The sequence below is a fragment of the Chroicocephalus ridibundus genome, chromosome 10 (genome assembly GCF_963924245.1).
Source record: "Chroicocephalus ridibundus chromosome 10, bChrRid1.1, whole genome shotgun sequence".
In the NCBI taxonomy this organism is placed as follows: Eukaryota; Metazoa; Chordata; class Aves; order Charadriiformes; family Laridae; genus Chroicocephalus; species Chroicocephalus ridibundus.
Genome location: NC_086293.1, coordinates 7,526,736 through 7,662,458, shown reverse-complemented (window position 1 = coordinate 7,662,458; position 135,723 = coordinate 7,526,736). Strand labels below are relative to the sequence as shown.

At 44.6% G+C, this 135,723-nt stretch overlaps 4 protein-coding genes and 1 long non-coding RNA gene across 9 annotated transcripts; 3 read left to right on the top strand and 2 right to left on the bottom strand.

Moving 5' to 3' along the window:
- Positions 1–746: 746 nt before the first annotated feature.
- Positions 747–33,433, top strand: NISCH (nischarin). 2 transcript variants are annotated; one of them, XM_063348563.1, is made up of 21 exons: positions 747–979; positions 6,713–6,796; positions 7,538–7,720; positions 11,399–11,447; positions 13,071–13,234; positions 14,804–14,899; positions 16,384–16,479; positions 17,051–17,203; positions 18,471–18,539; positions 18,971–19,156; positions 19,361–19,489; positions 19,927–20,040; positions 20,867–20,975; positions 24,510–24,631; positions 25,522–25,577; positions 26,083–27,396; positions 27,811–27,985; positions 29,125–29,278; positions 29,862–29,990; positions 30,670–30,831; positions 32,033–33,433. In XM_063348563.1, exons 1-21 carry the CDS (start codon positions 893–895, stop codon positions 32,659–32,661), a joined length of 4,260 nt encoding a protein of 1,419 aa, XP_063204633.1. In that variant the 5' UTR covers positions 747–892; the 3' UTR covers positions 32,662–33,433. The 2 variants fall into 2 exon arrangements, 1 of the variants encoding a protein (XP_063204633.1); XR_010072854.1 differs by lacking the exons at positions 26,083–27,396; positions 27,811–27,985; positions 29,125–29,278; ... (1 more) ...; positions 30,670–30,831; positions 32,033–33,433 and having other exon boundaries at positions 20,867–20,983; positions 25,522–25,540.
- A 6,804-nt stretch (positions 33,434–40,237) lies between these two features.
- Positions 40,238–102,399, top strand: STAB1 (stabilin 1). Of its 4 annotated transcripts, none has more exons than XM_063348560.1 (70): positions 40,238–40,316; positions 41,384–41,519; positions 46,847–46,983; positions 48,479–48,594; positions 49,777–49,862; positions 50,953–51,022; positions 51,931–52,026; positions 52,465–52,581; positions 52,882–53,078; positions 53,291–53,424; positions 54,943–55,070; positions 55,604–55,695; positions 57,278–57,400; positions 58,938–59,084; positions 60,817–60,879; positions 61,817–61,930; positions 62,302–62,355; positions 63,784–63,864; positions 64,166–64,324; positions 65,209–65,271; positions 70,143–70,244; positions 71,231–71,317; positions 71,675–71,786; positions 72,354–72,537; positions 72,791–72,884; positions 73,825–73,983; positions 74,864–74,959; positions 75,341–75,436; positions 76,046–76,093; positions 76,912–77,042; positions 77,422–77,533; positions 77,755–77,832; positions 78,208–78,309; positions 78,806–78,913; positions 79,428–79,559; positions 79,729–79,857; positions 80,725–80,781; positions 81,605–81,700; positions 82,774–82,969; positions 83,434–83,529; positions 84,580–84,625; positions 85,304–85,383; positions 86,299–86,424; positions 87,209–87,282; positions 87,638–87,712; positions 88,318–88,437; positions 89,433–89,480; positions 89,607–89,690; positions 90,583–90,729; positions 90,889–91,026; positions 91,664–91,723; positions 91,829–92,005; positions 92,549–92,635; positions 93,131–93,277; positions 93,414–93,479; positions 94,058–94,271; positions 94,914–95,063; positions 95,939–96,043; positions 96,500–96,607; positions 96,796–96,989; positions 97,648–97,792; positions 98,257–98,390; positions 98,715–98,880; positions 99,115–99,221; positions 99,445–99,564; positions 99,971–100,123; positions 100,245–100,364; positions 100,575–100,721; positions 100,960–101,109; positions 101,188–102,399. In XM_063348560.1, exons 2-70 carry the CDS (start codon positions 41,439–41,441, stop codon positions 101,230–101,232), a joined length of 7,806 nt encoding a protein of 2,601 aa, XP_063204630.1. In that variant the 5' UTR covers positions 40,238–40,316; positions 41,384–41,438; the 3' UTR covers positions 101,233–102,399. The 4 variants fall into 4 exon arrangements, with proteins under 4 accessions (XP_063204630.1, XP_063204631.1, XP_063204632.1 ...); XM_063348561.1 differs by having other exon boundaries at positions 40,277–40,316; positions 41,367–41,519; XM_063348559.1 differs by lacking the exon at positions 40,238–40,316 and having other exon boundaries at positions 41,213–41,519.
- On the bottom strand, positions 80,791–82,650 carry LOC134521732 (uncharacterized). Its single transcript, XR_010072855.1, has 3 exons — positions 82,543–82,650; positions 82,292–82,389; positions 80,791–81,481 (listed from the first exon to the last, which is right to left on the bottom strand). It is a non-coding gene; the product is annotated as an uncharacterized LOC134521732 (long non-coding RNA).
- A 1,537-nt stretch (positions 102,400–103,936) lies between the features above and the next one.
- NT5DC2 (5'-nucleotidase domain containing 2) lies at positions 103,937–132,606 on the bottom strand. Its single transcript, XM_063348564.1, has 14 exons — positions 132,235–132,606; positions 124,359–124,543; positions 123,457–123,531; positions 121,474–121,529; positions 119,641–119,734; positions 115,758–115,886; positions 112,635–112,695; positions 111,881–111,983; positions 111,286–111,387; positions 109,397–109,478; positions 105,708–105,794; positions 105,096–105,236; positions 104,796–104,860; positions 103,937–104,302 (listed from the first exon to the last, which is right to left on the bottom strand). The coding sequence occupies exons 1-14, from the start codon at positions 132,500–132,502 to the stop codon at positions 104,041–104,043; spliced, it is 1,710 nt and encodes a 569-aa protein (XP_063204634.1). The 5' UTR covers positions 132,503–132,606; the 3' UTR covers positions 103,937–104,040.
- A 168-nt stretch (positions 132,607–132,774) lies between these two features.
- On the top strand, positions 132,775–135,342 carry LOC134521731 (ubiquinol-cytochrome c reductase complex assembly factor 5). Its single transcript, XM_063348566.1, has 3 exons — positions 132,775–132,898; positions 133,233–133,403; positions 134,979–135,342. The coding sequence occupies exons 2-3, from the start codon at positions 133,253–133,255 to the stop codon at positions 135,044–135,046; spliced, it is 219 nt and encodes a 72-aa protein (XP_063204636.1). The 5' UTR covers positions 132,775–132,898; positions 133,233–133,252; the 3' UTR covers positions 135,047–135,342.
- Positions 135,343–135,723: the final 381 nt, after the last annotated feature.

Genomic DNA, 135,723 nt, shown 5'->3' with positions numbered 1-135,723 from the left:
CGACCCAAGCTGGCCAACAGGATTACTTCATACCATGAATATTGCATTCAATATCAATTAGAAAGTTTGCTGAGGAGTTCTCTATTCTATGATGGCGACAGTCCAGAGAACTCCTTGCCCCTGTGCCGGAGCCCTGAGCCCTTCCCTTCCTCCCGAAGCCACAGCGCTTGCGGTGTCCCACATTTGCTGTCCCTGCTGGGAGCACACAGCTTCCTGCTGATGGAATGATGAGTATGAGCCTCATATAGTTTGTATTGGTATTGGGATCAATATTGATTCTTTAGCAGTATTAATGTTAATTATTTAGTCTTACTCTATTAAACCTGTTTACGTTTCAACCCTCGGGTTTCCTTGGTTTTTCCCCTTCCCGGGTGGGGAGGGGTCATTGGGAGGGAGAATAATTGCCTAAACGACAATAAAAGCGTAACAACTGCACCGCACAGCACTGTGTTGCATTGCAGAGCACTGCAGAGCCCCGCACAGCCCCGCACGCCGCCGTCACCCCGCACACCGCTGTCACCCCGCACACCGCTGCGCCTCTCCCGGCGGGAGAGCCAGCGCGCATGCGCGCCCCCGCCCCAACCCCCGCCCCGACTGCCATTAGCCCCGCCCCTCCCTGTGTCAAGCCCCGCCCCTCCCAGCATAAACCCCGCCCACACCAGCAAGTCCCGCCCCTGCCGCCGCCGCCGGCTGCCAATAAAGAGGCGGCGGGCGGGGCGAGCCGCACCCTGACGGGGCGGGGGGGGGTAGAGCTAAGATGGCGGTGGTGGCAGCGCGGGCCGGGTCGGGGGCTGGTGCAGGCGGCGGTGGCGGCAGCAGCAGCAGCTACCAGCGGGGAGCGGTGACGGCGTGAGCGCGGCGGCGGCCGGTCCCCTGCACTTCCCGCGGCGTCATGGAAGCGGCGGCGGGGGGCGAAGACGGCGAGGAACCCCCGCGGGAGGCCCGCGTCGTGGGTTCCGAGCTGGTGGAGACCTACACGGTGCGGGGCCGGGGCTGAGGGAGCGCCGGGGCTGAGGAAGCGCCGGGGCCGGGGCTCCCGCGGGGGCGAGCGGCGAGGCCGTGAGGGACGTGCCGGTGTCAGTGAGGCGGGGGGGAGCGGGCGCGCCTTAGGCAGCCTGAGGGGGAGCGGGCTGAAGCCGGGAGGGCGCAGCGCTGCTTTCTCTGAGGGAGCCCGGCAGCGGTTCTGGGCCCGGTTTTGCACCCACGGTAAAGCTAAGGCGAGAATAATTTGGCAGAGGTTTCCCAGCGGTTTCTGCCGCCGTGGGGGAACGTGTGTTGTGGGAAATCGGCCCCGGAGGAGCGGGGCTGCGGGTCTCTGGCCGGGGGGGCCCGGCCCCGGGGCTCCTTGTAGGGAGAGCCGGGGTTTTAGTGGAGGCTATTTTCAAATGTCACGTTCTCGCCCATATATACCTATACATATGCGTGTATATGTACATATGGTTATGAAAAAGTGTTATCGAGTCAACATAGCTTTTAAATTTGGACTAAATATAGTAAGAAATATTTTCTTCAGGTGAACAATACTGTAAAAGTCCCTCTTGAAAAGCTAACCTTATTTTCAGAGTAAATCAGATGATTTAGGATAGACAGTTTTTTCTCTTACCCCACAAAAATAAAAAAAAGGAAAGATTGTCAGCAGTGTTTTTATTTGGAGAAGGAATTAAATTTTTGATGTATAACTTGTTTTTTAACTGGTTGTATTCTACCAAGAGTTAATTGGTCTGTTTTTCAGGAAGAAGCTCATCATAAAACAAACGTCAGCATAATTACAGACAGAAAGCATCTTGAGCACACCACCCTTTGGTTATATAACTAAAAAAATGTTTTCTGCTCTTACCTTCTTTTAGTGCGGTTTGAATGATCTTTTTTTTATATAGAATGTCTATAGTGACATCAGGTTTCTTCCTGTTGTAGGAACCTAAAAGAGAAAAGGGAGCAATGGTCTAGAAAGGCAGTATTTGTAAAGTTGTGTAATAGTTACAAGTAATACTTCAGGTTACTGCCTCTGAAAAGGTACATGAAGAAAACAGAGCAACAGGAGAGTGATTTCTGAGTTTTTAATAGGACAGAGCATTTACACAGCTGTAGTACATGAAGGGCCTAACTCCTTTCTGATTGACAACCCTTGAAACATCATTGTGTGGGAATGACTGTCAGGTGGTGAGTAGCCATATTTACAGGCAAAAATGTCATGAGTGTTCAGTGAGGGAATTGGTTTGAAGCTTAAAATAAATTCTTGAAAATTCTTTCAGCTCTTTCTGTCTTGTTAGTTACGTAATGTGCAGTCACAGAAGTGATACTGCTGCTGTTGAGATGTTACTGCCTTGTGAGTTAGGATGTGGTTCATCCCCCAAGCAAGGTTGCTTTCGCAGTCCCCGATGAGCCCAAGAGGCATGGCGAGGCTTGCGGTATGGTGACTGGAAACTTCCATTTGAGGTGTGAACCAAGACTTAGCAGAGCTCATGTTGTTGTTGAGGATTTCCATTAGTATTTTGCAATACCAGTGAATCAGAAATTCAAGTGAATTTAGTTGAGATGATGTCAAAATGTTATCTGCCCCCTTATTCCAGTGGAGGTTATGGGCACAGGAGGTGAAATGTTAGCTGCTTTGTGGCTTCAGCCTGCAAACTACTATTGTGGTACAGCCAACCTTTGATAATACCATTAACGTGCTAGATTGAGCTGTAGTTCAGGCATGTATCTTTGCAGGTAGCGTTCAGCAGATCAGCTGATAGTTAGGGATAACATTTTAAGCTGCTGCAGCTAAACCCAAGGAGGCTTATTTTTTCAGGGCCACATTTCTTTTTTAATTATTATGGCTCTGGAAATACAATGCCATTTTAATGCCATTTTTCTTGGGAGCTTTAAAAGTAGAGTGTTTTAAAGGCAAGATTTACTAGTACTTTGGTCCTACTTTGATTCTCTTGCTGCATTTTTGAAGGAGTTGTGGCATTAAGCTTACCTGTGTGTAAACCTCTTAAAACTGTTAGCAGGACTCCAAGCCTGCAGACAGTTTGTATGAGATAGACCCAAGCCTCTAGAAATACAGGAATTTATCTTTAAATGGAAACAGAAATTTTACAAGATTATTCACAAGGTTAAATGTTTCACAAAAATTATAATTTTTGTTTAGCGTTCAAAAACAGATAAGCAGCACTTAAGGACTTGATAAAGACCTGTACCAGAGCAGAAGAAAGTGAAGAAATTAGATGGTGTAGAAGTCAGTCAAATCTGGTAAAGGTGAGAAAGGAAATATACCAGTAGCAGGGTGCATCTTTATCTGTTAACATGTAGTAGTCAAGGTGGCAGTGGTCCTAATTACATCCTTTTTTTTGAAAGTTATTTTTCTTCTGGCATCTGTGCTTCCTATTGTACTCTGTATTTCAGAGCTCATAATCTCAATAGAAGGAGGCTTATTTTAATGACATCCATTTGGCAGTTGTGAGATTAAATCCTGTAAAATGTGTTGGGGAGGCTCATGTTTCTGTGTAAATTTGAAGGTGGTTTTAAAAATGTGATTCTTGTTGGAGTTGCTAGGGTGGAAGGCAAGGTATGGATAAATCCAGCAGGAAAAAATACTGCACTTGTTGATGTTTTTTTTCTGTTGGGTTAGAAAAGTATGAGCGCTCTTACTAGGTATTTCTCCTGCATGTGCTGGTCCAGCTAGACGCTGACTGAAGACTGGCTGATTGCTAGAATGCCTCAAGGCTGCCAGTGCTTCATTTGTTTCCTGCTATGTATTTGTTTGGCCCAAAATTGCCTTCCTGCTTTTCCTGTCTTTTGCAGCTGTTTTTAATATAAATACTAGCTTTGTTATTTAAGGAAAATACTGTGGCTTCCTTGAATGGGCGTTAAACTAACTACTTCAGGAGGCAGGGAGGAGATGTGGTTGCATCACTGCACTGGAATTTGGGACCTACTGGCTGAAGTCACACCTGTGTCCCAGGCTTTTGTGGGCAGCTCTGCCCTTTTGCTTGACAGTACTGAAGTATGAAGTTGGATGAGGGAAACTGTAGAAATGCAAGTTTTCCATATAAAGTGAGATGGGCAGTTTTTTCTAATGTGTACAGGAAGTAAACAAAAGGCAGGCTGGAATCACTGCTGTTCATTTAACAGCTGGTTTAAAAATTATACATCTTAAAAAAGTTTTAGTAAATATTTCACCTTTAAATATTTAGGGAGACAAAGGCATGCTGGTTGGTGGTGTGAATACTTAACTACGAAGAGTTTGAAGTCCCTGGTTAGAAAAAATATTGAAAATATACAGCACTACAGATATGCTAGACACTTTATGAAGAACTTGGCCAAAACAACGGATTTATAGAAAGGTGTACAAAATTTGTTATACATAAGAGTTCGTTAGAGATATGGGGTGGAGGAAAGTCTGTGAATGTTAACGCTTTTGCATTTTAGCTCAGTAGAAATGCATATGGCATAACTATGGGTGGAGATTTCACATGGTATATTTATGTCTGGGAGACAGTGCGGCATGATAGAATTTCATCATCTCTCCATGTATGCCTTCTAGCAGTTGGCTTGACGGGTAGGCAGTCCTTGAAGAATCTTAATTTAAACTGTCAGCCTTGTCATTAATTGAAGATCAATTTATGTATCTGACTTCTTCAGAAACTTAACTTTTTTTTTTTGCTTTAAAATGATTGATTTCTGTATTGAAACAAGTCTTTGAAGCACCAGAAGCATATTGCATTTGTATTTACTCTTCAAGATAACAGCAGCATGTGGACTGATGTGAAATCAGTTGCTGTCATTCTGCGTACTGATGCTGTTTGAAGGGTGAATGTGTACTGCCAGCTCTGGCTGCGCTTTATGTGGGGATTACTATGGCTTTTTAAAGACTTAATTTGAGGAATTGTATCAGTGCATGAAACGCTTGCTTAAACGGGTATTTTCCTGACCAGACTATCTGTTTGGCTTACTGCTGTGTTTCTAGAAGTGGTCAGTGCTTGCCATTTCAGCAAAAAGATATGAAACCTTTATTATGTATTTACTCTGACTGTATTGTATACAGAGATGAGGGACATTTGTTCCTTGTCTCACGAGCTCTCAGTTGGGAACTGTGACGTTTACTGAGTTTTCAGCATCTAATCTGAGCTTTTATGCATTGCGTACTCAATGTGCGTTGCATATAGCTATGCTGCTTGCTCTGCCATAATTTAGTGCAGTCAGCTTTTAAAAAGAACTAGTCTTTTTATTATGATTTCTAAATGTAGTACTTCTTTAGTTCTGACTTTAATCTTCTGGTTTCTTTTGAGTCTCTCCTTGCATTCCTCAGGCTTATGAGGTACTTCTGAATGCTCAGGTTATTCCTGTTCTAATTTGTCACTGGCACAGTGAATAATCCTGATCTGCCATTTCCCAACACAACATGATGGGAAAGCAGATGCAGGCCTTAATTGAGAGTGTAATTCTGTGTAGGCATTCATCTCTTTTCAGTGCTCATCCGAACACTGACGTGTCATTTGCTGTATGCACTAGTCAGACATCTTGATTCAGTTCTCTGTAGGACTTGGGTTTTGTTCAGCAAGCCAGTGTCAGATGCTTACAGAAATATAATTGGTATGAGATATAGTCCATCTTTTAAAATGCAAGTGGTATTCTATTTAGGGTTTGTTATTGTGCTGGTCTGTACTAACAGTAAGCGAAAACTGGCCTTTTCCGTAACAAATTGAAACTTGATGCTTTTTCTTTCAAGTAGCAACTAGATGTGCATCATTCTTATAGCAGCTATGAGTCAGGTCTGTGATCTTTGGTAGTAAGCAAGTTCTCAACTCTATTAAATGCTTCCAAGATTTGATTACGAAGTGTTTTTTTCCCCAAGGAATATGGTTGTATTGGATAACACAGTTTATTTAATTTGTTATTTTCAAGTAGCTGTAGAACTGGTTTTGATGAGTCTTGTTTGTTTTCTACTTTGTGTGTTATTTTGTACTTTTAAATTTTCTTTGGGATGGCTTGTTTCTGCCATATCCAAAGGTAGATTGTGAGTTTCCTGGAGAACCAGTACTGTTCAATCTAGAAAGTCGCCTACAATGAAAATCTTGAATTGTTTGGTACATGGATGGTTAAAAATACTTAGTTTTGTGTGGGGAAAAAAAAAAAAAAGTTGCTTTAGATAATTTCAGTGATTCTTTGGTCACAGTTGTAACACTTGGGAAGTTATCTTGTGTGCTTTACCCTAAAAGGAATAAAACAGCTAACATCCAGTCAAGCAAAGGATTTGTCTAGATTTCTGAAGGGTTAAGCTCCAGATTTCTGCTTAACTGAGAAGTGACAGCAGGATGGTTGCCAAGTTCCTTTGCCTGTTGTGGAATTTGGTAGACTGAAGAAGGGGTGCTGCTGTCTCAGGCTTGTTGTGGATAGCTGTGAATGCCAACTTAGCTAGCAGAAGTCTTCAGAAAAAGAAGTAGCTTTAGAGATCTTGGTTATTAACCTTTGGGTTGCAAAATTAAAAGCCATTGCTTTACGTTAAGAAGCATCTGCATGTTTTTGTGTGTAGAGCAGCCTTGTGAATGAGATTAGGCGTCCTACATCAGCAAAGCCACTTTAGAGTTTAGATTAGCTTTTAGTTAACTATGATTCTTTAAGAATGTAGAATCACCTTATAGTGCTACATTAACCAGCACATCTCACAGTCAGCTTCTCTTTGAGACGAATGCTTTGCAGTTCCCTTACTTTAATTTCTTTCTTTCAGGTATACGTTATTCAGGTCAGTGTTGGCAATTATCAGTGGACAGTCAAACATCGTTACAGTGATTTCCATGACTTGCATGAAAAGGTAAGGATGTTAAAACTGTGGCCTCTGTCTCTTGCAAAATATTGTACAGTTTGCGTAGTTCTGTTGTATGTGATGTGAATTCTACACTCAGTAAAGCGCAAGAATATCTGCCAGATGCCATCTGAGCTGCAGACTAAATCCTTTTTGTATGAACAATACTACTTGCCACTGTTACACTCCCCTCTTAAACTGAGGGATGTTGGCCTGGACAACTCTAGCCTTGGACAGAGTGGATTTCAGGCTGCAGTCATTAGACGTTTTGCCAAGAGATGTTTATGATCAGCTGATGTGGTAACCAAAAGCTGGATTGGAGCAAAGACTCTCTTTTGGGAGGGGTGGATGATAAAACTGTCCTTAGACATTAGCATGGGGTAGTTAATAACCAGTGCTGATTAAAAATGACAAGTGAAAATGATGGAAAATCCACTATATTCAAGTGTGCTGTTTTCTTCGTCAGAAACGCACCAGTTGTTCTGTGGTTTTATTACCTTAGTTACATTCTGCCATGTCATACTGTGAGCAGTTCTCTCAAAAAACACTATTATTGAACTTATCATCATCTTATGTTAAAATATTCTTTCTGAAAATACCTAAGACTTTGAAGTCAATAGCTAAATTTATGGAAGTAATTTTATTTTTGGACCTCACCAAGATCAGGCAATGTGCTTTTAATGTGTTCTGTTGCATCTTTTGTGGAAGTTCAGATGGTGAGTTGGATAGTAACTGGTTTTTGTCTTTCAGCTTGTTTCAGAAAAGAAAATAGATAAAAATCTGTTACCTCCCAAGAAGATTATTGGAAAAAATTCCAAAAGCCTGGTGGAGAAAAGACAGAAGGAATTAGAGGTCTACCTGCAAACCCTGCTAGTCAAGTTCCCCATTACAGCTCCAAAAGTTTTGTCACACTTCCTACACTTTCATTTATATGTAAGTTGTTTTTAGCATATAAAATGGAGGCCTAAGTGTCTTTCCCTAGTTGTCTGACTTGAAGAGAATTGTATGGAATCTTCACAGAATAGCTGAAACTGCTCTTTTTTCAGCGTTTTGCACAAAGTAATAAACAAAACATCTTTAAGATTTTTGACACCACTTTTTATTGTAGTAGATACTGTGCTGGCAAGGAGTGTGGGTAGGGAGGAGAGGAGAAAATAAATGCTGGCAGGATAGTTGGAAGCTGTGAATAAATCTGAAGCTGAATTGGTTGTTAGGCTGAAGTCAATAGTGCTGGCTCTCCGAAGGAACATTGCATAATTGATCCACACGCACCCCTACTTAGTGGTTAATGGGTAGAGCTGTGGTTCACACTGAAACAGTTTCCAGTAGCCCAAATGAAGAAAAATGGTGCTTCTCCAGGAGAAGCACACTGATGAAGTGGCCTCTGGAGAAATAGCTCCAGTCAGCAGACAAAACATTATGGTAAAGGATGCTTGAAGTAAGAAGCAATGACTTGCTTTCCTGTTCAGATTGCAATTTGTTCGTTCATCTCTTGTGTATAATTAGACTTTTTTTTTCAGTATGGCATCATGTAAGGGGGAGAATGAACTTCATAGAGAGGAAAATGCACTGGAGAACTCAATGGAAAGGAGGAGCAGTAATTGCTTTGGGGAGGGATGTGCTGAGATGGCCCTCCATGATTTCATATGAAGGCTTCAGAAATGAGTCACAAATGGTCCATTAGATGTGTTAATTAAGCTTTAGCAACACAGAAAAAACCTGTTCTAGTTATGTTACGTGAACATAATTATTCTGCTAAGACTTTAGAGTTTGACTTAGATAAACAGTAGGTTTACTTCATAGTGTTGCTGTTGCCCTGCAGATTTCAATGAGAAGCACCAGTCTGTTGTGATCAAGCCCTCTAAAATTAATTAGAGGTCTTAAATGTATTAAAAATGCGTGTGATGATGTAGGAACAGTTCTGTTCAGATGGAGCAAACTTCCTGATTACCAGGAAGTTGCAGAATTTTTCTGTTCTCTGCCTACTCAGTCTCTTAAATGATGTCTGTTTCATTAACGTTTCAATGCTGTAACTTCAACAAAGGTTTTATGCAGGCAGAAATTCTTCCTAGTCCTGCTCCTGTTTTTCAGTTAGACTGGGTTTTTTTCCTGTTGCTGTAATGTTCATCCTTTTTTACTTTTCCAAAGAACTGGCATTATTTAGATACAAATGCTTCCCTGTTTCTATACTGTGCTTGTGTATTAAGAGCAAAGTTGTTGCTTAATCTGCATTTCTTTGCTTTAGGATGAGTCTGGCTTGAGGTATAAACTCAAATGTTTTTGCTTGGAACTTTGGAGTACTTTTGAATATTTATGAAAAAAAGTTAGTTGTTCAGCAGAAAAGCTAAATATTTACCACAACGATTCTACTGGAAAATAACCTTCCTGCTGAACTTTGATCTTTTAGAATATCTTTGTTACCAGACAGCCCGTGTGCATGCTTGAGCCATTATAAGCCCCGATATTGCCTCATTAGTTTATATAGGAAGGCTGCAATTTTTTGGCTATTCTTATTTGTAGCATTTCCAGTAGGGATTATTTAATTTTATTTGCCAGGTTAATGAAACTAAATGGAGTAGAAATATCTACAGTAAATACATTACAACCACTTTGGAGCCTTTACATGTCACAGGGAAAAGCCAGGTACGGTTTAGCAAAAAGAAGCAGTTGCATGTGACAGCAGTGTAGAACATTATTGTTACTTATTTTGTTGCACTGTCTTATACTTTGCCATCTAAGAAGATTTGGTTTGTTAACTTACAGATAGAAGCTTTTGCAAGAAAAGAATTGAGTACCCACAAACTGCTGTTCAGAGACACCTGCAGACAATGGACTTTTGTGGGTTTGATGCATATAAGTAGTTAGAGCTAAGACAGAGGTCTCTTGTAGACAGAGGAATAGAGTTGCTTTTTTTTGCCTGCTAGTCACTGAACAGTTCAAGTCATAATCTTGTTTCAATTATAAATGTAGAAAAAAATTCCTGCTCTGTGTCCCAGATGATGAAAGGGATACAGAGTATAGTTTTCATTATGTCTGTGCATGCCAAATGAGTGTAATTGGCTTATTCATATGAGTTGGAATTGTTGAATTTTGTTTGTAATGCAGCTTCTAGCATGTTGTTCTCAAAACTGTGGTGTGGAGGCTTTGTTCATCCTCAGTGAGTGGGGTTTCAGTTATACTAGGAATGTGCTTTTCTGAAATGCTTGCCTCATCAAATGAGCTGAACTGTCTGCTGCAGATGTCCTGTGGATTTATTCCCTTGTTATGAATCACGAGGGATTTGTCAGTGAAGTAGACTCATCAAATACTCATTTTGTGATGATCTATAGTACCTGTTTATCCTTTGCAGCTACCTTAAAATGAGATGTGTGTGTCTAGGGAAAGCTTCACTATCACAAATAGTTTTATTGTTTCTTTTTGTGGGCCTTTGAGAGAGAACTGATGGAAATGCTTAGAACTACTTCAGGACTTCCACAGAGCATTTACTTTTTGTGGAAAGAAGTATGCCCAGATGGGAAATACTTGTACTGATCTTTGTGCCCCTTCAGATTTAGAAAGAACAAATCCCTGCATTGAGTTTTCAGCCTTTTCCGTTCCTCCTGGAGCTGTCAGTGCCTGGAATGGAGTTGAGCACCTGGATAGGCCCAGGAGGATAGAGAAGATGGAAGATGGAAAAAGGGGGCTTTTGAATTACTCTGCAGCAAGCAGAATAGAGTTGAAGTCCAGAAGAGTAATTACTTTTTATGTATCTCTCTTTCTGGACATGTTTAGTTTGGAGAAGAGGAGGCTGAGGGGAGACCTCATTGCCCTCTACAGCTACCTGAAAGGAGGTTGTAGAGAGGTGGGTGTTGGCCTCTTCTCCCAGGTGAATAATGACAGGACCAGAGGAAATGGTCTGAAGTTGCGGCAGGAGAGGTTTAGGTTAGATATTAGGAAGAATTACTTTACTGAAAGAGTAGTCAGGCACTGGAACAGCCTGCCCAGGGAGGTGGTTGAGTCACCATCCCTGGAGGTATTTAAGAAACGTCTAGATGTGGCACTTCAGGGCATGCTCTAGTGGCAGAGATTGTAGGGGGGTTTTTGTGTGTGTGTGGTTGGACTTGATTTCAAAGGTCCTTTCCAACCATGAAGATTCTATGATTCCCTGTAGACCTGTTAATCTAAAGTTTTCTGTGTATTAGTGATACTCTGAGGAAATGTTGAGTGCATGATGCATTAGGTTAGTCTTAATGTTAATATTTAAAGAACACTATCCTTGTAATAGTTTCTTCAGAACTGAGCTTTCTTTGAAGTTGGACTAATGATGGCTAGTCATAGTTGCTCTAGTTGCTGTTGCCCTTTTCTAATGTATGCAGGATGTGATTATTTAAATGTAGTTCAGTATCTGCTATCTTGGAAATGAAAACTGTATGAAATTAAATAATTTCAGGTCATTTTTATGAAGTATTTTTAAGTTACAAAGAAATCCATAAGACATGATCACAGTTGATTTCTGTTTAAAGAAGTCCTGTACCGTAGCAAAAAAGGGAGACTTCAGCAAAAGTACATGTTGAAAAATTGTAACTGTAAGTATGTAAATAACACTTGATTACAATGGCTTATTCTTTACAGGAGATCAATGGGATCACTGCTGCGTTGGCTGAAGAGCTCTTCCACAAAGGTAAAGAACTTACAAGATTTTAACTGGGAATGGTTTCCTCTATGTGCATGCATTAATGTACCTGTGATATTTAATCTTCAGGCAATGAGAAATCTGAATATTTCATATCAGACTGAGACTTTTTCTTCACGTTTTTCTTGCTGCTTGAACTTTCATTCAAGCTGCATTTTGGGAGGAGCTGTAACAGTAGTGCCACTACATTTAGAAACAAAACAGAGAAATTGATGCATTTAGGTTTTGAAGAGGACCTACAAGTCTGTGTTCTTAAAGGATAGGATGTGATAACTGGTGATCAGAAGCGTTTGTTAAGCTTTCTGTCTTGGTATGTTTTAGTGTAACCTGTAAGGAAGTTTGGTTTATATCAATGAGTCCTGATATAGTGTGTGTTAAATGTGAGAGGGCACTTTACATATCTAAATAAATATTGTTCTTCCAGAATTCAGGAAACATGAGACCTGGTCAGTTAATTAAAGGATGGCCTTTGCTGAGGCTGGAAGGTGACAGTGACATGCACTTACTGTAACTGCAACAGCTCTAACTGGTCCATTAACAGTAGGAGGCATGTGAAATGATTAACCCATGCTAATTTTGTTTTGAAGGACATGATAGATGCTACTGTGTAATTCCAGTTGGCTAAGGTGATAGGTGAAGCCTGTTTCAGCGTGCCATTTCAGATTGTTCTGGCACAAAATTAACTTTAGGTCAAGCCATTTCAGAGGGTCCATGCAGCAAATTTTGGAACACTTTAAGGAAGCTCCTGAAGAAATCTTTCCTGACTTTGTAGTACCTGCAGTCCCACTGATACCAAAATCATTGATGTCTGACTGCTGTATATAGTGTAGCCATCCAGTAACATGTAGCTGGACGCTTGGACTTGCTCCCACTGAAGCCAAAGGGAATTTTACTCCTCAGAGCGTGTCTGAGAACTCAGCTTATTGTGAAAGCTGATGCTCTCTTGTCCCTGAAGTCAAACTGATGTCCCTAAAAGGAGGAGAAGAAAGGTATTAGTTGCATGTGTGCACGTTCTGACTGCCGTAGTGCTTTCAGAGAGGCTTTTGGATGCTGTTTCCTACTGTTGCTAGAATGAAATAGGATTGTAAAAATATTATCAAATAATGCATTTCCTGTTCTGGGAGTTTGCATTGGTATTAGTGTGGTGAAAGTCCCTTATACTCTCCAAGAAAATATATTTCCTACAATTTTGCATTTAGACAGAGGAGCAAAAGATGTCTGGGTTTTTTGGGTGGCAGGCACTGCTTATTCTGAATAGAGTAAGTCCTATGCTATAGAACTCAAGGATTTATCTCGGAAAAAGTTTAGTATCTCTTACCTTATATAAATGAACTTTGATTCCAGTCCTGTTAAGATTGAGGGAAACTTGCTATTAGTTGCACTAGTAGCAATATTTGAATACCTAAATTGTTTTGGTGTTAAAAAAAAAAATCTTAATTCAGCCATTCTACTTTAAAGTGGCAAAAAAGGACATTGTTTTGGTACCTTAATCATGAGCTTAGAGTATAAATGACAAAGACTTAATATCTATCATTAGATCTCCCATGTACCATTTATTCTTTTGTAACCATTGCAGCATTGTGTTTGATAACATCATACTCTGTTTTTCAGGAGAGCAGTTATTAATGGCTGGGGAAGTCTTCACCATCAGACCCTTGCAGTTATATGCTGTCACTCAACAGTTGCTACAGGGGAAGCCTACATGTGCTAATGGAGATGCCAAAACAGATCTAGGTCATATTCTAGACTTCACTTGTAGACTCAAGTATTTAAAGGTGAGCTATGCTTGCACACATACTGGAGATGTTGTTTCTATGACATGATTCTTAGCATGCTCTTGGAGTCTAGTTTGAATACACAAGAACTTTATTCATAGTAAACACCTGCAAGCATTTAGAAGTCAATATTAAATATCTCTGTTTATTGTCAGCCTTCAATACACATTGTTGTCTAATGAAGATGTTGATTCTCCATTGTGGTCTCTTCAGTAGTGCTCTCTGTAGAGATGCAATCACAGAATCGTAGTGGGTGCTAGTAGGAGTGGCACTGACCTAAATATTATGAATATTTGATAAATAAATAATATTGTTCTCTTCAACCCTGCATTCTTTACAAACACTCTGGGTAAGCCAATGTATATGTATATATATATGCATACAAGCACATGTGTATATAAATACTGTCCCCTTTCTCACCTTTGACTGTATCTGAAAGCTTTAAAAAACAACCCAACAAAACCCTCAGTTTCATAGATGAGATGGCACTGAATTTCTAGCTAAAATACCATTTCAGAATAAATGTAAAATAGTCTCAGAACAGATAATTTGTTTTTTTCCTACCAAATAACCGAATTGGACTTTTTCCTGAGTAATTTTTTTAACACTGCTTGCTACAGCTCAAAAACTTTTTAGCCCTGTTATTACATGAAGAGCAGCTTCCTTTGTGTGGTATGGTGAAACAAAGGGGAGTGGATCAGGGGAAGTGTCACTGGAGGACTTAGGTAGTTGCAAAAGCAAAACCACAGCTGTACTGGTATTCCTGTGGATCTTCAGTTGCCTTTGCCATCCTGTGTGTGTATAGAATCCTCTGAACAGAGGATTCTCTGTCTGGAGAAGAGCATGTTGTTTAGAAAAATGCCCATCTTCAGAATTTCTGGCCCTTTTGAATGCTTGTGAGTGGGCACCTTCAGAGCTTGGAAGATACATTTAGAATCATAGAACAATTTGAGTTGAAGGGTAGGACCAGACAAAAACCTTAAAGATTTCTCCCAAAATTATATTCACAGCAAACATAAATGAAAAAAACTGTCTTTTATGCTGCTGACATGCTCTGACTCCAGAATCCAATGACCACATGGAAACATTAGATGCAGTTTTATTAGATGTATACCAATGTCTAATGTTTCCTTCAAACCTGTATTGTCAGTGCCTTGAACTTCATCCCCTGTTGTGGAATTGAAGACAGTTCTATCTTGGAGGATCCAGATGTTTCAAGGAAGTTGTTTTTAGTGAATGCAGCTCTGCTTGTTCAGCTGAGAATGAAGCTTTGGTCAGTCTTGCCTATGGTATCTGTTTTGCATGCCTCGTGTGCTACAAAACACAAGCACAAGGTGGCAGTTCAAGTTCAGTGCACTTAGCTGGACCAACTAACTTTTTTTGCTGAAGAGTTAATCTGCAAGTTTCATGAATCATTCCATACTTGAAAAATTGGTTGAAACTTTGGCTGTCTTTCCAAGACAGCCAAACGGCACTACTGTATTTGTGCTGTTGCCTGCATAAGACTATCAAAAATGCGGACAAGTTGGATTATGTGCACTAACTCTGTTCGTAAATGTTGATTGCTAGGTCACTGGAACAGGGGGACCTTTTGGAACCAGTAACATTCAGGAGCATCTCTTGCCTTTTGATCTGTCAATTTTCAAATCGCTTCATCAAATAGAGGTATGACTGAGTGCTCATAATTTTATAGAGGCTCTGCAAATGCCAGGTCTGCTCTCAGAATAGGTGATTGTATGCTTTGATTTGGTGCTCTGTGTGTCTTTACAATAAAGTGGTTTCCAGCCATATACAAGCATGCCGTGAAGATCTAATAAATGAGTTAAAATGGTATCTCCTATTACAAAGTACTTTTCATTTGTAAAGCACCAAATATTTGTGATAATGTCCTGACGCTAAATTTGCTTGCGAAAGTACACTTTTGGATATAGTGGTTGTTGCTTGATGTTTTGCAGAATTTTTTCGTTGATCTGCTTTCAGTATAAATGACAGGGTTTCTAGAAGACGTTGTTCAAGGAGTATTTTGCAAAATAGTTTTCAAACCACTTCAGATCTTTCCAGAGAGAGAATATCCAATTGCGTCTACTGTTGATGGGTGTAGTACCTTTTCTAGTACATGAATGCTGTTGTCTCATTGATATGAGAGACTGAGTTGGTTAAGAACTGAAGTGGATTCCTGAAGTCAGTGATTTATTGACATTTTATTGTCGGAAAGAAACTACAGCAGTCTGAATAGTAGAAGAGAGTCTAACATACTGCAGAGAGGATATTGCAGAACAGTATCAATTTTCCTCTTTCCTGTGAGCATGGATAGTTTCAGGTGTAGCTTTGCTTAATGTGGGGAGAAAATAAAAGGTTTTTGGTCTTGAAGACTTTAGTAATTGTTCATGAAAAGTTTTGGATTGACTGGCACCAGATTGACCTTTCCACCCAGTAGTGAACACTGTCCAAAAATTTACAGTGGTAATTTGGAAAGAATTTTTTCAAGGGTGGCAGGAGCTCGCTCTCTATTTAGTGTGGTTTCCCCAGTACGCCAGCAAATGATCCGGTTGTAGTGGTTGCACAATGTGTGCAACCCTCTACAGAGGAGGACCTGGTTGATGGACAGAGGCTGCAGCAGACCTTTGATGGCTTTGTTCCAAGTCGAGCTACAGAAAAAAGACTTTGTAATCTTAAACTTAATCTGTGTAATTAGCTCACTAGCATATTAAATGATTAGATTAGTATCTTCACTTCCTAGGCATGTATTTTTTCTTATTATTATTCACACGTGATACCTAAATAAACATGTCTGCAGGTAGTCATAGTTTGAGATACCTCTCTTTTTGGTAGCAGTAAAATACTGTGCCCTATTAAACTACTTGAAGAATACATGAGGCAGAAAGTCAATGGAGAAGAAGCTTTGTTCAAATAAATGTTTGAATTTTACTTTTCTATAGTAATGTCTCTAATGTCTCTAATTTCTTGCTTTGGCTTTACCAAATGTTGGTATTTCTGACCTGATAATCTCAGGAGATTTTAAGGGAATGGTGTAACTGCTTTCCACATTAGTAGAGAATCTGCTATTGAAGCTTTTAGCTGCTGCTTCTGTGTCTCATATTTGTCTGTTCTAGCATTTCTAACTTTGTAACATTATGTTTTTTAAATAGATCAGTCATTGTGGGGGAAAGCTTATCAAAGGGCTGACTTCATCAAAACATACTCTGGCCACAATGAGTATTCGATTTTCGGCAACATCAATGAAGGTAAGAGTGAGTTCCTACTTCTGGTGAGTGTTTAAAGCATGTGCAAAAATAACATGCACATTGTGGAAATATCCATTTGGAGTCCATGTCCTTTTCTGTACTGCCTGTTGCAGGTTCTGCTTTTAGAACCATGGAACTGAAAGGGTTTGCTAAGCTTTCAGAATCTTAGCTTTAAGTGGAGAAGTGTTTACATGTGTCCCTTCACAGGGACATTTCTGATGCTTTTATTGGAATGTATGCTTCTGGTATTCATCCAGAACTGGATGTGTATGTCTTATTCTTTTCTCTGGGCTTTGATTTGGCAAGGGATGTCTAGTAGGGTAATTTTCACAGTCTCTCTGTTGTTCTACCACATTCTCCAATTTGGATTGGCTGCAAGTGTTGGAACTCCCTCCCTATAGATCTAAAATAATTCTGACCCACTCAGCTCACATTAAGACATACAACTTAAATCTGGGTGATCATAAAGCTTAAAGATCTCCCTTACATAACGTTGTTTGGATTGTTTTCAAAACTATTAGCTTTTACTGAAGACATGAGCATGATATTTTAGTGTGCTTGTCTTAAATAGGAAATCCTAGTGCCTGAGGCCTCTGAGTTTGACCAGTGGGAGCCAGAGGGTGCAACTTCGAGTTGTCCAGTGACAGCAGTTATCCCAACATGGAGAACTTTAACAACTTTGGATATGAGTCACAATAGCATCTCTCAAATTGATGATTCAGTGGTAAGAAATATTTTTTCATTTGTGAAAAAAGTATGATTGATCTTCTGTAGCACATTACACAGCAGGAATTTTGTATATGCTTTATATATCTTTTTTTTCTGAAAGATTTTAGTCTGCACTTTTTTTATGTTGATTAGCTACCCAAGTTAATGTTTAGGAGAATTTTTTTTCCTTTTACTACTTTGGTATTTTCCTTGCTAAAGGAGAAAAGTTTGTCATTCTGTGCTCTGTAAGCAACACTTCCATGAGTACGGACTTTTTGAAATATGCTTTACTGTTTGCATAGTCCTTAGGCCACTTACAAAGGTTTTTTTAAAAAATAACAAAACATGTCTTGGGCTCAACTTTGGAGTGTTATCAAGGCTGAAACTTCCTGCATATTGAAAAACCTGTGGTTTGCTGGCAGCCTTCTTGACATCAAAACAGCATGAAGAGCATGGAAACAAAATTTGGAGTATTTTGCCAGTACCTTAGAATTAAATTTTGTAAATCAGTTATTAAAAAAAAAAATTAACATTCATCACAAGGACATGTGTCAAATACTAATGTAATTTTTTGCTTTAACTACTCTTGTGAAGCAGGAAATAGTTATGTCTGTAGAGATCATGGACTTGGATCACAGTTTTCTTGTTAAGGATTTTCTTGTCATGTAGATTTATGAGTTCTTCAGGTCTGAGTCCAGGCCTAAACTACAAGGCAAATCATTGGTGAGATTACAGTCAAAATATAGCAGATGCAAATACATTGGTGTCAAAATTCAGCATCAAATTCAAGGTTTGAGTCTTCCAAAAATAAAACGCTTTCTGTGTTAAAGTGCATTTTTGAGAGGTTTGTGTGACCTTGTAATGCTTGGCTAGTATAATCAAATACTATAATCAAAACACAGAAACAAATCATTGATCTTCTGGTTTTTGGTAGCATTGTCTTTATCCAGGTTTCTGTGTAACATAGATATGCTTGTTGGATAAGATGGAAACATCTATTAATGATCTTAATCTACAGTTAATGGGGCTAAACTGGGAGCAGTTTCAGTGAGAAACCAGGTTTCAAATCAAAACTTAACCCTACTCCTCAGAGTAAGAGCAAGATTCAACTCTCTTGTTGCACTAGGTGATATGGAATGCTTTAATACCAAAAGCTGAGAGGAGAGACTGTGCATTGGATGATACCTTTGCTTTGCTCGTTGATTAGCTGTTAGTGAAGGAAGTATGGACTGATTTAAAAGCTAAAATGCATTCAATGCACACATTTTTTTCTCCTCTTCTAGAAATTAATTCCGAAGATTGAATTCCTGGATTTGAGTCACAATGGGGTGTCTCTGGTAGAAAATTTACAGGTAAATGATGCTTTCGAAGGTGACTTTTTTTTTAGAACACAGATTTTATTGCGTCAGAAGTTTGTTGCTCATCTTCCTCATGGAAGCCCAAATAGCTTATCCTTCATAACAGCAAGTACTCTTTTAACAGTGCATTTCTTGCTCTGGATATTTTAATTTCTTTGCCAATATTGACATATAACAGCTAGTTCTTAACTAAATTAATTCACTGCCAGCTGTTATCTGTGTGTTTGTAAAAATGCAGTTGAGGAAGTTCCCTTTCTACAAGCTTGAACCCATGTAATGAATAATTTCATGTCATGTTTTTCACGCTAGGCAGTGTCCAGCATGAAAACACAGTTGCACAAAAAAATGAGCAAGCCATAATACAATGTCTTTGATATTGCTCAATTTTAATTGGTGTATGATGTGGATTTTCTCTGCTTTTGTAGCATCTCTACAACCTTGTTCACCTGGACTTATCCTACAACAAGCTTACATCACTAGAAGGTGTTCACACAAAACTGGGAAACATCAAAACTCTGAATTTAGCAGGAAATCAGCTGGAAAGGCTGTGTGGTCTTAACAAACTGTACTCATTAGTCAACTTGGATCTGAGCAACAACAAAATAGAACAGGTAACTTGATTTTCAGTGTCAAATTCAATTGTGCTTCAGATCACAGGCAACTTCTTTTAGTGGGTGAAACTGCAAATAAATAAAAGTGGATGTATATAATTGTATTGTCATTGTATGTATGTAATTTATGCAAGAAATGCTCAGTCTGTATGCTCATTTTCATTTAGCCAATCTGTATTCATCCTTTTATTCAAAAACTTTCAGATTGATGAAGTGAAAAATATAGGAAACCTCCCATGCTTAGAAAAGGTGGTTTTATCCAGCAATCCATTGAGCATCATCCCTGATTACCGGACCAAAGTACTTGCTCAGTTTGGGGACAGGGCCTCAGAGGTAAGCCACAGTGCACTTCTTCCTTTGAAACTCGCATTTGAAAAAATCTTTTTCAAAGCCTGGGTGAGGAAAATAGTGTGAATGTTCTAAAAACCTGATGAGTTTTTAGTTTGCGTTGGAGAAGGTCTGTAGAGAATGAAACCATGTTAACATTATTCAACTATGCTTCTGGATCTAAATTAAAGTTTACCGTGTCTTCAGGGGGTAACAGTATGTTAATACTGAAACACAGTTGTGCTGGAAGGGTGTTAAGCTTCCCAAGCATTTCTGAGTTTGCATTAAATTTGTATCATGTTAGAGCAAGGTCTAATGTGATAATGGTTACAAAGATGCACATGGTTTGCATTAAGCTAATTTTTTACTATTACATTAATAAAAATAAGTTGCAGAGCTGCCTGTTTTCAATATTTTTAGATGTTTTAACTTTCTTTTTTTAGGTCTGTTTGGATAATATTGGTACCACAGAAAAGGAACTAGACACTGTGGAAGTGCTAAAAGCTATTCAAAAAGCAAAGGAGGTGAAATACAAGCTGAGCAACTCTGATAAAAAGGTGAGTCTGGTGCTGTGAGAGGAGTAGAATGTGCTGTGTGCAAAAAAAAAAAGCTTACAAATACTTCCACAAGTATTCTAAGCGGAATTCATTAAACTTTCCTTGGCATTAAAGTTTTTACGCTTTCTTTGTGCTTTAATGTGGTGCGAACTTTTAACGTTGCTTCTTTTTCCTAATTAGTTTTCAGTGTAATTTCAGTAATTGTCAGACTCCCTTTTTATGTTGGCTTGGGAGAGAGGAAACGAGAGGAAAAGATAAAATGACTTAATGGTGTACACAATGAATATGCAGTTGACCTTAACAACCATATTTTACATCTTATACAAGTACTGCAGAGGTGTGACTTTACCGCTTGTGTTGTGGAGTACTGAAATGACTTTCACAAACTTTCTTCTTGTGGGTGTTTAGCAGTGGAAAAGAATCAGAAATCTGAATGCTCCTTGCCTTCTCTTACGTGTATCTGTGTGCCGTGTAGTTGGTTAGTCTTGCTTTGGTAATAAACTTACTATCAGAACCTGTTCTGTCCCTACAGTGTAGAAATCCTGTTTTCATTTTTTTGTGGCTGTGAAACTTGCTGCTAGTTTTGTGCATACAGTGATTAGTCAGTGATCAGAATGACTTCTGTAAATGAATACTTAGTGGAATTTCACTTAGAGTGAAAGTAGAAACTTTGGAGGATCCCCACCCACCCCTGCAAAAAAAAAGCTGGCACTATCTTTCCTTTTACTAAAACTGAGAAAGCTTGTGTAGACTTATTTTAGTTCAGGATCTAATGTGTCCTATGTATTTAGTTTTTTCTTTAATCACTGCATACTTTCTTTATTAGATCAGTGAGGACTCCAGGCTCACTGCCGCCAGCTCCAAATCAAACTGTTCTTCTCTTACTGTTCGTCCTTCCTCTCCCTCTCTGCCTCGTCCTGTCAGCTCCAGCCAAGGTAATCATGTATGTATCGTGCTGCTGGGCTGAGCCTCTTGGTTCTGCTTTTCTAAGCTGCATTGATATACATGAATATTATGTGCATGGATAATAGGGCATATCAAGACAAAGCAGTAAGATCTGGTGGTATTGGCTTAGAAAGTGGAAGTTGTATGTGAATCAGCAAAACTGACCTGTTGTTCACCGTAGCGTTAATTAATTGTAGTGGAACTTTGGGTACAGGACTACTTTTACTGCATCATCCTGCAGAAATCACCAGCAGAGGACTATGTATCTTTTCTTAGTTTAGACACATGCCTTATGGAAAACCACGGCATGTAGAGACATGTTTTGCAATTACTTTTCTGCCTGTTCTTGGTCTGCAAAATGTGAGGTCAAGCAGCATCTGTTCCATTTTTACTCTTTTGCAAGAGCTGCATTTCCATCAAACCAAAAGGAAGATAGAAAAAGGAGAGGAGTAAAAGGCAGTTGTGGGATTAGTGTTCTGTCTGAGTCTGTGATTTCTGCACACCTGTTGTGCTCTACAGCACCTGCTAACCTTACCTGAAAATTACTTTTACTGTGTGTCTGAAATAAGCATGCTTGTTGCGTTAGGAATATATAAGAATGGCTTATCTTTCATCTTTTGTGGGAGAGCCCGTAAGACTGACTTACAGGAATACTCATTTGTGACTGAGAAGAGATGAAGATGCTCTTTTTTTCTGCTTTGAAAACTTAAAGTGCAGTAGGTCATGAATAGTGGGAGAAGGCTTTATAACCAATTAAAAGAGCAGGAATTATATTCTCAATAATTTTGGGTGGAATACATTACTCTTAATAAATTGGTGGACGGAGCAGAATAACATGCCTGAAAAGCTTGATCTTTGTAAAAAGTCCGTTGCTGTGATTTCTGCAAAATCAATAGAGGTGTCTTAGTTCACTCTATAAAAATTGAAATTGTTCTGACAGTGTTTGATTAAAGGACAGGCAAGTTACAGACTTAGTTGCTGTTTATGTACTTCATTTGCCTTTGTAGCCCTTCTAGTTGGCTTTTCATCTGCAGATAAAATGCCAGTTTTTCCAAAATGAAGTCAATGCTTGCTTTAAAGTATTAAGCATTTAAGGTATGAGATTGAGACAGTTTGTCTATAGAACAACCTGCATCTTTATACAGGACTAGGTGTAAAAATGCATGCCAGCAATCACTGTGACTGTTTAAAAGTTATTTGTCACTAGTCTTTTTCTATTACAGTAAATGTTTTGAAGCAAATGAGTCTTGGGAGGAAAAATACATCTAGATCTTTCTTTCTGAAGTACTTGGGAGTTTTATAGAATAGTTTGTGTTGGAAGGGGACCTTTAAAGGTCATCTAATCCAACCCGCCTGCAATGAGCAGGGACATCTTCAACTAGACCAGGTTGCTCAGAGCCCCATCCAACCTGAATGTAAATGTTTCCAGGGATGGGACATCTACCACCTCTCTGGGCAACCTATACCAGTGTTTCACCACCCTCGTTGTAAAAAAAAAAAAAAAAATCCTTCCTTTATATCTACTCCAAATCTACCCTCTTTCACTTTAAAACCATTACCCCTTGTTCTGTTGCAACAGGCCCTCTTAAAAAGTTTGTCCCTATCTTTCTTATAAGTTCCTTTTAAGTACTGGAAGGCCGCAATGAGGTCTCCCTCAAGCCTTCTCTTCTCCAGGCTGAACAACCCCAGCTCTCTCAGCCTGTCCTCATAGGAGAGGTGCTCCAGCCCTCTCATCATTTTCTGTGGCCTCCTCTGGACCCACTCCAACAGGTCCATGTCTTTCCTGTGCTGAGAGCTCCAGAGCTGAACGCAGTACTCCAGGTGGGGTCTCACCAGAGCAGAGTAGAGGGGCAGAATCACCTCCCTCAGCTGCTGGCCATGCTTCTTTTGTTGCAGCCCAGGATATGGTTGGCTTTCTGGGCTGCGAGCGCATATTGTTGGCTCATGTCCAGCTTTTCATCCACCAGTACCCCCAAGTCCTTCTCAGGGCTGCTCTCAATGCCTTCATCCCCCAGCCTATATTGATATTGGGGGTTGCCCTGACCCAGGCGCAGGACCCTGCACTTGGCCTTGTTGAACCTCATGAGGCTCACATGGGCCCACTTCTCAAGCTTGTCCAGGTCCATCTGGATGGCATCTTGTCCCTTATAGAAAGACTGGTATAAGAGTAAAGGTTTATTTACTTCAGTCCTTTTTCACAAGTTCCTTTAGTAGAGTCTTGGGGAAGGCTTTTGTAAATAGTAGGAAAATTAGTACTAGGGCAGACTATTTTTCAGGTTTAACAATAGAAATTGATTATTTGCTACATATCTGTCTATCAGAGATTGATTTCAAAATACTGATTTTGAGAAATATATTTTTAAAAATGGAATTAGCTAGGTAGTTAGTTTCACTGTTAGACCTTAAATCATGAATAATGGAATTAATTTCCTGATATGCTATTTCTATGAATTGTTTTCTCTGCAGTTTTTCTGGACACCATCTGTTTCCGTAACATATTATTCATATTAAGTGTCACTGGCAAATGGCTTATGGAAAAAGATTAAATATTTATATAGGAAACAAAGATAAAAATAATGCTGTCATGGTCTGTTTTTCCTGTCAATTTGAGTTTCCTTCTTGCTAACACAGTATTTTGTTCAAGTAGTAAATACCTCTTGTGTTTCCTCTGACTATGAGATGGTTTGATGTAATCTACTAAACTTTATCATCAATCCAGAAAGATACATGCAGGAGTTTCTGTGCTCACGCCAGAAGCGTATCCACACTGTAATTCTGTTGTTCATTTGTGCATTTATATACTTGAGCTCCCTGGCTGGCTCAGTGGTAATGCTGAAAATTGATTTGCTCTGTTGCATCAGTGCGATGCTGTGAAATATCAAAGAGGCAAAAAGTCAAATGTCCCTGAGAATGTTGGTTTATATCCACTCGTGATAAGTTTTTACTGCTGATTCAGCTTTGAACCCTTCAAAAAGATTCTGAATAAGGTGAGATAATTGTCTTGAATGGTGTTTGAGGGACCAGACCTTCTGAGTCTGGTTAAAGGTTTTACACAGATATTATACTACTTCACTTGAAGACTACAGAAATTTGAGAGAATGCTACAAAGCTTACAAAGAGTGCTCTGCTGGATTTTTTCCAGACTGGCAATGTTTTGGTAAAAGTAAGGGTTAGTATTAACAAAACTGACTAGTTATGTTAAAATTAAACCATGTGATGTTAAAATTAAATCACGTGAAGAACTCTTACACCAGATGTTGAGATTTAAATTGTTAGCTTGAAAAATAAGCTTAAATGGCCTTTAGTGCAACTTTCAGTGCTGTTAAAGGTACTTCAGTAATCAGGCTAAAATTCTGCCTGCTTTTGTTTTGTCCTGGCTATTATGTGCAGATACCCTTTAGCTTTAATGATTTATGATCAGATCTTGGTTATACCATTTTAAATCCACTTGTTTGGCAGATACTATTAGACATTCATTTAGGTTTTGCTTCAGTGATTTTAAGAGATGTTTATATTTGTTCTAGAAATAATTTGTGAAGAAACAGTCCTAGCCAGCAGTTTTTTGCAGTCCAGTGGTTCGACTCCTACAGACCATACAGTTCCCCAGAGATGCTTTGAAATACCAGACTCCAGATGTAAAAATCAGGTAATTGCCATCCTTCTGTCTATTTTATGGTATTTTTAAGTGGTTTTGCAAGCTTATTTCTGATATTAGATGTCTGTTACGATAGTAATCCATAGCAAAGTTTTTTTTGATTCTCAGAGCTATTGTAAGGGAGAAGGAGGTAGCCCCAAGTTTGAGTGAAGCGGTTGGTCTGCCTTGTAAATTAAATGCAAAATTTAAGTTTACTAGAGTTACAGAGAATTGTTGTCACTATGTCATGACTTTGAGAAGTTTTCCCAGTATTAGTATCACATCATTTAATATCCACTTAGATACTGAGTGTAAGACTTCTGTCTTACCTTATTACAATATCAGTTTTTGAAAAGCGGTTCTCTTGCTAGTAGAGTGGAAGAACCTTCTCCCTGTCAATAAGTAACGGGCTTAATTTGTCTCCTTCAAACTCCTGCTGCTTGATAACTTCTGTACTGTGATTTCATTTGTTGTGTTGGAAACACTCTTCATATGTATGGCTTCAAGGAATGAGACGGCAAGACTTGGGGGAATCTCTTCCTTTGCTACCAGTGTAGTTGGTCTTTGTCAAGTTCCTCTACCTTTTTGGCTCACTTTACTTCAGTAAAAATTTGTAGTGTGCTGAAATGTCCATGGGTCACAGGTTGGATCTGTTCTCAAGTCAGCAGCAGTTTCTTCTTTTCCTGCATTCATAGACTGCTCAACCTAAAGTAAACAGATAGTGTTTCAGGATCCTTAAAGGATAGCTGTTCAGCTGCTCAGGAGTACAACAGTCAGGACTTCGCAGTCAGTTGACTAGTTTTAAAAAGCAGCTGCCAACATTAACTTTGCTTTTCATGTATGCTGAAGTCTGACAGCAGCTGTAAGTAGTTGACGGCTTCCTGATGTTTTCTTCTCCTTAGGCACCTGTGCCTCTACTGGATTCATGCAAAAAGTATGGAAGTGGTCATCATATGTGGTAAGCTAGATATACAAGTTCTGGTTTAAATCCTCATTAGCTTTTGGGTAGTAACAGTGGATGCTGCATTTTTAAACCTGGCCTTTAAGCAGTACAGTCTCTTTGTATGCTGCCTCTGTTCAGTTGTTTTTTTGAACCAAAATCAATTTCATGGTGTGAAGTGTTTTTAACCTTTGAACCCTGGAATGCAGTTGGTAGTTTCAAAACCAGCAGTAGCTGTATTGTAAAGTCCTTTAATGCACAGTGACGTGCTTATTGGGGTTGGGAAGTGGAAGATGAGTTAAACATTTTAGGTTTTACTTTCTATAGCATTACATGCTACCAGCCTTTAAAATCAATAGCTGTGTGTGCACTATGAAGATGTTTTACAAAATTACAATGACTTAAGTGTAGTAACAAGAGTAAACCTCAAACTTCTGAGAAGCAGCACCATGAATTGTAGGTAGCTACGTCTGATTTTTAAATTCAGTTTTGTACTTACTGTGGCTTGTTTTCTCTTTTGAAGTTTGAATCATTCAGAAGAACACTGTGTGGTGCCTGACCCCTGTAACACCATCATCTTGCCTTTTAATTGTATGTCATACACTGCCACAAACCAAGATTTTATCCAGCACCTTTCTGCCTTGATAGTGCAGACTGTGCAGAGATCGCCCCCCTCCTTTACAGAGAATAAAGGAAGCCCTCCTGGTGATTCCAGAACCACAGACAAAGAAGATGGATATTTTGAAATGGGACTTAATGAAGGAGATCAGACTTTTGAGTTCAGCACTCCTTCAGATACTCAGTCATCTGACAACATAGCAGTCGAGAGTGTTGACATAGTCAAAATTCTCTGGAGTTTTTCTATTCACATTCATAACGGACTCAGGCAGTTTGCTTCCTGTTTGGTTTTGACTGATGACATGCTAGCTGTGTTTGAGATTCCTCATCAGGAATTGAGAGGAAATTGCCAGCACATCTCTTCTGCCTTGAAATTAACGCTGTGTTTTCCGTATACTGATCTAACAGAATTTGGCTTTCTCCTGCCAGAAATCTGTTTAACCCTGAAGCTGAAAAACAGTGAAAACTACTTGTTTATTGTTTCAGACTCCCAGAATCTTCAAGACTTTTATTCTTGTTTACACGCGTGTTGCTATCAACACTACACATCAGTGTTACCAAGCTCCACGTTGTACTGTGGAAAAGCAAACCTCCAAGAGTTTCTCTGTCAGCTTATGGAATTGAATTGCATTTCAGCAGAAGATGTTGAAATAAAAGGTTGTTTCCCAACCTATCTTGTTTGTGGGAATAAAACCAGTGTTCAGAAAATCTTGCATCCACCAGAGTCAGCTGGCAATAACAAAGAACGGTCAAAAAATGTTTTGTGTTCTGCACTTTATTCTTCAGTGTATAAATCTTCTGACCAGGGTCCCTGTGTGGTTCATCCGTGTTGGATATTTCTGACACCCCAGTATTTGTACATAGTAAAGGTGGATTTCAGTTTACTGCCAGGTAAATGGGTAGGCACAGAAGACTTGGAAAGTGTATTTAAGCTGAATAGGATTCCGTTAGCATCACTTGTGTTGCATCCAACTCATGGTTCCACCCAGCAGAAGGGTTCATTTTCGGATGGGCACGTGTTGGAGTTGCTCGTTGGATACAGAATTGTTACAGCAGTGTTTGTTCTACCTCATGAGAAATTCCACTTCCTAAGAATCTACGGTCTTTTAAGGACACTCCTGCAGGATGTTAAGACTATTATTATTTTCAAAGCTGCAAACAAGCCAGATGCTGTAAGAAATCATGTTGTGGAGGCAAACAGACATGGTCAGTCAGCAAGGTAATAATTCCCATAAAGGTCTGTTGCATGGTGCTGAAGTGAATGTGGCCTAGCCCAGTGTGTTTACAGTTGTCATTGGTTTTGGCCTGTAGTATTGATGAACTACTTTTTCATTCTGGTAGGATGTGCGAATGGTTATCCTGGGCTGTACCTGTCTAACTTGTTTGGTTTGTTTTATGGTTGCAGCATAAAATGTATTGTGGAAGGAGACTTTCTATTTCATGTGATTACAGGCTGAGGTCGTGGCAGATTGACGGCTATGCTCAAGAGAAATCATGTGAAGTAAACTATTAAGAATAGAAGTTGTCCACCCATTCCTAATTTCTGAATGAACTATACAGTATTAATTTTTGTAGGGGAAGAGCTGTGTATTTCCTTAAATTTGATTTAATGGGTTTTCTGGATCTCTTCTAGCTTTTGCAAGCCTCATCTGACACTGTCATCTTTATATCCATCTGAATTTCTTATGCAGAAGATAACAGAAGATAACCAGATTCCTGTTCACCTTCGTGTTTCTGTGTCTCTGCAGTATGTGGCTGGGCTGAAAGGAAATGCCCTAGTTGAGTTTTTCCATGGCAACATTGCAGAGGTATTATGTCTAGCCCAGGTGTATAAAAAGATGCCATGTGGCCTTTCAGTACTATACAATATTTTTAAAAGAACTTTCCTGATCAAACTTAAGAGTTAGGCTCTGTGAAACCTGGAAGCGTTTTGGATAAAAGCCTGTTTGCATTACTCCATTTTGGCTTCCCCGCTACCATGATTGGTATCCTGCCAGGATATACTTTGGCTTCGGGAGCCTTGATGCAAAACAGCAGAGTACATTTGTGTATCGCTTGAAGATATGATTACTCCAAGAATGTGCTCTTTTTTCTTTAAAGTAGCAAAAAGAAAGAAAATTAGTGGAGTTGGAATTATATTGTGACCATATGAGCAGATAAACCTAATTTCTGAATAACATATTTATAGTGTGTGGGGAACGTGAAATTTAAAAGCACAAATCTTATCTTTAAATTCATGATGTGACTTTTTCAGTGATTAAATCATTGTGGTCTGAGTACAAATGTCAATTGAAAAGCTTATTGAGTAATAGAGACATTTTTTATTCCCTTACCTCACTTCAGATCTTTTAAGTAAGCACAAGTTATAAGTTGTGCTTTTCTTTTTACACCAGGAGAAGCTGATAAAGAAAGGTCACTAATTTGAGGATTCACAGTGAGCTCATCAAGCTAGAAGCTGGGAAGATGCCTAGTTGGAAGAGTGGTTGTAGCGGCAAGCTGTGCTTCTGTCCTCTCTCTTGAGGATCTTTGAATCCAGCCCCTCAGTAGCATCTGAAGGCTCAATAGACTTTTTGAGGCTTGGGAGGCACTGCTCATCTGTTGATTAAAATTTTGCCTGCAGTGTTTGTTCTAGAAAGTCTTTGTTGTGCACTAGATGTTTTTTTCTAGAAACTAGAAAGTTTTGGTCAGAAAACAAGGAATAATTAGACCATGACAGAATTTCTTACATTAAACACAAGACATTTTCAGTAGACTGCTGTTGTGTTTGCATCAAAGCTGCTGCGTTTAGCGGCTGTGAGGTGAACTTCTGCGCTTTGTCTATAGCATGTTCAGGTGCTTCAGATTTTGAAATTGTCTTTCTAGTAGTCTAAAGTTGCCACTAAGGCGATGAAACTGTCTGAAATATCAAAGTGTGCAAGTGATTTAGGAAATACAATTTGCATCTTAGGTGGAAAACGAAGAGTTGAGACATCTTATGTGGTCTTCAGTTCTGTTTTACAAGACTCCCAATGTGGAAGTGATGGCTTGTGTGCTTCTGTCAACAAAAGCTATTTACTTTCTGTTGGATGATTCTTTCATTCATGCTGATGAGCACCAGTCAGGTAAGATAGTTATTTTGATCCTTAATAAGGCTACCAAGTTAATGCATGTCTGTGTGTTTGTCTTCAGTTTAAGTACCAGTTTTCGTTGATACTCTTACTTGGACTTCCTAGTTGAGGGAGACAATGGGACTGTTTGCTTTATGCAAAGTACTTGTATGAGGCTTTTATGTTCAAAAAACAGGGTCTTGAGTCATGGCTGCTTCACAAACAGACCCTTCCGTGTGCCATTGTATCCATGCTTTTCTCAGGTGTCATTTCATATAGTCCCTAGCTGCTTCACCTGGGCAGCTGAAGGCCCTTTCATAACCAAAATGGTAAATAAAGGGTCATGAAAATCATAGTGTACATTCAATTCATGCAAGCAGTTTGTTAATGCATGTGCTGATTTAAATCTGTGATGTGACAGCTACTTCAAGAAATGCTGTTAACAAGGAGATTTGGTTGTATTTGTTGATCGAGAAATTATTAGCCAGTAGTCCCACCTTCTTACTAATTTCTTCCTTCAAGTGTGATATAGGTATAATGGAAAGAAGAATCTGTTCTTTTTCTTTTGACTTTTTTCTCATATATCCTTTTCCAACAGATTTTTGGAACAAAGAAAACTCAGATTGTGAAAATAGTTCTTTCCACCTCTCTTGCTGCTTTGTGCTAAAACTTAACGACCTGCAGTCAGTAAATGTTGGCCTGTTTGACCAATACTTCCGAATTACTGGTGAGTACATCTTGTGCTTTAAGTTTTTCCAGTTCTATTTTGTCTTTTTAGTCTTGTCTTAGATGGATTCCTGTCTTTATTTTATTAGTGAGATGGAAGAGTAAATTATTTTGTTACTACTTTTTCCTTAAAAGAAATTAAGTTACTGTAACCCTGGTGGTGCTGTACTAGTAGGCTGATAATATTGTCTTGCAGTATCTTGTAATTGAGGTAACTGGGAAGCTTATTATCGATGAATTAATTGGCCCCAAAAGTGCTCTTAAAAATTCTACTGTCTTAATGACACATAAAAAGGGAAATCTAAAGTCTTGCTGTTCTGAAGCTTTGGCTTGCAAAAAAAGAATAACAAGTTCACAAAGAAAACTGAGGGCAGTTTTTTCTGTGAGATAAATTGTGATGATAAGAAGATAATAAGGTTGAACTACAGCAATAGTAGAACAGTTAAATCTTAAGTATACATCACACTTTAAATCAAGAGAAATTATATTCTTTATTTTTGGTGGGATTTTTAAGGATTCTGTTTTCCAAGGATTTGGAAGCTTTCTGAATAATGATGCATGTTTTCAGGAGAAATAATCCTTGTGAGAAATCTTTTTTTGGTGACAGCTGCATGTTGGTTGGAGAAATAATAATGCCACATACAGATTTGTGAGTGGTTTACATTCTGTCTTTTCTTCAGGACACTCTGCAGATCATATAGTCACCTGCCTGACAAGAGACAGTTACAACACTCACACCTTCATACAGCAGCTTATGGCAGTTCTGTCACTGCTTGCACGCACACCTTCACCTGAACCAGTAGATAAAGACTTCTACTCTGAATTTGGGAGTAAGAACACGGGTGAGTGGTCTTCTCTACATGTTGTGAGTTATTTAGGCATCAAACTTAGAACACCATCTAAAGTGTACTGATTAAAAACTCTTTTGAGGGAAATTTATGCATCAGTTGTTTCCTATTTGATACCTTAACCAAACTCCATGACTTTATTTTATATGTGCCTTATCTGAACAAAATTGTTAAATATAAAGCCTCGCACATATGAAGTTAGTGATGGCTTCTTGAGTCCAGCAGAAACAGCACTTCCTATACAGTATTTTCAGGTGCGTACTAGTGTAGCTCCCACTGCAAGTTTCAGCCTAACCTGTAAAGACTTGTAGGTTAAAAAACAGTGTAGGGAACAGAGTCCTCACTTGCTCAAATAAAAGAATCCTGTCATTCTTGAGAATGTAGTGAAGTGAAAACTAGACTTTTTAAGGTTTGTTAGGTTCGATTCCAATATCAGGTGAAACTTTTTTGATTAGAATTCTGAAGCAAGTTGAAGGCACAAAATAAAATGGCATTTTCCTGAAGAATAGTGCTTATTGTTACTGTTACAAGGAGAAGCTGCTTAAACCCAGAAAATGCAAGGTTTTGAAAATGCAACCAATTGATTTATGTGAAAAAAGCAGGCATGCTTCCTTCAAGCTTTGGTATGTTGTATTTCAACACTTACAGGAAGTAGGGCACTGCAGTGTCACCTCCTGCCACTCCAGAACGTAGCATGGAGTACTCGTCCAGTTGGGATATAAAAGTAATTTGTGTAGAGTCATCTTTTTCTTTTTTTATTTTAATTCCTGCTTTTTCTTTCTGCTTAGAAGCAGGGATTTTGTTTGTGTTCAGAGGTCTGATAATTCTCTCAGTGAGTTCAGAACTGGGGAGTGGGAAGGAGGCAGAGGAGGTCAGCTGGTAGGGAAGTGGATAATCTCTGACATGAGAATCCAGCTGTATTTCCTTTAACCTCTTCTGCCATTGCCCTGAACTAGTTATGTGGTTAGAAATTTGCAGAAAACTATGTTGATAATGCAAGAGAGACTCCAGTAGAGATCTGCAATCTAAATAAAATTATTCTAATATTGTCTACAGGTAAAGCCGTATATGAATAGATACAAAACCTGAATTCTTCCAGCTGCAGTCAAATGTCAAAGGTTGTTGCTTATCCTAATGCATTAAGAAAGTATTGCGTAGTACTAAATGGAAGTATAATTATGTATGTTTCTTGCAGGAAAAATGGAGAATTATGAACTGATTCACTCTAGCAGAGTAAAATTTATTTATCCAAATGAAGAGGAAATTGGGGACCTTGCTTTTCTAGTGGCAGAGAAGATGGATGGTTTGACTAATCTTCAGTCCCTCAACATCCTTCTGTATGTGTTGGCATTTCAAGTAAATCATGTTGAAGGATCTGCCCAAAACACTAGTTCGCTTCAACCTAAAACACTTATATTAACCAGCTCTGATTTGTTCCTCTTTGATGAAGATTATATCAGTTACCCACTACCTGAATTTGCGAAGGAACCACCAAAGAGAGATAAGTATCAGCTTGTAGATGGAAGACGAATCCGGGATTTAGATAGAGTACTGATGGGTTATCAAACATATCCGCAGGCCCTTACATTTGTGTTTGATGATGTTCAGAATCAGGATCTGATGCAGAATTTAACACTGGATCACTTTGGAGAAACCGATAGTGCCCCAAAGGGAAATGCAAAACAAGAAGGCAGCAGGAGCAGAGAGATCCAGTGGTACATCTTTATCCCAAGTGCAGAAAGCAGGGAGAAATTAATTTCATTACTTGCAAGACAGTGGGAGATCTTGTGTGGTAGGGAACTGCCTTTGGAACTCACTGGGTAATTATTGCACAGCTAATTGATTTCAGTGTCTGTTATAAGGTAAAGCACAGTGTTTAAATAGGTAGCGTCTGTCAAGTTCTGGTTTTTTTTTTTCAATAAGGAGCTGACCTGGACTCCCTTGCTCCCTAGTGCACTGAACATTTAATAGTACACAGAAATATTCTGAAGTGTTAACTGGGGACTGAACTTCTTGTAAATTCTATTTTTTATGCAATAGTATATAGTAAAAAAAAAATCATGAGACATCCTGGGAAACTGTATGGAAAAATTAAGGAGTCAACACTAGATATGCTGTCGTCTAGGGCTGTTAAGGTTTCCGCTATTTTTCTGTATATATCAGTCTTGCTGTTCTATACAAATTCTAATGTGTAAATAAGGGTAAATGCTCGTGTATGTTGAAGTGCAATGTTCTTTGTATGAGAAGTATTTTGGGTATGCTGCTAATGCTTATTATTTAATGATCTTAGTTTTACATATGTTTTCATTTGGAGCCAAATGTAATTATTTGCTGCCAATCATGAATTTAGCAGTAAAATTTGAGCCGCAAGCAGGTGACGTTTTCATATGAAATTTGTTTCCTGGGCATTCTTTTTCCTTACCCTAGGATAAAGAATAATTGCCTGTTAAAGATCCACTCAGTGTCATCTTGAAAGTGGAAATACCAAACATGGGTATGTGAGCATTTTGTCAGCAAATAATGAATTTGTATCTCTGAACACAAAGTCTTTCTTTTGCCTATTTTGTCAATACAAATAAAGTGTAATTTGACAGTTTTCTTTTGGCCTTGTCTTTATTCATTTATCTTGTGTTTGCAGGATACAAAATCAGCAGCACATATGTTCCTAGAGTGTATTGTAAGGTATGAAATATGCAGCAAGATGAAAGAAGAAAATAGTTTATTCTACTATAGCGGGTTTGTACTGGTCCAGAAACAGAGCTGAGTCGTGGAAACTGAGGATCTGCAGCTTCTAAACACAATTTAAGGAGGATCTATTTCAAGTGCTTTTGCTTCATCAGATATTAAAGAATTGCTTTCCAAGTTGTCATCTTTAACTTGAATAGTTTTAGTCTATCCCATGACAGTAAAATCCCTACTTGCTATTATGAAGACAAATACTGAGACTTTGAAAAATACTATTCTATGTCCACTGAGATTAAGAAGGGAAGGACTGTTTTGATACATATGTGCCAGCTGCTGTGGCTTAAAACTGATGCTCTTTAAAAACAAATAGAAAATTTTAAGTTGGAGGAGACATCTGGATGTCTAACAGTCGAGCTCAGAACAGGACAAACTTTAAGCAGGAAGCTCAGGGCCTAGTCCAAACAAGTTCTGAGTTTTCTCCAAGAATGTCAAGTCCACAGTGGCACTGGGAATGTGGTGGTTCCGCGGAGTATTTTTCCATGATGATGAGGAGTTTGTCTGTGCTTTTTGGGCTCCACAAGCCAGGAATGTTGCAGTCAGTGCAAGGATGACAGACACAGGCAGCCAAAGTCAAATTGTCTTGCAGGATGCAGTGGAGTTCCCCAAGCGATGAAGGTGAGGAATATTACTTGAGCACTGCTCTGTTTTACAGTTTAACAGAGGAAACATAGCCCTTCTCAAGCTTAGACCAAACTGAATAATTAAGGTAGGTACCGTAGACTCTTGGTGAAAACTAAACTACTCCCTGAAATCTCAAGGATACTTATGTTGTCATTAGGTAGAAAAAAAACCCCTGTAACTTCTAAAATAAACATCCTAGGGATAAACTAATTAAAAGCTTAGGTCTTCACTAGTTCTTTCCAAAGTAACTCTGGTAGTCACTTATTTGTAATTCTTGTAGGTAACACTTTCAAGTTGCTACAGGCTCCTCTTACAGTCTGATCTGCGAGCATTTAAGAAATTGCCACATGAACAGATTATTTGATAATGGTTTAAGTGAATGCAAAGGGAATCTGTAATGAGTCCTATGGAACTGCCTAGCATTTGAGCCAACATGAATAGATGCCTCTGCTCTTATGCTAGGGATCATACTTGTTGTTTCTGGATCCTACTTCCATCTTATTTACAAGGCCTGTCCTGGGGGATGCTTTGTGCTTGAGATAGACCTGAGTTCTGTTTCTAAGCATCCTTTGCAAAGCCCAACTGTTCAAATATATTTTAATACACTAGTGCATATCATAGAACCATGTATTAGAATAAACAAGGATAATCCCCTGCTTGTTACATAGTCTGAGCAGTTAACATCTCTTTTCACATTTTTATTGCAGCAAGAACACAGCTGTGATTGAACTTGAAATTCTTTTAAGTCCACAGCTGGTTAAAACATTAAATCTATCCCTTTGGATCAGATTATTAATCCAGGAAACAGGTACAGTTGCCCCTTGAGACCTTGGTAAACCCTGATCGCATTTTAAGATCAACAAAATGTTCAATAATTCATTGGATGCATACTGCAGTACTTCTTAATTCCTCCATTAGGTATCTCATCTATGGTGCTATCAGAATTATTTATTTTCAGGGCATTTTTTCGATAAATAATCTTTTATACTCTGCCAGGTAAAGCATGGGCTATGCAAAGTAAAGTGTCTTCCCTGACACTTCACTCTTGTTCATTTTTACTTGGAAAAAACCAAAACCAACCCAACCAAACCAAAACCAAGAAATCCCTCTCTCTTCTGCCACCAGATACCAGATTCCCTGCTCTTTTGCCAGTGTTAAAACCTGCTGGAGTTACAGTGCATTGTAGGTGCAAATTTCTGTTCATTTAAGTACAACGTTAGGCTGAAAAATTTTATTTATTGTCTTTCCTCAGCACCTGCCTGTTGTCTCTATTGTCTATTTCTAATGTAATCTTTTGTTTCTAAACTTAGAGATTTATTTAAATGAGTTTTCTTTGAAAATGGACAATCCTTTGTCTTGAACTTTATGGATTGTCTCATTTTCATTTCAGAAAGATTTCTCAGAGCTTTCCACAGTTAGTTTCTGCAGAAAGTTCAGCAAAATGAAATAGCTTTTTAAGAGGTTGGGGTCACATAAAACAGTCTTGATTTCTTCCTCTGTTTTTGCAAGAGTGCTACGAAGCCCTGCATGTGTATTTCTGTTTCTTTATAGTAATCCTTTATACTGAAGTCTTTTACTGCTTCCAACCCTTGTTCAACATTAAAACAATGATTAAGGAGCTAAAGTGATCAGCAGATGCTTGTGTTGGCAGGTGGGGAGACGTTTTTCAGGAAAATATCTACTAAAGCATCCACGGTCTGGCTCTGCAGCTGTTGTAGATGTGTGCCACCCTAGGAACACCCATGCAATTATTTATGTTCAGTGTCATCAGCTGAGGATCTGGCCAAAGGTTTTAAAACTTTCCTTGTTTTACAACTGAAAAATTGTAAATGAATCTCATTAGGAAGGAAAGTAAATGAGGTGCTGACCTGAGCCAAACTGTGTTTTCTTTGCAAGAAGGAGTAACAGTGTGACCTGCATCCTGTCTGTCCTGTGTCTGTTCCTGTGCTGCTTTTACAGCACTCAGTGATCTGCCTGGCTATAACGTACCGAACAGTGATGTATTTACATCAGCCCCTTTGACTTGTCTTCCTGTCCTTGTCAGCTTTGATAAGGAGTTTATTTAAAAAAAAAAAAAAAAATAAAAAATCAAAGTACCACAAAATGCTGCTGCTTCTTGCTTGAATGTCTCTGATCATAAAGTTTACTTCTGCGGTATTAACCCTCAAACATACCAAATCTTAGGTGGAGAAGCAGCAACACGAGGAAAAGCGTGAAGTTGTGGTTCAGAGCAGACAGACTGCAAACTTCTGTTTCCTGTGCTCTACTGCATAACGAAAGGCATTTGGTGACTCGGAAATCTAAAAATTGGTGTGGAAAAAGGGGGACTATGAAACTTATTAGACCGAGAAAGTGCTGAAGAAAGACTGTGGCCAACACTGGAAAAAACCCACATAAATAGATGCATAAAGAGTAATAGCCGGAGGTGGTAGCTGGGCACTAAGTCCTTGTGCTTCAGACCTTAAGGTTTCTGAGAGGGAATGATGAGAACTCCCAATGTCTCTAAAGTTGTTGAAAATGCTGAGATAGCAGGATCCCGGCTGTCATCTCCGTCATGCTGTTCTCAGGCAGGTGCTTCAGTGCAATCCTTGGCAAACTGTTGGCTATAGCTTTAGTTAAGCACATTGTAGGCCCTCTCTATCCTTTATAGGTAGCAGTACATGAAGGACAAGCAGTACCACCATGGGAAAACACACTGCGTCTGGTCGTGCTCGTGTGAGCAGGTTATGAGTTTGAGTAGCTCAGCCTGTTTGTTGAGACATCTAATTCGTATTGAGTATGTATGGGGAATTTAGTGCCTGACTCTCCCAGTATAATCCCAGAGCATTGCTTAATAGATGGGAAAGGCACAAAAGTAAAACCAAGAGATGGGAATGTGTAGCTGGCTTTCACTGCAGGAGTATGTGTAAAGGAACTGGGAGTCAATAGCATTAAAGAGGCCAGGGCTTACAGCATTTACGTACTGATATTTGTAGTGCTGCTCTTCTAGGTTTTGAACTAACAGGATGTGAGCAGCCTCAATAATTTCTTCCTGAATCGCCCGACAACACTGTGCTCAGGCAGCTCTACCTGTCTGCTTGGAATTGGACTGTTGCGTGTGTGAGAGAGAGAGAGATAAACAGGTTCTTATTCGCTGTGCGACCCTTCTGGGTGTTTTATGTTTATCAGCAAACTTTAAAATTCCTGTTTCTTCCAACTTGCCAAGAGAAAGAAACCCAAAAAAAGTAGGATTGGGTCCTACCCTCTTCACCAAGAGCCTCAGGGGTGTGTTCAGTAAGTATGGTACAGCTGGCCCTCTTCCTACACACCAGCGCTTCTGGCTTGGTCTGTTTAATCCTTTCCTAGTGCCTCTTCAGACTTACAGTCTTTTTACACACTTGTAATTCAGAGCAAAGAGACTTTTATGTTCTTTCCCAGAAGAGTGGAACGAGAGTCTCTTTTCTCACTGTGGATGTAACTGAACAGTCAGCTCCCACAGAATCTGTGTAGCAAGGCAGACTGGATGGTAAATCATTTGGCTTGGCTCTGTAATTTCTGTAAAGATTGCTCAAACAAAAGATTTCAATAGCAGGAAATTGCCCAAGCTAGCCAGGGCTGCACGCACTTCACAGAGAAGGGCTAGTGACCCAGCATTTTAAAATGCAGCGTGTGACACAGGCAGGGAGGGTGGAAGGGTTTCTAGCTGTATCCTTTTGCCTTTACCCAGGCGACTTTTTTTTTCCCCGTGGAACAGGTTCAGTAGTTTTTGCCAGCGGTTTTTCAACTCTGAATGTTAATATGTTCACAGAAACAATTCCAGGTCTTAGATAAGTTACTTTAGAGGACACAACCATTCATCAATGTATAAAGCGAAAAGACTGAGCGAGGAAAAAATCCAGAGCACTGTTGCTTGCCAACAATCTGCTGATGACTTGGGAGACTTGAGACCACAAGGTAAATTATTAGTATTCTGTAGAAGTTTTCTGTGTTGGGGCCAGAAGTTGAAGGTGATTCTTCTGAGACCCATGTCTGGAACTTCAGCTGCTAAACCAGCTTTCTTCTGCTGCGTGGGCAGAAGACACTTGACTGATAAGTCAGCCTCCATGCTTTCTGAAACAAACAAAAGCCCACGTGCTAAACCTCCCAGATAAACACACTGGCAGACAATTGACCACTCCTACCCTTCATTTTAAAATTGTATTTGTACGTTTCTGTTTCAATCAAACATTGACTAGGATGTGAACAAAAAGCTTCTAGCCTGCCTGCACGGGGCCATTTGCATGCTTTGTCATGAGATCCTTACAAGTCTTGCCTATAAATTTTCCCTTTGACGAAGGGATTTTTTCTGCTAGTTTTCCTGTCTCACATATTCCTTTAATTGCTAGTGACATAGCAAGTCCTGTGGCTTCATTCTCATTGCACTACTGGGTATTTCCTCTGTAAATTCTGGACAGTTTAGAAGGAATAAGATGTTGAGCTCTCTGACAGATCTCAGGATCTTCTTTGTGGGACTTTGGGGGATTGAAATGCTTTGTGCAGATGCCTATGTATAAGAGCTGGTCTCATATAGAAATGAGCAAACAAACTGTTTTGTTTTGGTTTTTTTATTGACAGTTGTGAAGGGTGTTGGACAAAACAGTGGAATAAAAAAATTGATCCAATGCATTTTGCCTCTAAGGCATAAGCTTTTTATTGATGTGGTCCATGAGAAAATCCATCCATCTGCCTAGGATGAATCCACCTATCAGAAGAGAATAGGAGCAGTGTAAGCAGAGCAGTAATTTGTGTCTGTTTTGCCCAGTTTTACTCCCTGTCCTGATTCTATACCAGTATTGCCATCTTTGGATCTGTGTGATTCTGGGGATTAGAAAGAAGGTGAAGCACCAAGCGCCTCCGAATTAACAGGTGGCCAAGAGCTATTAATAATGCTCAGTGGAAAGATGCCAACATGCTCGCAGTAGCAGTATCACCAAAGTTGATGCAGGTTTTGGTGTTCCAGATCCAGCAGCAGTGATCAGCAAAGTAAGTTTCCATTCTCTCGGAGCAGTTTGTACACGGTGGTTGAAACATGCTGCCTGCGCCTCTGGATCAGGAAAGCAGCATCTGATGACAGATGATCTTTTGATTTTTCAGTTTATGCTCTGCTGCTGTACAATGGCACTTCTCAGTGTTTGCATTTTTAGCCTGTATGTTGCTGTTGTGTTGCTTGCCTTTAAATGAGGTATGGTCAGATAAGAAAGTTGTCTGTGAACCTTTTAATGTTGCTATGAATCTGATTTATTTAATTCAGACAGGAATTGTCACCAAGTCTTTCTCTCCCTTCCCTTCCTAATTTCCTTGCAGCAGGTCAGATACAGCGATGATAAGCAGCAGTGGAAAGCCTTGGAATCAGTCTTTGTGTGTCCTTTTTCCCCTGTACCATTTTCAGTGTTGGGCCATTTAGAAAATGGTCTGAAGATTCATTAAAAGATGCCCATGCCTCTTTAAGTGCCTCAGGGTAAGCTATTTTTACCTTAAAAGCTTATCAGCTTTCTGTGGATGCCCAGTACTGGTAACTTAATCCCTATGTCATATAGCCAGCTCTTGGAAGACCTATCAACAAGCACTCAACATCCTTCTAGGCTGCCTGTTGTAGCTGTGTATGCCTAACAGGTAGCATGGAGCAGAGGAGCGGTCTCATTTTTCTGTTTAGATGGCCAGTCTAGTACCATGACTGTAGGGAAAGAAAGCATTGTACAGCTTCCCTACTAATGTCCCCCTCTACAAGAATGTCCTGCTGTCCCTTTGTGACTTTGCCATCCCACCAGAACTGGTGAGCTCTGTTGCCTCTGCCTCCTTTGAGACATCTGCAGGGTACCAAATGGTTTGCAGAGCTGTGTGAACCCTCTGACCTTGACAGAGTGGACGTCTGTTGGACAATGATGGTCCCAGGGCTGCAGTTGGCCTGTAATGGGACAAGTGGGCTGAGTCGTCAGATTGAGTTGTGGGCTGGTACTTCTCACATGGGTCACAGTGGATGGTTGTGTGCCTTATCTGCTTCCTGTTAGTGCAGGATATATAATAGTGCTTGCTGTTCATCATGCTGTCTGGCACTGTGGGATGGAGGAAGAGGTAAAGCATAATTAACAGCTCTAGTAAGTACAGCAGTTGTTATGTACTTTATATATTAGCATGTGTATCTTTTGGGGGGGAGGAAATATTAATGCTCTCAATTATTTATGTAAACACAAGAGTAGCTACCTATACTGGTTTCATTTAGGCACCTTCACGTAGTATTAATGGCTCAAAAATTAAAAGATCCTTGCTCAGTAGGATTTGTTACTAACAGAAGCAGTCTTTAGACTGCCCACTACAGTGGGTTCTCTTGGCAGCGTAGGGAGGCAAAGTCCATGTAAAATCTGTCGATAATCAGTCTTGGTTGGTTGTAATTTTCAAAAGGAGAAATTCAGTTGCAGACCATACTGCAGGCTAGCATGTATTTTTTTAATCCCATTTTGGGACTTTCCTATTCTGAGTGCTATCGAAGTGCTCCTTGGATTCATCAAGCTGTCAGCAGAGTGTTTGGAAAATGATGTATTTTGCCACTGCTTCCATAGCACCTGCAAAATGTGATGCTTTTCTTGCTAAGAAACTCAAATACTTTAAATAAATATCAAAGCCTACCCAGAGTGCTTGATTGATTGATAGGATGTGCTTACATTAGTGCTCTGAAGTGCAGCATGTCACTCACATTGCTTTGTTCGAGCATACTTTGGGATAGGCAAACCTTCTGTTTGAGGTGTTGTGGACATAGTAACATCAGCGGTAAAAGGAAATTAACTTAACCTTCATGAATTCGTGGTATTTAAGTTTGACCATTGGATTTGCCTTCAGTTAAGCATACAGTTAACCTCTTTTCATTCCAATTAGTTGAAAACTAAGGATTTCCTTCCTTCTGTTTTGAACTGATATGTAAGAGGAAATCCGTAGATGTTCCTGTTTTGAGTAAACCTTTTACTAAGGAGTTCTGTTTGTGCATTTAAAAAAAGAATAGAAAGAAAGAAAAAGGTGCTATTGGTTCAGATGCAGTGCTAGAAGTAGCAGATCCACTTCTGAAGGCTTTGCAGCCAAAGAGCAGAGTGCGAAAATGCTCTCTCTCTGTTTACTTTTAACCTCTGGTTTGTCTTGGATCTGATTCTTAGTAGGCGGTCTTATCTTACAGAAATTGCAGCCTCTATCACCACCCCTTTTGTGGAAAGGGTCCTGCCTGTAAAAGCATGAAAATGCATCCTCCTGGGTTGCTGTTTTTCTTCTTAGCAGCGTGTTTCACTCCCACAGCTGACTGCCAGAGTCAGAAGGTAAGTCTGTGAGTCTTTATTTAAACGTTCATTGAATGGGTCTTCATATTTGGGCAGCTGCATGTTATGAAATAGTCCTCCCCAAAACTCCTTTTTTCATTTACATTCAGTTAGGTGCAGAATAACATCCATAATTAAACTTCAGTACGATAAGGTGTCTTCTCTGTCTATGTGTGGATAAGTGTGTAGTCCAAACTGAGGAACTAAAAATAAGGTTGACGGGAGCTGCTTGAGTTTTAGATCAGATTAAATTTGTATTTATGTTCAGCACTGGATACAAAAGTAGTAATATGAAAGGAATATAGTCGGCATCTTTGTCTTCCACTGTTTTCAGTACGTGTGAATGGGAGCTTAGCATCTGGCAGGACAGGTCCTTAAGTTTCCCAGAAAAACTTTATAAAAAATTTTTTAAAATCTCATCAAATTGTTGCTTTGCAACAGGGTAAATACTTCCAGCTACCTAGTGAGGAGCGTGGAATACTTTCCATTTTGTTTCAATTTTCTTGATTTTTTGTTGATTTCTTTATCTCCGTCCTTGGGTTTAGCAGCAGCATCTAGCAGGATGTATGATGCCTTTGTAGATCTGATCTAGGCTCCATGGTGAAGCATCCCATTTTCTGTCAGCTAGAATTCACACTATTTTGTATTATTTTGTCTTCCGAAATCGCCCTCCTTGTGTCCTGCTGTTGGGGGACTGAACTGGCCTACAAAGTCAGAAGCTTTGTGGGGCCTTTGGAAATCTTATTCTCTGGGGATCCGAGCTATGGAAGGGTTGTCTTGAATGACAAAGAGGGGCCTTGTGGGGAGTGGACAGACCTGTGCTAAGGAAGGTACGTGTGAGTCTAAAAGACTTAATTTAGAAAAAGCCAGAGCACTGGAAAGGTGCTTCAGTGTCAGAACTTTGGGTGGAAGCTTTTGTAGAGACCCTTTCATAAAAGGGCCATAAATGCCAAATAAGCATACAAATAAGGTAAGGACCTCATGAACCTTTGAGCTTGTAGGTTAGTTAAGGTGACTTGTGCACGAACATGATTTTAAGAAGTGTCTGTACTGGTGTTTGTTGTTTGTCTGGAGGCATAGGTTCCAGGCAGATGGGTTGCAGTACAGTAGTGCGTTCAGAAGCATGGGCTCACATCTTCAGCTGGTTTAAGTGAAAATTTTAGTTTCTTGACTTTGAGACACTGTGTTGATTTCTGTAATCACTGAGGTGTCTGTCTGTCTTGGTGTGAAACAGTTAAAATATTAGGTAATGAGTACACACTCGCAGAGAAGTGAAATATTTTGAATCACCTCTGGAGCAATTTGTTTAATCCAGGAAAAATAACACTCAAGAGTTTTTTCCCCCAAGAGTTTCACTCTTTTTGGAGAAAGAGAAGAAACATTTGAAAGGATATAATGGGAGGGAAGTCTTCTCCAATAGTTTAGGGTGGCCATTGGATTTGATAGCAATAGTAGTCCTGTGATTCCACAAGAGGCCTCCGTTGGCTGGCAGGAGCCTTGCGGGGGCTATGAAGAGAGAAAAGAGAGATTTTGTGCCTGCTGCTTCTCAGTGATGTTACCTCAGGGCTCTGATTTGATGGCTCAAACATGACAGCAAATCTGTTGGCCTGATTTGGTTTTTGTATAGCTCTTAGTATGGGCTGGGGAAGCTGCAGCAGATGTGAGAGCCATGAAAATTTTTCTGCTGGGAGGAGGCCGGTCCCGGGCTGTGCTGGAGGAGGAGCAGAGGCAGGTGGAAAGTGAGGGGAGTGCTCTCTACATCCCTGTGCCTCAAGTGCTCTGCAGCTGAGGTGGTGGGAAACACCCAGGGCAACAGTAGATCTTGTGTTATGTGATCTCTCAGCTTGATTGTTCATTCTATTGCTGAAAAGTGTCTTCCTTGGGCCAGTGCAAAGGGTTTGTGTGTCCAGGAGCCACTGGTCTGTTCAGCTAAAGTGTTATTGAGAACTTCTTGGGGAGGTGCATGGCTATAATGACTCAAGCATGTGTCTATAGCTCTGTTTTGTAAAGGCCAAATGCACTGGAAACCTGGTGATTCATTAGATAATGACTTTTTCCAGAACTGGCTCCCAGGATTGTTGGAGCCGAATGCTGACGTCCGAATGTGTTTTTCTTTCTTCCTTGAGGTTTTGCTGTGCAGAAGGATTTGTGTTACATTTTGAGAGGAAAAGGTAAAGGGTGAAAATGAGAGGAATGAAACTAGCCCTTAAAAAAAACTTCCCAGCTTGTTGTCTTGAGGTGGAATAACAGAAACATGAGCACTTGAGAAGTCAGGGACATCTGTGTCCAAGTGAGAGGAGGGAAGGAAACACTGCAGCATCCAGAAGCTCAGATATGTCTCAGCTAAGCACAGAGTGGCTGCTCGTGCACATGGCATGTGTTTGAGTGCAGGGTCCAGCCCTGGCAAGACAGAGCTCAGTGTGCAGAGGCACCCTGGGTCTTAATTTAGTTCGGTTACAGCTAAGTGTCTTCTCCTTTAAAAGCCTCCTTTAATTTTGGAGCTGTTTGAGAGCGCCAGTCCAGGTACCGTCCAGGCTCACATCATCTGATCCAAACGGTGACTGCTTTCACCCCTTTTCCCTGGCATAGCCACCATGCATCTCACTGACTCTCGGCCCACCAGGCAGCATTGCTGCGTCACAGGGACAGACATTGCCTCTCACTGCTTCCTCTCCACCATCTTCAAACTTAGAAACAGCAGTCACGCATGAGCCCAAGGGAGCAGTGCATCATTGTTTTCCAGGAGCCACCTCTGACTCAAACTCCTGCCCATCTTTCATCCTCTCCAAAATTTGGGTATCCAAACTGATGCATTTATGTGCCTTGATTCCCTTTTCTGCTTTCCTAAGAAGCAAAACACTCCAGAAAATGACTGCTTCATCAGTTCTGTCACTCAAATAAGAAGGGATTTTTTTTTTTATTATTTTCCACACAGCTGTTTTCTTCCTCTTTCCTCTGGCCTGTTGCTGACACAAGCATATTTCCTTATAAAAAGGGGAAGATCTTACTGGAAAGCTGCCTAAAACTTATGAATTGTCCCAGGAAGCTAGGGTAGGGGGGATTCCACAATAACTGTCTTGTCTTAGAAGCCCGCCAGTAATGCTAACGGGGAGGAGTGACAACCCTTCTCCTCTCCCAGCATCCATCTCCATTTAGAAATGGAGCCACATTGATGAAGGAAAGAGAAAGAAAATGGAATAATGTGTGAATAGTGGTGTCTTCCTCCACCACCATGACAGAGAACACATTTAATGGCCCAACTGTGTCAGACAGCCGTCTCCTGACGCCTGGAAGTAAAGATGAAATAGAAGATCTGAGAGTTTTAATTCAGTGTTTTGTGCTCTACTGTTTCTGTGGTCTTTTTTCATACAAATAGGGTGGTTTTGACACCTGCTAAAGGTTTGTGGGGCAATTCTGACACCCTTAATATCATAATTCATGGCAAGGTGTCCATCTCTCTGTTTCTTTCTTGGGTGTCTTCCCACTCCTTTTTCTGAGGTATTGTCTCAGTGAAGGTTAAAGCTGGGATTTGGTGGGACTAAAAAGGCAGGAGATGTACCGTTCTGTCAGAACCAAGTGCCTGGCTTCAACTGGCTCCTTTCAAAAGCCTGTCTTTAATCTGGAGTCCTAATTTGTACTTGAATCATCTGGTTTTGAGCTGTTTATAATGCAAGGAAGGAGTCCTTAACATGACAGGTTCCTTGGGGATTCTACTACCAAAGGAAGTGGAGGTTACTCTATGGTAAGGAAAGCCCCAGATGCGCAACTAGAAATCAATATCTATGTGACGGGCCACCACAGACAAAGGAATCACTTTCTTTGTTGGGCAGCATTCTTGCATGGATGGCTGCAGAAGATGGATCCATGAAGATGAGAAAAAGCTCAACAACTCCAGGCAGAGGCAATGTGGGTGTGAGTCAGGAAACTGTTGCAGGGAGATGTCCCTGCAGACCTGGGACTTGAGGGTTATCTCTCAGGAGGTTTTCCTGACAGGGTCTGCTGGCTATCATCTGGGAGGGCCTTCCTGAGCTGTTGCTAACTGATGGGAAGCCATGGGCTTCCTCCCTTGCCTTGAGGCAAATGTATGCATTTGGGCTTAGGTTCAGAGGAAGCAAAGCTGAGATTGCTGATGGGAATCAAAACCAGGGAGTTCTGGGCACAGGAGAGCTGCTGCATTAATAGCATTGCTCAGGATTGGCTTAAAAAACCGCAGATCAAGGCCTCCTCCCAAAATTTGATCTCATGTTTTTATTTTTAGAAAATACAGTGCCTGTAGAGGCACAGTTAAGGTGAGCTGTGTTTCTTTTTTCCAGTCAGTGACCTTTTGGGACGAACACACCTTGTGACTGCCAGCTTTTTTCTGCCATCGTCAGTGGCAAACGTTGTCTCTTTTTAAAATGAGCAATGATGTTTCCATGCAGTGGCTTGACTCCAGTAGTTTAGGAATACAAGGAAACCCTTTTGGGGTACAATCCTGAGCTTCAATGACAAACTGGCATATGATGATGATTATTTGCTCTGAGGCTGTACGTTTTTCAGCTGCTCTGTCCGTGTTTCATTTGGAGAAGCAGAGTTGGTGGGTACCGGGGTACAGAAAAGCCCTGTGAGGAAGCGTGAACCATTAAAGTTATTCCCGTTGGGTGGAAGAACTCATGCTGAATTTATCACCAGCCATGTGAATTAACCAATCCTTAAGCCTGATCTTCTTGCCAGTGTTTATGGGGTCCTTCTCACCTAGGGTCACCTTTCCTTTTAACCCACCCCCCTGCCCTTCTCAAAGACAATTGCTGTGAGAAATATTTGTGCGAGCAGCTCCTGGGCTCACACAAATAGACTGAACTAACACATTCGGTTCTTCAGACCCGTGAAACAGCAATGAAACCACCAATGAACTGGATCGTATCAATGGCACGGAAAACAGAAACGTGTTGCACTTTAATTCAGTGCCTTCTGGCAAGGGTTATTAATTTAGGGTTTGTCCTCACATACCACTACCGCATGTTTGCAAAAGATCAGCTTAAATTAACAGTGCTCACTTAAGATTATTTTAGAAATGGTTAGAATTTTTGCTGTGAGGCGTAGGGGAAAGATAAGATAGCTGTGATCTGCCCTATTGCCTTCCAGCTGAGATCCAAGCAGCGTAGCATGCAGCAGCAGGGCGTGATGGCTTAGCTCATATGAGTGTGTGGTATTACCTCCCAGCAGCTGCACTGGTCACTGCCCTCCCCAGTGGTATCTAAAGAATGGTGCAATGTTGATAAAGATATTAAAGGTTGCCAAGATGAGTGGCTAGGGTAATCATTTCCATTCTGTTTTTCCTTTTTAAGTTAAAATCCATGCGATGCAACATCAAGACGATGTTTACCTTGAACACAGCGTGTACTGCTTGTGCTATAGCGCATAAAACATTGTGTCCAAGAGGCTGGTTAAAGACCACCAAAGGATTAGGAGTAAGGGACTGCAGGTAAGGCCTATTTCCTAACCATGTTAACCTTTTGGTGCAGCCCTGCTATGCGGGGAGCAGCATCTATGCCTTCAGGAGAGCACATGTATGTTTTCTGAGCTCTAAAGATGCAAGGCGTTTTGTTTTCAGATGCATAAAAATGGATTTATCACCCCTATTATTGTTGCTTTTGTCTCCTCTCAAATCCAGTGGACTTTCTGCTGGGCATAAGGTTCTATATATACAGAACAAATTACATGATAATTACTTCTAACTTCCCTAAACAGCCTGAGTTTGCTAATGTTCCTGTAGCAACTTAACAGAGGTCTGTCTAGCGTAGAAACCTGTTTCACACACAGAATCCCATAGTGGATTATTAAAAAAATAGTATAATGATAATTCCCGTGGCGTATCCTTCCAGCTTCCAGCAATAATCCTCTGAACTTTTTACCTTCCTACTTTGCTTTATGACAATTGCTTGTTCATGTGTTCCTTGCTCTTATTCTGTTGAGCTTGGCTTTAATAGGAAAAGGGTGAAGGAAAACTGAATTTACCAGGAAGTTTTTAAAAAATGAAACACTATAGATTATTGTTTGCATATCTATTCAGTAGTGAATGTTAACAGTTAATATGTAGCTCCATTGTCTACTGTTTTCTGTGAATCGCTGTTCTGTTGAAATACTTTAAAAATAGCTGTAGCAGTTTTGCAGTTTATAGCAGTTTTTGCACAGACGCACATAGAAGTCAGATTGAAGCCAAAGCGGCAGTGCTATTGAGACAATTTCCAAGTTCCTTTTGGGAAGGATGTTGAGCCAAAAATAAAATGAAGTGCAAGAATAATGTGAGTGTATGCAGCTTTTCTGAGTGTTATCTGCTCTTATGGTGGTTATTGTACAGACCCAAGAACAGTTCTGTACTGCATACATGCAGAACAAGAGACGCTGCCATCAAGGGCTTACCCTGTGTGTAGAGGTGGTGGATGAAGGGTTGAAAAGAAGATGCTTCTTTTGAGGATTTAAGGAATTTGTCCACGATTGCACAGAGAATCTGTGAATAACACAGCTATTAAATCCAAATTTCCAGCATCCCAATCTGGAATCTTTAGTGCAAGACAGAAAGGGACAAGTCCTGCAAGGAGATTTTGTTCTTTTGAGGTTATTTTAGGTATGAAGTCGAATGTTGAGTCACCCTGGAGATCCTAACTTTGTTTCTATGCTCTCTAACCCTCCAACGTCCAACGTTTCTGTCCTGATGTCCTCAGACTGCCCAAGATCCTGTCTCATATCCAGTCCCTGGCAGATTGCTTGTAACTAATCTTTGAGGCTCAAATCAATGGGCATCCTTAGAGAACCCATAACCCTAGAGCAAACTCTTGTGTGCAAGTATGGCGAAGGAAATGAGTGCCCTTCCTTCCACTGAGAGCTCAGTGCACTGCAGTGGGATTGCTTAGAAACCCTCCAGCAGGCGTGTGGTATGATTGTGCTGTAATCATGAATCTTGGATTATTCTTTTTAAGATACACTGTCAAATTAGGAGAGAATACCATTTCCCAGCCAGGGTGCCATCACATATGTAAAAAAGAAATTGAGGAGAAAAAGTGCTGTCCAGGATTCTGGGGTACGGAGTGCTATGGTAAGTTTTTCATTTTTTTATGACACACTCTGTCTGTTGAATAAGTCAAATCAGTTTTAATAGGAGGCATTAAATATTCATTGAGGTGATTAATAATCATTATTCCTCAAACACTCACAAGGTCTCCGTTATCTCTCTGGGAGGTTCAGAATATAATGGGGAAGGAATCTCTGCTTCAAATGAGTTGAATCCTCTTACATTTAACGCATAACATAACCTCCTTTGGTGGAACTTCCTTTTGTCTCTTCTTTAAAAATAAGCTTTTGGAAAGGGTTGGTTTTGTTCCTCTTTAAGAAAGTTTCCAAAGGAAGAGGAAGATATTTCTTTCTGTTGTCCCTCTGGTCTGCAGTGCGTGTGCCACGTGTACTGCTGTTAGTCAGCCATTCAGCCACTGAAAATACTTAGCAATTCCAACCCATGGTGAAAATAACTGTCCCAAAACTCCCGCTCAGGTTTATGACAAGGAATGAGAATTTAGTTTGCCTCCTCTCAAAATTCCAAAAGCAAGACTTACTCAGCTAAACACTTCTCATCTGATTGACAGATTGATGGAATATGGAAAGACACACTCCAGTCCTGCAGAAAATAGGAGGTCATTTGAGAGCTTGAGCCTATTCTCACACAGAAGTGGTTTGAATAAGCAATTGGCTTCATCAGAAGAATCACTCATCTAAAACTTTCAGAAATAGTCCCTAGAATTTGGACATACCCCACTCCAAAGATGCGTGGACCATGTTTGTCTGAGCACATTCCCAGCTCTTCATGAAGTCGGGGAAAGCTGAAAATGCTGAGTATCTTTGCAAAACAGGCTCCCACCTGTCCTGAGTTTCAGAACTGCCCTCGGTTCTGCCACTGATGCTAGCAGCAGTGGCTCAACCTCAAAACATGTTTCAGTGCCTTTGCTGAAATTTAGTTAGTTATGTACAACTGGGACTTTTCCTTAGACTTTTAATAAAAGGCTTTTCTTAGCTAGCAGTCAAATTGCTCCTTGGTGCCACTCCTGGCCATGCTAACTATCTCTGGGCCAATGTTAGGTATATTGGATAAGCAGGCAGGGACCATGCTGGTGAAGAGGCCATTGCTTTTGCACAACTGGAATTCCTAGAGGAAGAGGAGATGGAAAGGGGAATACAGTGCTAGTTGTTCAATCTCATCTTGTCTGGCCTGTCTCTTGCCTGCTAGAGTGTCCGGGTGGCTCTCAAAATCCCTGCAATGGCCATGGGACATGCTTGGATGGTATGCAGCAAAACGGGACCTGCACCTGCAAGGTCAGTGCTTGATTTATTCTTAGGGTCATTGATTTTGTCAGAGGGGGTTGTATAGTGTCTGGGCAGACGCCTTGGATGAAGGCTGACCTTCTGTCTGGAAGGTCGTTAGCAGCTTCTTTCATTACAGCATCACTGTCTGTGGTTTTCTTGGAGTATTGGTGTGTTTGGAATAGCATTAAGGCACTGTTGGTGATGGTGTGGAGTTGTGAAGGATCTCTAGGGTGAAATGAAGAAAGAATTGCATGGATTTAACCCTCTGACCAGTTGAAACAATCAGTGTCAGTCTGTGGCTGCAAGAAGCCCTGCAATACTTGGCTTTTAATGAGCTGCACCTTTTCCAGACTTGAATGATATACTTCCCAAATTAATTGATTCGGCACCTTGGCAGGCAGATCCTGCCTCTTTCAGGAGAAGCAAGAGATAGGAAAAAGAGAATTTAGGGCAGATGTTTATTTTTTTCTTTACAGCTCCAGACTTAGTACAACAAAAGCATAAACAATTCCTGTGTATTTGAGTCATATAGAGCAGTGTTTCTAAAATTTTTAGCTTAATGGATCAGTGTCAGACTTGAAACTTTCTCTTGTGAACTGTATGTTTTTAGAGCATCTTTAATAGCATTGTGAAGGGATAAGTAAAATCCTACCTCTTGGGCCCTTCTTTGAGAAAGTAGCTTTTGGACTTAACTCAAAGACACTTTATATCAATTAAAATATACGCTAAAGTTCCCCAAGCCCTGTAAAATCAATGTCAAAGGTCCAATTGGCATCAGAATTCCAAATTCCTTTTTCAGAGAGATATCAGAAGCCAGCTGGCACATTCCTGTCTGTGATCAGGACAGTGTTTCCTCAACGCCCACCAGAGTTTTGCTGGTGTTTGGCATGCCCTCTGCATGTTGGCTTATGCTGTGATCTTCTCTGCCATGAGGGCTGGTTGATACTATTAAACCACTGAACAGATCAGTTTTCTTCACTGTATTGCTTCAGCTGTCACAGAAAATCGGAAATGGGGAGAGACTTTGAACTATAGCAATGTGTGAAACAATGCAATGACACAGAAAAATAACACCTGGAACACTCTGGGGCTCTTCTAGGAGCAATATGGTGGTTTTGCCTGCCAGGATTGTCAAGATGAAAATCGATTTGGCCCAGACTGTCAGTCAGGTAAGGATGAGTAATTCAGGTGAAACCTCCACAAAAATGCCTGAGAGCAAGGAAAGAGGAGGGGGAAGGCTGGGTGAAGAAGGGTGCTGGAGAGGAGGAAGGGATGCCAGCTGGCAGTGTTTAATAGCAGGTGTCTTGACATTTTGTCTTTGTGCCCTTCTCCACTGTCCCATTAGACAAATGATTCTCAGTCGTTCATGCAAATCAGTCCATTTTTCCTATTCTAAGTCTCTCTCCCCCTTTACCAGGGCTATCCCAGTTTCCTCTCTCTTTTTAGCCACGCTGTTACTACATCCCTGAAGTGACCCACACTCACTTCCCAGCTCTTTTCCAGACTCCTGTAACTGTCCCATTTGTCTCCCAGCTTCTTCCTTGTTGCCCTCCCTACAAAATTAATACACAAAGTTCTGCTTCTCATATATGGCATTTTTGGAAGCGATTTATGACCAGTGCAGTCTGGCTGTTAAAGGAGCCCTGTTCATCCAGCTCCTGGTTCCCTTGTATCCACACAGGTGGGATGGGTGTGATCTTGGTGATTGTGTTCATACAACGACACCATTGCTGGGATCACAAATGTGGTGGGCTCTCGTAATACTCCCTCCTTCCACATGGGTTGCAGGAGACTTAGCGGAGTGGGAAGTTAAAACACGTGCCTGAAAAGGTGGTCTAGACCTTGCATTCAAGGCTGCTCTTACAGGGCTCACTTTGTCTTCTTTAGCCCAGGCCAAGCAGTTTGCCCTCTGTAAGCTCTGACTGCATGGCCTTATTTTTAAAAGAAGCTACATTTGCTGTGGATTATTGGTGGGAAATCAGGGTGCTAAGTCCCGGAGCAGTTGGCCAAGGTATGCCTGGAGTCCTGTGCACTGCCTTGTAGCTAAAGGTCAATTTTGTCTGGACTTTCCTTGCAGTGTGTGACTGTGTGCATGGGGAATGCAACAGTGGCGTCACTGGGAATGGAAGCTGCACGTGCTATGGAGGCTACACTGGCCCCAGGTGTGACCAAGGTAAATACATTGGGAGCTGCAGAGGGGCTGTTGAAGCTAAACTATGATATGGGCTTGGATGCATGTGTCCCAGAAGGAGCTGGGGGGCAATAAATAGCTTGGGAATGTAGAGAGAAGGTGATCTGAGCACTGGAGATCTAGACAGAGGGAAAAGCTGGGGTCTGCTCCCCACTCCATGACAGTGGCTGAGATTTACCATCTCCTTGTGCCTATGTTCTTTCTCTGGAAACCAGATAGATCCTTTCTTCTCTCTGAGCCTTACGGAACCTGACTACCTAGGCTGATTTAGAGCTGTCCACACCCCCTGGCTTTTGTGCCAGCTTGGGGCCTCTGGAAACCGTATTTGCCTTAATTTCCAGATATTTTATAAGGTAAGTTGTATCTTCCAGCAGTGCCCTGCATGCTTAAAGGGAAACTCTCTTTGCTGTGTGATTCCAGAGCTTCCCCTTTGCAAAGGCATGACATGTGAGGCCAACAGCGAATGTGTGGTGAGGGATGGGACAGCAATGTGTGACTGCAAGCTGGGCTACAGAAAAAGTGGGAGCACTTGCCAAGGTGAGAAACTTCTCTGTGACCTAAATGGTTCAGAAGTAAATCCAAGCATCCTCTGTCACTCACACTTCTATTACTGAAGTAACATGAAGAATGTGTCATCCAAATTCCTCGGATTAAAAAACCCAAAATGTCTGCTGTCTCTGAAATGATTTTATTTTCCTGGGAAACTTTAGAAATTTAATAGTATAAATTCCTTATACACAATTCTTTCCAGGCCTTTTGCATTCTGCTCTGATGTAGTAAGTGCTGTTTTGAAAAGAGAAATTTGGTTACTCTCACCTCTCATCTCTTTAATTGCAGCTCAGGATCCTTGTGCTTCTTCTCCATGCTCACCCTTCGCTGTGTGCAAGGTTCTTGGACCACGAAAGTATCAATGTACCTGCAAAGAAGGATTTCAAGGAGATGGGAAGTTTTGCCAGCCCATAAACCCTTGTGTTGACAACAATGGAGGCTGCCCAGAAAACTCTACAGTTTGTGTTTACAGACGTCCAGGAACGGTAAGGGCAATAACAGCACATCGGCAACCTGTAAGGGTCTGAAAAATGGCCAGGTGAGAAGTTCTTCAAATGACCTCACCATTGTGTTGGTCAAATCTGCTCTCCTCACCTTAGATTTTGCAAAGGGAGACCAGACAGCTTTTTTGTAGGGTAACTTATTGGGTAAAAGATGATGAATGCAGCTTTATAACCACCCTGTTGCCTTCCCTTAGGTATCTTGTGTTTGCAAACCTGGGACAAGTAGGAGAACTCCTTCGTCCGAGTGTTCTGCATTTCCCAATGATTGCCGGCAGTATTTCTGCGACGTGACTTCCACGTGTGAAATTAATTCCCAGGGAAATCCTACGTAAGCCAGTTTAAAGATTGCTATTAAAGAAGCTTATTCTGCAGCTAGAATAGAAACTGAATTTGGATGAGCTGAATTTTGAAGAAACTGAGAGCTGGGGGGAATGGGCAAGAGTCATCTTTTGAGAAGAGCCTGTTTGTAGCAAGCCCATTGAAAGTAAGGAGTTTTACATGAGTCATTGTACATTTTGGCATGTTGGTCACAAGATGCTTTAAATCTGGGGCAGCATCTTCTGTGATGTGAACTGGAGATGTAGCTCCCCCAGGTTGGTGGTAGTAATAGGGTATTATCAGTTAATAATCAATCATTAAAAGGGAGATGTGTGACTTGTTTGCTCACATTTGCCCACATTTCGTTCTGAGGGCTAAGTCTTTGGCTCTCCTCCCACTCAAGCCTGTAAACAAGAAATGAATTAGAGTTGCAGATTGACAGGGAAGGGCGAAGCTGAGGGAAGAAACACCAGACCTCATTTAGTCCTCTGGAGCAAAACACCTAGAAGTTGATACCCCTTAGATGGGAAATATTGCCAGATCCAGGATCACTTTTGCATAATGACCTCCCAACACCAAAGAAATCTTCACTGAGTAAGAAAAGGTGGAGCTTCTCTGAGAGACTGAAAAGGGAAAGAGCAGTCCTGTCTCCTTGACCCTTCCTTCTCCAGTGCTGCTAAAACCGTTAGTATCCACCTGCTCGTTGTGTGCTCCAGGCCAGCACTGAAACAGGGTGGCTTCCCTTTCTGAAGATATGCTAGCAAAGTGCAGGACATGGTGTTCAGCACAGCCTCTGCCTTCGTATATCTGTTCACCAGCAGCTGGCACTCAGCCCTCTGAGGCTGGAGTAATGTCAGTTCCTCCCGTGTCGCATGTCTTTGCATCCCTGAAACAGAAAGAGCAGAGCCGATACTTGGACAAAACCCAAACGGGAAAAAACACGGTTATCGGCCAGTGATCTTAAGTAGCCTCTGAGTAATGACTATAAATCCGTGTGAATCAGGACGGAGATTTTCACATGTAGATAAGCTTTGCTGGGAAAGTCATTAGTCTGTCTGGGGCCCTCATTAAGTCTAAGACAAACCGTAACTAACTGATGTGCTTGAGCTGGCACTACTCACTGAAGCTGAGGGATCACACAGGAGGTGTTTGCTAGATTTTCACTTAGCCTGTGGTTTTTATGCATTACGTCAAATTTTCAGTTGCTGTAATGACCAGTACTGACTGAGTATCTAGTTAGAAAGGTGTCAATAAATATATTGTGACTATCTGAACTCTAGAGCAGTCAATCCTTAGGTTGATTGTATCTGAGAAAGCATCTTCACTGTCTTTGGGTAGGTCCAAATTTGCTTGCACTCCAGCAGTGTACATCATTTTTCTTGTCCCTTAGTTTAGGCAGAAGTTACCAAGCTCTTAGCTGGGGGTTGTCTTTCAGGTATAGATACTGACAAATTGTTCTACTCACATTTGTTGAATGTGTTGTGAACTGTTTTATAATGGTTTGTTTTGTTTCATTCTTGTCTCTTAGCTGTGTCTGTAAAGAAGGGGAGATTGGAGATGGGAGAAGTTGCTATAAAGATCTCTTGAGTGAGATAAATCAGTATAATTCACGAGGAAGGTTTGCTAGGAAATTAAACGTCGCCAGGAAAATGTTTGGTAAATGTCTTTGGTTTTTGTTTGGGGAACGGAGCAAATGTGGGGACAAGAGTGTGTCAGAAAGGGCTAAAAGCTTTTCAGCATAATAGGTCTATTTCGCAGTTTATGACCATGGGCTGCAAAATCAAACACATCGCATCTCTGAACTCATATTACCAGTTCTGGATTGTGACTTGAGGAGATGGTTGCAGAGAGCACTGCAGATGAATATTAGGTATTTGACAGTCCTGGAGAAGGACGTACCATATCTGCAGAAGAAGGAAAACATGCCTTGGAGGTGTGATTCAAACCCGTTTGTATCAAACCACCAGCGTGCCTCCACGTGCAGTATCTATGTTGAAGGCTGAGCATCTTTCAGCTGTTGCTGAGTTTTCTAGCGGTGATGCTCGAGGCTGGTGTGCCATGGGTCCTCTACTTAGCCAAACATCTATGTAGATGCGTAGATTGAATTGTGCTGTTAACAAGAGGAATAATTGTTGCTGGAGTTAAGCCATATGCCAAGTGACTACTTCACGTTGCCACTCTTTTTACAGCTTCTGGTTGCTCAATGTTGCTGACTAAATACGGGCCTTTGACAGTCTTTGTACCATCCCTTCTTCTGGTTCATGATAGAATGGAATTTAATGTAAGTTTTCTTGGTTTTAGCAAATTTTTGCTGTCTTAGGATTCTTGCCTGCCTGAGTTCTGCAGCCTGTAAAAACGGATTGACACATGAGAGAGGAACTTTGGAAGGCAGTATTTATAGAAGCAATCTCTTGGGAAGACTGTTCTTTGTCTGGTTATGTTGCAATCTCATAGAGGATGTTACATCCCTCGTATTATTTTTAAAACCTCTCTCTCTCCAATATTGACAGAGTTTGTTTGTTTTTAATGTCGGGAAGTGTAAGTTTTTCTGGCCATTCTTCATTTAAAGCTCAAACCTCCTGTGTGTGACTATTCTCAAAACTTTAGGTAGCTTTTCACTACTTTGAGGGTGGAGTTTTCAAAAGGGGCTGAGATTTGTGGCAAAGTGTTGGATTTTGGGCCTATGGCTCTAGATATGGGTATGGTGTTAACTTCTTGAGAAGAGCTCATTTTCTTAATGGGGACAGCAAGGATGGCAGGGCTGAAAAAAACTGCTGTGGGAGCCAGAAAAAGAGTTTGAGAATTCTAGGCTTCAGCAAGTAGGTCCTACAGGTCATATTATTATTTTATTTATATTTTAATTAAATCGTGTTTGTTTGCAGTAGTTTTTGCACAGTTAAGTCCACAACCAGGCCATCCATCATTAGGATGAGAAGGTATACAAGCCATTTTCCCAGTACAGAGCTAAAAATCATTACACACGATCTACAAATGCAGCTCATGCAGTAGGGATTTTAATTGCATGCTAGGCAAGGTGCCTGTTGTGTTTCAGGTGGCAGCTAGCTTGCAGCTAGCACTCAGATATGAGAAGGTAAATGTCTTAAAAATAATTCAGACCAACCCCATTTAAACACTACATTTTCAACTGATTTAGAAATATCATTCCTTTGCTTCATAGCAAAGCTATCTACGCAGCAGCAATAACTCACATAAAGTCTAGGGAGCAACTCCTAACCTACAAATGCAAGGGACATTAGCTGTCTCCTACTGCCTTTTTGAGCAGAGGTTTCGCTGACAAAAGTCAGGCCCTCTGCCGAGGTCATCATGGTAACTTCTGGATTCATAGAAAATACATCAGCAAAGGCCCCTGAGTTATCTAGTCTACCTGTTCCCACAAGGATCGGTTCCACCTAAATCAGTATAGACAGAGGATTGTCTTAAAAAACCACCAGTGATGGAAAGCCCAGAAAAGAAAGGAAGAAACTAAATGTAAAATCAGCAGCTGAGACCACTTTACATGGTCCAACATAAACAAAGATTGTGTATGGGGAGCTTCAGCCAGTTTAATAATCTGGAGCATGCAAGGATAGTTTTAAAATTGTCCAAGTCCAATAGGTTTCTGTCTAGGTGACTCCTCTAAAGTCACTTGCATGTGTTTGAACATGTACGTAAACAGAAGCAAAAGATTTGCCACAGTGCTAGTCCAGTGAAACCAAAATGAAGAGGGAAGCTCGATCTTGTATGCTAAGAATTTCTCTGTGTGTGTTAGCTGGGAGAAAGGTAATATCATGGCTCCTTCAGTAAATGAGGTTTTTGAAAGGAGATGTCGTTTATCTTCTTTATGTGGTCTTTATTCCCCAAAGGATACCACTGCTGAGGATTTGTGCAGAATGCACATTGTTCCTGGTCTGCATTTAATGGAAGACATGGTAAAAGCCAAGACTATGTGGACGTTGTCAGGACATCAGCTAACGTTCAGTAGCCAGGTAAGTGTTCTCCTGAACGAAGTCCTGGACCGCTGCTTTCGTGTAGGACAGACTGGAGTTTGAGCATAGTTTGCTTGGTGCACTTTCTTAACCAGAAACCTTTTTTCTCTAGTCAGCCTGCCTGCTATAAGAACAACAGGGTCCTTTGTGGAGTCCAAAGCAAGGTGATTTAAGACCAGACACCCCAAGCAACCGCTTCTCCTGTCTTGCGGCAACCAATTAGCCAGAATCTGACTCCTAAGCTTATGAATGGTCTTTCCTTTGTCAGTATATGTATTCTGGAGAATTCCCTTTAGCAGCTACAATATCCACGCGGCTGACATGGCAGAGGCAGCAAAGTCTCTCTTCAGACTGAATGCTTCTCCTTGGAGATCGTGTGCTTGGACACAGACATATGTTGAATATTTTCTCTTCCAGTTTCCCTTTTCCCCTCTTTCTATTTTGTTTTTCTTAGTCATCCTATCAAAGAGTTTTTCATCATTATGTTCTGATATGGAAGGATTTTTTTCTCTTTTCCCTTTTTCAGTTGACTCATATTTTCCAGCGTCCACTGTTCTCTCTCCATCCTGCACTTTTCCTGCATGCATGCTCACAGCGGGCCAAGGGAGAGCCGTATGTTTCCTCTCTGAGGATCCAGCCTTGGCCTTTAGGTCTAGGTCGCAATACATGCACCCTGCATGCATCAAAAGGACAAAGCACTATTTGGAGCTGGGGAATCCGAACTGAGCTTGTCAATGCTCCTTTTAAATTTCTTTCCTGATTGTTTACTCAGGAGTCTTTTGATCTGGGAAGTCTGCCCCTCCCCTTCCTTTGTTTCAGCCAGAATCCTCAGGGATGTGAACTGAAGTTCAGGGCAGGGAGAAGCAGTTCAAGAAATGCACGTGGTGAAATGAAAAGCACAGGGAAATTGTGCTTGCCTGAACTTGGATTATGGCTGCAGCACCGATACCTTGATGCTTAGTTGTAGGTTACCCTTGGAACAGCTCCATACGCCAAGCTTCAGTGCGTGGTTGCGTGCAGTATGGAAGGACCAGATTATAATTCAGTGAGCCTGACTGGTTTGGCTTTGTTATGAAGACTCCTTGTTGGCATTATAAGCCAATAAAAATTGCAGTCAAAGCTGTTCCAGGATTGCCTCCAAATTCTCTGTGCCGTGCCTCTCTCCTTGTACTTGGCAGACTGAGGCAGCAGCTACTTGATGGTCAGTGCACCCTTTTCTGATCCAGAGGTGGGATCAAGCATTGTTCACACTCAGACAAACTTAATTCTAGAGCAGACTGTCCCAGATTAGGTCTCCTTTTTGTAGTAAGACTTAAAAGTACTCCCCAGGATCAAAATATTACCCAAACTCAAGTAGAGGTGGGCTGTTTGTTTTACACCCAGGCCGCTCCTTAAATTTACTTTTTTCAGAATAACTCTGGTTGTGCCTTCACTTTGCTGACACATAGGCGGAGAGCACTGAAGGGAACAACGATTTATAGATCTATTGTGATAACACACATATACCACATGAAAATAACCTTTTGTTATTATCCAGACGTACATCAAATCATTTCGATATCAAGACCTGCCGGGGGAACTGTACAATGTTTTGCAGTCGAACCTACCAGCATCCAATGGCATCATGCATATTGTTAACACCCTAAGGAAAAAAACCAGCACTGACAATCTCAGAAACCCACAGGTATGCAGATATTCATATTTCTTCTGTTTTATGGGACAGCAGGATAAAAACTTAAAAAAAATCTGTTTACATCATTAAACTTCCGAACCAGTGATGCTTTTTTTAAAGGTAAAAGGCTATTTATTTTCTTTTCAGCTCCTGTTAGGCACTATTATGTCAGCATGCCCTTACAAGTAGCTGATAGCACTGCATAAGCCAGATACAGACCTCGCAGTGATACTTTTACAGCGCTTGAATGAGTAGAGAGTTCAGCTTTCATGAGTAAGATCTGTCCCTTAATAGCAAATGAGCCCTTTTTTCAGTTGTATCTCACAGAATATGTATCTTACAGGATAAATATTGAAAAAGCATTTTTCACATAAAAATCAAATGAAGATTTTCCTTAATCAGTCTGCACTGCATTTTGAAATTGTAATGAAAAAGTTGTCTTTGCATTAGCAATATATAAAATGAGGACAAACAATCATTAGAGTTTTGCATTTTGAAGTCTTGAATTTAAGACACTGGGCAGGGGTTTCAGGTTCAAGTTCTGCTAAGCACTTTTGCCTGTTAGCTGGGAGACGTTTTTGCTATAGCTACTACATTGCTATGCCTGAGCATTTTTATATTTTATGTTTATATTTTATATATGCAGGAAGCAGGCCCTGTTACCTCCTACCTCCTTGCAAAAAAATTGCTCATAGAATAACACAAGCTCTTGGATTTGGTAGGATTTTGGTAGTAGTTTGTATTTACTTTACATCATTGTAATTGATGTATAAAACCAGTCGTACTGGGTAATATTATGGTTGTATTTTATGTGTTTAAAAAGCAGCCGTAATGTTGTGTTGAGTGTTAGTACCTCCTCAGCTGAAGTGCCCTGAGGTTGGTGTATCAATTGTACAAGTTCTGTGTGTTCATACGGATTTGATTGTGCCCATCGCTGATGTTTAAGTCTGCTGTCACTTAAGGTGTTCTCAGTCTTATTCCCTGCACGGTGATGTTTTCCAAAAAGGAGTCTCTGTGGGCCAGAGGGGAAGCTGGACCTCTGTGTTTGCGTGCTCAGGTACCTGCAGGGAAGGATTTGCAGCTACTCTGGGGTGGCAGAACAGTGAGAGCGCTGCCTGCAGAGCTTGTCTTTCTCTGGGCTCCTTCAGGCATTTCCTTCCCTTGTGATGTTGGCTTTGCAATAAAGGCTAGTGATCGCATGAGCCATTTTTGGCATCAAATCCCTTTGTACCCATGTCCCTTGGAAATCACATTCTGTGCCTCTGTGTGTTCTGCGGAAAGAACTTTCTGCAAAAACCTATGCAGTTTCCTGCAAATAAAGGTCAGACAAGTCCCTTCACAAGTTTTGATACTTGAAGGGACGTTCCTCCTTTTACCTTTGTCTTCATGGGCAATGTGGCAAAAAGGAAGACATCTATTTCCTCTGTGTTTTCAGGAATATGCATACGTATTGTATTTTGTCAGCATCGGCGCTCATTTGCAGGTGGCAGAGTGAACTCTCGTCCTCAAAGCACAGGGAGGCTTAAGATGACAGAGCAGCTCTGCTGCCTATCAGCCCAGAACTGGTTGGTATATTGCTGGAAGTGGTGTGTCTCTGGTTTTAATGATAACGAGCAATTGCATCTTCATTTAATTTAATCTGCAGATGGGAGTAGGAAAATAAGTGCGTGATACCTTGGAAAATCTGGTTTGTTGTGCATGGGAAGGAGTTTGTGCCTAAGTTCCTTTTTGTATTTTCTTGCAGAAAACCATTGGCGAGATCCTTGCATCAATGGAGATCTTCAGTAGATTTGAAACTATACTGGAGGTAAGCATGTTTGTGTCTGCCCCAGGAAGGTGTGGCATTGCTGCTGTTGGTAAGCCTGCTGCTGCTTTTGTGGGAAATTTTGAATAACATTTAAATACATCTCAGTGGTTTGGCTTTCTTTCTGGATGCTTTTTTTCTGTGTCATTTCTTCTTTTGTGTATTTTATGTAAGCAAACGGAATGGAAACGATCGGAGTTGTCACATCTATAGGGGATCTGGCACAAGCAGCAAGCATACATGCCTCTTTCCCATCGGCTTCCCTGCCTCTCCTTCCTCTCTCCCTTGGAGAGTTTGTTCTCCAAAGCATGTTTAGTTCTTGATCACTGTCAGGACAAAGAGTGAAGGTTTCATGACTGCCCATGCCAGGCTAGATTGTAGCTACCTGGTTTTGGGGTATAGATCTCTAAAGAAAAGCAGTCCTCAGCTTATAAACCCTTGAGGCTGCTGATTTAGTTAGTATTTTCACTAGGGACAGGATGATTTTCCTTTTACCTCCATCAGAGTCATCTGGATCTGCTGTAGCATTGCTCACAACAATCATGGCCTGCCTGTTTTCAGCTCTGTGGCTGTTAGTTGTTTACAAAATTCACTAAACACGATTGTGATTATAGACTTGATTCTCTTTTTCTGCTCTTCAGGCAAAAAGATACAGTTTTAGTCTCTGCATGTGTACTTGTGTGTTTAAAGCGCGCAGGGAGCATGAGCTCAGTACTCCCTTGTTCACACCAGCGGCTTCATTGTCCAAGCTATGTTTTTGTGGCATTTATGCCTCTGTTATATTACATACCTATCTTGGTGTCCAGATGCCCCTTGTATGCGTTTGCTTTTCAATAGCTCTGCCTCTAGTGGGTTGCTTAGAGTTTCCTCTCCCTTCCTGGTAGACCGCCCTCACTAACTCATGCTAGATCCACCATGAAATCTTTTATTGTTTTTGCAGAACTGCGGCCTGCCTGCAATACTGGACGGACCAGGCCCCTATACTGTATTTGTACCCAGCAACGATGGCGTGGACAAGCTGAGAGATGGAAGGCTCATTTATCTTTTCACAGAGGTGAGACCTCATAGTACTTAAAGACATCCTGAGCTGCGTTGCACTAGGCTTGGGCAAAGTATCTGATCATTTTTCTTCCTGGAGATGGCTAAATCATGTCTCTATTTCTGTAAGACTTTGGGAGAGAAGTGAATGCTAATGGAATCTGCAATGAGAAATATGGTTAGGCAGATTGCTTAAATCTGATGTTTGGCTTGCTTTCCTCACCCTTGCTTTGGGTAGCGAAAAATGAAGGAACTTATTCATCAAGTGAATTCACTGCTCCAGTACATTGGCATTGTCAGTCTTTGGTTAAAAGAATATGTAGTTGCCTCCTCTGACTCCTGAGCATTGAAAGGGTATCCAATTTTTGTGTTGTCTTCTTTCCTTAGGGCATAAATAAGCTTCAGGAACTTGTGAAACATCATATCTACGCTTCAGCAGCGGTAAGGCAGGCAGCTCTAATTGCAGATAATTAGGGTCCTTTGGGCCGGTATGTGTTGTTTGGCATAGAGATCGGAGTGTCGATTACTTCAGCTGCTACTTCTTGGACTTTCCCTGGAGGAGCAGAGATGTGATTCAGGATCTGATGACGCAAAATGTTTACCATGGAAGCGGCTGGCAAAAGGACAGCTTGTGCTCTTCCATCACAGAACTCTGAGTTTCCTGGGGGTGATGGTGCTCCTTAGTTGTGTCGCCTTTACAATGAAAATATTGTCCATCAGAGTTTGCTGCAGGCAAATGATCTCTTGTTATCACTTTAATTTGTTAAACTTTTAACTAGGAATGTACCTTAATTATGAACTGTCCAGCCTACAGTTTCCCTAAAACACTAACAGCAGCAACACAAAAGTTACAGCCAAGGGAAGAATTGGTCCAAACTCCTTGCTCCTTTTCCTCTCCCCTTGGGCTCCACCAGTGGCTAAAGTCAGAGATGGGGAACTGGTGCAAGCGAGCCTGTGGTCTGAGCTGGTACTGCCAATTGTTGCACCAACATCACTGTGTACCATAATGGCAGGATAAATAAAATCAATACAGTGCATCAACAAGACATTTTACCTTATACAATAAACAAGAGAAATGTTTAAAATTAGACAGAAAACCTGCGGAGGAAGTGAATACTCAAGCATTATGGTACAATGTCACGTCCTTCATTAGGAAATATCAATATTATTCCCATTCTTTACTGAGAAGCGAATGTCAGTCCTTGTGATTTTCCTAATTCCAATGGAGAAAACAAGCAGCAATTTGACAAAACAGCAAAACGTAGTTTTGCTTGCAGGTGATGAATGACAACGTGGTAACAAACTGAACTACTTTTTAATAACCTGTTAGACACAAAAGTAACAATTATCTTGCTTCTCAGAACTTCTCACTTCTCAAATCATTAAGTAATCATTAAGTAATCGTTACAGTAGCTGCAGTTTACATTTTCTTCTGCCTTTAGAAATAAGCTTATTTATAAAGTCAAAATATGTTCTCTACTATGCTGCTGGCTGAGCTTGCGTTGTTTATTGAATATGTCCTGGAAAACCCCCTTATTAGGCTGACCCTACTTCCAGCTGCATTAGTAAGAGATGCTATTGGGGAGACTTGATGTCAGCTGTGTTGGACTGTTATTTGCACAGGGAATGAAACCCAAGGTTGCTGCCACCAGCACTGCTGTGCCTGCAGTACTGCAAACAATTCACACAAAGTCCTGGATTTCCCTCTGACCCATTGTTTGTGTTTAAGGCATTTCATGAAATGTAAATGTTAAAGTCAAGTCCCCTGTAGAAGGTTTTCTAAGTGGCAGGAATCATGGAAGGATTCTGAAGCTGTACTGAAATGACCCTGCTTTTTCATGGTACTGTCCCCTTGTGTTTTTATTTCAGGTGACTGTAGAGAAACTGATAACGATGCCCCACATTGTTACTATGGCTAACCAGATACTTACCATCAACATCAGTGCTGATGTAAGTATGAATCAAAACCCTTTTGGGCAAACACTCCTGTGCTAGGAGAAATTCTGGATGTGGTTCTGAACAAAGTGGTTTCAGCCCATCTCTGCTTCCTCCTCTGCTTAAAAAACTAGACTTAGATGAGGACATTGAATTATTTTGCTTATTATCCAACCTGTGACTCCACTAAGAGGCTTGACTATTTGTGTGTTTGCACTTGATGTTTTGTACCATCTGTTTCCTGCGTTGGAAGTTATGTAGTTGATACAGTCTAATGGGCTAAAATGCAGATAAACTATTTGTGTTTCTGCATCAGGGGAGAATTCTGATGGATGAATCAGGGATCCCCTTAAACATACGGGACATTGTGGCATCAAATGGTATTATCCATACCTTGGATGGCATCTTCATCCCTCCTTCAATAATTCCCATTTTGCCTCACAGATGCAATGAAGAGCAACATAAAATTGTGACGGTAAGTCAGCTTCTCCCCTTCTCACACTGGTGGTTGCTGTAGACCCCACACCTGGAGGGACAAAAGCAGGATGTGTAAATAGCAATTGGGAAATGCGTTCTCTCAGAGAGGTCCCCTGATGTGAACTTAGGCAATATCAGCACTGTCCATGTTTCTTCTGCTAGCGCTTGGCACTGCTTTGCTGGCAATCAGCAAATGTTCCTTGTAGTCTGTTGCTCTTTCCTTGCACCCATCCTACCTTTGATTCAGAAGTACATTTGCCTTTTCATAAGGCCTTACATGATCTTCTTCACATCATAGCTGCTAACTCAGGTGGCAATGCTTTGTTCCCATCACTATCAGCATTGGTGTCCTGTAGCCTGGACAGGAAGCAGTTATTCAGTAGCAGGAGCTACACGTGTTGTGTGATGTTCTCACGTGAACAGTTTTGTATACCTTATTTTAGGCGCTTGCTCCCCAATTTGATCATTGGTAGGTTACTGAAGAAAGAAGATGAGGCTCTGAGTAGGCAAGAGGCACCTGATTTGAAGAGACACAGTTAATCCCAAGTGGCAAGTGGGTCCACATAACTTGCTGTTTTACTGGGGCCTGCTGCATGCATGCCCAAAGTGTTTTCCAGCATAGCTGTGTGTCTAGTGGCTGATATACTCACAGAGTGGAGACAGACTCCATCTTGCACTCAGGTGCAAGCATCTCCTCAGACAAAGGAGTCATTTTATTTAAGTGATAAACTTACCCCATTTCAGAGTGTGGAAGCTCCCTCCTAGGAACGTTTCTGATACGTGTTGTGATGTATACTGGGAGCAGTAGCTCTGTAGTGTTCTTGGCATGGCTAATGGCCTCCTTTGAGAACATAAGGTTTTCCTCTCTTGTTTTCTTAACAGGGCTCTTGTGTGGATTGTGAGGCCCTCAACAACAGCGTTTGCCCACCTGGCAGCAGAGAAATGGTAAATATTTGTGGTTATTTCCAGTAGTTTCTTCTTTGCATGATGACATGCCAACACACTGATAGACAGTTTCTAACCCAAGCCACTTTTAAATAAATAGAGAGCAGGAAAGGCAACCAGAAGAGAGGATTGAAAGAGGATACAAACTCCCCGCATATCTATGGTCTGTGATCCCAGACTGTCACCCATTAACTGCTCTGTGCTATTTCTTATTCTGAAGTCAGTTTGCTGAATCAGTGGAGGGAGCTGTGAGACAGTCTGGGCTAAATGAAATTGTAGACTTCTAGCACTTCTGCTTTGCCTCAGGCAGAGCTTTCCTCTTGCATGCCGACTCTGCCAGCTCCTCCACACTGCCAGAACCAAGCCTGATCCCACTAGTACCATCCAGTGCTACCACTGCCTATATCATGGACAGAGAATCACAACAAGCTTTCTGCATTGCAGAGGGTGAGAAACAATTTGTTCTTGGCCTACGCTCCAGGTTGATTCAGAGATGAGCAGAACTAGCTGAAGGTGGAGTAAGGAGGAGGAGGCTGGGTGCTGGTGTTTGAGTTATCCCACGCTGAGTTTAGCAGAACAGCAAGTTCCAGGAAATCCCCATGTGAAGGCCAGGCTCAAGATGTTGTTTGTGAAAGCCGGAGAGGTGATCACCACTGTTAACTGTTGGGTGTCTTCTGAGAGATCTGACATCCAGCAGAACTTGCTGATGCTGTCACAGCATGAATGTCTGAAGTATAGCTCTGCAAAATCACTAGTCGCAGTGAAATTTCCTCTCTGATTGAGGCAGGTGAAGCCAGAATCATCCAGAAGCCAGAAGAAATGCAATTTGTCTTAAGTAGTACAAGAGTTGGAAAACACTACATACAACTACATGCAACACCCTTTATAAAGTATTTTTAAAACAATTTTTCTGTATAAGCATGTGACAAAGTATGATAGATCAGAATCCAAATGTTTGCTGGCATGTTTTTAGATTGGGCAGCCTAATGCGATTATCCTGGTTTTTTTAAGAGCATCACCTCTGCCACCAGCCCACACATTCAGCAGCATTTGATGTCAATAAGATTTTAAAATCAAAATTGTTGAATTAGAGTGAAGAACTCCAAGGACTTGCTTTGTATTCCTCATTATTGATATATGTTGCATTGTTGCCGGTAATGCATATGATGCCCTATGTATTTCTTTCCTTAAAGGTGTCAACATAGGATCACTGTGAGCTTCTGCAAAAGAAGACAATGAGACATTAAAAGGAAAAGGAAAAATTGGCAAGAGTTTCCTTTTGCCTTACTTGCCTGAGCCGTTAAATTTTCCTTGAAAATTGGCTCTGTTATTTTTTTTTTCAATTATCAGACATTTGATAATATTTTAATATGTAACTTCACACATCAAACCCTTGCTGTTTGTAGTATATAATTAACGAATTCGTCATGCTTCCATTTTCCTTCTACGTGCTGATTTCTTTTTTGCTTTTTGATTAGGATGCTCTGATGTATACACAACGTTACTAGAAAATCAGTAGTTCCATTGTCAGTTTTGTATTTTACCATTGTATTAAACAGTTGCTACTGAAATTTTTGTAGTCATTTGCACATTAGTTGCACATAGGTAATTTTACTTGTTGCTTCTTAATGTTGCAACAGATTTAGAAACTCAGTACTGATAGATAGTTGGCACGTCCTTGGAACAAATACAACTGTTCGTGTGTTTCAAGCACTGAATGTACTAGATCTTTGGATGTATATTGTCACTCTCATCCTTGCATTTCAGGTTCATTTATTGGACTTTGAAAATTACCTTTTAACAAAGTTTTCAGAACATTGCCTTGCTCAGCTAAAATTAGTTCTGCTGATTTTGCCAATGATTAAACTTAAAGCAGTAATAACTTTTAATGCTAATTTCTCTCCTATGATCAAAAGTCAGTAGAGCATTCACTTTGCATTAACTGACACGTCTCTACTGCAAGTTTGGGTTTTGGTTAAGCAAACACCTGCAACTGAGGGTTCAATTGAGAGGTTCAATTGTGGGGATACAATGGCCTATTTTTGGTTTTGTCACTAAGTTTGTTTTCAAAGGCAACTGAGCTTGCTTTCTCTTTCAATCTGTTTGTCTTCTTGCAGAAAAATAGAAGCGAGGAGTAAGTGTGTGTGTACGATAATGATCCTTTTTTCTGTGAGATATCCATTAAATGACTCTTGTTATGAGTGAGCAGTTACAAATCTTATTTAGTATTCCTCACGTAACAGAGCAATTTGATGTGCAAGTGATCCAGGCATGGATAAATTTTATAGTAATGAAACAAAAAACTTCTGTTATACCTGTGTTGCTCATTTTTTTCTGAAGCTTTAAGTTTTGATTTGTAAAGAGGGGAGATATTTTTATTAAGAAGACAAAAAAAGGTAACTTTGAATGTAGTGGGTTTCACAGACAGTGGAGACAGTGCATTTGCGTACTTTTGAAGTAACAGCTGTCGTGAAGCTAAGCATCAAGGCTGTGACGTGAATTGCTCTGCTTTTTTGCACTTGGCCAATTGTTTGGATGATTAAAGACTGTCCAGTTAGAGAGAAAATGTATTAAAATATTAAATATAGGTGTAAAAGGATAGCTGCACCAAATTTTAAACCCTTCGGTTTTTAAAGGCTGTAAATTAAATAGTATTTTAGCCAGTGAAATGTTTTTGTGCCAGTGATTTTAGCCAGTGAAATGAATTTGACTTTGAATAAATCCACGAGAGCTGCGCTCAGCTATGCCTTCTCTGAATGGGCCATCTTAGCCCGAATAGCTTTTGATGTAGTGTATTGTTTATAGTGTGAAAATGTGATCGTATCATGGAGTAGGGTGTTCCTGGAGAAGCCTCAGATCTGAGAACTTCGTCTTACAGTACGGTGGAGTTTGAGCCTGCTGTAAACTGTGTGGCTTTTAATGTGTACGTGCTTACATTAAATATGTGAATAATTCACTGAATGCTGGGATGCCGCTAGGATACTTAAACTTAAGCACAGAGGGTGAGTAATTTTGCCCTGTGAGGGTCAAGGCGCTTCTGCAGATTAGTTGTGTCAAGGAGGTAGCATGCGGAGTTTCCGGTGGAGTAATTTACTACCCAGAGCTCTTCCAATAGCAAATAGTGGTTGGTATCGTTGGGATGCAAGTAACGCTTTTTTGTTTTCTATTGTAATAAACCTATTAGAATTTACAGTAATACCTAGAATAAATGCATTGCTGAGGTAGAGAAATCAAGCTCTTAATCTGAAAGTGAATGTATCAACAAAATTAGGTAAACCTTGTTTAGGGTTGTGCAATTTTGCTGCTTTGTTAATCTGTAATGTATTAACTTTGCTCATATAAGAGAAAATGCATGAAGTATACGAGATTTTGTTAATATAGACATATTTATAATTAAGACTTTCCTGAGTTTTGTGGGAATGATTTAGAAAACTGCTCCTTCTGTTAAGAGACAGTATTTACATACTGCAGGGAAATCTGTGGTGGTAAATCTGTTTTGGAAATCCCACTTTCTAAGTATCTAGTAATGGATCTAGGACTACACGTCTAGGATACCAGTTTGCTATGATATTATTACAGGATAAAGAATAGTCTTACTCTCACTAAATATTAGAGGCTGTGTAAGGAGTGCAAGAAGCCGGAAAGGTGTTTGTTCTAATATAGAAACAGTCTGTTTTATGGGGAAATCTAAAGCTAGGTGGAAGTGTGAAGATGAAGATTGAGCTGCATCGAAAGAAGCGTGGCCAGCAGGTTGAGGGAGGTGATTCTCCCCTCTACTATGCTCTCATGAGACACCACCTGGAGTACTGCACCCAGCTGTGGGGCCCCCAACATAAGAAGGACATGGACCTGCTGGAGTGAGTCCAGAGGAGAGCCATGAAGATGACCAGAGGGCTGGAGCACCTCTCCTATGAAGACAGGCTGAGAGAGTTGGGTTTGTTCAGCCTAGAGAAGAGAAGGCTCCAGGGAAACCTTACAGTGGCCTTACAGTGCTTAAAGGGGGCCTACAGGAAAGCTGGGGAGGGACTCTTTATCAAGGAGTGTAGTGATAGGATGACAGGTAGCAGTTTTAAACTGAAAGAGAGGAGATTTAGATGAGATACTAGGAAGACATTTTTCACTATGAGGGTGGTGAGGCGGTGGAACAGGTTGCCCAGAGAAGTTGTGCATGCCCCATCCCTGGAAGTGTTCAAGGCCAGGCTGGATGGGGCTTTGAGCAGCCTGGTCTAGTGGGAGGTGTCCCTGGCCATGGCAGTGGGGTTGGATCTGGATGATCTTTAAGGTCCCTTCCAACCCAAACCATTCTGTGATCTATGGTGCTCAATTCTGCCCCTGTCTTACTCCATGATAGGTCACTGAGCATTGTTCCGTAATTATTTGCAGTCCTTTCCCCTCTCTCTCGCTCTCTCTGTCTCACCTCCCTCCCTCTTTTTCCTTTCCTCCCTCACACTCTGATTCTCTCTTACTACCGCTCTGCCCCACTCTCCCTCCCTCCTGCCTTTCCCCCCATCTCCTTCCTCTTTCCTCCCCTCTTTCTTACCTTCTATTTCTCCCCCCTGCCTTTTCTCCCCCTTGTCTCTTCCCCTCCTCCCCAACTCTCCCTATCCTCTCCCCCTGCTCTCACTCTCTCCCTTATCATAGACACTATTACCAGAACAAAAGGGCAGCACCTTGGCTCAGACTTCGGGACTGCTGGAAGTGAGAGGAAGCCACCGTGTGCCTTCTTTCATGATAGGCATGCCATAACGCTATCTTGCTCACCTTGGCTCCTCTGTGAACTTCCTCAGCTCAGAGATAGGCATAGTTGCTCTCTGCAGCAAAAAGAGCGGAGGGGAAGGTTACAGTGCTGATGACTTGTTTTGTTTGTACAGGAACCAATGCTCTTCCCAAAAGAATGTGTCTACACCCATGATCCACAAGGCCTGAATGTCCGGAAGAAGGGGTGCGCCAGGTACTGCAATCAAACCATCACGGTGAGTGTGATGGCAGACCGCACTCCCTTTGAAAGGAGCTCAGTGTTGCTCTTCCTCGTTCATCAAGAGCTCTGACTCCTTGAGCTGAGAGAGGGCTGGATGGGAGCAAAAGAAAAGCTGTCCCGTGCAAAGGGCTGTCCCCAGGACTGTCACATGAACTGGCTACCCACTTTCTCTTTGGCAAACACAGAGAGAACACAGGGTACCAATCTGCTGCAAATTTTAGAAAACAGCTCAGTTAAGCCTGAACACAATAAATAAATAAAATAAAGCACACTACTTGCCACCAGCCAAGCTGGAGGAATTCATGAAACAAATAGTGCAGTGGTAGCTGTGGCACGTTTTCTCTGAGAGTTGCCCTGGTTTTAGCATTTCTCCCAACGGAAGCTGAGCACAGGGAAAGTGCTGTAAGCTGTGAAGTGATTGCATCCTGTTTATGAGACATTGTCAGATGGTTCGGGCAAGTCGCCCTTAGCGAGTTTGTGGACCTCATGTTTGTCTGCAGCTCCTGAGCTCTCACAGTGACAACTATATGGAATGATTTGTGGCTGTCTCATTAAATACTGCTGATTGTTTGTCTTATTGTTGTTCTTCCATTGGTCAGTCGTCATAAGGCCTGCGATCCAGGACTGCTACGTCCCTCCAAAGGAACGCAGTCCTCGCAAGGATAAAGTAGGAGTGAGTGGGTCAGCATTATTAAAGAAATAAAAGCTCATAGAAAACATAGACCCTATTTGTTGAAGTCAGAGAGAGAGCAGAAAATAGTAATTTATTTTGAGAAGAATAGGCTGTGACCAGAAAGAGGGGTATTGTTGAAAAATAATTTTAAGTGCATGAGCTTCTAGAAGCGCAGATGCCAAATGAGGCAGTCTGTTTCAGTCCATGGCAGAGAGGAGGACCAGGATCTCAGCATTATGGGGGCAGGATGACTCCAGGCAATTCTTGTTAAGCCACGTCATACCTTACCAATTTTGCTTTTGTTTCAGAAACCTGGATGCTGCAAAGGATTCTTTGGTCCAGACTGCATGCCATGCCCAGGGGGATTTTCCAGTCCATGCTATGGCCGGGGAAATGTAAGTATTAAAGATCTTGCTGTGTTGCGATGAGACAGTGTGGTTAGAGAGTGTAGTTGTAGGTGAGTGCAATTCAGAATTTGTGCTCCAGGCTAGGCTCACAGCGGCGGCAGCAGAAGATCCAGGGAGAATGACATGTATTCAGTGGGTTTTCTGTCTTGAGCTCTAACATGAATCATGTCATGGCAGCTGGGGACAGCTCTGGCTATGGGGGATTTTGTATTACTACCGCCACTCTTCAAAGTCCTATTTTTTTACTGCAAGTATCAAAGTGCCTTTGATAGATATCAACACCTTGGCATTGCCTTGGTTCCCTGAGCTTCAGTCACTTTGGTTTTCTTTTTGTTTTCCTTCCAGTGCAGCGATGGCATACAAGGGAATGGCAACTGTCACTGCTTTGAAGGTTTCAAAGGAATAGCCTGCCACATCTGTTCAAACCCAAACAAGCACGGCGAGAACTGTGATGAAGGTTGGTAATTCTCATAGAGAGACTAGAGGAAAATGTAGGGCAAGGATATAGTACAGGTTCCATCACAGAGGAAGTGGTGGAATTGTCATCATGGGTGTCCTTTCAAACAACAGTGGAGAAAAGTGCAGGGGGCTGGACTAGGTGACCTTTAAAGGTCCCTTCCAACCCAACACATTCTATGATTCTATGAAAACATGGCTGATATGACAGTGGTGATGGGGGTCTTGGAAACATCAGACAAATTTAGGTGTGGGGCTTTGATTTAGATCTCTCCTGCAAGGAAAGGAAAGACAGTTGACAAGGACCTTGAGCTTGATAGCTTAAATTTGAGCCTGTCCTTACAGCCTATAAAAAACACGGACCCATGCAGTCACAGGATCTGTTCCCTTGACAGGTTTTGGTTTATGGTGGATGTCTCTCAGCAGACATCCCTCTGTCAAGAACAAATGGGATGATCCTTTGGTGTCACAAGAGGTTGTGAAGGAAAGTTGGGAATCTACAAAATGCTGTCACTGTGGTGGATTCTGGACTTTTTGTAGTTACTGATCTTACACACGTACTTGACAGATTGTGGCTGTGTCCATGGTGTCTGTGACAACAGGCCTGGCAGCGGTGGTGTGTGTCAGTCCTGGTCCTGTAAGGAAGGCTATAGCGGGAAATTCTGTGACAAGACATCCAAGAACTGTGGCCCGGGCGGGCTGTCCCAGTACTGCCACCAGCACGCTGTCTGCAGCCTCAATGACACGGCAAGGTCAGTCTTTCTCGCATACACATTCAGGTGGGCACAGTGTCATTGTACAGGCACGCAGCGCTGTGAGGCTGCCAGCCCTGTAATTGCGTGTATATGTCTGCCTACTTGCTGCACAGGATTGTTTGAGTAATGCATCCAACCTGCTAGAAATCTCAGTCAGGTTCTCGCATGAGAGGCTCAAACTGCCTTTTTGCTCTCTGATGGCTTTCAGGAGCTGCTCTATCTGTGTCCCTTTTGTGCTTATAATTTTAAGGTGCATCTGCATGGATGGATATGAGGGTGACGGCTTTTCCTGCCAGCCCATCGACCTGTGCAGTCAGCCAGGACGAGGAGGCTGTTCACAGAATGTAAGTGGGGTCAGACTGTCGAAGCATGGAGAAGCAACTCCTGTCAATCAGAGCAGGGATCCAGGACTCCTGGGACTGTGACACATTTTGTGTGCTGACTTTCCCTGTCCGTAAAATGGGGTGGAATAACAGGTACCTTGACTAGTCATCATAAGGATGTCTGTCATTTGGGTTGGTGCCAAAATGCAACACCCCAGGGAGAGTTTGGCTGGTTTGCATGAGGTATTTTGGCAGCTACAGAGATTAGCTGTACAGATAATTTTTGGTTTGTATTGATTTTCCCCTCAAGCTCTTCTAATGTGTGTTAGTTTCTCTGTTGCTGTGTTGAGGCTGTAGCTTATCTGTGAGCTCCAACTCCTAGTTCTAGTAACCATCAGCACTACATTATTATCCCTTCAAAGCTACATTATTATCCTTAGTAAAGAACCGTGGTGCTTTATGATGGAAATTACTGCCAAATGGTCAGACCTTATCATAATTTAGACCCCTGAGTGAGAGGAACCCATTGGGCTGCGTAGAAGAAAATAGGATGGCACTGGGTACAAAGTAGGTCTTTCCTGAGAGACATCTGCCTCTGCCTTCCATCACTGATTCCATCCCGCATGTCCAGCCAGGAGGCTGTGCTCCTACTCTTCAGGGAATATTTCTGTAATGGAAAAGCTTTACAGAAGCGTGGAGAATGCCCTGGGAGTTCTGAGCCGCCCTAGACACAAGTGTCTGCCTCTCTGAAAACAGTAAATGTTTCCAGAATCGCTTTATTATGAAGTTGTCTAGGACTTTTCTGGAAGAGATGCCTCCACCCCCTACCCCCAGCGCTGGAATCAGTTGGTCATTCACAAACTCTCCACGGTCTGATGAAGGAGATTTGTTGTTGTATTTGCACCACACTCCCTCCCTTCTTCTGCCGAGTGTAATTCTTTTTCTCTCCCTTCTTCTGCAGGCCCTGTGCACCAGTACAGGCCCCGGCACCGCCACCTGCCAGTGCAACACAGGCTGGACCGGGGACGGGAAGGTCTGCGTGGCTGTAGACAACTGCATGCTGGAGAGCAGAGGGAACTGTCACATCAATGCTGACTGCGTTTATATCGGCCCTGGCCAGGTATCATCAATGCTAAACAGTCTAATGGTGGACTTAACATTTCCTAAGCTGCTCTGAGGTGGCCTGGGATTGCCAGAGGTAGAAACTGGGCTGAGCAGCAGCAAAGCCTGCTGGTCTGCTCCCAGAAACACCGGCTGCAGCTAAAACTGCAGTGTGCTTGCATGAGGTGAGATGCACTGATGGGTTTGAGGCTGCTGCTCTACTCTGCAACTTTTATGAAGCAAAGGGAAGAGACTACGCTCCATAATACAGCTCAGTATAAGGCATCAATTGCTGTGTCCCCCTCGTTCCCAGATCACAGTATTTTCTCTAAGCAATGATAAAATATATAGAAAAGCATGTGCAGCTCTTCAGATAGTCCATGGAGGGAGCTGGGCGGGCAGTTGGGCATCTTGAGAGAGGAGGAAGGCACGCAGGAGAGGTGGCTTCTCAGGGTGCTGCGTCTCATGGTGCTTCTCCCCACTGAGCCAGGGGAGCACTGGACAATGTGCTGAGAAAAGGTGACAAATCTTTAGGAAATTTTAGTGAGGAGAGATGTGCAAGTGCTCTCTCAGCTATCTTGAAAGCAGGAAGCTTTGAAATTAAGCCCTCTTTCTCCCATCCACTAAGTCTGTGACATTCCCTCAAAAGCTGGAAATAAAGATGGAAACCATCATCTTCAAGTGACTCTCCCACAGCCAAGCAGTGCAAGGGATCAATGTGCTTAAGTAAGCAGGCAGTTCCTGCTAAGGAAATAGCTCCACGTTTCCAGCTCTTGAGGGACCAGGAAGAAAACTTGTGAAAATAAATTAAGAATAGTTTTGCTGCTTTAGGCCTTTTTCAGGTAGCAAATGAGGATACTCTGAAAGGTCTATAAAATTGAAATGTCTCTTTCTTCCAGAGCAAGTGTGTCTGCAAGAGGGGTTATGCTGGCGATGGCCACAACTGTGATGCAATCAACCCATGCCTCATGGACAACGGTGGCTGCCATGACCTGGTGAGTAGCTAAAGTGCTGTCCCAAGGCTGACATGGCAGTGGAGGTTCCTCTGCTCCTTGGCAGAGGTTTTGCAGCCACAGCATCGAGATAATTGCAAGGATTTACATTACATCGTCTTATTGGCATGCCACTGAGGTGTTGTAAAGCTTTGGTCTCTGATTTACCCAGGCAGATCCTCTGATTTTTGTGAGTTCACCCAACCAGAGCCATCACCTAGGCTTTGCTGCATGAGGTATAAATTCAGTGCCACCGTAAAGGCAACAGGAGGAAGGTGCTTGTGTGTGCTCCTTTAGCCCAGACTGTAGGAGGCCAAAATTCAGTTCCTAGATAGGTGTAGCACTGTGTTTGCTCTCTAATTTCTCCTTTCCTTGTATTTGCAGGCTAAGTGTGTACCCCTTGGAGGAGGAGAGAGATCCTGTGCTTGCCCTCAAGGCTTCATGGGGGATGGCATGACATGCTATGGGGACATTCTAAAAGTGAGTAAAAAGTAAACGTCTGAGGTCGTCTTGAGACCGGAGAGAAGTGGCTCTGCTCTTACTTTCCTTTTCTCTGTTACCTGAGTTGACTCCTTCTCCCAGCACCAACCTGACAGCAGAGCACATGTGTCTGTCAGCCCAGGGCCACATAGACAGAACTGGTGCCAGGGCCGATGTGTTCATGAAACCATTGGCAGTAATTTCTAAGCTGCTTCACCCCATCTGTCCTCTGCAATAAGTCATCTTTTTGTTGTTTGGAAAATTTTTCAGATCAGAGCTGCTAGGCCCATTTTTTGTCACTAGAAATATCAAATGCCATTGTGGATTCGGTCCCTGTCCCTTGTAAACACGAGCAACTGCAGATGAGCTGAAAAGAGTTTGTTTATTTGGGAGTATATTTTTTTAAATGGATGGAATGTAGTTTTAGGAGTGGCCATCCCTCCCCATGACACACAGTGCCTGTAGTGGTTGTGAGGTGAGAGAGGAATGTCTAAGGCGTTATTGCCAGATTTGATACTGCAGAGGGCTCCTTTCCTGCCCCCTGGGTCTCCCAGCCCTGCGACCCCAGTGCTCAGCAGGGGTAACCCTCCTGTTGTTTCTCTTTGGAAGGAGCTGGACCAGAATTCCCACTTCGCAGGCTTCTACGAGTGGCTTCAGGTAAGAACAGCCATGGGATGCCCACGTGCTTAAGTTTGGTAGAAGTGAAATCTCTGTGAACACTGCTGTTAGAGAAAGAGCAGCTCTGTTTATCTTCCGTTAGAGGAAAACAAAACAACAGCAAAGGAGAAGTCGTCACAGAGAAGGCATGTAGAAAAGCTCTGGAGTCTGTGATAGAGTGAGGCTTGTGAGTGTGTTTTGGGGGCCTTATTTTTAACAGCGGAGGAAGCTGGGGCTGTGTTACACTAAATTTTCGTGGTTGTATCATCTGTAACTGCTGGCCATCATAAAATAACACAGAAAGGAAAGAAAAAGGGGTAGCATTATAATAGCTGTTTTTCAGAAGAGCATGCTTTGAGAAGTTAGACTGTATATTTGTTCTTGTTACTTCTTCCCTGTCTCCGGTGTGGCAATAGCAGAGAGGCAGACTGCAGTAAGTCTGTGGAAGCATCTAATTGAGCTTTAGCTTATCTGTCCTGCTTCATGTATTGCTTTTGCCAGGAATAATCTTGTTGCCTCCCCCAAAACTGGTGTTGAGGGTTCAGAAAGGATTTAGGGATATAATTGAATGGGTTTGAAGATTAATTGAAGTACAAAAGTAGGGCTTAAAGCAGCAGGTTTTCCCCTGGCAAACAGGTGTCACTTTTTTTGGCTAAACCATCTGTGGCATTCATTGACTGTCAACAGCACTTACCTGTCATGCGAGGAGACCCTGCTGTGCTGCTGGAGTGTATGTGGGATGACTGTTGATTATATTTTGTAGTGTAGATGTGGCACTGGCATGTCTTATTTGTTCATTTTTGTGCTTTGGAAAACAGAAATCTCTCTTCAGCATCCCAGCAGGAACCAATGTCACCGTCCTGGTGCCATCGGAGGCCGCGATCAAAAACTTGAGCGAGACTGAGAAAGATTTCTGGTTGACCCCCTACATGCTGCCATTTTTAGTCAGGTACAAGGAGACTCCTGCCTTTGCTTTATATTGCCAAACAGAAACAAATTCATGAGCTGGATTTCTGCTTGTACAAGACCAATAAAGAGTTATCTTGAGATAAATACATAAACAATACCTAGCAGGCAAAGAATTTAGTAGGCATTTAAAACATAACAGACCACAGGCTATGGGAAGTGGGTTTATTTTTCATGTATTTGCAGAGATTTTCCTTGTCATGTTGATGCAGATGGCATCAGGACAAGTAATTCCCTCCACCTTTCTCGCCACGTTTACCTACTTCATGTGACAGCCGTCAGTGTTGGGTGGTATGGTCTCATCTCCCTGTTATTACAAACAGTGCCCTAATATTTTCTTTACCTGCCTTTCTTCCCTTCAGGGCCCACTTTCTGGAAGGCGTCTTCACTGAGGAAAAGCTCAAAACATACGACAGGCCAGAATTACCCACCCTCAACCCACCGACCAGATGGCAGATAAGCACCAGGAGTGGCGTAAGGGTTTCTTACATAATGCATGTCTACCAGGGCCAAATTCAGCTGCTCAAGAGCTGCTCTATCCCATGGGGAGCCTGGATGGGATGTCCTCAAACTCAGACATCTTTCAAAAATTGTACCCAGATCTATCATGTGCAACCTTGAACGAACAATATCTTTATTTTGAACTTCTTTGGCAATTTCTAATCCTTTTGCTTCTCCCTCTCATACTTTTTCAGGTATTAACCATCCAGAACGCGAGTATTGTTGTCAGTGACATCCCTGCCAGCAATGGCATTATTCATGTCCTCAGTAAGGTACGTCGGTACGTGCGATACTGGGAAATGCTGCAGATGTAGCAGCGGGTTTGTGTTGCAGCACCTGTGATGGGCCCAAGGAGGAATACGTGTCTGGACAGTTAGGAAGACATACAATAGCAAAAATACATTTGGTTATCACAAGGTCCTGACAGATGTTTCCTGTGGAGCAGTGTTTAATGTTTAAAATATTTGTCTCCAGGACAAGCCAGAGGGCAGTTCCTCTTCTCTTGGCTGACAGAAGAGTTAAGGCTATTGCAGAATTGTGTAAAACGAGGCCATTTCTAATTGCCTTTCTTGCAAGCAGGGCAGTCTAGTGTGATTTCCCGCACAGGCCCTTGCCCAGCCTTGCTAATGAACTCACTTTTTGCACAGGTTTTGTTTCCACCTTCAGGAGATATCCCATTGAGTCCTCCAGGTCTGCAAAAGCAACTCGAGACAGTTGCCTCATTCAGCACATTCAAGGAGTTGCTAGAGGTAAGCAGTTGAGGTTAGCACTACTGTTGTTGTCAACTGTCTTTTGAGCAAATGCCCACCTTATCCTGTACGGGTCGACTGAAATTTGGACGGCCTGGTGAGAAAAGGGAGACCACCTGTTCCCTGCCGTTCATGAGGGATCTTCTAGGAAAACTCTTTTGAGCAGCCAAAGAGTTATACACTTACAGTTAGATCTCTATATCATTGGTATATTATTACAGTGGAAGATGACTTGTCTAGCATAGGTGCTGTTATGCTTGTAGAGGGCAGAGAAACCTAGAGGAGAAGGAAGGTTTGAGGATAACCGAGAAGCTGCATTTATGTCAGCCCAGGAGAAGGAACAAGCAATTAGATATGTGTGACTGAGTAGAAGTTGCATATCCCATTTTCAAGCATTTCTTCTAGCACTCTTGCCTTTGTAATTGTTTTCATGTGTGGTTTGTTCTTTAATGAGTACAAGTGTAATTGCTAATGTTACTGTATTGACACTTTTTAGCAATACCAGCTCATTGGAAAAATCGAGTCCTCTGAAAAATATACGATTTTTGTTCCTGGAAATAATTCCATTGAGGAGTACTGCGTTGCTGCCAATGTGACACAGTTGGTAAGCTCACTGCTTGCTTGCAGTTTGGATACGTATTGCAGTAAGTGCAGGGTCGTGTACACTGTCAGATGATAAACTTGAGTTCAGTGGTTTTGAGCATGGAGAGGAGAAGCATATCTGATGCTAAAAGCTTGGAGAAACGTGCCAGAGAGAAATGAGAGGGTTTCCTGGGATGCTGCAGTCGGATCTGAAAAGAATATTTGGACTTCAGATGTAAATTTCTGAGTAGATTTGAATGTGGATAGACAGCACAACATGTTCCCCTTTCTGACTGGCTGTGGCATATCTGTGGCAATTTTGTATCTTTTGAAAGGTTCCAAAAAACATTTGTGGCTTCGTCCAGTAACAGAGTCATCAGGTGTGATCAGTCATCTGTGATAGGGAGTTACTAGGCTCTATGGGTTTAGTTAGCTGTTACAGATTGCTTAGGAACTCTTCTCATGCCATACCTCTGACTGAATTGTAGTCTAGGAAGTCAAAAGCGTCCTAACATTTGGGCTTTTTGTGGATTTAGGACAAGGAGACAGTGCAGTACCATGTTGTACTGGGAGAGAAGCTCTTGCCCATGGACTTGAGAAGTGGAATCCATAAGAACAGCATGTTAGGACTCTCCTACTGGCTAATGTTTTATCAAAACAGCACCCAGGTAAGGAAGACTGTCCTGCCATTTGAGGACCTGGCTAGACCTATCACTTTCTAAGGCTGGTGTCTGGATACAGCCTTAAGGTTTGCCTACAGTTTGTCAACAGCTGTCAAGCAATCCATGCAAAAGAAGTTGAAGGTTATTGTCTCAGCCATTTCTTTCTCCTTTGCAGAAGTTTGTCAATAATATTCCTTTGGATGGAAGATTTCTTGAGACAAAGAATGGCATGTTGATCGGCGTTTCACAGGTCCTCCAGATACAGAAGAACCGTTGCACTGCCAATACCACCACGATACAAAAGGTAATGATGATTACCAAGGAGCTGACCACCATTTCACAGGGTTTCTCCATCTGCTGAACCAAACTGATGAATATCAGACAACCTACCTTGTCTCTTCCATGTGGATGAGACAATAGCTTGTGGTCTGACCCCACATGAGCCTCTTGTGAATTGGGGCATGATGGAGACTTGGCACCTCCTAGCCTCAGACTCTGTACTTCTAATGCAGCAGATCGGCAACTCTTGTGCAGATCACATTCAGTTCACTTGCTGGGGTTCTCTCACAGTGCCAGCTGTGGGGCAGGCTGATGCAGGGACTCCCAGATGCTCAGATGTGGACGGAGAATCCAGCCCAATTCTTGCATGGCATGACCACAAGCTCCTCTAGGAAATGCTATGGTCTGTCTGGGAGTCATGGCCAATGTCCAGCCCGCATGTATCATGTGGCTCTTGGCCATCTGAAGATTGCAGGGTCAGACTGAGGTATGCCTGCCTTGTTACAGATAAGAAAAAAGGTATTTGCAGCCTTGCGTGAAGGAACTCCAGGCCTACAGAAAGCCCTGCCCCAGCTCAGAGACTCAGGAAAGGTGTAACAGGATCTCTTCTGGTTTGTTTTGTGGTACGGTCTCTGGAGTGCAGAAGTAAGACCTTGTGTACACCACTGGAGTGCAGGAATAAGACCTCGTGTGAAGACTTTGGTAGCAGCCAGTACCTGAGGGTCATGCATCATGATTTTTCTTCTTTTGGTGTTTTGAGCCACGGAGCACACATCTTTGTCGTTGTCCCAGCCAGCAGCCTGTACAGCACCATTTGTAATTCAAGATTAGTGTCTTGGTGTGACGTGGGTGGAGGGCACACATGTGACTTGTCCTGTTCTCTGTGCCCTAGTCAAGATGCGGCAAGTGTGAGAAGGGGATCAAGTGTCCACCTGGATCAGTTCTTGTGGTGAGTCTTTGATTCACGTGACATCTCACAGACTGTTTGCAGATAGTGCTTTGATGTCCTTTTATTGCTCTGTAGATGTCATCTCGATACCTCAAAAAATGTGCCCTTGAGTCCTCTGTGGCTCATTCATTAGCAGGGTTTGTAAGAGAAAGTGGAAGCCAAGGGAGTCTTACGCAGGAAAAACACAAACGTGAACCATGAGGCTCCTTACAGAGCTGGCACAGGCTTTGCCTGAATTTCAGGAGCCCTTGAGAGCATGCAGCGTGGGGAGTTTCCCCCCTTAGCAGGGAAGAAGAGATGTCTTTTTTTCATCTTTTACTATTCTGACATCATCGTCAAGGAGAGCCAGTTTAGGAGTGCATTAGTCATTTCCCAGTCTGGACCATTGATTCGTTCACACAGATGGGCTGGTTGTGCCTGCAGCTTGTTTATGCGTGAGTGACAAACGTTTCCAGAGAGGAAAACAATTAAACATTTCATCTCCATGCTGGCTATGAATTGCCTAGCAGCCACATCTGGCTTCTTAGGCTTCATTACTTTACTCTATGCCAAAAATTTTCCCATTACTTTTTCTCAGTATTCACACTGTCATGTATATAATGGATTTGGCAGGTAACAAAATAAACTGTGTGGTGGCCTCACATCTAGAGATGCCTCATTGGTCTTCAGCTCTGGATAGTCCAAATTTTTAGGGCTGTTCCTGTAGGGTAAAAAGCATTATTCCTCTGTTAGGCAAGAACACTGCCATATGTACCAAAATGTACAATGTTTGTCTAAATATTGTAATATCTTCTATCTGTATCTATGTTAATTATATCTGCAGGAAGTGCCAGGAAGCAAGAATCTCGCTCGCTGTGAATTACGCTCTGGGGATACAGAAATACTTGGCTGCCATTTCACCTGTGCAAAAGTTTCTCTGGTAAGAAAAACATTTGCCTCAGATTCATTTTGACAAGAGCAAGACAAGTATTAGAAATACAGCCATGGAAATACAGCCTGTGCTGAAGTCCTGGCTGCATTTTTGCCATTGCGTCGCTGAAACTGGGCTTGTCTGGGAGTCGGTCTCCATCCTGGAGATAGAGGGCACTGGAGAAAAAACAAACCTGCGGAAATGTCTGCACAGTGATGGATTGTGGCCTGCCGCTTTGGTATTGTTGCTTTGGGTTTTGTCCTGCAGAGGAAGAGGAGGAGTTGAATGTTTGTAGTCTGGTTTCCTAAGGAAATGAGACATGAATGATGGCATTTCACTTGTGCGTGTGCCTTCCCGAATAACTGATGACTAATTGGAGACAAAGCAAAGTGAGGAGCAGAAGGTCTTGCAGCTATTATGGACCCTACCACGTTCACAAAACGTGAAAATGTGTGGCTGGGAGAAAACACTTGAAGAGGAAATGGTAAAAGAAAGTGTGTATTTGAGCTCTTACAGGTATTGAAGCACCTCCATGGTAAGTTTAGTGGGAATGGGAGATTGAGGAGAAGGGAGAGAGGGAGTTGGACATACAGTACTCACATGCAGAGCTTCAGTCAGCACTTGTCTCTCACTGAACACTTCTGCATCCCTTCGTTAGACAAGGTTTCTCTTCATTTGGTCCCATCATGGTTTCCTCTCTCGGTGGGTAGATGCAGAAAGAAGAGTGCGGTTAAATGAGGCTTCTGAACCAAATCACCTTTGGCAGAGCCTCTCTTGCTGGTGGGACATGGTAAGGACACAGGCAGGAGATAGACTTGATGGGCACAGGACTGAACATTTGCGTTACTCACCAAGTGGCCAGTGTTGCTCAATGGCATTGCAGACCTTTACATGAAGCTCTGGGCAACAGAACACCCCATTTTAGAGGGTTCACCCCATCCAACCTGTGCACATCTGGCCTTTTCCTGCGTCGTCAGAAATTATGGATATCACATAGAATAGAGCAGCTTTCACAATAAAGCTGTACCTTGTCTGTGCTTCACAAGACGGCTCACCCCAACTTGTTCTTGTTCGTTCTCCAGAGATCCGTCTGCTGCCCCGGCTACTACGGACACATGTGCGAGATGTGCCCAGGGAAGCCAGGCCAGTGGTGCTCCGGGAACGGGGAATGCCAGGATGGTATTGAGGGCAGTGGAGAGTGCCGATGCCTGGAGGGTTTCCATGGTACTGCCTGTGAAATGTGTGAAGTGGGCCGATATGGAGCTGACTGCAAATCAGGTGACACTGATGGCTATTGCAGCTTGTCTCTACCATCCTGCTTGCAAAGGGAGAAAAGTGGCCACCTCTCAGCTCTCGGAAGGGGTGGTGGGAGGGAGGAAGTGTCCCAAGACCTCTGAGACAGGCGAACAGCTGATGGGCCACTGAGAGAGGGAAGCTTGTGAGCGCTTGTGGTCAGCTAGAGGAGTAGCCCCATTTTTTCATCCTCAAACCAAGGCACGACTGACTGTGTTATGCTGCTCATACTGCTGCCACCCAAACTACAGAAAGTAGAGGCGAGTGGTCTGTTCCTGGGCTTTTTGGCCTAATAGCGAGGGAACAAGAGCTGATACTCCTGTGGCATTTTCTTTATGTCAGTTCGATGCATTGGATTAGGAACAGAGCAGCCAGCGAAATGGCAGCAAGACTCTGCTTATGAGACCTGGTTGGTTTGACAGTGATGAGCGTTTATATTTCCCCTGCAGAATGTGCCTGTGACAATGGCATATGTAACGATGGACTGCAAGGGGATGGGAGCTGCGAGTGTTTCCCAGGATGGAAGGGCCCTACCTGCCAAGAAAGTACGTGAGTGTGAAGGGGTTCATGGTGTAATTTGGAAGAGAAACCTGTGTTAGCTGAGCAAGGTGACCGCAGTTGCACGTGCTTTGCATCCCCCCCGAAAGCTTATCAGCCTCTGCTAGCTCATTCTTGCCCACAAGCTGAATTTGTGGTGTGACTTCCCAGCAGTACATGACTCCCGGAGTTATTTTGGTGAAATTCATGTAGGGAAAAGCATATCACCTGCTTCTGTCCCCACTGAGATTTGAGGCACCTCAAGAAGAGCCCGTCACCCTGGGAGAGAGGTAAAAGCTCCCAGCCAGACTGGGATGACCATGACTCCTGTTACTTGCCTAAGAAGGCGGCAGGACTTGGTTTGAAACCTCCAGAGGGTCCCGGTGTGTCTGCTGAGTTGCTTTTTCTGCACACAGATTGATTTAGGTGAGCTCAGGCCATGGTCTGCAGTTCTCAATGATTCTGTCATTGTGTGTCGAAGTAATTTATTGAAGGTGGTTGTTCCTGGGATTTGGGATTATGATTACCATTGGGGTGGGGGTTAACCTGAGCTCCTAAATACTTTGGGATTTTAAAGGTTTGCACACCAAGACTGATTTTGTAGTGAGGTCAAATGTTTTGGGGGCATTTAGAAATGGAGATTGAGTGGAGCAGTCTTATATAGTATCAATGTAAAGCATGAAACAAGTTCATCTTTTTGCTTCAAATGGGGAAAAGCCAAATGCCCCTCTATGTCTGGATTAATGAGTTTTCAGTCCTTGTTTCATTCCTAGCAGTCTGGAGGCCATACAGGTAGGATCAAATTGAACCGTTAGCTCAGACAGAGAACATCAAATTCACTCCAGTGCAAAGTGCCAAAACATATATCCCACGAGGTTTTCCTGCTGCCACACAGGACGTGAGAGTTAGCATAACTGCTGATGTGTCCCATCATCGGTCAGGGCACCACAAGTGTGGCAGTGAGCCTGTTTGCAGGGTCCTTTACTCTAGATGGCAGAAATGGCCCCAGCAAGGGCTAAATTGAAAATGCCAAGTCACGTTTGTGTTTTCTTTTGCAGTAATCGAGATCGACTTATGCAATAACACTTGCCATCAAATGGCCAAGTAAGTACAGACGAGGGACTGGGTCATTCTCAGAAAGCCATGTGTGTTTGTATGAGTTTTACATAGAGGTGATTCTGTGTTTAGGGCTTCACAGAGGGCTGGGAGGAGCTGCCTGCTCATTAAAGGTGCATAAATGTGAGTTCCATCCTGGGAACTCTCTTTGGTGCTAAGCTGCCATGTGCTTTTCCCAAGGACTTTGTCTGAGCATAAATTCTTTCCAAGTTCCTTCTGCATGTGTGGATGGGAGAAAGCAGAGACTCCAAGGTACTCCAAGGCCGCCTCATTCATGGAGCAAATCAAGCAGCCATTCACAAGCCCTTTCTGCCTTGCCTGCCCCCCCATGGAATTAAATAGGCTGATGGGCTGTGATGGCTTCTCCATCCATTATCTGGTCTATTTTGGGGTACTGGGACCCAGCCATCTCTTTTGTACCATGCAGAAGCATATGGGCATGGTGAAGGTGCACTGTGCGAGGTGTGAAGCTGGATGCCAGCTTCCCAGCCAGAGTGACTTGAGTATTTGGGACTGTAAAGAAATACGCAGCAACTTCAGGCATGTTCCTCCTGAAGATGCAATTGTGGTTTCTAACTTGCACACGCCAGGCTTGTATGGTGTTTCCCACTGGTGAAGCAAATCAGGAGATGTCGTCAGGGATCGTTTATCCCTTTCTTGTTTCAGCTGCCTCAATAGTTCTGCAGATTCCCCACCTACATGCTCCTGCTCTGCTGGATACACAGGGAATGGAACCCATTGCACAGGTATGTCCAGCAAGTGGGGGCAAGATTCAAGGCTTGGGAACAGCTGTTGAGGCTACACAGAAGCAAGGGGTTTGTTTGTGAAACAAACAGCATGATGTTGCCAGGAAAAAGATCATTCAAATCCTTCTCCTCTCAGCCATCCACCGTGAACTCTGCCATGCTTTAGTAGAGAGGTTTTCCAGTCCAGAGCTTTACATGGGCTGCTCTTGTTGTTGCTAGAGCCTGCGAGAGAGGGATAAAAAGGGAGGCAAGTGTAGCAGGGCAGAGCTTATTGCTTGTGGAATAAAAATATATATAATATATAAAAACTTTGGCCATGAATCCCTGGAGTATGGATGCTTCGATTCTCTAGAATTTTGTACTTCTATTTTTGGCCATGATGAAATTGGGTAGAAGCAGAGCAGCAGCTGTGCCAAAATGAGGTAAGATTTCAGGATACTGCTCTAGAGCTACATACAAACCTCGTCTATGTCAAAACCAGATAGTCAAGAAAAAAAACACTCAGGATGATAAAACTGTAACGGTCAAATCAAGACATTGATAGACAGCACAGTTTCTTTTCAGTATTGCCCTTGTTTGAAAATGTGTGAGGGGAAAAAAGGAAAAAAGCCCTTTTACATTGTGCAGGAAAATATTTTTTTCTGGTCTAACCATTAGTCCTCAGTGAGCGAACGCTGTGACATAAAAACTTCTTAGTCAAATTTGGGGGTTACTTCAGCTCAGCATGACTTTTGGACTGGCCTCTCACAGATCTGGATGAGGCCCCATGCCTTTAAAGGACCCACGCTTTCATTGAAAAACAAAGGTATTTTAATAAGATGTTGTGATTTTTGTTGAGATGAATGATCATTCCAGCACAGTTCCTCTTAACTATATGCTCTGAGCTGATTCTGCTTCTCGTGTTTGTGGTGACAGAAATAGATCCATGCACTATCAATCACGGTGGCTGCTCCGTACACGCTGTGTGTACTAAAGTGTCCCCAGGAGAGAGAACCTGTGTTTGTAAGGAAGGCTACGCTGGAGACGGGACGCTCTGCATGGGTGAGTGTTTAGTGCACGTTTTGGTGATAGCATCAGTGCATCATCTGTGAAAAGGGGAATTTCAGGCTAAAAGCATTAAAATTTCAGGCTAAAGTGTTGAATAACTCAGTTCTCCTTTTGCCCTGCTCATGCAGTGATTATTTCAAAGCCAATAATTGCTGGCTGATCTTGATTCAACTGTGTTTTATTTAGCTTTTTGTCAAGGTGTATGCGCAGGTAGGTGCATGTGTGTACATGCATACCTGTAGGTATGTGCTCAGCATTCTCCCAAGTCACAATTAGCAAAGTGGTCATCACTGTCCCAGCACAGGGCCACCCAAAAGTGGGCAGAGAGCCCACACTGCCCTTGGCACCTGTCTCGCTGCATGGCCTCAGACCAGTGTTTTGGTCTCAAAGCAAAAGAGCCCTGAGAGGTTTCTTGCCCTGATGATGCACGTCATGGGGAGATCCAGAGATGGAGGATGACTGCAGTCTCCCACAGTGGTGGTCTGAGATGAAGATGGAGCTGTGGGAGAGTCCAGTCCTCTCATATCCTTTAAAGCACACCCGGGCAGGCATGGGATCTTCTGTGGGTGGATTTATCACAGCTCAGAGACCCACTGTGCCAGGAACAGAACTTGCAGTTGTACCCTATTCCTTTGCTATCACAAGTCACTTTTCTACTAAAACGTTTCCCAAGCTGGGAAGATCCCCCTGTTGCTTTCCCAAAACCTCTTTGGGTCACCAATTCCCAGCTGTCTTGAGCAGCCCTCAGCAATAATGTGGCCTTATTGTTTTGCTGCAGAAATTGATCTCTGTCTCGAAAGCAATGGGGGCTGCCACGCCAACGCAGAGTGCATTAAAACAGGCCCAAGGAAGGTGAGTACATAAGATGGATGTCAGGGCAACATTATTATGGAGGTTGTCACAGCTGTGTAATTCTCTTAGAGAGAGTCCTTTCCATGGCAGTGTGCTGCCTTCTGCTTATTACCTTCCACACAGAAAAGCTGCCTGGGAAGGGCATGAAAAGGTTGCTGTTTCCTTGAAAGCAGATGCCTGCCTTCTGTTGGCCAGAGGCTGGAGGCAGTCTCGGGTTATATTTATTGTTGACACAAGCATGGTTATTCATGAATGTAGCAATGGCTGCTATACCACATGCTTTCCATCCAGCTCTGCCGTTGCGTGTTTTATTTTTGGGTCAAAGTTTCAGATTGAGCGTTTGTTCTCCCTCCAGGTTGCCTGCAACTGTCTTCCTGGTTACAGCGGGGATGGCGTGAGCCAATGCAACCCCATCAATTTGTGTGAACAGGTATGTTTGCCTTTTGCTGTTGCCAGAGGCGAAGGCCACATCCTTGAAGTGTTCCTTTCTCCCAACAGTTAACATAAAGAACAGGATTAGCCTGCTTGTTTAGAGCTGGCTGTCTCCCCTTTTCACATGCTGAAGGGATTTCCTGGTGTTTTCCTGGTTTGTTTTCCGTTGCCTGTCACAATAACCTGCAAGTACGTCGGCCACCTGGCACTCCCTCTTGTGGGAGAAGCAGTGTGGAAACAGTGACGCAGGGTTGGAGGCATGTTGGCTTGTTTCTCTGCATCCAATTTGTGTGGGACCTGCTCCAAAGCTTAAGAGTAACCTGTGCTCACCACATCGCTGCCATGTCAAAATGTCTCTCTGAATCATGGGTTTTGTCATCACTCTGGGTTCCAAAGTAAGGCACGGAAATCTTGTTTCGTGGGAGGATTTAGTGCTGAAAAGCCTGTGAGGATTTGGGTGAGGTTTATTCTAAGGCACTAGACGGACAGGAGGAATGATTTCCTTTCCACTGGGCTGGATGTAGTTAGCAGCTCCTGCATGAAAGTGGCCGTTCAAATTGTTGATGATGCTCCTCCATGGAAGCCTTTCACTTTTCTTGCTAGAACAACGGAGGCTGTAGTCCATTTGGGCTTTGCAAGTACACGGGCCCTGGCACTCGAAACTGCTCCTGCTCTTGGCACAGTGTCGGAGATGGCTTCACCTGCCATGGCAAAGTATATCAGGTGAGAAGCATGTGCAGCATCTTTTGTGTTGGGCACCCTGCCCTGCAGCAAACCACTCCCTCCCCTCCGAGTGTAAGCTGCAAATGAGCAGATCTGTAGCGTCGTATCGACACGTGTGTGGTGTAGGAGTGGAGACCAGCAAGCTGTCCGTAAATTGTAGGTGTATTTGATGTGAGAATCACAGTAAAGGGACTTTGCTCCAAAGGGAGTCATGATGTGAACACTTGGCTGCTCTGTCAGCAACATTGTCCATACCTCCAGGATGCTGTTTTCTTAATGTTATAAGCAAATAGGAGTAATGATTTTTTTTTCCCAAGGGGACTCACATCTCCCTGTCTGTGGGATCAGGGCGGGTGTCCCCTGTGGCAATGCCAGGACTTGAGAACCAGTCTGGAGGGCAGCAGTCTGTCTCCAGCTCTGTTGCAAATACAGCTGTCCTTGGGCAAACTGGTGACTTTTTCTGGTAGTGGCAAATAGAAGCCGTCATCCCCACAGCAGAGCCGGGAGAAAAGACATGTACTCAGTTCTGTGCTTCTGCTCGTACTGGAAGTTAGTGTGGTAAGACGAGGGGGTTTGCCCTGCCAAGCCTTGTCTGCCACTCTGGACAGCATCCCCGAACTGGTAGTGGCAGCACAGTGAGGTTAAAGCAAAGGTTTTGTGAAGCCCTCAAGGTGTCCCATGAGCACAGGGGCAGTTAAACCTCTGAGACAGCTGCTGCAGAAGCAGCCAGCTTTCATCTCTCTCTGCTCCATCCTGCAGCATCTGCAATATGAATGGTCCAGGCAGAGGTCACTGCCTGCTTTGTAACCCCCACATCATCCGTGCCTGCGGCACTGGCAAGAGAGAGAGGGAAAGATCACTATGGTGCGTCAGGAGAACTGGTGTCTCATTGGGGTGGGAGAGTGACCAGGGTGGAAGGAGCAGGTCGCCATGCTGGCTGGCCAGGAGCGAGTGGAAGGGACTCTGCTAACACCAGCTCTTTCTCTTTGTTTAAGGAGCTCGGAAGAATCGAAGATGCATCCGTGTTCTTTAAGATGATACTGGTTGGTGACAAACAGCTTTGTCCTTGTCTCTGTGTAGTAAATCCCACTTAGGGTTTTCTGCAAAGGGTCTTGCTAACTGGAACTATATTTTCTGTTTCCCTTCCCACAAATGCTCTTCTACCACAGGCGGAAAACATCAAGGAGCTCAGTGGGGCAGGGCCTTTCACTGTCTTTGTCCCAAGGACAGATTTCATAGGAAACACCACGACAGTAAGTGTCCTTCTATCCCAAGCACTGTCAGGTGTTTGGCAAGCTCCGGTCACGGCAGTGTCCTCTCTGGGGTTGTCTGCCCAGTGAATAGAAGCACAGGGGCTGCGCTGCAGAGGGTTAAAGGCACCTCCCATTCTCCGTCAGTGTATGAGCAGAGGTTTGGGTGCTGGCTCACTGCAGGGACAGTCTGGGCAGGGGTGGGCATGGCTTCTGTTGTAAGGACACCCTTACTGGAGCCTCTGCCTCATGGTACTGAGACACTGTGCCAAATCGGTGATGCCCATGGCTATTAGGGGTTAGTAACAGCAAGGCTTCAAGGTATCTGTGACGAACACCTCTTATTCTTTCTCTGTGCCCCAGGCCCTGCCATTCCACTTCCATTGGTCCCTTCCTTTTAGTCACAGCAAGTGGGATGTTTGGCGCAAGTGGAGACCTGAGGGAGGAAAGATTCTTATTTGTGACTCTGTGACCCAGATTCTTAACCAACAGCTTTTTGGTGTTGGTGTAATGGAATATCCCATTACCATCACTGACAAGTCACGTTGGGCAGCATCACACCGCTAGTCCCAACCTTTTTCTCACAGGCCTCCCATACACCCAATGAAGGAACAATTCCCAGTGACCACATATCCCAGACATCACTTCCTCTAGGCCAATATGGTCATTTGTCCTCCATCAAGGGACCTGAATGCTGGTTTCGTTAAGCTGGTTGAAATTTCCCAAAGCTCTCAAATGGTTTTGTGCATTCACTGTGTTTTGGGAGGGACTGGCTTTCCTGTAGGGGTGGGTCAGAGGGGGCTTGGGCAACCCAGGTATCCCTCATCAGGTCTGGGGGTTCCCCTGCAAGGCAAAGTGGCCCCAGTGTGACCTCATTCTTGTTTTCTGTCTGTAGTTTGAGGAGTGGAGGAGCAGAGGTCTCCTCCGGGACCTGCTTCGCTACCACATGGTGGGTTGCCAGAAATTGCTGTCCAGTGACCTGGAAGCCCAGGAGTCCCTTACATCTTTATCTGGCCACAAAATAAAGATCACAGAGAAAGAGGTAGTTCTCTCCCGCAATTCCCTTCCCTGTCCCATGTGTCAGGATGTCACTTTTGCTGTCATTTGAAGGCCACTGTGGTTGTGGCAAGTTACTTGCTGCAGACAGCTCATAGAGTGGTGCCGTGGGTGCGACTATCTCATCACATCCCTTCTCTCTCAGAATAGTATCTATCTCAATGAGGAAGCCAAAGTGGTTGTGAGTGACATCGTTGGCGTGAACGGGGTCATTCATTTCATCAACAAGATCCTCATTCCAAGTGACCTGGTGGACCGAAACGTTTCCTCAAAGATCTCACGGGTAAGGCTGAAGCAGTGACTGTGCCCTGATAACTGCTGTGGTGAGGACAGGCCTAGGATCTTTCTCCCAACAGCTGTGATAGTGCTGTCCCTGATAAGCCCTCAGCCCAAGACGACGTGGGGTGCTCTTCCTCCCTGTTCCTAGCTGTGTAGGGGTTGTCTGAGGGCACAGCTTCGGCTGGTGCAGGTGACTGCATTTGTGGCATAGCAATATCTGGGACAGGAGCTGTGATTCATCACCAGGGAAGAACAGTACTGGATCTAGACAGATGTTTTCCAGCGCAGAGCAGACTGTAGTGTGAGATTGCCAGTGTCTCTCTGGTACTCCTTAAACAAGCTCTAGGAGCTTACAGATCCTGCATTTTATAAAAGATAACATGTTTTCTGTACAGCACAGCAGAGTGCTGAAATTCATACCAGCTCCTGCCATAGCAGCATCTAGCCAGGGTGAATCAGAAAGGTGGCAGCTGCTGAATGCCAGCACTCGCCAGGCCAAATCCAGCAGCATGATGATGACAGAGTTAAAGTTGTGTTTAGCTACTGTAGTTGGTAACCATCTGGTTTCTCCCCTGCATTACTGCTCCAGGTCCTGGAGGGGGACCTCTTAACGACAGTTGTTTGCTTTCTTCCCTCTGCAGCTAAACATCACGGAAGTGGCAGAGGCCTTTGGATACACCATTTATAGCAAGCTGCTGCAGGTGAGTGACCTGACTCCTGCCGCTCTGTGGGGAGGTGGTGTGTACACGGGCACGTTCAGTTTTGGCTTGTGGCTTTTTCTTTGTATCCCCTCTTATCTCGGACAGGACGCTGAGCTGCTGCCACTGGTTAGTGACCCTCTGCACAGACCCTTCACCATGCTGTGGCCCACAGATGCTGCGTTTAACGCCCTTTCGGAGAAAAGACAGAAGTGGCTGTACCGCAGAGAGCATCGGGATGTGCTGGCCTCCTACCTCAAAGCACACATGATCAGGGACATAAAGGTAAATGTGACGACAAACTGGCTCATACCTCCCGAGGCCACATGTGGTGCCACCACCTGCCTATGGTTACACCAGAGCGACCTTGCCAAATATTTTGCTGCTGTAGAATGTGCAGCATTTTAGTTGTCTTGAGTAGACCCAAAGCTATTTGAGCATTTTAGGCAACTACTGCTTCATTGTGAACCTCTAGTGCAGGGAGGCTGAGCTGAAACCTTCTGTCATCAGCTTCTTGGGGAGGGCACATCGCTGCCAGAGCATCACCACAAGGCTCACAAACAGGGTCTATAGGGGTAATGAACAAGGGAAATCCAGCTGAGCAAAACCAGGGTCTGCTTACACTCACTGGCCTCTCACTGTTCGGGAATCTGGGACTAACCCAGCATAGTTACGCTGTTCCACCCACACCAGCTTCATGTGCTGACATGTCACACCCCCTTTGAGTGTGGCTGCTGAGCCCTGTCCTCACCAGGCAGCATCCTGTTAGAAGTATGAACTGACAGTTTTGCCTGTCTCTCCCTTCACTTTCTTCTTTTTCCCTCTTAGATTGTGGCTGGTAACGTGCCCCAAGTCAAATCCATCCGGACCATGCATGGCTCCACCATCTCATTCAGCTGCAGCAAAACCCATGTGGTGAGTGATGGTGATGCTAGGCTCGGCTTTCCACAGAGCGAGTGTCCTTGGGCATTGCCAAAGGGCAGCCGATGCTCCATGTTGGTCACTAGCAGGAAGTGAGCACAGTGTTGGGGTGCTTGCGGGCTGAGACACCCCATTGCCCTGGCTTCAGCTGAGCCTGTAGAGAGGCTTGAGACTCTGTGGCCAGCTGGCAGGAAAGTGTGGAGGCATGTGGTACCTGCACATGCACTTCCCGATGACCAGGTGGCAAAGCAAACCACATGGTGCCATGACCTTTACAGAGCATGTGTTGCATGGACAGAGGCCATTTCTTAGTTTCCATGGCCATGAAAAGTGGCAATTGGGAAGTGTGGTCAAGGACATGAGCACAGAGATTTTGGAGAGTTCTTGGGGTGATTGAGAAGTCATGGCAGCCAAAAAGGGCAACTTTTGGGTGGTGCAGCCAGTATGTAGGATGTGCCAGGATCACAATTTGTTTTTTTCCTCTGGTAGGGTGAGCTCCTGGTGGGGAACGGCGACGCCACCATCATCCAGAGGCACATGGAATTCAATGGGGGCATTGCTTATGGCATTGATAGGCTGTTGGAGCCACCGGATCTGGGATCTCGTTGTGATGAGTTCCGCTTTGTTGAGCTGCAGGTGAGCACTTGCAATGAGGCCAGTGAGGATCTGTTGGGAGGGCTTGCTACTCTTCCTCGGCAGAGCTCTGAGCAGCCGAGAGGGGCAGAAGCACATATTGAGTTGTTGTTGTGGGGTTTCTTTCTCCCTTCCACAGGGATCTACAGAGAGCTGCGGACTCTGTGGCTTTGAGCCACCCTGCCCTGCTGGCTCCATTCAACAGGTAAAGCTCACAGCTTTGTCACCAAGGAGGCCTGTTAGGGGCTGATGACAATACCCATACACCCCTCATGTTTTAGCAGCAAAATGAAGGCACACTTGCATGTGGCAAGTCCCTTGGCTCGGTCGCATTGTCCATACCTTGCCCCAAGTCACGCGGTCCCATAGGGCAGGAGCTGGGCTGAGCAACATGGGGTCGGGGGCTCCAAGGGTCTTTGCTTAGTCAATCCCTACATGGGTGACAGCAGCTGCAGGGGCCCCTGTAGCAGCACTGGGGGCTTCTCTGGGTGCTTTGTAACAAAAGAGCTTGGTCTGGCCACTTGAGATGGACCAGGGATCAGATGGTGAGCAGCCTTGAGGGGCAGTGGTTGTGCCCCATTCTCACTGCATCGCCCATTGTCTCTCTCTGCCAGGCTTCTGGCACGTCCCTGAGGTACATTGGTGGCTCCTCTGTCACCAGTCCCATCACATGTTAGGAAGTCTCTGTTACTTGTCATAAAACTGAATGAGTGGCACAAAAAAAGTCAAGGTGAGACGTCAGTGACCAACGTGGCAAACTCTGTTTTGCCTGTTTCCTCGCAGGGGGGGACCAGGCGCTGCTACTATTACGGAAACCAGCTGTTGAGAAACACTTTTCTGTTTCACCGCAACTCCCTGTTGCGGCCGCCCTCCCCGTGGGACTTCAGAAGACACTTCTCTTCCAGGGGGCCTCTGAAACGAGGCTGCAAGAGGAACTGCGTTTCCACCCAGTGGGTCCCGCAGTGCTGTGCGAACCACTACGGCCGGGACTGTTGGGGTAAGGAGCCGTGCGACCCTTTCTCGCCCCAGCCCTTTCTCTTGTGGGAAGGTGGCATTTCTGGTTCAGCACAGATGGCTGGTGTCCACGGACATGCATCCTCAAGGAAAGGTGGGCAAAACCCCAGGCAGGGAGCCCCAGTCTATAGAGGGTGCAGGGAATGATCCCCTGGGAGTGTGTGCGGATGGTATAACGGGGAATTCCTTTTCCTTGGAGAAACCTGTGTCCCCATGGAGAGCCCCGGGCACAGGGCTGTGGGGGGTGGCTGTCAGACATGTCACTCACCCCTAGATATTGATGATGCTCAACCATCCTCTGGCATCTGCCCTCTGCACTTTGTGTGTGGGCAGTTTTCAGGTCCTTGGGTGAGCCTGCTGCCAGGTTAGCGTGGGGTGGGCCAGCACAAACTCAGCACGTTGCAGCAGAGGGTCATCCCAGGCTGGAAGCTATGCTAAATTTGTCTCTCTTGCCCCCATTCCTAAGGTTTATTGTCATGGGGTGTCCCCAGCACTCACTCCCAGGACTGCCGAGCAGGCTCTGTGGTCCAAGCACCCCATAAACGGCAGCTCACGTGGCACCAGGCTCCCCTCCAGCACAGGGTCACTTTGTCACCACAGCCTCACTAAGGTGCCTCATTTGCAGCGTGCCCAGGAGGGCTGGAGGCGCCGTGCAGTAACCGTGGTACCTGCGATGACAAAATCGGTGGCTCAGGGAGATGCAACTGCAGCCAGGCTTTCATCGGGACCAGCTGTGAGCTGTGTGCGCCGGGCAGATATGGGCCAGACTGCCGAGGTAAGAGTCGTTCCACCCGCGGGGCAGCAGCAATGCAGAGGGTTTGTGCCGAGGTGGCTGCGGCACATGGTGCTACTCGAAGAGGGGGTGGGTGCCGGGCTGACCCCTTTGCAGCTTACAGCATGGAGTCAGTGCTGCCACGTGTGCGTCAGTCCCAGTAATGCTCGGGTCAAATCTCTGGGGCTGGGGACATCCCTCTGTGGGCTCTCGGCAGGACAGCCATTTGGGCAAACATAGTGTGCTGTCTGAAACGCCTCCAGCTGTAGTTTGAGAAGGTTGGGTGGCACATGCCGGGAGCCACGCTACCGATGGCCTCGCTGCTGTGCTGAGGCCGTGGGGTCAAAAAACTCCTTCTCATTTGTCACGCGCAGCTGAGAGCCCCAGTCTGGCAGAAAGTGTTAGGACATATTTTGGGCTGGGGACAAATCTGTAAGTCGTGATGAACTCTGTACAGAAAGAGCATCCCCTGGGACATGCTCAGCAGGGACCTGTGCTCCTGTGAGGCAAAGGCAAAGGGAAGCAAAAGGGAGTTCCTGTTCCGCTGTCGCAAGCTGGGCTTTGTGGGATCTCCAGGAACGTTTTTGATGGCTGTATGGTAGCAGAGACTCAGTGAAAAACACAGCTCTAGAAATGCCTAGGGGAGGGGAGCCATGGGGGTTTGAGGCTTGCCCTCCTCTGTGAAGGGTGCGTGTTGCAGAGGGGGGGTGGCAGGGCTGGCAGCGACAGGAAGGGATGCATCCATACTGCCAGTCCTGCCTTCGTGCACTGCCCACACGAGCCACCTTTCTGCCATGTGGTTGTCCCATGGCCTGAGCGTGGCCTTTCACTGCCACCGAGGCAGATGCCGTGACAGTGTTTTTATCCATTCCTCACAGAGTGTAACTGTACCGAGAATGGCGTGTGCAACGGAGGACTGCATGGCGATGGCTTCTGCTTCTGTGCTGAGGGCTGGACTGGAGACCGCTGTGAAATCAGACTAGGTGAGGAATGCCAAGCCCCACCACCCGCTATTCCCTGGAACCCGGTGCCATATGGCTGCTTTCCCAGTAGCTGGATTGTTCAAGCAGCCGGTCAGAAATATGTCCAAAAAGGAGCTCTCAGTTGCGGGGCTCATCCTGAGATCTGGCCCGTGCTGTTGAATTTCACAAGGGCTGGGGTGGTGAGGAGGAGGAGGAAGGCTCCACTTAATCATGAACAAGTCCCTGAGCTCAGAGGTGCTCCAAGAAGAGCTCGAGGGTGAGGTGAAGGCCTGAGGTATATCTGATGGAGGAATGGTCCCCTGGGTTTGGGGCAAGGCATCTGCAAAAAAACACAGAGGGAGAGAGGGGGGAGCGTGGGGGGGGGGAGCGTGCCCCCTTGGGCAGAGGCTGGCGACAGCAGCCATGTCTGTGGTGCAGCTCTTAGATCATTCTGACCTCTGTGTGTTCTGGTTTCAGTCATGACGCCCACCTGCTCTCCACCGTGCCACCCCCACGCCGTCTGCCGCTCAGGCAACCTCTGCGAATGCAACCTACACTACGAAGGAGATGGGAGAACGTGCTCAGGTAGGGGGGAGCCACCAGGGGGTGGGATGGCGAGGTGGTGAGTGAAGGGGAAAGCAGGCAACATGGCAAGACAACAAGTGACCATCTCCTGATGGCTATATTGGTGTGACAACGGGCAGGACAGCCAGGCCGACCACCAGGACACCTCGCAGGGTGTTTTAGTTAACCTAACACTTTTATCCCTGCAGTGATCGACATGTGCAGCCAGGACAACGGGGGGTGCGCCAAGCACGCAGAGTGCACGCAGGTTGGCGTGAATGTCTCCTGTGCCTGTGCTCCTGGGTATGGAGGTGACGGCTACGTCTGCGACCCCATCGACAGATGTGCGGACGGTAGGAACGGGGACTGCAGCGAGCACGCCAACTGCATCAGCACCGGGCCGGTGAGTACATCCCCTAGGTCTGGGGAGACCCGCGTGCCTGGCAGCACAGCGCAGGTGGCTGCCGTTGGATGCTTCAGGCCGCTGGAGGACAGCAGTGTGACAGTGTCCCCCTGTCCCCCAGTCCCCTCAGCTATTGCGCTCATCCTGCAGGCTGTTACTGCCAGGCAGGGGCCATGCCCTCGGTCTGCTGCCTGGCTGTGGTGACAGCACTGCTGATGCTATGCTGAGGTCATTTTTCCCCATTCCTCTGTCTAAGGGACATAAGCTGTGTCAGTCGTGGCATTTATGGACTGTTTTGGGGGCTCCAGGGTGGTCAATGCTGGACATTTTTGGAGAAGAACCAGGGTTGCTCATTGCAGGCCAGAAGATGGGACTTGGGAGCATGAGGTAGTGCAAGAACCATGAACCATGTACCCCAAAGCTCAGCTGTCTTTCAAACAGCACATGACGAGGATTCAATGTGACATTTTTTGGTTCATGTTCAGTTGGGTGTGGGGGCAGGACAGACGCTGTGTGGCTTTTTGTAGCTCTGTCACAGTCCCAGTGTGCTGTGGAGGCGTTCTGAAGGCTCATCCCTGTCTTCGTGGGGTACAAGGTTTCCCAGCTGTCATCTGCGTGTTTGCACTTACACAAATGCCATCCTTCCTTTGTGCTGCAGAACGAGCGGCACTGTGAGTGCAAGCAGGGCTACGTCGGTGACGGGATCCAGTGCCTGGAAGAGGCCGTGCCCCCCACGGACCGGTGCCTGGAAGACAACGGGCAGTGCCATCGGCAGGCCATTTGCACCGACCTGCACTTTCATGGTGAGCGTGCTCAACCCCGCAGTGCCAGGGCTGCTGTTCCATGGGGAGGTCACACTCCCTCATCCTTCACCTTCGGCCTTGGGAGAGCTGGAGGGTGGGATCGCCAAGGGACCAGGGACTCGTCTCTGTAGCTTGGTCTGGTTTTCACATTCCCCTTTTGCCCTACACGTCACACGGGGAGGACAAGCCATCCTCGTCTGCTCCTGTGTGACGCATGAGATGGCCTCTGGTGGGATTACGCTGCCAGTAAGCACTGACTCCCTCCTGGGAGGCGAGAAGCTCAGAGCAAGCCTGCTGCATCCCACCTCGCCCTCACTTGAGCATCGTCCACACCCCACCGTCCCGTGCAGCACAGAGCACCCTCCGTTGGCTGCCTGTGCTCACACAAGGGACCCACGCGACTACCCCAGGGAGGCTGCTCACTCTCTACTGTACTGATGCTCCCTGGCCTTGGTATTTTGCAGATAAGACTGTGGGCGTATTTCATCTGCAGTCACCCCGAAAAAAGTACGACTTCACTTACGAGCAGGCTCAGAAGGCCTGTGCCGCAGAAGGCGCTTCCCTGGCCACTTTCCAGCAGCTCTCAGCAGCACAGCAGGTCAGGGCAGGGATGCAGAGGTCGGGCAGGGGCTGGCTTCATCACCTTGGGGTGGGTGGGGGCATGAAGTGCTTCTCCCCACGCCCAGTCCAGCGGTAGCGAGCCCGTGATGTGTTGGTGGGCGACCTGCCAGGCCCTGTTTGCTTCATCTACATCCGTGAAACCAGGAGGGCTGGTGGGTCTTGCCAGTCACACTGGGATGGGATCTCTGGCAGTGCCCAATACTTTAGGTGTTGGGGGACAGTAGCAAAAGGCTGCGCAATGGGAACGTGCATCGAGGCAGAGATATTATTTTTAATCTAATCATTCATTTTCCTCTTCTAGATGGGATTCCATCTGTGCTTGGTGGGTTGGCTGGACAATGGCACAGCCGGATACCCCACGGCCTACCCCAGCCCCAGCTGTGGGGCTAACCGAGTGGGCATCATGGACTATGGCTCCCGAAGCAACCTGAGCGAGACCTGGGATGCGTTCTGCTACCGGGAGAAGGGTGAGTGGTGCGAGCACGTTTCCTGGGGATGGTCCTGTTGGGCACAAGAGGCGTGTTGGGGCAGCAGGCAGAGAGCTGCGCCCAGAGCATAAGGCCCAGGCAGGTGGGTACATCCCCCTCTCCCCTTGCCCATGTTGGGTGGGAACATGCCGAGGGCTATCCAGAAGTCAAGGGAGAGGTGGTCGGTGTAGCCACCATTGGTGAGTCAAATCACATCTTGGCTTTCCTTTGCAGATGTGACTTGCACCTGCCGTGATGGGTTCGTGGGAGATGGGTATTGGTGCAGCGGCAAACTCCCCGATGTCCTCGCAGACCACGATCGCTTCTCCACCTTCTATTCCGTAAGCGATGCCCTCCTGTTCTTTGGTACACCAGCAGCTGGCAACAAGGCGGAGGGAGGGCCATAACAGGGAGAAGCAGTGGTTTGGGCTGTGTGTGGGGTGCAGAGTACAAACACAGAAACATTTTGTTTCTGGAACTGGAGGATGTTTTCTAGGCTCAGGAAGGTAACAGCCTTGAGTTGCCTGCAGCATGCTGATGGGGAAGATCTCCCATCTTTTCCAGATGTTGCTCGATTTTGCCAATGAAACAGAAGGAGGACTGGACTTGTTCCTCTATTTGTCTGATGACTCCGCTCCCAAAACTCTGTTTGTCCCTCTGAATTCTGGCTTCGCAGACAATGAAGTAAGTAAGCAGGGATGAGCGGCCGCTCGAGGGCGCATGGAACCGAGTCCCAGAGGAGAGCGGGAGTCTGCCAAAGCTGGCGTGATGGCGATGAGAGATAGTCTGGGGAAGGGGGAGGAATTTAGATCAGAAGGGACTGCTAGAGGGCTCTAGACCGCCCCCTTGGAAGAGCTGTTTAGATCAAGTTGCTCAGAGCCTTCTCCAGATGAGCTTTGACTGTTTCTAAGGCTGGCAATCCTCCCTTCTTGGTGTAGTAGTTTTGTGCCACGTTGCCCATGAATTGAGCTGTCTTGTGGCCATGGCGAGCGTCTGGGCTTAGGCCGGGTGGGGGTTGCACACAGCAGGAGGGAAGGGGTGAGAACCAGCTCAGCCGTTTCTCATCCCTGCTCCCTGTTGTTTTTTTCAGACACTGACGGGAGAAGAGCTGAAGCTCCATGTGTCATCCAGCAACATCGTCCTCTTCAGCTTCAACCTCACAACGGGCACCATCATCCCATCCCAGTCAGGATACGACCTCCATGTATCAGACCTCCCAGCGGGCAACAGCACAGAGCACTCGGTAGGTTTAACCTCAGCAGGGGTCAAAAAAAACCCCCAAGTTTTCGCCACATCTCTTTTGAGACAGGGAAGAAGGGGGAGGCTTTCTGGTCGTGTGACATCATCTCTGTCTTGCGCTGTAGGATGCCAAGGGGATCAATGACACGATGATCGTGGAGTGGGACATAGTAGCTTTCAACGGCATCATTCACGCGATTGCAGAGCCGCTGAGGATCCCCCCGCCCATCGCTAATCTTGGTCAGGTGCGTGTCCGAGGGGAAGGAAGGTGCTGAAACACCTGGGACCAGGCCTGGGAAAGGGGACAAGGTGACCAAATCGTCCTAAGGACTGGCCACCTCCTCTCTGCCCTCCTGGCGCGGCTCCTTTTGGGAGGGCTGCCCACGGCCACGCTGGGGCCTTCCTATTGCTCTGCCAGGGCAGTGGTGTAACCGGGCCCTTCTTCGTGGACGCAGGTGAACGGCGTGGCCCGGGCGCCGGGCTCCGTGGCCACGGGGACGCTGTCAGCGCTGTGCTTTGCGCTGGTGCTGGCAGCCGCTGCCGGCGCCGCCTATTACTGCGTGAAGAGGCGGCGGCGGGAGGAGCAGTTCGGGTATTTCCAGGTGTGTGCAGCCTGCGGGGGCGGCGGCCTCTCCGGGGCGAAGGTTGGGGCGGGGTGTCTGGGGGAGCCCCGGGGGGCACTGGCGGCTGGGGCGGGGGCGGTAGCCGGTAGCCACGCGTGGGTGCCGCGGCTCGTCCGGGGGAAGCTCCGGGGGCGGGGGAATGATGGACCCGGGGGAACCCCGGGGGGAGGCCCCGCCCACCCCGGGAGCTCCGCCAATCCTGCGCCTCCTTTTCCAGGCGGACCTGCGCGAGGAGGAAGAGGAGGAGGAGGCGCCGCAGCAGGAGCGCGGGGCGCCGCGCGCCGCCCGGCTCCGCCCCCAGCGGCCGCTCGTCGCCATCCCCAACCCGCTCTACGGCGGACACGCCCCCGACTACGAGCCGCTGCAGGTGAGACCCGCCCCTCCGCCCCGCCCCGCCCCGCCCTCGCCCCGCCCCGCGCCCGCCCTCACCCCGTCTCTCCCGCAGGACGCGCTGCTGGCGGACGCCGACCACCGCCGCTCGCCGCCGTGAGGAGCCGCTCCCGCCGGCCCGGCCCGGGGGGCGCAGACAAATAAAGAGCTCAGCGCCACCGGCTCTGCCCGCGCCTGCCCTCCGCCGCCGCCGGGCTGTCAGCGCGGCTCCGTCCCCGTCCTCGCCGACCAGCGCCGGTCCCTGCCGCCGGTCAGCCCCCAGCCCAGCCCCGCTCCCGGCTGGTCCCTCCACACGAGGCCCTGTGCCAGGTGCCGCCCGCCAGAGCCCTGCCTTAGGCCGGCTGAATGCGCCCCGCAGCCTGAGCGTGGGCAGCCCCTGGGAACGGCCCTCCCTCACGCTCCCCCCCGTGGTCACGTCTAGGTCACATCAGTTAGTCCCCCGCCCCAAACACCCCTTTTCCTCCATCCTGCTGGCCCCTGCCTGCACTATGGCCACAAGGCGCATACAGTGGGCCGTGCTGGGCTCCTCGGCCCCGACTCTGACATCCACCCCCGAGGCAGGCAAAGAACAGAGCAACACCCCAACACCACCCCACCCCCCCGCAGTGAGCTGGTGTCATGGTTTCAGCACAGATGGAGTTAACCCAGGGCAGTTGGTTAGTCAGTTAGTGACACATGCTGCAGAGTTTTATTGAGCCTTCACACTATACACAGCACAAAGACATCAAATGCTGCATGCACATACTACAGCTGGCTGATTAGAGCAGCTATGTTAACAGCATTCGTTCAGGCCACTGAGTTGAGAGCAAGGCGGTTTGAAAGTCTGCGACAGGCTGGCACGTAGCACACGGAGGAGGCAGGAGAAGCGACAGACTGAGGGGCCAGCCTGGCACAGCGCCAGGTGGGAAGGTGGGGGAGAAGAGACGGGTGGGGGGTGGGTGTGTGTGTGTGTGTGTGTGTGGGTGCGTGTGTGTCTCACTGAGGGCTGCAGACACACACTGTACTTCACACCTGTCTCTGAGGAGTTTTCTGGCAGAGGGTCCTCCACACCTGGTTCCTCACCCTCAGCAGGCCTATTGACACTGCTCAGCCCACACAGCAGTTGCCGCAGCCCAGCGTGCACAAGCAGCCCCTGCCTGCCCCCTGCTAATCCCCCAGCGCCTCCCCATAAACCACCCCCTGTACCCTCCCCACAGACACATTGTGCTGCTCAAAAGACCTGGCTCACACACGTGCTGCAGCTGCTCACCCCTTGCCTTGCCTGCTCCCTGCCAGGCCCAGCGCACGAAGTGCACCCGTTCTCTGTTCCCTCTCTCTCCTACCTGTCACCTCAACAGCAGCTGCCCCAACAGGCAAGCTGGTACCGTCACCCTTGGTGCAGCCGTGAGGGGAGGAGGCGGTGGATCAAGGCAACCACCATCATCTCCAGAGCCTGCACCAAGAGCTCTGCCTTCAAACTGCCTCTGCATGTCCCCCTGTCCAGTGAGAGCAGCCGCATTACTCATCTCCTGTGAGTTTTGGGGCCCTCACAGACCACGCGCCCCTAGGGACACACACCTCTTACACCTTCATCCCACCACCATCAGCCAACCACACACCCAGCTTTCCTATGACATGGCATTCTGTTTCCCAGGGCCAGCCAGCAGCAGCATCCCCCAAATTCTCAACAACACCTACCCACCTCACTGCCCCATCACCGCTCCCCAGTGCCCTGCCTGTCCCTTGGGGCAGTCTGAAGCCTTGCCAAAACCAGCATGGCCCTGAGCTGGGTGAAGAACCTACTTTCTGCACCTCGCATCCTAAAGTAGCTCTGACCTGCTTCAGTCTCCACCCTTGTCCCCTGTCCTCTATGCTCTGGTATCACTAGTACCACCTTTCCTCTTCCTCCTCCTCAGGAGGCACTACAATGCTTTGCATGGCCACACTCCTCTTTCACGCTCCTTTTCACTCCGCTTTCACTCCTCCATGCTCACCAACTGCTCCCCCACCCCAGGACATCCTCACCAGCCCCTCCATATACCTTAGGCCACATCTCAGCCACCAGCTGAGCACAGGTGGCCACCTCTGCTGACAACCCTGTACCTTCCCTGAAAGGCTGAACATATCCCTCTGCAAGTCACAACTGACCATACTGCATCAATTGCCAAAATACTGATGTCAGGTGGTACCAAACCCCCACAACACTGAGAGCGCACGGCCCTAAACTCACTCAAAAACCAGGCAGGTCACCAAACACTTATTTTTAGACCTTCTGACCTACTCCCACCCAGCTCTCACACAGGACTTGCACATCCTGCACATTTAACTGTCGCCTACCAGAGTCACCAGCTGGACAGACCAGTCTGGCAGGGAGCAGGACTGGGGCTGAGGGCTGCTGGTACCAGTTCTGGGTAGGTACCACTGCTGAGCCTTTGTCATCCGTGATGCATTCACTGCTGTGCTTCACCCATTGCCCCGTTGGCAACCCTGTCCCCTCACTGTCCCCCTGCAGAATCACTCACGCCATAGTTCGCAAGGATCTTGGGGCAGCTACAGACCTGACACACCTTGTCACACCTCACATGGGTTGCGCTCACCAAGCACCAGAGACTCAGGACTCCATTTCCGAGCCACATCTCTGGGCACAGGGAGCAGTAGCTTCTCACCACCAGCCCTGGCTCTCCCTCTCGCCTACTCCTACAGAGGAGCTCACATATGACCCAGAACAAGCACCCGTCCTGTGTCCAGCCTGCAAAGCACCTCAGGGAAAGGGATGGAGCCAGTGAAAGGAAAAAAAAAATAAACACACCATCTACACACATACGTAAGTGTCAAACGCCCTTTAGTGGTAGACAGAGGTGCTGCTGGCCGAGCAGCCTGGCCCTACGTACAGACTGGCACGGTGCTGTTGCCCAGAGTACCTGGCCCTTCACCGGATGTGCACCATCTCCTCCAGGAAGGGGGTTTTCATGCAGCCTGTGCAGAGCTGATCCATCCAGAGCGGAGCCTCGTGCTGCAGGGGGGTGCGCCGGGGGTAGAAGGTGAAATTCACGTCATAGTTCAGCAGGCAGCTGATGGAAGCCATGTAGATATCAGAGAACCGCACCAGCCGTCGAGAGAAATACGTAGGGTTGTGGAAGGTGCGGAAGATGCTTCCAAACTGGGGGTTGAACAGGTTCTTTGTCAGCGACCTGAGAGGAAAGAGATGGCGTTCTAAGTAAGAGGCCAGGGTCCCAGGTTCCTCCTCCAAACCCTTAGCCCTGGGGCAGCCCGTTCCCAAAGGACATTTTGGGATACCCCAAGTACCCTCCCACCCAGGCTGTGATGCAGACCAGCACCCATGCAGTGACACTGTGACGAATATTCACTGCACTCTTACTGGTCCTTGCTACCTGTTATGGGCAAGGACCCACCCGCAGTGGCAGGAGCTGCAGTAGCAAACAGCCCATCAACACCCCCCAGCGCAGGCTGACACCACCTCCCCTTCCCCACCTTGCCCTCAAACCCATCCAACCTCCCAAGCTGCAGGGCTGCACTGCTGCATTGCCGCCAAGACAGGGACACCAGGGAGGACCACAGGCCATCAGCTGCAGTGCCACTGTCCCCAAAGCAGGTTACAAAACAGACCCAGTGCAGGTCTGGGAGCCCCCAAGAGACCTCCTGAGCAAGGGGGACAAAGCGCACCTGATCTCCTGCCGCTCCTTCATCCATTCCAGCAACACTTGCTTTGACTCTGCATCCTGATACATCTGCAAAGACAACAGCAGAAAGCACCATGTTGCATCAGTCCTGCAGACCAGACCTCAGCTCCCCCCCAGTTACCACCGTAACTCACAAACCCATGAGTCCACTGCACCAGGAGAGGGAGGAGCTATTTTTGAGAACACAGGCAAGATGGTACATCCCCCCATTCCCATGCTAAGCCCAAAACGCAGGGTCAGAAGGCAGCATATTACCCACCCTGCTCAGAGAGGAGCTGTTTACCTGCATTCTCTCTAAAAGCCCCGTCAGAGCCTGCTGCCAGGTCAGGGAGTGCATGTACTGCTCTGTGTTTATGATCCGAATCTCCGTCTCCAGTTCAGGAACGATGGCTCCAGTCCTCCAGCCGTGACGCAGCATGAGGTCCTAGAGGTCGGGGTGAAAAAACAACCAAGAATTCAACATAAAGAGTGAAAGCCAAACACAACCCTGTTTCCTAGAAGAGCTCTGTTCCCATTATAGATTCTCAGGGGACAGGCGTCCATGGCCCATGCCAGGTCATGCTGGTAACACCCATCTCCTGGCCACCAGCTGCGGAGGAACATTGAATTCACACAAACTGCTCTCAAATTCACAGACCAGCAGATGTTCTTTACCCACACAAAGTACTTCAGGAGCCCTTTCTCCACTGCTTGAGTCTGCATGACAGCCGAGTGGGGATGCTTATGTGTCCTCTGTGTGCCCTGAAAGCCGCAGCTGGCGGAGCCCCCAGCACAGCATACTGGAGACCTGAGCACTCAGAGCAGGGCCCTGCCTTGCACTCCCACACAGCTGCAGCCACACCACCTATGCAGGCTTGCTCCCACCTCACCAGAGAGCAGAGACCTTTTCACTTACCGCAAGGTCGCTGTACAGATGGTCACCAAAGTAGAGCACTTTGGACCCACGCCAGCCCGTCAGCCTCAGAAAATCAAAGAGGTTTCCCTGTAAGTAAAAGGAGCACAGAGAGAATTGTGGTTACAGGCCAGATGTCGCCATCCTCACCCCATGGTACTGGGCAGCCACCTCAGTAGCACCGTCAATGCAACTGGATGTGCCACCTTACCACATACAGATGTGAGCACTCTCGTGAGATGTCAACCTGCTTGCTCCCCTGCCATCCAAACCCAGAGGTTTCTGTCCTTCCCTGCCTTGTCTCACTTTCTTCCCGTGTGACAACCCCCTAGACACCCCTCAGCTTTTCTCAGAAAAAGGCAGAAACTCTTCCCAACCCAACAGGCAATTCAGGGGAAATTCTGTGCTCTATGGCACAAGTCAAGAGGACTATATAGACTAAAAAGGCAACAAAAGGTGGTCAAAAGAGAAAGACACCTAAATTACAAAAGCCTGAGGGATGGACAGAAAGAACCCCAGGTGTTCTGGGTTTAGAAGTTGCTGGGCTCAGGTGATAATGGTTTCATCTCACAGGGTGCCTCAGAGGTAAGGTGAGCGCCATCATGCAAGGCTTTTGGAGTCAGAAGCACTTGAGGCTGTTCTCACATCACTGACCACCAGCCCAACCCAACAGCTTAAGAACACCCACACGTTCACAGGAACTGTCAAACCAAGCCAAAAAGCCAGGCAGCTCAGGCAGATTCACAGTTAAGTAAACCAAACCAAACCCCAAAGCACCAGCTAAAGCACAGCACACAGCAACTTTTAAGGGTTTCCAAACATCCGTCCAAACACAGAGGAGACTTCAGGGACCCCCCCTTCCCTCTCCACACAAGTTTTCCACATGAGTCACAACAGAAACAAAACCCACTAGGAAAGGAAAAGGCCTCATCGATGCCAGGAGACTAGACTGTACTAGCACAAGCCATCAATGCAAACCTGCGAGCCACTCGGCAGCAATCTCTCCAGCCAGTCGCCAGTGCCACGAAGGGAGCTAGCATGCCTGCCCAACAGCACGTCCCAGGCAGAAAACCCCCAAACACAAGCCAGCTCCCACAAAAGCCTGCAGCCCTGCATGCAGTCACTGGCAAAGTGCTGTACGCACTGCAACGGGTGCCCAGAACCAGAGCCATGGGCCTCCCCTTGCTGCAGCAGCACCAGAGCTGTGCAGACTTCCCTTAATAGCACAGAAACACAGGGCCAGGTAGGCCTCTGCACTTCTGGAACATGACATTGCTGCTGCTGCTGCTGCTTGCTTGAGGGTTGCTCAGGAAGCTACTGGCAGAGCAGGGAAATAGACCCTTGGAAGGAGGACAGTTCCTTTGCTGTGTTCTGGTCACCTCAAACAGCAGTGGACCTGACAACCAGTTGCGTTTGGACCCCCACTGAGCCACAGACCTACTACGTGATCGCCAGGAGCTGGCTGTCCTTCTCCCCTCCTGAGATCGCAGACTAGGGCAGGGGTGGGAGAACATACATGCCACAAACAGAAAACACCACATCTATGAGAAAGGAGGGAGCAGAGTGTGATAACTTGAATTTCACAGTCCCTAGTGCAAAACACTGACCCCTGAGGTCCCATTCATATGAGATGATACCCACAGCACAACTGCCGTACAGCCATGTTTCAGGGGACAGGAACAAATCAGCCCAGAGGCCCCTAGCAAAACCACCAGCACAGCAAGGTCCATGGCCACTCACACTTGCCAGAAAGAAGCACATTGTGGGCACTTCAAGAAACCAAAAATGCTGGGGACAGGGTGGCCTAAAACCAGGATATGCACTGTCCCATCCCAAGAAACATAGTTAGGCAACAACCTTGATGTGGTTGGATGAACATCCTGGTGGGGAAGAACTGGAGAGGACTCAAAAATCCCACCCTTCCCTCCTTCCTCCTTCCTCTTTTCCCTTCCCCAATGCACCATTCATTTGGGTGAGCAACCTGCATCTACAGGATGTGGGTGGTCAAGAGCAGGATTTAATTCAGCAACAAACCCCAGGGCTGAGGTGCACCTTTCCATCTGAGGGAGCTGCTAACCTACTGGGAGAGAGACTTTGTATGAGCTCTACTTGCATGTTCCCAGCTCCTAGCTCTTGGCAGAGGACACGACGCTAGCAGAGTGCTTTGACAGACCCACCGGACAGGCCAGAGGCTTCCCAACAGCATTACTCAAGGACATGACCTACTTTTCTACCGCAGGTCAGGTCCCAGCTACTTCACCATGCCGTCACTAACGGTTTCTTCCCGTGGGATTGGACAGCTCACATAACCAAGAACAAACCGTCCTAAAGCCACTTTAAAGGCTATTTGTTCTCAGGGGACAGACCAGCTGCAAGGAGAACACCCCAAGGCAGCAAGTTCACCAGAGTAACAGCCCATCCTTCAGACACACTCATCCTTCAGGAAAGGGAGAGAGACGGGAGCCAGGCTTTGTACCCTATTTGATCATCCTCATTTCTCTGCTCCCTCCTCCACAAGTACACCTTTTCCAACCTTATGGAGGACGATTTGGAGTGAGGTGTGGAAGATCTTTGCATGCATATCAGATTGCAGAGAGCTCTGCCTTCTTACCCTGAAGGAGCAGGCTTTTGGGAGACGCTCCAGGACAAGAATTTCAGGAGCCAAGGGACAATGTCAGAAGGGAGCTCCTAGGCTCAAGGCTTCACTGTATGCTGGGGCAGGGGGCATTCACTGACCCCTGCTACACACGCAGAGGATGTTTCCCTATTACCCCTTCTCACACAAACAGGGCAACCACATGGAAAAACTCAGCCTGGAAGAGAGAACTCAGCACAGGTCCTCCGGGGCAGAAAGGCAAGCACTCAACACCCTAAGTTAACTGATCCTTCTCTGCCTTTTCCCTCCTTGTTCCCTGTCCCTCCATCTCTAATGACAAGGCCAGTTGAGCTTGGTGGGATACATCACTCCTGTTGCACACCTTTCTGCAGCATGACCCACACACGGAGCTGGGTAGGAAACTTTCAGAGCTGCAGGCAAAAAGTTTTCCTGCCAGGCAGCTCTGGTATACTTTATTTCAGCTCTGCCTCCTGCAACTGTAAAAAACTGTGTTGGGAACGCAGCCTTTTCCACACCTGGCATGAAGCATCTCTCACCATTCTCAGAGGTCAATTTATCGCATGCTGACAGGCAACACAGCCCTTGGCAGGGTTTTCTGATATACAAAAAGGCCCTTTATTCTAATGCTTACATCCCAGCAGAAGCTGAAAGACTTTTCAGAGGCATGCAAATTGCAAGGCTATTGCTCTACAGCATGCCAAGAGACATGCTGAAAGCATTCAGGGGGACAGTGTCCTACCGGGCCAGCAAGAGCTCTCTGCGTGTGGACAGAAGGCATGTCTCGCTGCCACCAGCCAGCACAGCACACAGATCCTAGAGCGTGTCTTCTTACAAGTGCCCTCTAACGCTACCATAGGCGCTTTTTTCAAGGATTTCCCTTTTTCACTTTTCGAACACCCGTGTCAAACATCCACAAGTGACCTATAGAAGAACCTATCATTTTCCCCCACTCTGACTAAGCAGATTTTCGTTTACCAGTGACTTCCAGGTTTTTCCAGGGATTTCCAAAACTGGGGACTTATCAGTCCCCACCACTTCAGACTCTTGCTTCATATGCCTTATGCATCCACTTTACCTCTTTGTAGATCTTTCCTTTCTCCAGCTGGTTTATTTTGTCCCACTGCAGTGAGCCTTTATCATCCAGTTTTCTGAAAGGTCTGGAAAAAAAGCGGGAAGACGTCAACTTCTTTTGATTTTTGGTGATTGTTACCCAGCAACCACAGCATTTGAATCAGAAAACTTGTTTACCTGTGTAACAACTCATAATAAAACCTCTACATGAGAGGTGACCTTCTGGGCCTTCTGCACTATTTTCTCAGGGGAAGAGAAAGTGCAAGAGGGAAATATCTTTTCAAAATGCTTCCATTGATTGTAACCATTTCATGCTAGTATCCCTAACAACTCTTCTTGCTTTTCAGATACAGAAAGAGGAAGATAATAATAATAATAAAGACTACCTCTGAAATGCTAAGGCCAAGAGGCTTTGCCATGAAACATTTTTTGTCCCGTTCTACTGTGGCTATACGCCAGCCCAACAGAGACTGTGGAATGTCTTAATAGCATAAGGCAGTCTCTGTGCTGATCTCAGCAGCTAACCCCAGCTGTCTCCTGCTGTTCCTGAGGGCTTGCCTGGTTACCTTCCACTTGGACAGAAGCAGCAAAACAAGGCTTAAGTTACTTGAACCCCCACGAACATTCGTGTTCAATGGGAACATTGCTCCGTCCTGGGATACGAGTTCCAAACTGTGAGCTCTGGGATCAAAAGCCTTGGTATGAAGCTGCTCCTGCTGCAAGCAGAGCACAATCTCATCCAGAAGTACTGTATGATCCTGAGCTGCCACAGGGCAGAAGGAATCCAGCCTTCCACCATGAACTCTACAGCCTACCTGGGCAAGGGGCTCCTCAACCACGAGTGGTCTCCAGCGCACACCTGCATTTTCCCTCAGAGAAAACACTCCACAGTTCACTACAGCTCACCATCAGGAGGTTCCCCTAACCTTGCATGTATGTGCCGTGTCATTCCACTGGCTCACTACCTGAGTGGACCTTAGGCACCACATAGCTGTAAGGTTTCATCTCCTAGAGGGCCAGATCATCATAGCTCCAGGCTACATTTGTAAGACACTTCACCTACATCCCACGAAGAAAGCCTTTACCAAGTCAGCACAGCTTATAAAGCCATTTTGTAGGTTTATTCCTATTTATGCTAATGGCCTGGGAAATAGGGGAAGAAAATACATAAAGAGGAAAGAATAGACCTCTCCCTCAAGGGCAGTAATTCCTGGTCAGTCATAAGTTGAGGCAACAAAGCAGACGCAAGTTCCCAAAGCAAATAATCCAAAGAGCAAAGCAAGGACAGCAGCTTGTCTATCAGTTAGTCCCTTGGCAGCTCCTACATGACCACAAAACCCAGCTGCCACGTACAACAGCTTACAGAGCTGCCAATTACCAAACAGCATGTATCCAGTAACTGAAAAAAACCCAAAACAAACAAACAAACAAACATACCGAAAAAAACCAAAACACACAGATATTGCTGTGGGGAACAGGAAAAGGAAAGATTTTGGCAAGCACTCAAGACCTAGAGCCAAGAAATGGCTATCTCTCACCCACACTATTCCAGAGGTCTTTTCTTTCTAAAGATTTAAGTACATTATTACCCCTAAAAATCTAAGTTAAGCCCAGACCATGACGAAACAGATGAGGCTTAGAAGACAGCCAATTTTAGAAACATGCTTTCTGCTTGGCACTACCCGTTCTATACTCTTATTCCCAGAGTGGTCAGTTTTCATCTTCTCAGAGAGCATCCGAGAGGGCAGCAGCAGACTGCTGCCTACTAGACCTAGATTACGCTTAGAAAACCACTACTCTTTTGGAAGGTAAAAGGAGCCATTTACTCCAGGGAAGGGGGCCCAAAAACTCAGGCCCACATACAGCAGTGCAGTATTGCCCCAGGACACGTACTTCCGCCGATCAGTGAAGAAGTTGGGCTTGTCAGCTTGCACAATGACCATGTCAAATAAGTCCCGCCAGTTCTTGCCAACCATGTGTTTCATTCCTTTGTCCCTAAGGGCAAAGAAACAGAGAAGTTGACAGATCCAGTACTCTTTTTCACCCAACAATGCATCTTTACAACAGTCTGTCCTAAATTTACTCTCATTTCAGTAACAGAGAAGAAAACATAGAGATTTATGAATCCCCCAAGGCTGTCTCATTGCATTGAGGATTGCTGTAGCGCTTTGACCGTTTCAAGCTGTCCCACCCTTTCTCCTGTCCAGAAAAGTCTGTGATGCAGCAAAAGCTGCTAGAGGTAATCTAAGGTGACAGAGCTCTGTAACGTTGTGGCCAGCCACAGCCTCGTGTCTTCTTCTAAAAGTGAGAGTCAACAGTGTAGAGAGAACCATGGGGTGCAACGTTCACCACAAACGGTTCCCAGAGAGCACTCTCATCGCTATTGCCACAAAAACCTCTAGCATACAACTTTCAAATGCTCACAGGAGAGACCGCACTGTGCAGCTCTTGCTGTGGTGACCCATCGATGTGCAATAACAGTACTCACACAAAGCTAAAGGGACTGTTTGTAATGAGGAAGAGTTTCTTCTTGTGGTTCACCAGGCGGTTTAGCACAGCATAGATTTCATCCCCATGCAGAATATACTGTTCTGAATTGGAATAAAACAGACATTATCAATCAAAAACTTCTGGTGTAAGTCATGACCACATTTATTTAAAAACAAAAACAAACCTAGCCCCTATACCAATAGTAATGCAAAAGGCCTGAGTTAGATCCACCTCAGGCAGGCAGGTAGTAAACCAACATGGTGACAAAATGGCCTTCCTTGTCCTCATCAATCCCATCTAGAGGGAAGAGAAAGACTGAGGAACTGAAAAGGCTGGCAAAAAAAGGAGGGTTGATACCAAGCTGTCACAAGGGACAGGCACAGCCATTCCAGGCCATGTAGCTACCTGGAGCTTGAAGTCTCCCCAGATGATGCTTTTGCATGTTCCCATCATGCCAAGGACCATAACCCCTTGCTTACAGGCTGAAGGAAAACAGAAACACAAGCAATGAGGTAGTTGTTTCCTCCATTAAAATAGATCCTCCACCTGATCCTAAATACCACTTGGTTCTTAATGCCACTCTTAATGGCACCCATCAGCCTTTAGGCATGCCACAAACAAGTATTTAATTAAGTTCTATGTCCCCCTGACTTCTGTGACTGCATGTGGGACCTACACAGTCATCTTACACAGAATGCCACATAGTATGACATATCAAAATGGATTTGGCACCAGAGCTCTATTAAACTCACCCAGATCTTTTTCAATCCATTTGTACATCACTCCTTTCACATGCACATCTCTAATAGCATCCTATAGAAAAGGGCAGGGAAAAAAGTTTCAGTTTTATATATGGCATTCCTGTTTCTCAGCACACAAACCTATTGCCACCACTGAGGACCAATACAGTAATGACACATCCCCTCTTCTTACTGAATGAACAAAAGCTACGTTAATGCTAAGCAGAGAACCTTGCACAGCAAGGCTCGCCAACATGCCAAAAAGTGGCTAGCTGAGTCAATGCAGTAGAGGGGAAAAAACCTCAAAATCTACCAATGAAAGCACAGCTTCCTTCCTGCTCCTGGAAACCAGCACGTGTTAACCCACTGTTACCAAGGCAATCAAGACTGTGCAACTCCAAAACGATTTACTGCCCCAAAATTGTACTGGCCCAGACACTAGGTGGCTTTTCTTCCTCTCTATGCCTGTGGAAGCTCTGCCAAATGTGACCCAAAGGATGGGAGCATGGCCAAGGCGAACAGCAGCAGAGGTGAGCATCTGTAATTCCAAAACATTCCCCATAGGCCAAGGAGGGCTACAGCTCCTGGCCCCGGATGGCCAGTGGGCACAGCAGAAGCTTCTACTAGGAGAGTGAGGGTTTTTTGGCAAAACAGAGCTGCCCACTTTTCAGGAGGGAGGAAAGTTAAAACAGATATTGCCAAGGGCATCCAAATATCCTCTGTTTTCCAGGCCAGAGGCTTTGGACACACCCAAGTGAGATTCTTCCCAAGTCTATCCCATGAGATTTGCCAGATACACGAAATCATTTCCAGAGCAGCAACACATTTTGCAGTGTTTGCACATGCAAACACTTGTTTTAAGAGTTTCGTTTTCATCCCTGACAATATTAGACAGGTAAACAAATGCTGCCTTTCCCCAGGACCCTTAAATCCCTGTTAAACTCCATGTGCTCCTTCAGGAGTTGCCCTTTCAGACTGTATTCCCACACTTGCCACTGATATTGCTACAGTGATACTTGCACACAACACCTGCTCTCACTGCAGTGCTGGTGAAACCTGCTCATCACCCCAAAAATAATTTCCTTCAAAGCTGGGAGAGAACCAGAATTTACAACTTAGATGGGGACGACAAAGGAGGAGGAGTTATCTCTTCAAAAAAGAGTTTTAGGAGTCTCTTTCCATTCAAATTGTGTATTTGAATGGTAAAAAGGCAGTCACATCACACCAAGAGTCTGCCTTATTGGAAAGAAATTGAACAAAAAGCAAGCAGAAAGAGATTCCATTGTGCCCCTTCCCTAAACCCCTGCCCCCCAAAACGCAAAAGAGAAAAAAAAAGAAAGTGGAAGAACTATAAGGTTCCTGCATGTAAAATCTTGGTAGCCTGAGGAGGTGTCAAACAGCGCTCAAAAACTCTTCCAAAGGGTATCAGGGTAAATTGTATGTTCTTACTCTCAAATAGAAAGTGAGCAAACTGGTGTGACGGGACTACTAGGTTTACACGTCAGCTTCAACCTTTACCACTGCCTCCGGGTCTGCCATTTTGACTCAGTGCAGTGTCTCTCGCACTCAACCTGCTCCCAAACGCTCTGCACTGCAATCAGGGTTACCACCGAGAATTACAGAGGAGTGTCAGGTTTACACACGTCTTAACCCACTGTGATCCTGCGTTGTAATAACAGTTGGGGCTAGGCAAGTCCTCTCAGACACCTGTCTGTGTAGGCACCAAAGGATCTCTGTGCTCATGTCCGCAAGCCATTTCTTTGCACTTGCACTCAGGTACTGCAAAGGGACAAGTTTTGCAAAAATGTTTATCCTCATCATACAGAGCAAAATCAAGAACTCTGCTGGTGAGAGCACAGGACAGTCCCCAACTTTTCAGTGTAGATTTCAGGCATTGGCACAAATTTTTCTGTTGGAGCTCTCTTCTCTGTCTATCTCAGGCACTCCTCAGAAATGACTACATCCCTCAGCAAAAGGATGTGAAGACAAATGCCAGGATTAGCACTCAGGAGTTTTGGGTTTTAAGCACACCATTTGCCCTCCATTGAGTATGTCTTAGGCTGTGGCAACCATCCACCTGCTCTCAAGATTTCTATAAGGAACCCATCCATTTTGACCTCAAAAGAAGGTTCAGAAGACACTCTTGACAAAAGGCCTCAGGAGTCAGCTGTATCCCCTTCTTCCCGTTTTCCCCAGCCCAAGAGTGAAAACAGCTACAACAACAAACACCCTAGAAACATATTAAGGTCTTGTGGGAAACTGGCTAACATGCTCTTATCAAGCACTGACAGAAGGTCAGAATGTAAGCTGTAATCCTTGGCTGTAGCAAAGCTGTCAGGGTGGATCCTTATCACAGCAGCACAGATGTGGAGCTCCATTTCCCTCACTAGAAGCCTGAACAGTGTATGTATGGGCTGCTACCGGTGGATGAGCATGAGATTGCAACAAGGTACAAATCAAAAACCCCTCTCCATGGAAAAAGCATTCAATACGACTTGCCTATCAAGGAATGTGCATTGTCTGTCAACAGAAGACAATCTCAATCACTTACATCTTGCCTACAACATTAACTAAGAAGTCAAACAGTACCCTCGAACAATGCCGATAATCCCACACAGCCCTTTCAAATACCAGGAGTGAAGCTGGAGAGCACAGTTAGCACCTTAGAGTAACTAGCTCTTAAAAGCGACTGTCACTCACTGGAAAACACCCCAAAAGGATCAGACTATTCTGCAGCTGCAAAGGGACGGGGTAGATTCTCAGAGCAGGCAAGGGCAAGTGTTTCACAACAATTGCTGTATAAAGCAAACCGGTATACGGTCAAATGCCTCTTTGAAAAATGAGATATTAACAGGAAAAGATAGAGCTTAAAAGTGTTTACACAAGCTGTGTGACATATTTCCCAGAGAAGGACCTTCAACCTGACTAGCCTAGGCACTCCTGCCTGTTCTGAAAACACAGCTTTGAATATTCCCTGGTAACACTTTAATCTAAAGGGGCAACAGTGTTGTCATATTAGGCTACTCACTAACACCCCTTAGGTTTGGGTACTGCAGAGCTCACCAGTGCTAACAAGCCAAGGAGTTCACAACTCTGACGTGGTATGAGCTATGGGACAGTAGACATTTTACTTACAGATATATCCTTGTAAAGATGCACCTGGTCAAACTCAATGCCATGAGTTATGAAGTAATCAATGACTGAAGAGAGCAGCGTCATTTCAGGGAGAGAAAAAATATCCATAAACTGCTTAAGTGATGGACCCTGGAAAGTAAAAAATTAAGGAGATACATTAAACAAAAAAAAATACTTCTTTAAAAAAAAAAAAAGTAAAGGCAACAAATAAACTCTTATCACCCAGTACCATCTGGAAGACATTTCAGGCTAACAAAAAGAAAAACACTAATGTGGAAAGTCCTAGCCACTCAGAAAATAGCCCTCTCCTCAACCAAAACACTAACCTAATGCATTAACACTTGACAAGAGAGAGGCTTCTCCTTCACAGAAATCATTAAACAAACCCAGCATCATTAACACCATGGGGTGAAGGTGGAGGAAAGCGGGAAGTCAGTCCCGGACACTAACTTTTATTTCAATCCTATGCCCTCTGCTTCCCACCTGGCCTCTTGACATTACCACAGGTGCCAATAGACAATGCTCTACTAGAGAAGCAGCTCTGGCCCTTGCTGGAGGTGCCCCATTGCTCGTCTAAACCAGGCTGTGACACTGGACACATGAGCACCAAAGCTGCTCTGACAACATTCCAGTGAGGTTTCACACAGCAATGCAAAAATTACTGCAACAAGCACTTCGCCAACGCCTGTCTACCCTTAGGTCACTACGGCAAACCCAGAGTGGGCACAAAGAAGAAGAACTTCAGCCCACCCAGCAGTCAACCAGAAATGGACAATTAAATCCCAACCTTGCATTAGTCAAGGTTGCAGTTCTCCCATATATTTGCTATTTTTTTGCCTATCAATCACAAACCTATCAGCAGGTCAACAGCCTACTTTGGCTCCAGGCAGGCCTTCCAGTAAAATAAATCTTGTTTGTTCAGTATGTACCACCTGTGCAGAGGACTATGGTGAGTCTCACTGGTAAGCTGAAGCTGGAATAAATTTTTTCATCTTTCATCGCTGAAGGGCCAGATCAGCCAAGGGGACAGTTACTAAAGTCTTGTATGTGGAAAGCAATTTGGGAAGTGCATAGACCTCTCAGTGAACCCAGTCACCAGAGGTACCCTGGCAATTCAGTCACATCATGCCTGTGCATGTGAGCTTTGAGCAATCCGTGACTGACAGCTGCAAAGTTGCAGCTCTCTAGGGTAATACTGGTCCACATCAGAAGGCATTTATTATAGCTATGTGAAAGACAGACATGAAAGCAGCATCCAAAAGATCACAGAAGATACACATGGTGGATGCTGACAGAGGGCACATGCTGCCTAATGACAAACATGTGCTCCTGTCGTGTCAGGATGTAACAACAGTAACATCTCCCGTTTAGTCTGGTCTAGTAAGGGTAGAACAAGAGACTAGCACTCTTTGCAGCACTATCTATAGGCAATATTGGGGCAACACAAATTGAGGTCAAGAAAGATGATACAAAAAGGGCAAAGGAATAACAAACAGCATCTTGTCTGAGGTCTATTACCAAAAAGTGCTGCAATTGAAAGCTAGGTGACTGTGCTGAGAGTTATACAATTTCCCCCCATCATCCAGCATAGGACGACTTGATCTACAGCAGAAGAGAACACATAGGACACCCTCTGGTTTGGGACACATACCACACACGGTGGTGCTGCTTAGTGATACTCACTGAATACTTTCAACAGACTTGTCCATTTTGATGTGTGGTTGCTAAGGGAACATTTCTCCCACTAGCAAACCCAAAATTTCCTTTTTTTTCCTGTTCAGGGATTCTGGGAAAAAAGCAAGAGGGACACAGACAGGCAGTTCCTACTGAAATCACTACGTATGGGATTTAGCAGAGCACAGCAGAGCAATGACCTGTCCCACCTTTCAAGACCTTAAGTATAGAGAAGACAGTTAAATGTTCAATGTTAACAGCAAAGATTTACCTTGTCAACTCCGATTTCATTTTTGTGCCTTGCATTATTATCCTACAAGGCAAATACAGCCTCCCCAAGTTCCTTTTAGTGAATGGCCTTGGCTTCCTTAGAGCAGACATAGTGACACAAGTCAGGATGAAAACCAGACCATCGTTTTAGAATGCTACATATTTTTTCTCCCCAACACCCACGAGTTCTCCACCTTCACTACAGGCCATCGCTAGTTCTGCCAGTGAAAGCCACACTGGCTGCATTATCTAACCCAGGGCAAGATCTGTGCCTACCTACTGCAGGTGCTGGGATGCCCGTAGCTGTCTGCACTTTGCTGCCAACAGAGGATCAAGAAAACCCTTAAGGGAAAATATTTACACACTTCACCTATATCAGTCCCACTTGTCTTACACCTTGTCGCCTGGAATCACTGACCTGGCAGACGTTCCTGTTACCCATATGGATAGCAACATCAGCACGGCAGATTAAGGCAGACAAGATCTAAGATCCCTGCTAAAGCCTCACTCCACGCCAATTGCACTGTACCTGCTCATGCCAGCAGTCGTCTTAGCCCAGATGCTTTCCCAGATGCTGTCTTAGTGGCACAGGATGAGCAGACATTGCCGAATGCAAATGTCCTTAGTTGTTGTTATATAATTGTATTTACTTTTGCTCTCTTTGGGATTCACCTATTAGCTTTTGGAGTTCGTTACATTATTAGGAGAGGAGATTCACCTCTTCACAAAGAATAAGCTGCTATCCCTACTTCTGTGGCCAAAGCTTATACCAAATTTTTCAATACTAACTAGAGGAAAGAAGAAAACACCCGGTAGGTACAAAGCAGCACAGAAAGGCCACTTAGCACGAGCACCTGATCCTACAAAAGGCAACAACTCAAAGCAAATTTCGTGTTTACAATTATTTAAAAAGAAAAGTGAAATCATCTCCAAGTTTGCCAGGAGAGAGGAGAGTTGCACAGCCGGAGGCTAATCGAGTGCAGTTTACAGACAGATATCAAATTCTAAACAGAAACATCCTATTTCAAAGCTGGAAACAACATTGAGCTATAAACAGAATATATGCTTATCCAGAAAGCAACCACTCAGATTAATTGTTCCCAAGAGAGAGAGTGAGAAATCAAAAAGTGACCTTGCTGGAGACTTCACACAGCAAACTCAAAGGGGTATTACCAGAGGAAGCCTGCCCTTCTCCCTCCAGTTTCCCCTAAGGCAACTGAACTAACAAAGGGCAAGAAACAAAGCAGTTCTGGGGGGAAAGGGATGTGAATGGCCCCGCTTGCCCACTGCACCACACTAGACACTAAAGGAGAAAAATCTCTCCTAACTTCCTCTAGTTTAGGCAGCCAAAGGATTTCTACAGCTCCTACAGACAGAATTTCAGTCCTTTACTGTGACAGTAAGATTTTCCGCCTAAAAAAAACCCACCCCAACACTCATGGATACCAACCCTATGAATAATATCCACTGAGTAGGTCTGAAGAGGTATAGAGAGGGATCCCATTCAGGAAGGCAAAAAACCCTACCCAAAACAAAAGAGAGAAAGGCACTGCAAGCACCCTGCTGCTACACATACATAACCCCTCCCACACAACTCACTGTAAACACCATCACAGCAGGCTGGCCTGGTAGCTTGAGAGCTAGATTTGGCCAAGGAAAAAGCTAGGGACATCTCTCTATCAGTCTCCAGAGCCGTTCAGCTCTAGGCCAATAGCCCTGGGGTTTAGGAACGCTTTGCAGATGGCTTTCACATGCTAAACTGCTAAATAACCTCTGGGGCAAATTCTCACTAGAACAAAAACACACACTGCAGCTCACTAGGGACTGAGCCTTTTGGAGTCCAAGGGAGGCTGGAGTCATTTACATGCTCGTACAATTCACTGTGTTTTCCTAGTTGTTAAAGAGCTGCCGCAACATAGCAGTAAAGGGCTTACAATACCTTGCCATAGAAGTCACTCATCTGGTACAAGGGGATGTGCTGCGTACCACCATAGAGTTCAATTACCTCTTCATCAGGCACTGGTTTGAGCCCTCTAGACACAAAACAACAGAAATAGTTTGTCAATAATCATCAGTCTGCACAAAGCTACCAACTACAGAGAAAGAAAAAATGGAACAAAAAGGCTCCTTTCTAAAACTCACGTAAAACTCACGAATTTCTCTTGCACAAAGGAGACAGCCAGAGGAGCCTGACAGCCCCATGGTTTCTTAAGATTCACATAAAATCTTTCCCGAGACATTCTTCAGATACCTTGCTCGCTCCTTCAAGTTAATTGAGGGGTTTTATCCACAGTCCAACAGAGAGTTCAGCCAGTGGCTTCTCTCTGAAGGCTGTCAATCTGCTAACGGGACTGCCCCACCAAATCTGCCCCACGACCTGACTTTGGCAGCACTGGGTAACTGTAGGTTTGGAGAGGTTGCTTCCACGAGGTATATCTACCTTGAAATGCAAAGGTGTAGGAAAAGAGCTTTCCTATTCAGATTTCCTAAGCAAAACAAGTTCTTCCCTAAAACCATTCAACAAAGATCTCTGTTTTTCCCAAAAACACCATAATCACAAGTATGGCTATAAGCTGTACTGTTTGTTAACATCAGGTTATCTGACTGCTGCAGGTATTGCTTCTTGCACAATTTTTGATGGCTGTTTACTCAAGCAGTCAGCAACTTTCCCTTTCTTCTTTCCTATTCAAGCATGGTACAGCCTCTGAGAAGCTGAAAGTTGCCTCAGTTGTGCTCAAAAGCAAAGGACAGTTTAGGAAAAAGATGCTTCAAGAAGGACAGTTACAAAGGGGAAAAAAGTTTAAATGCACTTTAGCTAAAAATCTCTTTGTGAAGCTGGAGAGAAATATGGGGCAGTACTTACCTCTCCTTCCCACCCCACCCCCAAAAAGCTAGCACTCAAAGCAGACATTTCTCTCTGATTATGAAACTCCCTTTTTAATATTCTTAGAGTGTTTACTGTAACTGAAGCTTAACAGCAAAAGGGCACAGTTCATGAAAAAAACAAAAACATTGGCTTCCATGCTCAGGAAATACAACACAGATCTACAGGAGCTTTTCTACCAATAACTATGAATTACTACTTCTTAGACACCAACACCGCTCCACTTTGGGGCAGTGTTTTCTCCCAGTCTTTAGCCTCACAAATTTTTGGAGAAAAGTTTGCTCCGCACTCTTTCAGCCACTTATTCCAAAGCACACCCAGTTTTCCTTGGAGAACAAAAAAAGAGAAGGAAAACCAGGACAAACTAGGCCTTAAACAGAGACCAGATTCTGAGGCATCATTACTTTATTGACATGTCAGCACTACTTTAAGATTTTATTTGCACATTCAGACCACTCTCCTCAGCTTTGTGACGAGGTGCAGCAGACCACTGCTGGGATCCACTCCTGCCTGGAGAAGACAGGCCTGTATGCGGACCACATACAGAGGAGTCCTTTCCCAGTTGCACTGTTTACTCACAGACATTAACCCAGATATGCTGTAGCTGCAGCTTAGACATCACACAGAGTACGTGACCAGATGTGCCATTAACCATTACAAAAAGCTCCAGGTCTTTCCCACCCACGCTTGGCTTGAAACGCTTGAGAACAATAACTCCCTGCAGTTATATGCCAGGTAAGCATTTGAAACAAGTGCAAACAGGATAAGCCAGACAAGACTGTGCTCTGCTCAGAAAAAAAAAATAAATGCCATGAACGTACATTCAGATTTATTAATCCACATTTGCATATATGGGCATTTAGAAAATTATTTTCAGAACTGACAGACCTATATGCCGTCCCCAGCTGGACATAATGGAAAGCATCGATCTTCATCAGAAGACTCTGTGATAAGGCATAGATATTTACTGTTAGAGTGGGTAGGTTTACACTGAAACCTTATTTAAGTTTCAAGTACCACACAAATGACATTTAGAAAAATAAAATAAAAATATTTTTTAGAAAAATAAAACAAACATCCCACTTGTATGTACTTTGAGCTGCACTCTACTCCCCAGCCACTTTTACACACACTTATTCATACTGTGACTTTTTTTTTTTCCTCTCTGGCAAAAGACCATCTTTCCATGGCCGAAATACCACTGTCTGTTACACTCCAAAGTTTGTGAACAGGGATGAAGTTGAAAAATGGAGAGAACAACGCTTCTGTGAGTCAGATAGGCTCTTCTTATCTCCCATCCAAAAGCACACACATTCCAAAGGAGCTTTGTGTGCGCAAGAGATCTATTTCTTATCACATTTATCTTAAGCAGAACTAAGTGGGCAAGTTTTGGTTTAGAGCGCAGCTGCGCCCAGTCATTTTCTTTACACAAGAACTCTCCCCTCCATCATTTCTCCCTCTCCCCAACAGACATTTAAGCAAAGAAGTTCATGAGCACACCAGGCTGGTAACATTAGAGATTTCTTTGCATTTTTTGTAGCAGGCTCCTCTATTCGTGAGTCATCCCGTCTCCCCCATCCATCATTCTGAAGCCGTAGCACAAGTTCTCAGGGCACAGAGAGCAACCTCACGCTAAATCCACATCGCACTGCAACTCGAGCAGGGACACGGCATCAAACTATTTGTGCTGCTTCTACCACAGCACAAGGTAATTGATTTCACAGAGCATTCACAACCTTCAGGCACCTTCTTTTATCATGATACCGTATCAGTGGGCAGACCTCCCACTAATTTGTGAGGAGTGCAGACAAATATGCTGAAAGATTTACTTGGACAGGCACAACCCAGTTTTTCATGTGTTTTGCAAACTCTGATCCTGAGAAAAGAGAGTTCTCACCACCTACTCACTCACAGGGCACTTTGCTAGGCTAGGCTAGTCACCTCTGTGTTCCTCTGATATATCAGCCAGAGATTTAAACAAAGAAAAAAACTTCAGTTTCTCACAGATCTATTTCTTACTTTGTGAAGTTAGAGGCATGAGAGGTCTGCTGACATGCTGTCACCTCAGTTAGGACAAAAGACACGGGAAAACTCTATATAGTTTTTTTTCTTCATTCTTTTTTTTTTTCCCCCCACTGCTGGAGAACAGCACACACACTCCAGCCTGTACTGCCTGCTTCCCTGAATTTGCTCAAAGCTCAACATAAGAGAAGCTACTACAGTGAAGCAACATTCTCTGCTGTGCTCCCACCTGACTGCCTGGCTGCGGCAGCCAGCATTACATCACTGGGAATCAGGCTTCATGGGAATCAGTCCAAAGCACTGAAAAGGGTTAAAGCTAATGCTTGCGCTTTGCTTGCCTGTGCTCCTAAGAAGCATGCATCTCAAGTAGCTTGGATCTTTTTCCAGGCAGTCCTATTATTCGGGGTGGGGGGTGGGGAAGGCTTCCTAAAGCATTCTCCTGACAAGTCATTTCTATTATTAGAGTAAGACATAATGCTTCTGCTCCAGGCAAGCACTTGTAGATGCAGGATTGAAGTTTGTTGTTTAAATTTCCTGAAAGACAGAAATGATCACACAAACAAGCTGAGTTTTCTATTAATTAGCTTAGAATTAACTGACTTTTAAATTGGCAAGGATGTTTACCAGAGGTCCCATTCTGCTACAGGCTTTGCAAACACAAAAGACATCTTTCCATTGGAAGATTTATAAGCAAGAAGAACCCACGAAATGAAAAGCACAGCCACTGGGACCACATATTTCACTGACAGTTTAGTGATAGATATTGTAAGAAATGACAGAAAGTATTTCCACTAAAAACATAATGCAATGGAAGACAAAGCCCAGGAGACTGAACTTTGTACAGCTTACCTTTTGTACATCATAGTGAAGTCCACGTATGGCAAACCCTGGAATGTAGTCATACTTCCCAAGCCCTTCTGGATACTGGGAAGACAGACAGCGACATCGTTAGAAGCATAAGCACTGGGTTATCAACAAAATTATTTCAACAAAACTATTTCACCTGCTGAGCTGTCTTAGTCCTACTAGTTGTCTCACCCCAGATACAAACTGACCAAGGAACAGGTGCACTTCATTATGCACCTTCAACAAAGCAAGTGGATGAATGGAGACAGACATAAAGGATCAGGATCCCCAAAACTAGTTTCTCTCAGGTAAGGGACACTAGTGAAAATGTAACAGATTCAGTCAGGCAGTGAGGACACTTCTAGTAAATTCCATTCAATGCATATATTTGGCAAAGCAATGGCACTGCAGAGCCCCTCTAAAAAGAAAGACGTGATGAGAAAAAAATGCACAGACCAGTCACCTATTGCAAACAGGGTGTCCATTACTGGACATGCTCTACAGCATCATCCACATTGACTTGCACATGTCAAGTCCTGTATGGCTTCAGTGTTAGCCCACAGTTCATGTTTATCCACCACCTGTACCTCCAACCAGCATTCTGGTTGCCAATTCTGTAGGCATTACTTCCATAGTTAGGTAAAACAGACCAGACCCTTCTAGACTAAGGTTCTCGCTCCATATTTATAAAACCTCAGGAATGTAGAGCATGGTAAATTGTCTCAAAGGAAATTAATTCCATGTACAGACAAAACTCTCTGCAATCAAAGATTGTGAAACATTAAATTTATCTCAATAAAACAATTAATTGACACATGCACAATGCGGCACTTTGAAAGCACGTCTGGGATGTCACCAAGACAGCAGTAAACTTAATTGACTGGAAATTCTTAGCACATCATTACCTTGAATTGCTCTATTAGGATGTCTCTGGCAGTGTTGAAAATCATAGAGTGTAGCAAATTAGAATACTGTGCTAATGTGTAATCGTAGTCAAAGCCATATATCTCAACATCTCCCAGACTGATCTCGTTGTTAGCGTAGATAGCAGCTGGGTTGAGGAGATTGCAGACTCCTGGTGGAAGAAGATCTAAGAGAAGGGAAAGGGGAGAGGTTAGAGAAAATGAGACGATCACTGAAATTTCAACTTTTTGTTCTAGGCCTGACAGCAGCTGGAAGTACCACACAGCAGCAGCAACGGAGCATAGTGCTGCTGTCGAAGGCTGTTAACCCACTCAAATAATCCTCCCTGTGAAAAAACACACTGTGAAACCTCTGGCTGCATCTGGTGATGATGCTAACCACTTCCACAGTAAGACTGACCTTTTGTGTCAGGAAGCCCCAAAACAATGTCCTCGGGTCTCTGGCCTGCATGAAACAAAGCAGACCAGAGATTTTGAAGTGTCAAATTTCTAGCTCACAGCAGCTGCATTTTCAGCAGGCTTACCAACACAAAAGGTACCTGCACTATATCACCAGAAAAACATGTGCCCCTCACTTAAAACTTGAGCAAGACAAACAGGCTAACTCTTCTCTCTGAGAAATCTAGATTACTTGAAATTAGAAACTTTGAGGTTTGCGTTTTGGCATTTTTTTTCTCACAGAAGCAGCCAGACTTCACAGACCAATCCTGCAGGTACCATTAGGGCTTTTTTATTATTATTATTAATAGGCAGGATAAAACAAGGTTTTGTACAAAGACCAACAAAATGTAAAAAAAAAGTAACACATTAACCTCTGCTGTTGCAGCACTTAATGCAGAGAGCAACAAGTTATCTGGTTTCCTCTGATAAACAGCTGTGGAAACAGCTCAGTCCTTGTCTGTGGTTTTTCACTTCAAAACAGGGTTACTGTGCAAGATGCTTGTGAATAACACTTTGCTCCCCAGACCACTGGGAAAATGGGGGTTAAGTGACATAGCAGCTGAACTACCTGTGTATCCTTTTTCAGAGCTCATCTGGAGAGCAGAGAGCTTTTAGCCGCACTACAATGGGAGAGACAGGAACACAGCCTCCCCAGGCTTCCCGCTCTATGAGATCTGTCCATTGCAAGATGAGAAAGAGCAGTAAAAATAGTTCCCTGTAGTAGGTTGCCTAGTCATATCCACACTGGGGGGCAGAGAGGGGAAAGAGACATTTCCTCCCCCCTTGAAGATGGGTAATTTTCTCTTTTAATGATAGGAAAAGTGCAGATATTTTTGAGATCCTACACAGCATCAGCGGGTAGGATTTTTTTTTCCCTTCCTACCTTAACTTTTGGCTTTTAGCAAGAACCCCTGTGCCAGTTCTTTAGTGCTTCCTTGCTATAAAACCAAGTTTCATCTGAATCTAGAACAAAAAGAATATTATTAGAAAGAGATACCAGCCATTCCAAATAAAGACTTTGTCTGGAATAATTACAGAATTTAGGTAAAAGTCCAAAGTACATTTGCGAGCGCTAATCCAAAGAGGTGACATTTATTTTTCAGGGAAGAGACACATTAAAAACCATATCCATCCATCTCTCCTAACTCACTTTCCTTTGGCCTTCAAACGCATTTCACCAGATCAGCTAGAGAGGAATTACTAGAAAAGAAAGCTGTATTTTAAGGTAGGAGGGCTGAATTACTGGCTACCCAGCAAGAACAAGAGCCCTCTTTCAGCGACTCTGCTGGTGGCAAAGTTCCTGGAAGAGGCTGAAGAGGGTGGATGCAATAAGAGTACTTTCCACTGGGATTTTAGAAGACGGGAAATGTAAATAGGATTCAGACGATCACAACTTTCATCATCTTAACATAAATGCTCTCTGCACCATGAACAAACAGAGCTCCACTTCCTGTCCCCAACTCCAGACAAGTTGTGGGAAGATCTTTTTCTAAGCATACACTGGGATTTGCGGGGTGTTATTTTTCTTCCTCACAAGGAAAATGACACAACCCTAGTCACATCACAGTGCAAATATGCAGTGCTTTCCTCTCCTAATGAAAGCACTTCTTTTATTTTTTTTAATGACAAATGCGCCCCACTTGCTGCTACCGTATCCCTACAGAGAGGCCAAGGTCTTCCAACATTCACCATTTGCTAAAAGATTTACAAAAACACATTTTGATAGTCTGAGAGCAGCACAAAATACCATTGCCTGAACCCCATCTCTCCTTTCACAGAAGACAGGAGACTCATCTAGATTCAACAACATATGCCAGCCACAATTTTTGCAAAAACACAAGCAGGAAAAGCTAAGGGAGCAGTATGATTTTGTAACAAGTAAAGGGTAGTCTGAGATTTTCCAAGCACATGAAGCGAGTCTTATCTGTGATCAGAAGCATAAGCAGTAACTGTGCTGCACAGTGTGATTTATGAAACATATTTAGATCCACTGGATGAAGTCATACTCCTCCCTGCCAGCCTCAGTCATACAGAGCTTCTCTGCTGTCCTCTGACAGCCTCCTGCCCAGCTCATTTTAGCCTACTCAGATATTTCGTCACTAACTTACACAGCATGTTGTCTCTTACCCCATAAGGGCCAAAGAAAGATGCACACACGAGCCAAATTGCTTTATCACCGTTGCCTCACACATAACGTGTTCCCTATGCACACTTCCCGGAGCACCACACGTCTACGTGCTATGTGTCCTATCACATCACCGAACCAAACTTGCAGCAGCTTGCTTTCCACGCCATCATCCTCCATCCTAAATTTACAGTAGTTCCGAAGTCACTGATCTCTTAGAGAGAAGGAAAAAAGCTCTGGGTTTCAGTTCAGACTCTTGCTGTGTGTTTGGCTCAGGGTAAATGTCCGTTTGCAGCATCCTCAATAGAGTGGTCAGTGTCATTCTCCTCTTTATGTTCAGTCTCTCTGCAGGTCCAAACTACATCAGGGAGGAGACAGAAGCTGGGAGCACACATGAGATCAGTTTCAACATGACAGCCCAAACATGCCTGGCTTAGCGAGCCAGGTTTCAAGAAGTTTGGGGTTTTGTTTGGTTGGTTGATTTGCTTTTCTCTGTTGGCTTGTTTTTTGTTTTGGTTTGGTTTGGTTTTTCTTTAAAGATAATCACCTGGGTGGTTACAAATTCTGAGTGCTTAATTAAGTTCTGGGCTGCGGACTTGGGCGCTGAATGCTACTGCTCTGCTGGCATTCAGCATGTAATCTGCCAGGGATGCGTGCCTCAGTTTGCATGGCAATCGTCGAATCAAAACAAACAGATGACACCCTCCAGAAGCCCATGATGATGCCATTTTTCAGGAATGATAGCTTTTGCTTTTTCTCTGCCAAAACACCAAAATAGACTGCAGGACAAATATGATAAATTACAGAAAGAAAAAAAACAAACCAAACAAAAAAAAAAGGCAAAAACCAGTTTTGGTTACTTAAAATGAATGATAACCCCAACTAATCTTTCCATCTGGGTCCTAACTGGAAAGGGAGACAGTATCACAGTTAGTCACTGTCTACTCAGCACTTCACCCAGGAAGTATGATCTAAGGGAGAACTGGCATGCGTACATTTGAGGACAGTGGGGAAAAAACAGCTCTTGCAATAGATACAAACCCCTGGAATCTGCATACTTGCACAATTTGCTCAGGTTTGCAACTCTGATGGTTTTAAGGGAAGTGTCTGCATATCCATGGCACATGATGAAACTCAGCAACAAAGGCAGACCACAAGAAAGCATGTTTGATCTCACGCATTTTTTAGACCTGGGTGTAAATGCAAGGTAAACACACATCATCTCCTTCATTTTACTACTATGAGGCCCTGAACAGCTGCTTAAATCGGAATATCTTCATGAAGGCACAAGTGCCTCTTCCCAGGCAATAGCCCACATTGTTAGAAAGCAATAACACTCAATCCCTGACAGGACAGCAGAGATGGAAACAAAAGCAGGTAATTAACTGCAAGCAATGGTTAGAGATGCCAAGACACCATATGGCCCCTTCTGATGTGAAAAATGCTCCGGTCAGGAGGTGCCAAGCACGTTCGTGCTTTTCTGAGCTCCGGGGGGGTACCAACAGCATCAGGCAGGAAATGCTCCTTTTCTCTCAACCTCATATCCAGCATGTTAGTGAAGAATAATACATAAAAAAGGCAGCTCACACCCATCCACCCATCTCTCACGCATTTTGTACTCCCAGACGTCCAATACAGCAGACATCTGTCCTAACTTCTTTGTAAGACTAGCGAGGAAAAGAGCGATACTGAAAAGCAGATGGCCACCATCCTACATGTTCTTCATGAATAAAAAAGTTCCCTTTGCTCACACTGACTTGCTTTCTAAAGACAAACTGCCAGTTTTTCCTCCCTTCCAAGTACCTCTTTAACCCTTTAAAGTGTTGTTGTGTACCATTTCACAGCAATTCTTGCAAAGCACTCTAACAAGCCAAAGCAGATGCCTCTAACACGATGGTAAGGAGGGGGAAATATTACTTAAAGAGCATTAAATGACAGAGGAACCATGTCAAAAGAGTGCTGAAAATTGCTCTGGAACATAGTCTTGAATTTATGCCGTTATGCCTCAATATTTTGGGACTTCTCACCAATGAAATCAACACAAACCAAAGTTAAAAAATACCATTTCATTCCAAAATAACTTTTTTTAAATACACAAAGGCACTAGACAAATTCTGGTACAACAGCTCTTTACAAGAAAAAACCTTTATATTTAGGAAAGCAGAATTTGGAAGTTAACATAACTGGTCACACTTCCAGTTCTGGCTGCTAATTGTCATTTTCAGTCCCAGCTCAATCTGTACATGCCACAACTCGTGAAACGTGCACACTCCATAAGCAATTTGCAGGGCATTTATTATCATAGCACTAGACTCATTTCCTGGTTTGGCAAGAACGAAGCCCTTAAATCCTTGTGCCTGCTTGAGATTAGTGACACAAGCAGCATCAAAATGTGCTGGGTTGCAAAAAACACCTGTGCACCACACTGGAATTGCCAATGCAATGATCACACAGGGCTGTCGCCTTCTCTCCCATTTGCAAACGCGATGGGCACATGTTACTGACTGCATCTTGCATTATTTAGATGCAAAGGTATCTCTTGATCCACACAAACTAAAAAGAGCAAGGACTACCTCTGAGCTACATCCTCAGTGTTATCAATGCCCAACCACGTTCTTGTTATCTGCAAACTTTTCTCTGCTCTCAGTAGTTCTCACATTTAACCACGCTCAAGCTCGTCATGCAGAGGCAAGAAGTTAACAGTAATTTTAAAGGTTTCTTAGGAAAGCTGATTTATTGTAGCTATGTTTACAAGTTTGAAAGATCTAGGAAAACATATATACACTTATTTACAGCCAAATCCTCACTTGCTTGCCAGTTCCATTGAGTTTCAGGATTGGATGTTTCCCAGAGTGCAAGACTTCAGACATTGCCTACTGAGAGAGCATATCGGCCTTCCTTGACACTTCAGATGGCATCAAACCAAAATACAGCAAGTCTTGCTCAACACACCACTCTGACAAATGCAACTATACTTTTCCTTTTGGCAGAGGAAAAATAACCCACATTAAGAGGAAGTAGTAGCCTGAAATTCTTACAGGTAATGAAATGTTTTTTGTATTACCTTGCTCAAGCCTGGCAGAACACAGATGTGTTTTTACGAAGTTGAGAATTTCTGGCCTGGGCTCTGGCCACCCACTGAGCTTTACGGCACAGAAGCTCTCATCCTACACATCTTGCCCTGTCCAACTCGGTCAGTATTTATCACTGGAATCCCCTCTATGCAAAAATGCAACAATGCTTTATAAATCAGGTCCTAAGCAAGAGCTGGTTTGAAAACACATAATAAATTATCCTGGCAGAGACCTCTCTTCAGAACCAATAGGAATAACTGACAATATAGGAAAAAGGACTACACAAAAGATGGAGTTTCAGAGAAGGGGGGAGAAGGTGGCAGTACAAGAGTCTTCTCAAACTCAACATTGATGAGTATTGAGATGTGACAACATTTTCAAATCCATAATCCAACCACAGACATTCATTTTTACATCAGACTTAGAAATCAGGAACAAAGGAACAGACTGATGCCACAGTTTGCACAACTCAGTTCAGTCTCCAAAGCAACAATTAAAATCCACTTGGACAAACTTTGTTTATGCCTTTTCTTGATAAGACTTGAATAACAGCACAGTCTTGAAATTTTGGTTTGGGGAGATATTCTTTAAACAAACCTTCTTATTTAGCATGTCTAATAGTTACCTGAAGGTTTGTAAAGAGTCTGCTCTGTAACACATGGGCTACTTCACCTAACTTCATTTTGCATTTAGTCCTGCTGATCAGTTCTCCATCTCCAATAACCACTGTATCTCTTGCATCCCAACAAGTGTAACTATGCGAATACAAACTTCTCAGCCTGTCACAGTGTAAAGTAAGCATTTTCCCAAGACTGTGACACAGCCTATTAACGTATCATCATTTACATTTTCAACAACATTACGGAAAAGAAAAAAAATGCCACGGAGGATATTAAAGTCCAAACACCTTTACAAGTCTTGCAAGTTGGAATGTCTTTCAAGCCATGAAGCTAAAACCACAACTCAGTCTTTGAGCAGGGACTTAACACGAAGCTACAGTCCTCTGTCAGCACCCTGTACTGCCTTCAGCAACTCAGGCAAAGGAGCTCACATCCCACAAAAGCTGGAACACATCAGACTGAGCATCCAACAGATCAGAGGCCAATTCCTTTACATTTGTGCATCATGAAGGACTTTAGATTTTATGTCGAATCTTGTGTACTGGAAGGTGGGGAGGAAGGAATGACAGAACCTGCCAATCTCAGAACAGTGAGATGGTTCTTCCAGATGCCTATGGCTGGCTGCTGTCCTCCCAAACCTTAGATAAACAAAAGCTAAGGGAGAACTATTTAACAGCAGACACAAAGTCACACTTCCTACTCTCTAGAGTGCTTACTTTCAGCATTCCAAGAATCAAGAAACCAGCAGGAAAACGTTCTCTGCCCTTATGCCATGAAAGCTATTCTTTCACATTCTTAGTCGAGTTTAATACAGAGAGATCTGCTGCTGCTGAAGAGACCACAATCCTGCTTTGCACATGGACAGATTTGGCGAGTGGCATGAGTCTTCTCCTCGCTTAGCAAGACATCAACATACCTGACACAGCCAGGTAACTTCTTGTCCAGATGAGCAAAAACATGCACACATGCATAAAAGGCATTTCCCATCTGTAACGCAAACTGATCTCAGGATCAGGAGACATCCTAGCTGCTGTAGCATCACTCTTGTCCACACTCACCCTTGTGCCAATGGTGAGTTACAAGTTGGACACTGGACTCCTCACCACATCAGTCAACAAGACTGTCTATTTGCCCTCGTCTAACCACCTTTCTGTATGCCAACCAATGGCAAATTAGAGAGAAAAATGCAACAAGCCCTTCATTTAGACCATTCACCATGAGGATATCCATGTTAGAGGGGCCAGTTGTGAAGATCCCCACATAATCTGTGTCCCGAAATGCTGAGACCAGCTGAGGGATGTTGACAGAGGGAAGCCCGGGATGGGGAGAGGAAGACCAAGGCCAGATTTCAATATAATAGAAATAAAAGCATCTCCGAGGGCCCTGGGCGATGGAGACGTGCAGATGGCATTGCCAGGGAGAAGGCTTCTAACCCCAGCAGCTGCCACAGCAATGGGCACATCCTCAGCTCTGCAGCGCAGGGAAAGGCATCAAGATGCAAAGAGGAGGGAAAAAAAGGAGTTTAAAAAAAAAAAAAAAGGGAAAAAGCCCAAGCCCGGCAGGACGTGGCAGTCCCAGCGCCCGGAGGCGGCCCTTACCGTAGACCAGCTTCTTCATCTCATGGTACCTGGCCCACAAGTAGGTCTTGGTGTCGGCTCCCTCGGCCGGGAGGGGCTGGCTGCCCGCGGCGGGGCCGGGCTCTGCGCCTCGCCGGGCTCTGCCGGTGGCCGCCGGCTGGTGGTCCCTGAGCTGCCCGTGTCCGCTGTCCCCGGGGCACTGGCTTGCTTTAGGGCGGCAGCTCTGGCAGGAGACGGCCACGGCGAGGAGCCGGGGGGCCGCGCCGCTGCCTCTCCTCAGCGCCGCCATGGTCCCGGCGGACGCCGCAGCTTCGGGGCAGCCCGCGAACAGCCGGGCCTGGCTCCGCTCCGCGCGCCGCTCGCCGCTCGCCGCTCGCCGCTCGCCGCTCGCCGCTCGCCGCTTCTCCGGCCCCGGCCCGCGGCAGCACCCGCCGGGCGGCCAATCCCCGCCGCCCGGTGCGAGGGGGCCGGGCCGGGCCACGCCTCGACGGGAGGGGGGCGGTGTGGGCCCGGGCGCGCTCCGTCCCCTCAGGAGGTGTCGGGGGCGGAGGGGTGGTCCCTCACCGCGGCCCCGCCCTCGAACCCGCCTCGACCAATCAGGCGAGCCGAGTCGGCCCGCGCGGGGGTCACCGACCACGTCCTTCCGTTCGCCGGCTCGTAGGGGCTCGGCGGTCCCGCGCTAGAGGTGAGGGGCGCGCGGAGCGGGGTCGCGCGCCCTGGGTGCGGCGCTGATTGGCTGCGCGCGCCCCCGCCGGGGAGGGGGCGGCGGGACTGAGGGGCCGCCATGGCCGCCGGGAAGGTGGGGTGAAGCTGGGCCCGGGCGACCCGCTTCTTACCTCACCCCCTCGCCACCATAACGGGGAAGACGGGGGACTGCGGCCCCGCGCCTGGGGCTTTCCCACAGCGGGCTCGGCCTCCCGGCGGCGGCTTGACCGTGGGGCGCAGGGGGCCGTTGTGCGTGCCATCCCGCCCCTCACACCCTTCCTCCTGTTTTCTTTTTCACCGGCGAACTGGTGAAGGCGCCGCTCCCGCCTCGGTCATGCTGGTGAGCAAGAGGGTGAAGCGCCTCTTGCAGCTGGTGCCTGGGAAGCGGCGCTTCGGCGTTTACAGGTTCCTGCCCTTCTTCTTCCTCCTCGGGGGAGCGATGGAGTGGTTCATGATCAACGTCCGCATCGGCAAGGAGACCTTCTGTGAGTGAGGGGAGGCCTGCTCCCCGCTGAGTCACCGCTGCCCGCCCCGGGCCTGAGCCGGTCCCGGGTGCCGCGGCGCCTGCTGGCGGTGGACACGACGGAGGCGGCTCCCTCTAACAACGAGAAGTGGGTCTGATGGTGGGGTGGGTCCCCACCCGGAGGATTATTTAAAGATAATCAGCAAGTCAAACGCTTCTCCCTTTAGTGCAGGGTGTGATGCTCCAGTTTCTGCCTCCCTAGCAGAAGACACTGGACACAAACAAAAACCCCCGGAATTAGAATACTAAATTCGATTTTTTCACATTGAAAAAGACTCACCAGGGTTGTCAGAATTCAAGTGTAGGTGTGGGTTCATCTGAAACACGACTTTTTTAATTGAAAAAGAAGTATGAAAATGAGTTGTGAGAACTTAGCTAATGGCATTTAGTTTCTAGAAGTTAAAGCATTTCGTTTTAATTGTGCCATTCCCTTTAACAAACCACCCCTGGAGGTGTTCAAGGCCTGGTTGGATGGGGCTTTGAGCAACCTGGTCTAGTGGGAGGTGTCCCTGCCCATGGGAGGGGAGTTGGAACCAGTTGATCTTTAAGGTCCCTTCCAGCCCAAAGCATTCTATGATTCTAAACCTTGCTAGAAATTTCTGTCTGCTTCAGGAAAAGGATCAGCTCCACTGCACGTTATATGAGAATATTCTCATTTTCACGGGAAATCTAGTTGAGTCTCCTGCAGCATAAACCAGCTTGATACTATTTCCATAGCTGACAAACTCACTGCAAATAAAATTGCTTCTTTGCTCGCTTCTGAAGATGGGTTTGCTGTGGTTTTTCAGTTTAATGTTTCTGAGGCATAGTAATAAAGTCAGGTTAGGAACTAAAGAACAACATCTCTGTAGCAGTCATTACATTTCAGCTCAAGCCTTGTTTTCCTGAAAAAAAAAAATAAAAATTGCTATGCCTAAAGGATACTATATTACAGTAACAATAATTGTGCAGTTTAGCCTTATTACTGCTCCACAATCCATGAAAAGTGATAATGTACAAGACCAATAACCTCTTTTTTTTGTCTGCAAGAGATTTTATTTGGTGGTGGATATTTAGGGATGATCAGGGAAGGCAGGAAGAACAACTAGGACTATAAAGGTGGCTATATTCCTGTGGTTTGTTTCTTTAAAAAAAAAAGCTAAAATACTGAAGCTATGCTGGCAGTCCTCAGGCATTGACTTTTTGCCTGCAATTTTGCTTCCTATTGGCTTCAGCCAATTTGGGCATTTGTGTTTTTAATTACCCTCATGGGAAAGTAGACAAGAAATGACTGTATCACACTGGAAACTTAGTTTTGCTGTAAAAACATCTCATCAGGACTGATGGGAAGAACTTTAGCCTGGATGGGAGGGAAAACATGAGCTATTTTTAAGTGGTAATAAGGATTTGTGTTGGCTTGAATTTTCAGTTGCCTGTCAGTCAGTGTCTGCAGGAGAAAATTGGATTCAAGTTTTAAAAAAAAGATAACAAGCTTCATACATTTAATACTATCTTGCACTTGGAAAACACTAATATAAAAAAAATCTTTTTCTGGCAGATGATGTTTACCGTAGGAAACGATCTGAAAGACAGTACGAGGCAAGGATGGAAAAAAATGAATTTTAGCTGAAACATTTCAAGGGGAACGTCCTGAATGCTTCGACTCTCTTAATACCAAAGAAGCATTACTGCCACGTTGATGGTAGGGGAAGAATTTGCCTCTGCAATATGAACTGCATTCCACAAGTTTGTGTAATACGCTCTCAGATGGTTTTGGCAGTTTTATTCTTCCATGTACTTCATATCTTTAATATTTTGTATTTAAGTCAAATACAATAGTGAAAAGTTCATTGTGTTTAGGCCTCTGCCTTTTATTTAATGTTTGTTTAGTACTATCAAATAAACTAAACTGAATAAAGAGAGTCTGGCTCCCTTTTTCTTTGCTCGATGAGACACTATTCTTGTGACAAGACCAAGGGGAAAGAAGTGTTACATGTTGCATACATAGTGTCTCAGCACAATGGAAATAGTCATTTTCAGTTAGTTTCCTTTGTGCTGATAGAAACTGCTCTGGAATCTGGTTTGTTTTCTTTCCAATATGGTGTAGTTTTAACTGGATGCAAAGAGGACAGACTTACTGCTCAGTGTTTACTTAGCCCACGCTGTTTGGAAAGTCAGCCGTGATTCAGGCTCCGCTGCCTACAAGTGCTGTAATGCCCAGCGTTGCTACTCTGACACTGAATTGAGCTGAGGGCTTTGGGGGAAAATGTCTGATGCGTTTACCCGGTAACAGGCAAAAGCGT

Coding starts and splice junctions, on each gene's coding strand:
- NISCH (XM_063348563.1), top strand. CDS start 893: ATGGAAGCGGCGGCGGGGGGCGAAGACGGCGAGGAACCCCCGCGGGAG. Junction 25,578..26,082: donor GGAAGTGGTCATCATATGTG/GTAAGCTAGATA, acceptor TCTCTTTTGAAG/TTTGAATCATTCAGAAGAAC. Junction 27,397..27,810: donor AGACATGGTCAGTCAGCAAG/GTAATAATTCCC, acceptor GATCTCTTCTAG/CTTTTGCAAGCCTCATCTGA.
- STAB1 (XM_063348560.1), top strand. CDS start 41,439: ATGAAAATGCATCCTCCTGGGTTGCTGTTTTTCTTCTTAGCAGCGTGT. Junction 48,595..49,776: donor CTGGGGTACGGAGTGCTATG/GTAAGTTTTTCA, acceptor CTTGCCTGCTAG/AGTGTCCGGGTGGCTCTCAA. Junction 55,071..55,603: donor CGTCGCCAGGAAAATGTTTG/GTAAATGTCTTT, acceptor CTCTTTTTACAG/CTTCTGGTTGCTCAATGTTG.
- LOC134521731 (XM_063348566.1), top strand. CDS start 133,253: ATGCTGGTGAGCAAGAGGGTGAAGCGCCTCTTGCAGCTGGTGCCTGGG. Junction 133,404..134,978: donor CATCGGCAAGGAGACCTTCT/GTGAGTGAGGGG, acceptor TTTTTCTGGCAG/ATGATGTTTACCGTAGGAAA.
- NT5DC2 (XM_063348564.1), bottom strand. CDS start 132,502: ATGGCGGCGCTGAGGAGAGGCAGCGGCGCGGCCCCCCGGCTCCTCGCC. Junction 124,544..132,234: donor GATGAAGAAGCTGGTCTACG/GTAAGGGCCGCC, acceptor CCCTTCTCTTAG/ATCTTCTTCCACCAGGAGTC. Junction 105,795..109,396: donor AAGGAAAGATCTACAAAGAG/GTAAAGTGGATG, acceptor TTTTACTTACAG/GGAAACCTCTTTGATTTTCT.